At 37.8% G+C, this 108,819-nt stretch overlaps 1 protein-coding gene, 1 long non-coding RNA gene and 1 pseudogene across 3 annotated transcripts; 2 read left to right on the top strand and 1 right to left on the bottom strand.

Moving 5' to 3' along the window:
• Positions 1-1,280: 1,280 nt before the first annotated feature.
• On the top strand, positions 1,281-67,544 carry LOC138916957 (uncharacterized). The gene is made up of 8 exons (XM_070230545.1): positions 1,281-1,423; positions 4,598-4,641; positions 5,039-5,230; positions 5,716-5,981; positions 33,866-33,943; positions 37,193-37,337; positions 54,909-55,032; positions 66,026-67,544. Exons 1-8 carry the CDS (start codon positions 1,281-1,283, stop codon positions 66,282-66,284), a joined length of 1,251 nt encoding a protein of 416 aa, XP_070086646.1. The 3' UTR covers positions 66,285-67,544.
• A 12,806-nt stretch (positions 67,545-80,350) lies between these two features.
• On the top strand, positions 80,351-94,104 carry LOC138916645 (uncharacterized). 2 transcript variants are annotated; one of them, XR_011423941.1, is made up of 4 exons: positions 80,351-80,484; positions 81,101-81,319; positions 91,908-91,995; positions 93,281-94,104. It is a non-coding gene; the product is annotated as an uncharacterized lncRNA (long non-coding RNA). The 2 variants fall into 2 exon arrangements; XR_011423940.1 differs by lacking the exons at positions 80,351-80,484; positions 81,101-81,319 and having other exon boundaries at positions 90,846-91,995.
• OR8K51P (olfactory receptor family 8 subfamily K member 51, pseudogene) lies at positions 81,031-81,815 on the bottom strand (annotated as a pseudogene).
• Positions 94,105-108,819: the final 14,715 nt, after the last annotated feature.

Here is a 108,819-nt window from a genome sequence, read left to right on the forward strand (position 1 = left end):
AACATTTTCTGAAAGCCTAGAAAGTAGGAAAGGAGGTTTTCAAAATTTGCTTTTATTTTTGTTTATAAATTAATTTTAATTACACTTACTAAGCAACCATTCAGTATAAAGATTTGGATTCTATGCAGAATCCAGAATGAATAGCATTTCTGCCTAATATGTGCATTTTTGGTTTGTTTCTACTTGCTAATAGCTTCATTTATCAAAAAATCAATTTCAGGCTTGCCATATCTCTAGTATGTATTTTTTAAATGTAAAGACATTTACTTCTGAACTTTGCATCTTTTCTACTATCCAAGAGAGAACACCAATAATCACCAAGGGTCTGAAGCTAGCAATAAAGCCTAGGAATAACTAAACAAGTTCTTTTGTACATGATTTGATATATGAAACTATCACAGAAATGTCAGTGGGACAGCCCCTTCTTAGACTGGCAGATTTTGTAAACTGACCTCACTTAACTCAGCTTCTTGCCTGGTTTTCCTGGACTCAGAATATTCAGTCCAACCTAATTCTTCTTCATGGTCATTTAATGGTTTTAATTTCTCAATTTATAGGTCAAAAGGAAGCCCTAATAATAATAATAGCATGAACTTGCTCACATTTATTACATACTTACTTTGTGCCTTACAGAGTTCTAAATATCTTACATGTACTTAATCATTTAATCTTCAAAATAACCCTATATTATTATTCTCGTTTTATAGATGACAGAACTGACCCAGAGAGCATAAGTCAATAATGCTCATGTCAGAAAAATAGAATGCTCTGTAAATATTTAAATCAAAGGATACCGAAGAATTGGTTTTACAGGTAATGGAAGACGTCAAAAGGGGCAGTGAGTTAAACTAGGGTTTAGCAATAGCAAGAAATTGTTATGACTCTTAATTTGGAGGGGTGATGGAAGAAGGCAAGATTTCCAGAGCTCAGGGAACTACCTCACTGAGAGGACCCTGAACCAGCATAGGCCAGTCTGGTGAGAGCTGGAACCACCAAAGAGATACATATGGATCCTCGATTCACAATGGGATTACATCCCAATAAACCCATCGTTAAGTTCAAAGTATCATAAGTCGAAAATGCACTTAATACACCTAACCTACTGAACATCATAGTTTAGCTTAGCCTAGCTTAAACATGCTCAGCACACTTACATTAGCCTATGGTTGGGCAAAGCCATCTAACACAAAGCCTATTTTATAATGAAGTGTTGAATATCTCATGTAATTTATTGAATATTGTACTGAAAGTGAAAAATAGAACGGTTGTCTGGGTGCAGGATGGTTGCAAGTGGATTGGTTGTTCACTCTCGTGATCGCGGGGCTGCCTGGGAGCTGTGGCTCGCTGCCACTGCCCAGCATCATGAGAGAGTATCATACGGCAAATCGCTAGCTTGGGAAAAGATCAAAATTCAAAATTTGAAGTACGATTTCTACTGAATGCATATCACTTTCACATGATCATGAAGTCAAAAAATGGTAAATCAGGGATGTGCCCTGTGGCCGAGTGGTTAAGTTTGCGTGCTCTGCTGCAGCGGCCCAGGGTTTCGCCGGTTCGAATCCGGGGCACGGATATGGCACCGCTCATCAGGCCACGCTGAGGCGACATCCCACATTAGAGGGACCTGCAACTAAGAATATACAACCATGTACTGGGGGCCTTTGGGGAGAAAAAGGAAAAAGTAAAATGAAATCTTCTTCTAAAAGATGGTAAATCAAACCATTGTAAGTCATGGACCATCTGTATAGCCCAAGGAGATGCCACCCAAGGGGAGGAGGAGAAGGAGAAAGCAAATAGCCTGGCATCTCCCTTTGTCTAATCCCCCAATCCCCAACGTATGCCTCTCATTGGCCAAATCCATTCTGAAGCCAGCTGATCTGAGAGCATGGGACATGGCAGGGATAGTCAGTTTCTGATGTGTGAGTTTCTCTGTCCATGTATGTCTTAGGGTAATTTCAGGGAAACATGTGCTTACCACTATAGAAGGGGAAGAAAGGTAAGAAATGAGGAAGGGTCTGGGGACTTTAAACCATTTTCAGTGTCAGAGTATGCCTTTGGGCACGTTCAAGGTGAGGGGAGCAAACGATCCAAGAAATCTCTTCTTTTGCGCTCTTGCTTGACAAAGTGTAGCTTTTTCTCTATGTAGCCCTTGCTTTCAAAGAAATCCTTATAAAGAAATAGTTCACATTAGACTAGATTCCTTTTTCGATTCACAGAAATCTTTCCCCCAAACTATTCCAATTGAAAGTGTCAATATTAGCAGAAAATGTGGAGATACTATCCTTTAACACATTAATGCATCTCTTACGAACCTAAGAGGTTATGGGACAGGGCAGGAAAAAAGACAGTTGACGGCATTTAGGTATGAAGTGGAGGATTAAGTAAAGCAGACTGAACATCACTGTCGTGGGCTGAATTGTTTCCCCTCAAAATTCATATGTTGAAATCTCAATGCCTAGAACCTCAGGATAGAACCGTATTTGGAGAGAAGGTCTTTAAAAAGGTAAGTTAAAATGAAGCTGTTAGAGTGGGCACTAATGCAATCTGCCTGGTGTCCTCGTAAGAAGAAGAGACCCCAGGCCAGTGTGTACAGACAGTCAAACATCTATGAAGGGGCAGCAAGAGGGTGGCATCTGCAAGCCTAGGAGAGAGGACACGGGAGAAAACAACCCTGCTGGTACCTTGGTCTTTGACTTCCAGCCTCCAGACCCGTGAGAGATTACATTTCTGTTGTCAACACCACCTAGCCTGCGCTAGTAAGCTAATCAACTGACCGAAGAAGCGACATCTGGAGACTCAGTGTGTGAGGCACCACTGATGACTGGAGATGCTAATAATGATATCCTTTATCATATAAAACAATATGGCTGCCAGGACCACAAAGCTGTTCCAGTTGGAATGAAAAGCTAGAGTTAGACATGCACTGTAAAAGCATAAATAAACTTGTTTTCTCTCCTTCATGGCTGCCCATTTAATTCAATATGCATTGTACTGTGCATGTATTAGGCAGATAGTTCTCTCACAGGTTCTAATCTATGAACACCTTGTCACTGAATGACATCTCTATCACAATGGTGACATCACAGCAACTTCCTCTTTGAATGATTGCTTATGGTTCCCTTATTGGTGGAAATAAAATTATCCCAGAATGTCAATATACATAAAGAAGGAAAATAATTCTGGTCCTCCTCAAAGTAGATTTAAAAACCACTCTTTTGTCATGGAAATTGTTCCAATCTACACTATGAATTGAATGTTTCTCTCTTATTTATGTCTCACAAATGTGCTTTAGCAACATGTTAGACTTTTGGTGTCCAGAAATGGATCTTTCAAAACTTTCTAAATAAAAAGAAACGAATAGCCAAGATAGAAGAATACCAGTTTCCTTGGTTCACATACAAGGCACACACTGAATATTCTTAGAAACATCACTTTGATCCAAAATAGAAAAATAGACTTGGTGTTAAGAACTATATTTTTAATTTTATATGAGATCTACCACTTTACCTGTTTACTTGAGTGTCAACAACCTAGAATAATGCAACAGTTTAGGAATTATTAAGTAATGTCCTGAGAATAAGTGATTCCAACAGCCATACATATTAAGGCTGACTCATGAGCAGCAAAACTGACATTGTTGTCTGGCAATTAGGATATCTGGCAATGGGTCTTATGTACAATTTTATCTTAAATTCCCATCCTCAATTCATTCCAATTGTACACGTTCTAAAACATATTGTCTACAAGGAAACCTGAAGTTTTCTCCTCGAAGTTTTACAAAAGAACAGTTAATATTAAAAAATAAAAATAAGTAGAAAATCATTAGAAGCAAGCTGGGAAGGTATATCAATGTGGGCAAGTATGACTACACGATAAAGAGCTTTATTTGATGATTATGTAGTGAGCGTTGATAAGTAGTTTTTTTCATGGAACTAAAAAATTTAACTCAGAGGAACATTTATTGCCAAATTCTTGAAACTAAACTTTAGCATCTGGCAATATTTTTTTAAACCACACTACTAGATTTTTACATTACATTTAACTTTCTTAAATTCAAATGTCATGAACTGGATAGATCTTTTTTTTAAACCTAAAATACAGAGAAACGTGAAGCGATATGTTGGAAAGAACTTTGGGCTATAAATGAGAAAAAGTGGACTCTGGTATGCTCCCTTTGACAAGTCGCCCTCTTTGGGTCTCAGTGCTCTCATAAAAATTTGTGCATTCTATCACGAGTGTTGCATTATTCCTAAAATTCTGGGTTTCCAACCATTTCACAACTTTACAAATTCTTCTAGCAAAGGCATAAGGTATCGATAAAATAAAATTTGCAATTTGTTAAAATCAAATGAAAAAGGTCTTAAAAGGTGGTTGAAGATATCTAGGGTACACAGCCAAGACGGCCGTAAAGCGCACAGATTTGTTACAAAGCCTTGACTTACAATGATCCATGAAGATTAAATAAAGCCAGACAATATTTCAATGATCATTTTCTTAGCTTGCTTTTCTTGTCATCAGATTAAAAAATATACCTGGATTAGCATATGTGATATTGTATTTGTAACAATGTGCACTGATTATTCCGCCCCTCCCACAGCCGCACCCTCACCTCCTATCCCCGGACTAGCTGTGAAACTCGAGGTATTTTTGAGGCCAGAGATTGGTTTCTTAGGGTTAGGTTTTCTCTATAATTCCATATAGAGTCAAATATTCCATGCGGGGTGGTTAACTGATAATTGGCAACTGGGAATTAGAATTCTGTACCATCGAGGCAGTGAAACTTTGTAATGCTGCCTGTTGTATAGACCATATTTCACTTGTATCAAATCTCCGGGAAATAAGATTTATTTCCCCAGAGCCCAGCAGTGACTGGCACATGTTTGAATGAATGAAGTAGACGGAGAATGTCAATATTCATTTATGTAATAATTAGTTAAGGAAAAAAGTACGTTTCAGCATAAGAACTTCGGACAGCCCTTTGCATAAATCGCACTTGACTTTTCCTGTCAGGCAAGTTGATGGCTTGTGAAATTCCTAGAAAAGCGAGGGGAGAGGACTCAGAGAGGAGCCGGCGTTCCGGACCCAGCGCGGTCTGGGGACCTTACTGGGCCTGAAGGGAAACCTTTTGACGCGGAGGAGTTCCGAAAGCCAGCGATCCCACAAGTCCTGGGCACGGGGAAGAAGCTGCCCTCCAGCCTCGGGTTGGAGCTTCGCGGAGTCAAGCGCAGGCGTCGCGCAACCTGCCGCAGGGTGGGCTCCGAGGCGGCCCCGCCCCGCCTCCCCGCCCCGCGGGTCACACTGTAGGGTTAGGGCGGCCGGCGGGCGGGCTCGGCGGGGCTCGGCGGGGCGGGGCGGGGCGGGGCTCGGCGGGGCGGGGCTCGGCGGGGTGGGGCGGGGCGGGGCGGGGCTCGGCGGGGCTCGGCGGGGCGGGGCGGGGCGGGGCGGGGCTCGGCGGGGCTCGGCGGGGCGGGGCGGGGCGGGGCGGGGCTCGGCGGGGGCGGAGCCGGCGGTTGGGAGGGAGGAGGAGTCGCGGCGGCAGGAGGACAGCGACGTTCCGGCCGGCCGCTCCCTGCGTCCACTCTCCCTGCCCCGCAGTGGCCGGCGAGCCGCCGGTGAAGGAGCGCGTGCCTGACGCGGCCCGCCCTGCTCGCTCCCCGCCGGCGCCCGCCGTCCGTCCGCTCCTGGCCCGGGCCGCGGCCAGCGAGCCGCTCTGAGGCGGGCCGCGCGGAGTCGTGGGGCCGCCGCCGTGGCCCTCGCTGTCGGCGCCTCGCCGCCCGCCCGCGGTGCCCGCGCACGCCGGCCGCCATCGTCTTCGCGCCTGGCTGGCGGGGGCGCTGTCCTGCCCGGCCGTCCGCGCCGCGCATTGGAGCTCGGCGGAGCGCGGCAGCCAGGGCCGGCGGAGGCGCGAGAAGCCGGCCGCCGGCGCCGCGGGGGCCTTGACCGTGGAGCAGAACGTGCTGCAGCAGAGCGCGGCGCAGAAGGTGAGGCGGCCCCCGCCCCGGCCCCGGCCCCGGCCGCGGCCCCGCCGCCAGGGCCTCCTCCCCGCGCCCTCCGCCCCGCCGCCTTTGGGGCGTCGTTCCCAGGGCGGGCTGCGTGTGGGAAGCGGGGTGCACTTAGCGGGCTTCCATCCGCTCCCTTCTGGCCGATTGTTTTCCTGGAGCAGACGGTGCCGGGTCTTTATTGGGAGCGACCCTTACATTCCTACACTCCTCTATCTGGCTGCTTAATTAAACTTTCTCCTCCTCCTTCCTTTTTAAAAAAATAGAATAGCCACTGGTCATCCCTGATGAGCACGGTTTGTGTTTTGAAGGTGGGAGCCTTCTGGGCCTGCTCTTTGCAAAAGGGTCTCCAGCAGGACCGAATTGCCTGCCTGGCGGGGCAGGTCCGTTTACCAGGTGACTCTCTGTGGAAGTAGAGGGTTCGGTTGGTTCCTTTTCCTCTTTCTGTTTCTTTTTCCCGTTTTCCCCCCCTTGAGTATAGAAACTGTCCTTAAGAAGGGAAACCTTTCTGGCCATGTTTACTCCAGGAATCTTTTGTCCCCTGAGTTTGACCTTGTTCCATCGTTTACCCTTTGCTCTTGACTCAGCCACTCATTCAAATGGTCACTCACCTAAGTTAAAAAAAAAAAATCTGTTTTTGAAGCTTCAAATCTTTTATAGTGAGTAATGAGAAATGCTCATTTTGTTCTGGATTTTGCTTTCAGGATGTGAAGTGCACTATCATGGCTTGCACCATATCCTGAAGAGTAGTTGGCTATGACTTATTTGTCTTTTGGGTGAAAAGCATTTTGGGCAAAAGGATAACATTGCTTTAGTCGTGTTGGGGTTACGGGGGTAACTGGAGTTTATTGTGAGCAGCTCCCGAAGCTGTGTTGGTTTATCAGGGTGAGTAACGAACGCCCCACCCTGTTGTAGTTTTGGCATAGTTATCTCCTACCTGTGCTTGGTTTTCGAATAGGGTCTGCTGTCCTAAAATGGACTGTGTATATACTCACAGCCTGCTAACTTTCTACTTTGAGATTATTTTTAGAATTTTATGGTAGTACTTGAGGTAATTGAAGATGCTCAAGAATTTTGGAAAGCAAGGATAGTGCATTGTTATTTTAGGCACTTTGGGAAAGTTGATTTTGGAGCTCTTGTGTGTTAGTTAACTGTTACTGGTTAAATTTAGAAGATTATTGCAGGCTGCAGTTTATTTACAGGGAAATAATTTTGGATTTAATATTGGGAGTTAGAACAGTTTATCTGCTAATCCCCTCTATTCTACTTTGAATACCTTAAACTTTAGTTTTTGATGTTGAGTATGTGATAAAGTGTTAGTACTTAAAGCAGGATCTCGTGGTCATATGTACTAAGCAATATTTAATAGATTTGGTATCATTTTTGTTTATAGTTCTCTTCAGTGTTGAGTATTTATTCAACACAGCCAATTTGTTTCAAAGTGGGAAAAGTAGCTAAATTTTTCACATCTCTTAAATGTGAACAGTGGAAAGAAGTTTGTGAGTTTTTGAAATTGGTTTTGACTAGAGTACTTCTTTAACATAGAATCAGATAATGCAGATCTGCCTGCTTCAGAAGTTTAGGCATAAAATTGTAGGATCGAGAATCAAATTACTGAAAGTGGTCTTGGCCATCAAGTTTAATTTCCTAGTTTAATGACCTCCTCCTTACACAAAGGCAGTAGTTGTTAATCCAAAGTATTACCATTGTGCTGCTGTTTTCAGTGTGTGTGTCAGATCGTCTCACTGGTATTGGGGAAATTTTTTTGGTGAGGAAGATTGGCCCCGAGCTAACATCTGTTGCCAGTCTTCCTTCTTTTGCTTGAGGAAGATTGTCGCTGAGCTAACATCTGTGCCAGTCTTTCTCTGTCATGTGAGATGCCACCACAGTGTGCCTGACCACCGGTGCTAGGTCGCCGACCACATAGGAACCTGCAAACGCCTGGCCACAGAAGGAAGTGGAGCCGGAACTTAACCACTACCCCATGGGGCCAGCCCGAGGGGGGAAATATTTTTGGGGCACTATAATGCGTGTATTTTTATACTTCCATCAAGGTATTTATGTGTTTTTTAAAAAGAAACAATATATTTGTTTGCTTTCCATATTAACATAGTATTATATTTTTACTCATATTGGAACTATTTAAAAAATATTTGTATGGGTATAAATACTTTAAGCCATCTACTTCAAATAAATTGGTAGATTTAAATCCACCAAGCTAGTAACTAGGAAGTGGACTTAAGCTAGTAACTAGAAAGTAAACTTCAAACTTTAGAAGAAACAAAAGTGAAACTCTCTGTTTTCACTTAGAAACTTTATGAATTGTCAGTCAAATGAGGTAACTAGTGCATATTGCATAACCAAAATTGAGCCTATTTTCTGCTCTCCTCAAAATAATTGTGTGTGTGTATGTATGTGTACAACATTAGTTTTATGTGAATAGCTGTGTTCCGGGGATTGGAACGCTTCCCTATATTTTCAAGATTCTTTTTTTTTCCTTCCAGAAGGATGACTCTTTCATAAAATAATATAATAATCCTTTATTTAAAAAAAGCGTGCCACAGAACTTTCATAGATCCCTTTTCACCTGCAAGGTAGCTTGTCACAGTATATTTGTAAGGAGAGGGGCTGTCTTTTCCTCTGATGTGTTCTTTGCGTGATGGCTGAAGTTTGGCCGTGGCCGGGCGTTGTGACATGTAATAAAACTGCAGAGAGCTGCTTTTCTGAGGTTTAAAGGATACAAGTGAGGTGGAGTTGGGGGGAGATTAGCTGCAGTTAAATCCTGTCAGAATTTTGGTCTTGAACATGTCTTCAGCCTTTGAGCTTGATATTTACCTGAGTGCAGGATCTTTAGATCTCAGAAATTTGATACCTAGATTCAGGTCCCGAAGAGGATTCTTTAGGGCAGCAATAGATGGCTTCGTCCCAGGGACCAAATTAATTTGTAGAGTGAAGTGAGCTGGATACCATTTACATTAAATGTATCTTTCTGAGTTGAATAAAATATAAAGTTCCTAAGGGCAGGTATTTTGCCTGTTTTTTTTCACCCTGGTTCCTTGCACATAGTACGTTTCAGTAAATATTTGATGAGTGAAGCAGTGTGTGAATGTTTTCTAAGAAGAATGAGAAGTGCAGTAGTTATTTTAGTTCCCTAACTGAATCTCAGATTTAAGATTATTGAGAAACAGTGAAAGCTCAAGACTGTGGACAGCTGTTGGAATTTAGGCAGTGTAGTGAAAAGATGGTTGGATCTGTATCACCTTTCTGTGACCTTGGACAAGTCATTAAATGCCTCTGAATCTTCTTTTAAACTCTTAAAGTTAGTATGATTAGACATTAGCAACTTTTTTAGATCTGCGTGTTCGGTGGAGCTAAGCATACATTTATTCCAGACAGGGAGTTTAAAAAAAAATAGTAGGGGATGGCAGCAGAAGGAATTTTATGGATCAACAATTTTCAGTTAATTACGGGGGGGGGAGGGAGGGGTTAGGTGGGCAGGATTAACCAATCACAGATTAACCAAATTAAGAGTTTAAAACAAAACTTGAAAAATAATACAAACTGGATTCAGAGTAAATTTCTTAGTTAAAATAATGGAGTATTTTCTAATTGAGGTTATCATCTAAAGTTATAGAAATAAAGTAGAGCCTTTCAAGGGACAGTTAACATTTTGTAAATTGCTGTAAACATTATATACAACTGATATTCCTTAGTACTAAATAGTTGGTTATCTTGTTATCAGCATATGCCTTCGTTTGGGCAGAGAGATGGGGAGCCAGCTGCTTATTCCCACCTATTCCTTCCCTTTCTCACCTCATTTTGATTTGTATACTAACACTGTATCCAGCTGCCTTAATGTATTCTCATCAGATCTGATAAATATTCTGTGAGTTTTCTTTACTTTTCTGTGTATACAGTCCATATCATTTGTGAATAATTATCATTCTGACCTCTTCCTTGTCAATATTCAGATTTATGTTTTCATTTACTGTTTTATTGCTTTAGCTAAGATTGCAGAATACTCCTAGGATTGATGTTAGTGTCTGTATGTATTGTTTCATTATGATATGGAAATTTCCCTATAGTCCTAAGTTTTAAAAATATTTTGAAATCAGATTTAGATGTTGACTCTTTATCAAATGTCTTCTTTTGTTGTTGCAACGACTGATGTGGTGTTTTATGTGTCAATAAGAACAACAATTGTAATAGATAGCATTTATGGGATATTTACTATGTACTATGTTAAGGAATTGTAATAAGAGCAACAATTGTAATAGATAACGTTTATGGGATATTGACTATGTACGATGTTAAGGAATTGTGCTGAGAGTTTTTTAGACAGTTTTTCGTTTCATCTTCCTAACTGCCTTATTAGGTGAGCACTATTTTTTCCCTTCATATTGTGATTGAGGAAACTACTAGAGAAGCTAAGAGCTAAAGCAACATTTCACTGCTGGTGTGTGTGAAGGGTGGGATTTAACTCAGGGCTGTGAGACTCTCGAGCCCCCCATTATGATGGATTGCATTCTGGTAAAATCTCATGTAGTCGTGATGCCTCCAAATTCAATATACTAAATTTTAATCTGGAATTTAATATCTATATTCTTAAATGAGATTGGTTACACGGTTTGCTTTTGTGTAAGTGGGTAACAAGGTAAAATTAACTCATAAAATTATTAGAAAGCTTTTCGTGTTTTCCTATGTTTTTGGAATTGTTTAACGTAGGATTGGGTTAAACCATTCAAAATTGGGGACATTTAAGCATTTTTTGTCAATCTAAGTACTTGCTACTTTGAAAGGTTGATGAATATGACTATATCAGGCTGACTTTTATTTAGAGCAAATTTTAGATGAACTTTCCAAATTTTATCTTTTTTTTAGGTTTTCTACCTCTTCCAGTGTCAATTTTAAAATTGTTTTTTAGATGTGGATTTTATTTCATTTAGCTTTCTCTCCATATAGATATGTATATGGATCTGATGTTTTCTCTTAAATCTGTGGGTATACAGATAGATCTCTTTCTCATTCCTGTTAGTTTTGTTCTCTTCTCAGTGGTGTTTGCCAGAAGTTGATCTATTTTATTGGTCTTTGCAAAATTCAGCTCTTTGTTTTATTTATAACTTTTGTCTTCTAATTTATTTTTATTTTTCTTTAGTAATTCCACCTTTCTACTCTTTTGGATGGTTATTATTCTTTTTATACTTATATTCAACGTTTAGTGAATTTCCAATCATGTTTAATGAAAAACATTTTGGGCTGTGGATTTTCATCAGTTTTGTTTTGAATTTGAATTTATTTTTTCACTCTTTAAAAGATTTTTTTTGGGTTTACTTTCCAAGATGTTGCATTTTTAAAATTGTTAACTTTTAGTTTCCATATACTGTGTTTAGAGAACATGATTTATAATAGTTTTAGAAATTTATTCAGATTTTCTTGGGGCCAGCCCTGGGGGCGTAGTGGTAAGTTTGTGCGCTCTGCTTTGGTGGCCCAGCGTTCGTGGGTTTGGATCCTGGGCATGGACCTGCACACTGCTCATCAAGCCAGCCTGTGGCAGTGTCCCACATACAAAATAGAGAAAGATCGGCACAGATGTTAGCTCAGGGCCAATCTTCCTCACACACACAGAAAAAGATTTTCTTATGTACATGAAGTTTTAAGGAGCATATGAAAAGGATGGGTATTCTTTGAAAGTTGTAGAGTTTGGGGCCAGCCCCGTGGCCTAGTGGTTGAGTTCGAGAGCTCTGCTTCAGCAGCCCAGGGTTTTGCCAGTTTGAATCCTAGGTGCGGACATGGCATTGCTTGTCGAGCCTTGCTGGGGTGGCATCCCACATGTCACAACTAGAAAGACCCAAAACTACAAATACACAACTATGTACTGGGGGACTTTGGGAGAAAAAGGAAAAATAAAAATAAAATCTTAAAATAAAAAGTTATAGAGTTCTTTATTTGTATATTAAATGAACACAGTGTGATTTGAATATTTCATGTTTTTTTCCTTTATCTCTTAAATTCTGAGGGATGTGATATCTCTCCTTTTAATATAATTTCATCAAATTCTCTTTGTATTTCTCATGGATCTAATCCAAATTTGTGTGTCTTTGCTGGTGTTTTAGTAGAATTTCATCCTTTACATATATGGTGATAATTGATAAAATTTTTTATTGTCATCTGAGTTTCTGTTTATTAGTCTTGTTTTCCCTACTCAGTTTTTTTGTTTTTTAAAGATTGGCACCTGAGCTAACAACTGTTGCCAGTCTTCTTTGTTTTCCCCCCTGCTTTTTCTCCCCAAATCCCCCCAGTACATAGTTATATATTTTAGTTATGGGTCCTTCTAGTTGTGGCATGTGGGACACCGCCTCAGCATGGCCTGACGAGCGATGCCATGTCTGTGCCCAGAATCTGAACCAGCCTGCTCAGTTTTCATGGATTGATCAGATTTTCCTTGTGTCACCTCCCTTACCCTTTCTTTTTTACAGCCTGTAATGATTTGGAAATCGCTTTCTCATTTCTGCTCTTTTAATTTTAAACAAATATATCTAAACGTATTTTTCTGGTAGAGTCAAAAATTGATAATTAGCTTTCCCTCCTTCCCTCTACTCTCAGTAAGATAAAACTTTTTAGCTTATTTTTATTTACAGCATTCCTGATTTTGTTGGGATAATATTGAATGTGATTCTGAATGATGACTTCTTAAAAAAACAATTCTTTTGTTGAGGTCATATTGGCTTACAACATAGTGTAAATTTCAGGTACACATCACTCTGTTTCTGTTTCTGTATAGACTACATTGTGTTCCCTGCCAACAGTCCAGTTTTTATCCATCACCATATGTGCATGTCCCTTTCCCCTTTTGGCCCTCCTCCCACCCCCTTCTCCTCTGGTAACCACGCATCTGTTCTCTAAATGATGACATTTTAAATTTCTTAGGGTATACCTTAGGTCAAAAATATTACTTAATTGTGTTACACATTAGCAGTTAGTTTTTAAAAATTATTTTATTTTAACTATATGTTTTTCTGTATAGTATAATACTGTTTCATGTTACTCTTTGCTCTTTGTGGAAGCTTGTATCATTTCCCCTTTGGTTTTGGAATCCAGAAATTTCACTGTGTGTGTGTGTGTGTGTGTGTGTGTGTGTGTGTGTGTGTGGTGTGTTTATCTTTTTAACAGTTCTGCCTAGGACTTTTGATCTGAAAATGTTAGTGTTCTTCTCAGTAAAATTATTGCTTCTACTGTATTCTTTTTTTTCCTTCTATAACTGCATTATTTGAATATTAGATACCATTCATGTCTTTTCCTTGCTTCAAATTTTATTTTATAATTTCTTTCTCTCCCTTTTTGTCCTATATGCTCAGATAACTTTTCAGTTTGATCATCTATGCTAGTTCTATATTTACTGCCTCCATAGGTGGTCAGATCTTTTGGGGGTTTGTTTTAATAGTATACATTTTTAGTTGGTTCTAAAGTGCATAATAATAATAATAGAATTATAAACATTGGTTCATAATAGCTGTCCATGAAAATGTTTATTTATGAAATGTCTTATCAATTTTTAATAATAAACACACATGAACCCCCTACTTAAAACAAAAGCTGCAACTTTGAAGGTAATCTATATCTAATCATAGTCCCCTTATCCCATCCCTCTCTTTTAATTTGAGATTGTAATCATGTTGAATCCTGCGTTCATTCTCCCTTTGGTTTCTTTTTACTGCATCTCTATATGAGTTCTTGAAGGTATATATTTTTAATTTTAGTTGTTTTAACTTTAGGAATGTTTTTCTACCTCTATATCTAAAAGATATTCACCTCTGTTTTCTACTAAGAAGTTTAAAGATATGTTTGCAACACTTAAACCTTATTCCATCTTTACTTATTTTTTGTACTTGGTGTGAGATAGGGATCCAGTTTAATTTTTATTATGTATATGATTTATTGTTGTTAGTCGTAGCTTATTGAAAAGTTAATGCTCTCCCCCAATGAACTGACGTGCCATCTCTGTCATATACAGAAGCTTTATGTAAAGTGTTCTTTTTTCCCCCTGTTGTCTCAGTTTTGTTCCATCATCCATTTTGTGAATAGCATCCTGTCTTCATTGCTGTAGCTTCGTAATGATCTCTACTACTGGAAAAGTAAGTGGGCTCCTCCTCTTCCAAGGTTTCATGGCACTTCATTCTTCCTTGGAAATTTTAGAATAATCTTACCAAGTTCTCTGAAAAACTCTTGTTGGAGTTTTTTATTAATTCCATGGAATCTTAGACCAATTTGGGATCATTAAGGTCTCTACAATATTGAGTCTTCCTATTTGTGAACAGAGTATACTTTTTCCTTTATTTAGATCTTTCTTCATTTCTGTTATTCAGTTTTAATTTTAACTGTAGAATTCTAACACATCATTTGTCCTAGATAGTTGCTAATTTCTTATAACAATTATATGTAGCATTTTAAAATATTTGTTATTGGTTACTGGTGTGTACAGATGCAACTGGCTTTTGTATGTTGCTCTTATCTCAAGCCACCTTGCTAAATTTTTCTATTTTAACACTTTTCCAGAGATGATTTTGGATTTTCTCTGTAAAAGATCATACTGTGAGTAAATCATGAGAATTTTATTTATTTCCAATTTTTATGCTTGTAATTTCATTTTTTTCTTGTTGTGCTAGATGAGACGTCTAAGAAGTAATAATACTGACTAGAAGCAGTAATAGTAGATATTGTCTTATTGCTGATTTTAAAGGACAGTTCCTTACTTTGGTACCTAAGGCATTTCTAAAGTGTTTACACGTGTTAGTTGTACAAACTCGTATGTTATAAAGAGGGTTCTATTTCTAAAGAACTAAAAGATATGTAGTATTTTAAATTCTGATGCTTGCATGTACTTTTTCCTTTGAGTGCTGGTGACTCTTGTGAAAATTTTCGCTCTAGGCATCCTGGTGTGGAAATAGCTGGTTTGTCAGCCATTTCTCTGTCATCCTAGCGCCTCTAAAGTCAGGCATTGCATTTCTTTTTTTTAAGATTTTATTTTTTCCTTTTTCTCCCCAAAGCCCCCCAGTACATAGTTGTGTATTCTTCGTTGTGGGTTCTTCTAGTTGTGGCATGTGGGACGCTGCCTCAGCGTGGTCTGATGAGCAGTGCCATGTCCGCGCCCAGGATTCGAACTGACGAAACACTGGGCCGCCTGCAGCGGAGCGCGCGAACTTAACCACTCGGCCACGGGGCCAGCCCTGCATTTCTTTTTTATCATGGGCAGTCCTTTCTCTCTTTTCCCAGCGACCACTTCACAATCGTTCATTTCTGCCCTGATATGCTTAGTGTAAGAGTGGTTACAAGAGTCTTTCCCCTGACACTACACACACATTTACTCTCTAATGTCACAGAACTACCATTTTTACTGAAACCAAAGTGGGTTCCTTCCTGGCGAGTTGAATCAGACCCCCACCAGAAGCAGTTGTCACACAAAGTAGGGCATGTTTGCAGCAAAGAGGAGGCCACGCAGAATCATTTCCAAAGTCATGGCATCCCCAACAAAGGGAAGCAGGGGCCTTTTATTTTGGATGGGAATGAATATTCAAAACAGAGAGGTGGGTATTCGCTTGCGCAGGCTCAGTTGGAAAACATGCTTCCACATACACTGCAGGTTAAGGCAGTAAGGCCTGAGCTCCTCCCAGAGCGGATATTTTAGCATTAAAAATGAGGCAAAGGTCATAGGCCTCGCCCTTGTGCTGGGGCTCAGTCTGCTTCAGGTTGGTTGGTGATTGCATCTCTTAACAGTTAAATGCTTCTGACCTCACCGTTGAGTTCCTTGGAGCAGTGAGTCCCTGACAGCATGAGCACTGACTTGCAGCAGTGGCCTGCCTTTTTCCTGCAAATATAAGTGATGAGTATGGGGACATAGCTCATAATAATTATTGATTTGTATTATACAGGCACACCTCATTTTACTGTGCTCTGCCTTATTGTACCTCACAAATATTGCAGGGGTTTTTTTCTTTTTCTTTTTTTTTTTTTTTGGTGCAGAAGATTGGCCCTGAACTAACATCTGTTGCCAGTCTTCTCTTTTTGCTTGAGGAAGATTGTCGCTGAGCTAACATCTGTGCCAGTCTTCCTCTGTTTTGTATGTGGGATGCCGCCACAGCATGGCTTGATGAGCGATGTGCAGGTCTGTGCTTGGGATCCGAACCCGTGAACCCTGGGCCGCAGAGCAGAGTGTGCGTACTTAACCACTATGCCACTGGGTTGGCCCTCAAATACTGTATTTTTTACAAGACCCTCAACCAGCAAAAATATTATGACTCATTGAAGGCTCAGATAATGGTTAGCATTTTTAGCAATAAAATATTTTTTAATTAAGATATGTACATTGTGTTTTTAGACATAATGCTCTTGTACACTTAATAGACTACAGTATACTGTAAACATAACTTTGATATTCACTGGGAAACCAAAAAGTTCGTGTGACTTGCTTTATTGCAGTATTTGCTTGTTGCAGTGGTCTGGATCCAGACCCACAATATCTTCGAGGTATGCCTGTTTATGAAAGACCAAATCTGGCCTCTGAAAGCCAGTTTTGGAATGTCACTATGCAGTGTGGGTAAGTAGATGATGTGAAAGTTGAATTTATGAAATGACCTCTTGCGTTTATTTTGGCAAACTTGTGTAAGTAATTTTTCTAAGTTTTCTCTCTCTTTTTTCCTCCTTGACTAACTATTTTAATACAGTTTATCTGCTTTGTTTATAGTCTTGGTCTTTCGAGCCACTGAATATTTTAAAATGTACGTTTTCCTTGTTTCCTTAGCCTTGTTCAAACAGGTGTAGATCAGAGCTTATTCTTACAGTGTGATTTGTGGACTATCTTCATTTCCTCTAGTGCTTGCTACAACTGTAGAATTCTGTGCCTCACCCCAGACCTGTTGTTTCAAGACTCTGATGGTTGGACTACTTTCTTAACAAGAATCAGTGATTCTTCTGCACTTAAAGTTTGAGGAGCACTAGTTGAAAGTATTCTTGAAGATGAGAGTGCCTTAGCACTTGTGTGAATTGATTGCAGAGGTTGAATTATTACAGTACACCCAATTTAACACGCAAGCAGAGTCTCTTTGAACACATTGGCTTTCTTACATTTCGAGTGTTTGTCCCCATCAGTGTACTTACACTGACCTGCTTTTCTGTTGTAAGGGAAATGCCGCCTCCATCAGGCTATCATGGCCACCATCTCTTGGAAACCCAAAGCTTCAGGTGCCCAGGGGACACTGGAATCCAGAACCCAAATAGGGCAAAGTTAGTTGTCTTTTTATTCATTGAATCATATGTCAGGGAGTTGGGAAGCTATTGTACATGCTAAGGTTGCAGTCTCCCTGTTTCTTTTCTTTTTGGGGTCTGTGTGTGTGAATCATTTTTGAAAGATTTTTGTGTGTGTGAGAAACATAGCGTATGAGAACTTATGTATACCTCAGAGATACGTAATAAGATTACTGCCCTTTGTACCACCTTAGATGTGAAATAGAACATCTTATTATTACAGAAGTTTTCTTTGTGCCTCATCCGAACTGTCCCTTCCTTCCACATCCCTCTAGCTGCTATCTTGACTTTTCCAGGTTGATGTTACCATAGTGTAATTTAGAAAATATAAAATGAAAACACCCATTGAAACTGTTTTAATTAGATGAATTTTGGCATATGGAACATTTTTGACACTCCAGAAGATTTTCTTGCATCACTTTTCCCATTTAGTATCCCCACCCTCCCTTTCCAGATAACCACTTATTGGATTTCTATCACAGTAGATCGCTTTTGGCTGTTTTAGGTCTTCACATAAACGGAATCATAAAAATTCCTTTTTTTTTTTTTTTTGCATTTGACATTTCTGCTCAGGAAACTGTTTTTGAGATTCAGCCATGTTATTGCATGTGTTAGTAGTTTGTTCCTTTTTATTGCTGAGTAACATTTTATTATATGAATATTTTGAAACTTGTGTAAATATGTACCTGTTGGTGAACTTTTGAGTTGTTTCCAGTTTGTGGCTTTTATGAATAATATTGCCACGTGTATGTGTGTAAGCAAGTCTTGAGTAGACATATTTGCATTTCTCTTGGGCAAATACATAGCAGTGGAATTGTTGTAAAATATTGCTAAATGGTTATTTAAAGTGGTGGTATCACTGTCCATTCCCATCAGCAATGTATAAGAGTTCTGGTTGGTCAACATTTTTGGCAGCACTTGATATTGTCAACTTTTATGTTTTAGCCATCTTAGCGAGTATATAGTGGTACCTCATTGTGATATTAATTGGTATTTCTTTAATGGCTCATGGTTTTAAAGTCTTTTCAGGTGCTTATTGGCCATTTTTGGATGATTTTTAAATATTGCTTCTCATACGTTTTCCAGTTTTATGTTCTTAAAGGATTAGCAATAACAATAGCTAGTTGTTCTTCCAAGTCTGAAAATGGCAAAAAAGTTGAAGATATTGCTAGTTAAAACATTTTAGGAGCAAGTACTGATATGCTCTCGAAACAAAATGAAATTGCACAGTTTTTTCTTCATTTTATTTTTTGTAAACTAATACGTGATAAAAAGGCTCACTGCTGAAGAAGGAAGGCCTTTCTCTTCTTCATACCTCAAACTAGCATTGAGTTAATCTCTTAGATAGTTAATTGTGCGCATAAGAGAAATCTCTATGATGTATACTTTGTTCACAGGGTACAAAATACTTTCACACTGTAGTTGGTTTGGAAGTTTGGAAAGGGCCTGGAGGACCAATGGCAGGTGGGAGGAAGTGTGGAGAGGTAAGCAATTGGGCAAAGAAAGACTTTTCTTACAGTTTCTGGTCCATGTGAGAATCAGAAAGAAGAGGAGCTCATTTTGAACTGGAAAGGAAAACACTTCCTGTTTGCTGGGTTTTTATTGGTGCTGTTCAGCCTGGAAGTGGGTGGGGTGGGCGAGCTACGCTAGGCCTGAGGGCAGGATTGACTTCGAGCTGAAAGCTAAGTCAGAGAAGCAGGAAGGATGTAGAGGAGTAGGGAGAGAGGGACCAGGAATGAAGAACCATCAGTGGCCAGGATCTGTTACTATGGTAACAGTAACGTGAGAACCACTCACATATACACAAGTTGGTGTGTTATAATTCATGCCAGAATACATGCAAGATCAAATGTTTGATTTCTTTGAGGTGGAGCTACAGAAGCGAGTTTGGGCTGGAGGTGTGGGGCCTGCTGTGTCCTCCACTGAAGCATCTGAGCTGGTCTGCGTTTCTCATCAAGTAGGCCCCACTCTTCCCATTAGGCCTTACAGAAAGCCTCTGGGGCAGAACAAGGCCAAGGAAGAGGATTGAAAGGAAACCAGAAGTGGTACCACACCTCTTAATCTCAAGTTCACGTGCCCGATGCACAGCAAGCCAAACACTGAGACATTGGTGTTTGTAGATGGAGACAGATTTTATTCGAATTGGCCAAAATGAGAAGGTGGGAAAGCCCCTGGACAATCTGACTCCCGCAATTCCATGGCTGCTGAGTGCATTCTCCTTCTTCTACAAAACGAACTCACAAATCTTCGAGACCCCTGAGTCACCCCCTCAAGTTAAACAGGAAACGGCAAATTGGTTTAATATCTACAGTGACCCTCAGGTACCCAGCTTCGGCCCAGTCCACTGCCTCGGGTTTAAAATTCCCAGTTTTTGGAGGACGGAACAGCTCTCTGCACAGGCCTCCTGGGGTCAGTGGACACTGTGCCTATTCTGGTCACATCATTCAGGTTCTCAGAACTGACTTTTGGGCTTCTTCCCCAGTAGAGCGGGGACTTCCAGTCGGTGATAAGACTGCAGAACTAACAGAACTGACAGTATTTCCGTCCTTGCTGCTGGTGTCAGAGGGAAGGCTCACTGCGTCTGCCCTGTGGGGCTGTGGCTGGATAGATGAAGGTGGCGTAGCTCAGACTGGAGTCAGCTTTGTGGTTTCTGTGATGTTTGCTGGATAGGGGCCCAGGCTTCTGGGGACGTGGGGATCAGAGTAGCCCGCCTAGGGCTGGGGTCCCGTGCGAGGAGGTGTGGTGCTAGGGCCCTGTGAACATTGATGTTGCCATTAGCTTACTTGGCCATCTTGGGGGTTGCCTCAGGCAAATTCTAAACTCAGGGTCTGCAGTGTTTGGATGGCAGTGAATGCCCTTCTGTGCATTCTTGGCTGTGCCTGTGGTGCTCAGGGACCCTTCATACCCCTTGCACTGCTGGAAGAGAGGGTAGAGCTCTCTGGGTTTAATGTGCACAGGGAGGGGCTGACTAACAGTGCCTCTGTTCCTCCTCTTCCGCCTGTCTCAGGGCCTCAGGGGGCTTTCTGTGGGGGGCGAGGGGGAGCGAGGGTGGGAGGTGGTCGGGGAGTGTGGCCGGGAGGTACTGGGAACCTGCTGCCTTTGTCTTTTCCTTACTGACCGTTGTTATATCTTCTATAGATATATCTTGTTATTGAGTTTCAGGGATTTATATATTCTGAATATGTCATTATAAATTATAAATATATTTTTTCTCAGCATGTAGGTTCTTTTCATTTTCTTATTAGTTTCTATGAAGTCAAGTTTTTTAACATTGGTGAAGTTCATTGTACCACTTTTTTTTTTTTTACGGTTAATGCTTTAACAAATTTTTGAAACTTAATTTGCAAAAACTTTTTTCCTGTGTTTTCTTCTAAAATGTTTTATCATTTTAGTTTTTACATTTACGTCTGTAATTTATGTGGAGTCTGTTTTTGTGTGTGCTCTGAGGTGGAAGAGTTCAGGTTTATATGAAATAAATGACCCTTGTGTTATAGTTCTTTATTTCTGGACGCACCAGAACTTAACCATCCTACTGTTGGTAAACTATTTGGTTATCTTTTTGTGTGTTCATGGACCTTTGAGATTTTTTTTGTGAAATTTACGTTTGTTTCTCTTGTTTGTTTTTTCTTTTGGGTGGTTTTACCTTTTCCTTTTTGATTTGAAGGAGTTCTTTAGTCTACAGATAATTTTTATTTTCTACTTAGCTATTTTGAAAATATCTTTTCCCATTTTCAGGGTGTCTTTTTACTCCCTTTATGCTATTCTTTCATGAATAGAAGTTCATTTCAATTTAGTCTCATATGTGATTAGTTTTGTTTATTATTTGAACTTCCATACTCTTTCATTAAGATGGTCTCTCTCTCTCTTTTTTTTTTTTTTTTGGTGAGGAAGATTGGCCCTGAGTAACGTATGTTGCCAATCTTCCTCTTTTTGCTTGAGGAAGATTGTTGCTGAGCTAACGTCTGTGCCAATCTTCTGTTTTGTCTGTGGAATGCTGCCACCGCCTGGCTTGATGAATGGGGTGTGGGTCCATGCTTGGGATTCGAACCACTGAACTGCAGGCCACCAAAGCAGAGTGCTGAACTTAACCACTATGCCACCTGGTGGCCCCAAGATACTCTCTTTTATTGTCCTCTAGTCTTTTTCTTGTTTTGCCTTCAGTATTTGTCTTATTCCACTTGGATTTGAAGTTTGGGCATATTGTTTGCATAGGTGTCCAAATTCATGATTGGAGAACCAGCAACTGTATTGAAAAATTTCTCCTCCTCCTCATTAATGCTCCACCTGATGACAATATTTTTTATCCTTGAATTGGGACTTTTTAAAATAGGTCTCAGGGACTCTCCCTTGAATTAAAGTATTTTTCATTATAGTTTTACTGAAGTGTGCGTAAACGTAAACGAGGCATAAATTTATTATGTTTTATTATATAGCTCTTATGCACCAAGACCAAAACCCAACTAATAACTTAGATATAACCAAAACTAAAAAATTAGTAAAATTTGGAAGAATAAGGTTAACTTAATTTTAACAGAATGGTAGTGTTTTACAGAAGCTAATTTGGCACTTCCAACTTCAGCCAAGGAAATTAATACATGTGCATCAGGATATTCTTGTAATAGTTATTGTTAAAGTTTGGGAGTAGATTTTATTGCCGTTGTCATCCACTTTACGTCTTTGACCCTGTTACTCAGTTGACAGCCGTTGTCTTAGAGTGGGGTTCTCAGCCTTTTTGTTGTAGTTTTCACAGATGTGCCTTCAGGTTTGATCATAGTTTAAAACTTTTTTTAATTTTTTGCTATACCTCAGTATAGTAGTCCCATTTTATCCGCAGTTTTGTTTTCCATTGTTTCAGTTATCCACGGTCAACTGTGGTCCAAAAGTATTAAGTGGAAAATTCCAGAAATAAACAATTCATGTTTTAAATTGTGCATCATTCTGAATAGCCTGATGAAGTCTCACTCCATTTCACCTAAGATGTGAGTCATTCCTTTGTCCAGCATATCCACACCGTATATGCTACCCACCTCTAGTCACTTAGTAGCTGTGGGTTATCAGATTGATGGTTGTGGTATCACAGTGCTTGTTTTCAAGTAACCATGATTTTACTTAATAATGGCCCCAAAGCGCAAGAGTAGTGAGGATGCAATTCGGATATGCCAAAGGGAAGCTTTAAGTGAAAAGGTAAAAGTTCTCAACTTAATCAAGAAAAGAAAAAAATCTTATGCTGAGGTTGTTAAGATCTTGGGTGACTTTTATTATGCCATATTGTTATAATTGTTCTATTTTATTATTATTGTTAATCTCTTACTGTGCCTAATTTATAAATTAAGCTTTATTATAGGTATGTATGTATAGAAAAAAACCAGTATATATATGATTTGCTACTCTCTGTGGTTTCAGGCATCCACTGGGCGTCTTGGAACGTATCTCTCACAGATAAGGGGAGACTACTGTAAATGTGCTGTAATTATTGCTGTATCTCTCAAGCAGAATGTTGAACTGAACAGGTTGTGTGGTTTAGTGTAGAGTGGGATACAGATGATCCTCAACTTACTATGTTTCTACTTAGGATTTTTCGTCTTTCATTGGTGTGCAATTGATAATGCATTCAGTAGAAACTGTACTTTGAATTTTGAATTTTGATCTTTTCCCAGGCTAGCGGTATGTGGTACACTCCTCTGTTGTGACGTTGGGCAGCGGCAGCGAGCCACAGCTCCCAGTCAGCCACGCGATCACGAGGCTGATAACACTTACAACAGTCCTGAACCCATAAACCATTATGTGTTTCGCTTTCAGTACGATACTCAATAAATTACACGAGATATTCAGCACTTTGTTATTAAACAGGATTTGTGTTAGAGGATTTTGCCCAACTGTACACTAATGTGTACTATTTAGTCCTTTTTTCTGGTCATTGTTACAAGGCTCCTGTAACTCTTGAAATTTACTGTCTTTTGTATGCTAATGAGAAAACTTCTGGTTGGAGGACAAGATAGCTTCAGGAGAGGGGCTGGACCTCAGAAAAACCAACCACTGTGATTAGAGGGTTAGAACTTTCAGCCGGTTCCCCAGTCCAGGGAGGGGAGAGGGGCTGGAGAGTGAGTTCAGTCACCAGTGGCCAATAATTTCCATCAATTGTGCCTACATAATGAAATCTCTGGTGCTTTATATACTTTTAATAAGTGCATAGTAAATGAGAGTTCTAGGAAAGAACTTTGCATGTATGGTTAACTTTTTTCCTTCCTAATTTTTTCTGATGTTTAGTCTCCTAAGAATACAGAATTACATCATGAATATATTGTTAGAATACAAAAATTGCTTGTAAGGAAGTTAGATCAGTAAGGGTCCAGTTAGGACACGGAAAACACACAATAATTTGGACAGGGAAAGTTTAATACGATTCACTAGTAACGGTGATTGGCTACTAAAGACTGAAAACTCTAGAGAAGAAAAGGAGGAGTAAGTTTTGGAGAGGTCCTCCACGAGCCCTGAGGCTCAGATTCAGGTTTTGTTGGAGAGGTTGTGATTGAAGCCCACTGGATAGCGGGCAAGTTTGCTGAGGTGCTGGAGGTGGGGACACTTCTGCCAGTAGCTGTTTTATGGGTCCAGGAAAGAAAGTGGTATAGAGCATATGCTTTTTTACACCTAGCATTTTATCTAGGTGAATGGAGTTTCTGATAGTCTGGAGGGTGTGTTATGTGTGGAATTAGTATGACCAAAAACTATATTTGCTGTAAGGAATTGTTTGTGACAGATGTAGCTGCTAGGAATCGTATAGTGTTCTAGTTTATTTTGTTTTATTAGTGTAGGGATTTTATTTTTGGACTGTAAGTTAATTATGAAAATTTAAGTATGGAAACTAGAGATATGTAAAGATTTAATTGGACGAGAGAGATATATTAGGAATCAGTCAGATTATTAGCACCAAAAACAAGTTAAATATATTTTGTCTAAACTGCTGATGTCATAGTTCAAGGATGTCATTTGATTCACAAAACTTTTTTTTACCCACATGTTTTCCAGAATATAGGCGCTCTAATTTAAAAGCACACTGTTCCAAAAGCTTTTACAAATTGGGTTTTTGAAACTCAAAATGCATGTTCCCATAGAAACCATGTTTCATCGTGTTGGGTTCTTATTTGGCCTGGAAATGTGTGTAACTCTGTATGGACTTAGCTTATAGTGCAGTGAAACAATATTTTTTGCATGTAGAGTTTCTACTTATGATGCATTCTTTTGTCTACTAGTTAATAGGGATGGGGGATTCTCTTAGGGGCATGGATATGTGGATGTTAGATTGGTTGCAGGGTTGAGGTGGCAGGTGGGGTATGAACTCTGAGGTGAGGAAGGCTGGAAACAAACATTTACTGAGGACCAACTATGTCCATTGCTCTTTGCTGCCTGTTTCCCGTAAAGCATCTCGTTTCTTTACTTTTCTTCCTTTTTCTTTTTTTTGGATTATGTGAATGCTTAAAGATTGTTTGTAGCTCTGGGATTCTGTAAAAAGGTAGGAAAAGGTTTTTTAAATTCAGAAATTCTGGCATTTCTAAGTCTAAATGTAAATAGTGAAGTATAAAAAAGCACATCTTGGGGCTGGCTCCGTGGCCGAGTGGTTAAGTCTGGGTGCTCCGCTGCGGCAGCCCAGGGTTCAGATCCTGGGTGCGGACATGGCACCGCTCGTCAGGCCACGTTGAGGCGCCGTCCCACATCCCACAACTAGAAGGACATGCAACTAAGATATACAACTATGTACGGGGGGTTTGGGAAGATAAGGCAAAGCAGGAAAAAAAAAAAAGAAGATTGGCAACAGTTGTTAGCTCAGGTGCCAATCTTAAAAAAAAAAAAAAAAAAACTACCTGCTTCATTTATATAAAAAAAAGAGCACATCTTCAGATTTTTACACCCAGAGGGATATATGATTAATTTACTTTAACACTGACGTGCTGTTAACCCAAAAAGATTGAGATAAACCTTGGCTCTGTGCCAGTAGGAAGTACAAGGTACCCCAGCCATTCATGAGATAGCTCTTTAGGGTATTTGCAGTGGAGAATTTCAATAATATTGTCCTGTACACTCACCTTCAAGCAGGATTGACAGGACCAGAACTAAGAAAGGAAGCCTTCTGGGAAATTCTAGATAGACTGTAGGAGAGTGTAGAAAGTTTGTTTAGTAAGTGGGCCTGATTTAGGTATGCCTCTTGTTCCTGTCTCCAGTAATTAGTACCTCTTTCTTGTGGATGAGTTCAAGCCCTGTGATCTGACTTAGTCCACTTACCCTCTGTAAACTCTGCTATGTTCATTTATTCGGTCAATATTTATTGAGTGCCTACCACATGCCAGCACTGGTACTAGTTGCCAGGAATACAGTGATGAGTGAAATAGACAGACTGTGCTCCTTTTGGACTTAGAATCTGGTGATTAACCGTAGTATATTATTATAATGTGGTGAGTGCCAGGAGAACCTCTAACCTTCACAGAAGGCAACTGAATGTACACCGATCTTTGAATCAGGAAGCAGAGTGGTATTTTGTAGACCCTGAATAAAAGTTAGAGGGAAGAGGAAGATGGGAAAGTAGTGCAAGGTGAGGCTAGAGAGAGACGCAGCCTGCAGACAGCCCGTGAGGCCATGATAAGGATTGTACTGCAGGAAAATTCTCAGAGAGTTCACGGAATATTACATGTGAAGGAAATGAAAGATCATGTTGTCCTCCTTAAAATGAGAGAGAAAAATAAAAGACAAGGCTCGGCAAATAAAAGTTTTTTGTTTTTGTTTTTTGCTTATAGCTTTTAGCTGGCCAGGGGCAGGTTTGGGGCTTACGAAGAGCTATTTGAAGGACACGTGTACTAGGAATTATCTGTCAACGAAGTTTGGGGATTTCTTGTTATGGTGAGATAACACGAACTAGGGCAGTTTAGTGTTATCAGGTAGACGCAGAAGGTATTTGTGGAAACAGATGTGCGTATGGTTATGTACTTTAAAGGCAGTGGTGTTATTAATCCTTTCATTGATAGGTAACTTTGACCTGCTTACCACTCAGTGCCGGAAATACTTTAGTCTTTAGTGCATATGATTCGAAGTTTAAGAATGCCTTGGGATTGTCTATCTCATTGGGGTTTTTTCCTTTTTTCTAAGAGAATTTGGAAGTTTTTTTAGAGGTCATTCTAAGAGTTGCCTTTTTTTCCCCTGAAGAGGGAGACTTTGACTTTGTTTCTTTTGCGCTAAACCAAGTTTTATTTATATTTGGAAATGCAGTTAAAGGAACCAATGACTGACTTATGAGGCATTCACCCCTTAACACAGAAAGCTTTCCTGCCTTCTAGTAAGCAGTGCGCCAGTCTTCTCGTACCGCTATCTAAGTGTTTTACATCAACATGGTAGGAGATTTTTCCACCGCTTACATTTTTTACTGCATCTTTAATCTTCAAAATCAGGTACCGTAGAGGAGAGAAAATATGGAAAGGACATGGGCTGTGGGATTTGAAAACCCTGTTTTCATTCCTGTCTCTGCACTTGTTCATCTCTTGAAGCCCGTTAGCTATAAAATGAGAGGAACTTCCTAGAGGGTGTGTGTGTGCGTGTGCACATTTGCATGTGTCAAATGAGATTGTATGCTGGGAACACTTAAAGCAGAGTCTGGCATACAGCAAGAGCATAATTGCTTATCTTTTTCCTTGGCCTAAACCAGTGATCCCCTTTTTTTGATCCTCAAAAAGTTATACCGATGTTAAATATTCTGTAGTCTTTACTGAAACAGATTTAAAACAGACCCAACATTAAGTAGGGTCAACTGAGGGAGGAAAGAATTTCAATGAAACCCTCTGATCTTTAATTTATATTGAAATTACTGATGTCTCCTTCTCCCTGGAGTGTATACTACTGTCTTTTCCACAGAGTAGGCACTTAAGGATGTCATCATGTAGTAAAAATTACTTTGAAGAAGGAACCTGAAGGTCTGTAGGTAGTCTTGGCTTGTTCCTTATTGATTTTTGTGGTATTTGCAAGCCACTGAATCTCTTTGAACATTGTGCCTTGCCCTTCTTGGTCGAGCAGTGTGTTAAACAACAAAAAATTCAGCTCAGGGGGCTGGCCTAGTGGTGCAGCAGTTAAGTTCACGTGCTCGGCTTCGGCGGCCTGGGGTTTGCTGGTTTGGATCCTGGGCACAGACCTACACACCGCTTGCTCATCAAACCGTGCTGTGGCAGGCATCCCACATATAAAGTAGAGGAAGATGGACACAGGTGTTAGCTCAGGGCCAGTCTTCCTCAGCAAAAAACAGGAGGATTGGTGGTAGATGTTAGCTCACGGCTAATCTTCCTCAAAAAAGAAAACAAGGAAAAGAAATTCAGCTCAGTCGATTTAAAAAGTCAAATTGACTTTATTGATCAATTTATTATTGGGCCATAGTTCTTAGCCATAAAATAAATAGGTGTGCCAGGAGGTGGCATGCTTGACTCTTCAGAATTTAAAGATCCCGTTAGCTAAGACTTTGGGTTTTTTGGAGCCAAATTAATGTGTAAAAAGAGTGTGCTGCTGGGTTGAGGATTGTGTGTGTTTTACAGTATACCTCGTTGCATGGAAGTTTTCTTGAGGTTGGCAGGTGGCCTGGTGTCAATCTAACCTGTTCCGTGACCACCTTCTCCTGACAGGAGTCTTTGAGTTAGGTGATGAACTCTCTAACAGCCTTTAAATACTTGATCTGTGCCCATGGTTTTTGTGATTTTTTGACTTCAGAGATTCCCGTTAGCCTTTGTCTACATGAAACAAGACAGACAGGTGCACCTTAATGTATCAGCAGTAACCAAGAGATGTTACTGTTCCTGGCCAAGAAAAGGCCCTGTGTGCAAAACCAGCAGTTCCCAACATTGGAACCTGAGACTGGGGAACGACTGAACCAACAGACCTCAGCAAATGGGGACTGTGGACTGATTCCAAAAAGATGGGGAAGTGCACTTGCTGCTAGCAGTTCCCACCGTGGAATCTGGGGAAGGATCCCAAACAAATGGGGACTGCAGACTAAACCACCAGCAGTCCCCAACCCGGAATCTGGAAACATAACCAAGGGCTAGACTTTCCAATCAAATAGGGCATTGTGGTCCAAACTGCTAGCAGCTCCCAACGTGGAACTAGTGATTCTAGACAAATGGGGAACTAACTGGAAAGCCAGTTAGATTGGAAGCTCAGTGCAAAGAGAGCCGAGCTCAGAACCCAGAGGGAACTTACCCACAGCCCTTGGAAATGGTGAGAAAGACAGTGAACTCAAAAATGGGTTTGCAACTACCATGCCTGTGTTTCTTGTTGTCCCTGAATGCCACTGGAAGTCTCCTTTAGTTCTGCTGCTGCCACCAAATCTTCTAAACAACAAAAAATTCAACTGAGTAAATTTGAAAGAGCAAATTGGCTTTATTGAACGATTCATGAATCAGGCAGCATCCTGTCTACCAAATAGAAAGGAGCTCCATAGAGTTGCAGAAAAGAAATGATTTTAAAGGCAGAGAGGGAGGGGACAAAAGGCAATTATTACCAAAGAATGCATTGTTTTAGGCAAGGTTGCTCTCCTAAGGGGAATGGAAGTGGTCTGTTAGTGGATAACCCACTAGGGCTGACCAGGAAATTCTGTGTTGACTGGTCCAAGGTTACATTCCTGGGGAGTTGAAACTGCAAATTAGGTTAGGTATTAAGTCTTGGTTTTCTGACTGTGGGGCCTTAACATTAGTGACTCCATTTTGGGCCTGCTGTCTCCTTATTTATTTATTTAGGAAGATTGGCCCTGAGCTGACATCTGTTGCCAACTTTCATTTTCTCCCCAAAGCCCCAGTAGTACACAGTTGTATATCCTAGTTGTAAGTCACTCTAGCTCTTCTGTGTGGGTTGCTGCCACAACATGGCTTGATGAGCCATGCTAAGTCCGTGCCCAGAATCTGAAGCTGCGAACCCGAGGCCGCTGAAGCAGAGCAAGTGAAATTAACCATTCGGCCACAAGGCTGGCCCCTGCTGCCTTCTTGTTAACAAGCGTGAATATGTTGCACCCACCTCCTTATGCTTATTAGATATGAAATCTGTACAAGGAAGACCTCAGAGCTCAGAAGAGGAGCTCTAGACATGCAAGTGGGTTGGATCCACCTTGGATCCCAAATTGCTAGTCAAGGAGGAGAGAATCATATGCAAGACATTTTCAGTTGAGGATCAGGGTGTATCACAGACCAGAAGTTTGGTAAATAGGAAAATGCAAACCTTGAAAGAAAGACCAGGGTCTTAATCACAACAGAAATAACAGCAATAAAAACATATGATTACGGGAAATGAAGGTGCAGGTTTTCAAAGACAGGACAAGCACAGCTGTAAGATGCCAATAACAAAGGGGAAAACCTTACAAATGAGGTGGTTTTTCTGCCATAAACTGAGAATTTTTCTCATAGGTCACCTCTTTCGATTTCTCTCCCATTTCTTGGTAACTTAGCTGAGAAAGTTCTTTCACCTTCTCTCCTTCCTGCTCAGCCTTCTTTGGCACCTTAATCCTTTTTCTCTTCATTGTTTCATTTTCAGTCAAAATTCATGCGGTCATAAAACTATGCTAGAGATACATCTGGATTATTTTTTTTCCTAGGTTTTAGCTGACTTAATCGTGAAAGATGATAAAATACCAAACCATAACAAAATTTCAAAGATGTTGCTTTTCTTGATAAAATACTCAGTGTTCTTATTGCACTCTGTATCGGTCAACTAACATCATAACAGCTCACTCCAAAAGTTGGTGACATACCAAAATATTATCATCACGTTCACAGATTTGTGGGTTGATTGGAGTGGCTCTTCTCTACAAGCGCCTCATTCTTCTGGGGCAAGTGGGCTTCCCAGGTCATGTTCTTCTTAAGGAAGAAGATGAAGAGGGCAAGCCCAACCATGTAAGCACATTTCATGTTTGCTTGCATGCTGTCTGCTATTATGTCATTGGTCAAAGTGTGTCACATGGTCAAGCTCCTCAATGCAGCAAGGAAATATATGGTATCTCTAGTGAGAGAAAGGGAAAAGTTGCAAAAGGTGTGAGAGCAGAGATGGGAGAATTGGGAGTCTAACACAGGCCCTGTAATGTTTTCTGGGTTTTACATTTGTATTTACATTTCATCTTGTCATTAATGTATATGTATACTATTTTGTATCCTACCACTTCAGCTTAATGCGATTTTGTAAAGATAACCTTCTATATAGATTCACTACTTAAAAATCTACAGTTGTTTGGATTTGTCCATCTGTATCAAAATCATTTGAGATGCTTATTAAAAATACAGATTTATTAGCCTTAACTCACACCCTCCTGGAATCACAGTCTCTGGGGTGGGGCCGGGGAATCATCATTATTAGAAAACTCATCAGGTCATTCTTCTGTACATTAAAGTTTAGAATGTCTTCCTTAGTGGAAGGACATTTGCATCTTTTTTCATTTTTCCAGCATTATAAATAATGGCCAGCGACGTTTGTACAAATGAGTAATTTCTTTGGGGTATTCAATAGTCTTTCCCGATGCACGATTGAATAATTCGCAGTTGAGGAAAATAATGCTCTGTGTAAAGGATGGAGTTTGGAGTGCTGGTGGTGGTGAAGTTGCAAACAGGCTTATAAAATCTTTCAAGTATTTTATGTTCACTAAAACAAAGCCTTGAATTAGATAAGGAGAATTTCTGTAAAATTTTTGTACATCTTTAATTTGTACTGTTGGGTATTATGTAACTTAGTCATGGTTCTGTTGCTTAGTTATTGTTAACTTTTTAAAAGAAAGTAGAAAAGTTGACAAGTTTAAAAAGAATTTTATTTTTCTTGTATTTCAGCCCTGGAAATTTGGCAATTTGGTTCTTTTATTCAACTATTTTGATTCTTCTTGGCATTTATATGACCTTGTTTATGTACTTTATTATCTATTTTATTGTTAGATAGTCTTGGTTATCTCAACTCTTTAATAAGATTTTTATGGAAATGAAAATTCATTGATGGCATGGCAGATACTGCCAATGCCTATGCAATATACGTTCTTTCTTTTCCCTAACAAACAGAGCCTTGATTTCATCTTCAGAGTGGCTTTTTGCGTTGCTGAAAAATACATTTCCCAACCGCTTTTGCACTTATGAGTGGCCAGGAGGCTTTGTTGTGTTCAGTGAGGCTTTAAGTGGAAGTCGCCAGAAAGGGCTTGATAAAGAAGGCAGAATCATTTGGCAGGCACCTTTTGTCCTTTGCCCTTCCCTTTGTCCTACCTAGAACTTGGACAGGATGCTGGAGGAGGAGACATGGAGTGACAGACACTTGCTGAATGTCATATATAGGAATGTTTAGTGGGAAGACAGAAGGAGCTTAGATCCTTGATATCTTGTGGGCTGTCCTTATCAGATCTGGACTGCCCACCTCCTGTCTAATTATATTAGGAAAAGACACTGCAGTATGTTGAAGCTACTATTTAGATGGGACTCTGTTACATGTAGCTGAATATAATTTGTAACTTATATGTGTGGCTTTTGTAAAAGATATCTCGACTACGTTCTCTCAAACCTGACTTTCAAATTGCTTTTATTTCTTTCTTTCTTTCATTTCATTTTGTAATTTCTTTAGGACCCTTCACTTCTGAATGTATATACATTATGCATGTTTAAATTGTCAAGCATGTTTTGAAACGCACATTTTACAATCCTGACATCAACAAATCTGTATGCATAACATTTTAAAACTTTATATTTTGAAGTAATTTCAAATTTAAAGTTGCAAAATTAGTACAGAGAACTTCCCATAACTTTTTTCCTGAACCATTTGAGAGTAAGTTGCAGACATCATGTCCCTTTACCCCCTGAAATACTTCAGGGTGTATTTCCTAAGAAAAAAGATATTTTCTTAAATAACTATAGTGCATTATCAAGTTCAGGAATTTAATATTAATAAAATATCATTACTAAGCAGTCCGCATTCGTCTTTCTCCAGTTGTCCGAATAATATCCTGTATTGCGTTTAGTTTGAGATGTAATGTGGTCTCCTGCAGTACATTTGGTTACCGTGCCTTTTTGGTCCCCTTTAATCTGGAAACTTGTCCTTTGTCTGTCATGATATAGACATTTTGAAGATAACCCAATAATTATTTTGCGAAATGTTCCTCAGTTTGGATGTCTGATACTTCCTCAAGATTAGATTCAGGTTATGGTTTTTGGCAGGAAAACCACAGGTGATATTGTCTTCTTGGTGTATCATATCATATCAAGAGGCACACACTGTCAGTCCCATTATTGGTAATATTAGCTCTGATCACTTGGTTGAGTTGGTATCTGTTAGATTTCTTCAGTATAAATTTACTTTTTCTCCCTTTATAATTTGTAGGAAGAATTTGAAACTGTGTAACTATACTGTTTCTCATTAAACTTTCACCCCATAAAGTTCTTACTGAGATGACTGTAAAACATTTTCAAGAAAGATTTCTGCAGATCCTTTCATTCTAGTGACGACTTGTCTTCCAGATCATATCCCTTGAGCTTGCATTATGCCGTGGTGCTGTCTTACAGTTTTTGGGAACTTGTTTTGAGAAATACAGAGATGTAGGGAGGAACATGGTTCTTAATTAGGGAAGTTCAGGGAAGGGTTTGGTAGTGGGATGCTATCCCCCCAATAGAGTGTAATAGATTATATGGTACATAGACCAGTAGACTGTAAACAGATCTGAAGCAAATGGGGGCAAATGATCAATTCTGTTTAGGATCTTTTATGACGGATGGGAGCATGAGATGGTCCTCTTTTTCCTCAGACAGATCGTAGGATGCCAGTGATATAATATACTCACCTAGTGCATGGCCTGCCAAAAGCGTGTCTTTTTCACATACCCCAGGGGCCTGGATGCTGGCTGTCCATAGGGACAGGGAGAGATTACCAGAGCTGCCTCGATCTCCATCACTGCTCCCATGCCCTAGTTAAAGTAACCCAATGGATACTTGTTTTCCTTAGTTTCTCAGGCTTAGCCTCATTCTAACCACTCCTTTTCTTGTTGGGTGGCATAAATGAGGTGGTGAAGAATGGACCAGAAATTGTTAATTCAGTAAGACTTCTTCTTGGGAAGTAATGTAGAAGTTCCCTTTTGGAAACATGAAAATGGAATAAGGGCTCCCCACAGCATGGTTCCTTCTTCCTAAAAGAATGAAATTTGTTCAGTCTCTCTCAAGTTTGTTTGTTTGCTTTTTCTTTTTGAAGAAGATTAGCCCTGAGCTAACATCTGCTCCCAATCCTCTTTTTGCTGAGGAAGACTGGCCCTGAGCTAACATCTGTGCCCATCTTCCTCCACTTTATATGCGGGACGCCTACTACAGCATGGCTTGACAAGTAGTGCTATGTCTGCACATGGGATCCAAGCCAGTAAACCCCGGGCCGCCAAAGCAGAGTGTAGGAACTGAACCGCTGTGCCACCAGGCCTGCCCCTGTTTTTGTTTTTCTTTTTTACTCTAGTTTATTTTGTTTTCTGTTTGTTTGCCCAAAGGTCATTTGTTTTCTTGTCCTTGTATATTTTCAGATTTCAGAGTGTAATGATTTTGGTTTTTCCTCTCTTCTAGCACCAGCAGACATTTTTGAATCAGCTGAGAGAAATTACTGGGATCAACGATGCCCAGATACTACAGCAAGCTTTGAAGGTATGGCCTCTGTTTTATGACCTACAGTTGTGTTACTCCCTCATCTCTACTGCCTGCCGTATTTGAAAGTTGAGTTTTTTAGTTATACTGTGTGGTAGTAGTAGAGATATAGGAAAGAACTTGTATAAAGTAAGAGCCTTAGCTAACATATACTGCAATTTTGAGCATGTTAGCTTCCAGCATACCTTGGAGTGACAGATGACTTCTCTCCATAGGAAACACTTTTCATGCAAAATAGGGGGATGTGAATCCAATTGCTAATGGCTGGTTTTACTCAAGAACCGTGATTTTAGAGTTTAAATAGGTGCAGAGGGTGCGGGAGAGTAGAGAGAGGAGGAGGAGGGAGAAATAGAAAATTAATAGAGAGTCAAAAGCTTACATTTTTTCCTTCCAAGAAGGAGAAATAGAAACTGGCTAACATTCAAGTAATTTACCTTAAGAACATTCAACATCAAACTTTTAAGTATATGCAACAGATAAGATGCATCATTTTGTTGTATCTTATGAAGTACTCTCATTTCCACACAGAGGCACTCACATGAGTTAAATCACATGGGTATGCACATGGAAAAGATCAAGCGAGTGAAAGATGTTCAAGAACTATATATATATATATATATATATATATATAGCTACAAAGGCTAGCAGTGAGAGCCTTTTTCCACTGTAGGCATACACACAGCTTTAATCCTTTGGAATTTGCTCCATGAGACAAAATTATGTAATTTTTGATGTTGACACAAAAGTTCTTCATTTGTGTCTGGAAGCAATTTATCTTTTAGGTGAGTGTAATCATAATCCTCATAATAGTAGTGATAACAACTAGCACTTAGTAAGCACTTACAGTACTAGGTGCTATTCCTAATAACTCCATGGGGTATTATTTTCATCCCTTTTTAAAAGATAAGGAAACAGAGGTTAAAGTGACTTGATCAAGATCACACAGCTAGTATGTGGAGGAGTTTGAAATAGAAACCAAGTGGCCTGATCCCAGAGCATCACACTTAATTTCTGCTTTCACTAGAGGCTTTGCTTCGTTTTGGCCTCATCAGGACAGTGATGAAGCAGTACTGTTTAGAGCATTAATGCAGGGTTTATGAAGCCACTGTAAGCATTTAGGGAGGAAACAAAAGTGTCGTATGTCAGTTGATATGATGATGTTTAGATGATTGCCAGTCCTTTTTTTTTTTTTTTAAAGATTTCATTTTTCCTTTTTCTCCCCAAAGCCCCCCGGTACATAGTTGTGTATTTTTAGTTGTGGGTCCATCTAGTTGTGGCATGTGGGATGCTGCCTCAGCATGGCTTGATGAGCGGTGCCATGTCTGCGCCCAGGATCCGAACCAGCAAAACCCTGGGCTGCCAAAGTGGAGCACGCGAACTCAACCACTCGACCGGCCCCACTAGTCCTTTCTTTATTGTGATAAATATGACTAAATCATGTCTATTTTCAGAATGTGCTTTTTCCATTCTGTGTCAGTGAGTGTGACACTACACTCGGTACCTTGTCAGGGCACTTTTCTTTTTCTTGACTTGGGAAACATGTAGAATATGTTTAATTAAATAAATGCAAAGAATTAATCAAATTAATTCTTGTCCACATTTCCTTTGAGGTAAGCTGTATGACCTTAGTTTTTTTTTTAACTTTCATTTCGGTTCTCAGTAGCTGGAAGTGAAAACAGTGTACTTAAACCTTAATTGTTGCCCGGTATAAATTTGTAAGAGGTTTATTAATGAGTTGAGTCTCTCAGTAAAATACTGATATGGAGTCTACTTTTGGGAACCACATGTCGTTGATTGATTTCAGCACTTTTATTTATTTTGAGCATCTATTTTTAGCTTCGCAAAGTAAGTGACCTTCTCGTTGTGTAAGTCCCTGTTGTAGTCAGCTAATTATTATATGAGGTAGTCTGTGAAGAGTACTTGGCACATGTTTTGGCACCTATTACTGCTCAGTAAATCTTAGCCGTTGTTATTGCAAGTTGTTTTACTATAGTTTACTTATCTAACTATGGGATATGTTATACCTGTATTTTGGATGAGTCATTTGAGAATCTTACAGTGGTTGTGACAGATAACAAAGGTGAAAGCAGTGGTGCTTTTCCAACTGTACTCTTACTTTATCTCTTCAGCAGCTCCTAGAGTTGGAGTCGAGGTGGGTTGGGGACTTCATTCTTCTAGTTGTTCACTCCTCAAATCTTGGAATCATTCTAATCTTTCTCCTTCTATCACCCCTGACATTTACTATGATAGCAAATAATAGACTCTCTGCCCTTTCTCTCCTATAGTCTCAACACACAGCCAGAATGATCCTTTTAAAATGTAAGTCATACCAGGTCATTTCTAGGCAGAACCCTCGACTGGCTTCCTATTACACTCGTATCCTAAAATTCTTAAGGCCTACACAGTCTTAATGTGTTCTGGCCTTGTGTCACAGAGATAACTCCATTATTAATACCTGGATTTCCTAATGTTGTTTCAACTAGCTGTCATAGAGCTAGTGTTATATTTATTGTTAACTGGACAGAAAATATAGAGATATAACTGGGCAGGTCTCTTATTATTTTACTGTTTCAAAAATTCTTAGTTTTTTAGCAGCTACTTCCTTCTAAATTAACTTTAGAATTTTGTCCAGGTATGCTTTTGATGAGAACTACATAAAATTTATATTTAATTTGGGCAGGATTGTTATCTTGACAGTATTGAGTATTTCTGTCTAGGAGTTCTTTGTGTTTCTCCATACTGTCAAGCTTCAGAACATTTTGCTATTTTCTTCCTATAAGTCTTTGACATTTGCTTGTTAAGTTTGCCTTTAGGTATGTGTTCAGCACCCATTTTAAAGGGAATACCTTTTTTTGTTCTTATTTGCAGAAGCACTGTTTTAAATATTCATTTTTCATCCTTGTATATGGCAAGTTCCAGAAAACATGTTTTAGTTTGTTCATTTGTTTAGAAGTACAAGTTTGTGATTGGCTTTTGTTAAGCAGATAGGAAAGTAATGGAAAACTGAGAAATTAGTTATAGAGTTGATTTTTACGTTATATTAGTAGTTTTAATTAATAGAGAAAGGAATTACCATTGATATAGTGTTCTTTGTTTATGATGAATTTATACTATAAAATCAGAATGATTTTGAATCTGAAAATGATTTTTGCTTTGAGAATTAGTTGTTATGGAAAAGCTTACATAAATCATGTGAGAATGTACAGAGTTATTCCAAAATATTTGATGTTCTGTTCTTGATCTTTGAAGGATAGCAATGGAAACTTGGAGTTGGCAGTGGCTTTCCTCACTGCGAAGAATGCCAAGACCCCTCAGCAGGAGGAGACAACTTACTACCAAACCGCGCTTCCTGGCTGTGATAGATACATCAGTGTGGGAAGCCAAGCAGATGCGAGTAAGTTTACTTCTTTCTTAATATTTTGACAGGAATGTAATGAAAAATTTTCCTTGGGGATATATTAATTTTGTTGAAGCAGAGGTAAAGGACAAAAAAAAAGACTACTTTAACCTTGGTTCTTCTTAGTGTATTTGAAGGGAGCATGTTTTAATTAGCTGCATTATATTTTTTTCCAGATTGTATTTCATTGGTATATCCTTTCATAGAGCACCTCATGGAGTATTCATTGTTTTGAAATATGGAACAGCTACAGTGTTACTCATTAAAGAAACAAAAATTTCTAGAATTTTAAATGGGCAAAATCATTTGTTTTATGGATTTTAAGTGTTGGTAGAGGCTTAGTATTATTTTTGAAGATAAAGTAGTATTTTTAATTACTGATAGCTTTACCATTTAGTAGAATTTCCCTTCTTTCAATCCCTGCCCCTCCCCAAAATAAAGATTTTGGAGAAAGGTTTATTACCATGTAACAAAATAAGCACACACACGCATGCGCACACACAGGTACATATGGAAAATTTTATGGACTAATTTTTATTCATAACATGAATACTTTGTGCTTATATAGCACTGAGTTTTTCAAAATACATTCAGTTACCTCCATATCTCATTGTGGTGTAACTGTATTATATAAAATGTAGGTATTTATTTTTATGCATTCTCAATTAGAGAAGTTTGATTACTAACTTGTATTGGAAGAGAATTTCTGATTTTGTTTATAGACTTTCTCAAAGTTAGGAAATAACCAGGAAGAACCCATTCACATAGATGTTTATAGCTATTAATTAGCATTAAATACTGTTTAATGTTGGTTGATTTCAAGTTTTCAGGATAATCTTAGTATTTTTGCTCTACAAATGATCTTATGTCGGCTAAGCCTGGAATACTCCTACTTCACACAGATAATAGGTGATAATCGGGAGAAGTTTTATGTGTGTAAGACAGACCCAGTTGCTGTGTCCAAGTTGAAGACACACTGTGGCTTGACTCCTGTCTGCATCTCTGACTTCGTTTTCTACTGTTTTGTTCTTTTCTCTTTACACTGTGATGACGCAGAATGGCTTGAAGTTCTCATCCACCCAGTGCTATTTAATTTCTTTTGTCTTTATGCTTGCTTTTCCTTCGAAGGAATCCCTTCTAGCCTTTACCCCCAGCCTAATTTCTTCTGGCGTTGTAGGATTTAGCTCAGGAGCTAATGGCTCTAGAATGTTTCCCCTGGCCTCTAGTTTGGACCAAGTGCTTTTCCAGCACCCAGAGCATACCTGTGTCTTAATGAGTACTGTGTTATTTTAAAATTATTTGCTTGTGCCTTTCTTGCTTACCAAACATGAAGCCTAACAGGGCAAGAGACTATTGATGTTCCCATGATCATATTAGAATGTCATAGTTTCTCAAAAAGTGTTTGTTGAGTTATTTTTGATAATATGTGTAAAAACGCCATCCCCAGAGGCCCACCTCTGAAGACAATTTGGTGGACTGGACCGTCCTCAGGGCCACCTTGGGAAGCTTATACTGAAGATGGCAGGGCCACATGAGGAAAGGAGCCCTGTTCACCGTGTCACCCCAGGAGAGTCACTTCCACCCAGGAACACTTGGATTGAATGAGGACATATTGTCTCAACCAAAATCCATAAAATGTTAAGATTGCCAGTTCATATTGATGACTCTTGAGTTGTTTGGATTGGAATCCTGGTCTCTTAGTTCATACCTTTAGGGACACCCTTCAGTCTTTGCCCTTGCTTGTCCCCAGTGACCAACCAGAAGGACAGAGGGAGCCTCAGACTAGGAAGATTGGGGAGCTGTGTGGGCAGTCCCAGGCATCCCTGCACAGGAGGAAACTTGAAAACAGGAGGAGAGTGGGCCTCACCCAGGGATGGCCCCCACCACTTGCTCTTGTGCACAGAAAGGGACATGGCCTGGCCCTGCTTTGTCCCCTAGGTGTGCTGTAGGGCCAGGTGGGCCTCGACTGGCAGAGCCAGGCTGCCATCAGCCCTGTGGACCTCCCCCAGTGCCTGGAGAAGTGAGACCCCTTCTACTTTCAGAGCTCACTTAGGGGTCTGTTTCCTAGACCCTAGCTGGCCTCCCCTCCCCCAACAAACTGACACACCCTGGTTCCAGCCACCTGTTTACTTTGGAGATGGAACACTCCTCAGGGTTCCGAGCGGTCAGTTGTGGCCCACAGGGCACTGGCACTCAGAGGCACAGCTGCGGAGCTCTCCCCAGCCATGGAGGGCCTGCTGCCTGCCATCGCGTCTGCTTTCCAGCTGATCCTGAGGCACCTGTGGTGTGCTCTGCTGGTGATTTCGGAAAGCTTGAGCCAGAGGCCAGGTCTCCCTGCGTTCCACTGGGAGGTCCTGGTATGTACTGTGGTGGTGGCTTTGATAGTCAAGACAGGACATATTTTCAGAAGAGGGAAGTCTCCAGGCGAAAGGTGTCCTGCCTGCAGTGAAGTCAGTGGAGAATGTGGGGAGAATACAGGACCTGAGAACCGAGCCGTGGAAGCCCTTCAGTGCCCTCGGGTGGAGGCCAGTCCTCTCCCGTTACGAACCTTGTGCTTGGCAGCGATGAATACAATCCTGAGCACATCAGCACTTCAGGACACTGTCGACCTTCTGGAAAAGGCTTTGAAGAGCCTGCCTGTTAAAGTCTCCAAAGCAACTGATGAAGAGGAACATCAGGAAAGAGCCAGATGGTTGCAGCAACAAAAGCAAATTGAGGAAGAGCTTCCAGGAGAAATCCTCTCCCTCCAAACCGAGGAAGCAACTTTGCAGCACGAAAACACCAAGCTTGAAGGTGAGATTCAGCAGCTGAAGCTCAAACTTCAAAATCTGCATGAGCTACATGATGAAGAAGTTGGGCCACTTTACAGAAGATTCTTTGAGGAGGAAAGGGTCTGCTCCGAGTTGAAGAAGAAGCTCCTCAACGTGTGCTGGGAGATGAACTCCACGTACCAGCTTCGCAACCTCTACAAGAAGATGGCTGAAGACCTGGCCCAAGAAGTGAAGACGTGCACTTCCTACTATCACAAGGAGAACCTCTTCCAGATGCAAAGAGCCAAAGAAAGCTGGAGGGCAGCCGTGGTGGCGGAGAGAAAGCTCGAGGAGCTAAGAAGACAAAACGAGCACAACAGGCAAAGGCTGGCCATGTTGGAGGCCTCGTTCCAGCCTTTGCCAAGAGGCAATTTTCCTCCAGCTGCTCCTCCCACGGTCCCCAGAGGCCCAGAAGTGTGGGGGATCCCCTGGGCCGGTAGGACCCCCCCAGGAAGGAGGATGGCCCTGCCATGAGGCCTCAGGGGCCTGGGGTCACCTGCAGATTGGACTCAGCATCCACAGCAGCTGGGCCTTCAGCACCCCAGCCACAGCAGGACATCTGCACAGGTGTTCTCTTTTCAAAGGAATTTTGATTTTTTCTGTTTTTAGTTTAGCTCCTATTACTTACTTACTTATTCTTATTCAACTAGATAAAGCATTCTAATGTGTAAGATATTTTTTCAAATAAAGTTTCATTTAATACATTGCTTATCAATTGCATTCTCTGTCCTTGGACCCTCTAGAATAAGACAGTATAAGGATTGAGTTTAGATTTAAATGAAAGGTCACTATTCATTAAGCCATCATTAGAGTAGGACATAGAGATGTAGAAAACAATAAAGACTGTTTCTGTGTGCCCTGAGCCCTTATTAGGAATCTGCGAAGTGACAGTATTTGCCTGAATGAATTGGATTGTTAGTAAAAACCAATGGAAAAGCAGGAAAAAAAAAAAGACTTCAACATACTCCCGTTCACATTTCATAATGTTTTGATTTATTCCTAAATTTATAGATTAATTTAGAGGGTAATTTTAGATAATTTGCACTCTGTTTTTTGTTCTGTAATTTTTCAAATCTTTGTTGTATTGTTTAAGATAGTGTTTCTTGCCAAAACATTTCTCAATGTTTTGCAGTCCATTTTATGCAGTTTTTCCTTGGTGGCAATCACACATGCACCCACACCCACACACACAGACACGCACAAACTACAGTACAGATGTAGAATACTTTGTTATGTCAGTACCTAAGGAAAATGTAAAATTAAGAGATTCAATTTTGAAAAATTATTTAAAATAAATAAAAGAAAAAGATCATGCAATCCACCGCGATGTACACAAAAGAATCCTAAGTCCTGTACACAGAAAAGGAGAGGTGCCTGATGTACCCGACAAAATTCCCACTACAAACACTTCACCCCAATGGTGCAGATGAAGAGACTGAGATGCAGCCGTTTCCGGAGCTGAGACAGGGACGAGGGAAGGGCCAGGGATGTGGGGCTCCCAGGGGCCAGCGAGAGGGAAGCTGTTCCCAGCCCTGGGCTGGAGGGAGGAGGGGAAGTGGTGTCCTCTGGGCCTGTGAGGGGCTGTCAGGGGAACAGGGAAAACTGCCCCTGCCCTCTGCCCTCCTGTCGTCCCACCTCCTGCTGAAGCCTAGGAGCCTCCCAGAGGCCTGGGCAGTGCAGGCAGAGGAGTCAGCCCGGGCACAGAGGCGGCCAGAGAGGGGCCCCGAAGGAATCTGGAGAGTGACCAGCACACTGGACTCTGCTGAATCCGAAGTGCGAGCGTGTTATTGCCTTCCTTCCCATCCATTCATTGTTACACTTGGAGCTTCTGTGATGTCTTCTGCGCTGTTCCAGGTGTTGGGGATGCAGCGATGCATGAAAGAAAACAGCCCGATGAGGACTGGGGGCCCCAGAGCTTACATTCTACTGAGGGGCAAGGTTAGATCATAAAGAGCAAGAGACGAAGGAGGGAAATACGTGCTCTACAGACGATTCCTATAGGGGGATGGTAAGGGCGGTGACAGGCTAACACTCAGTGGGTGACATTTATGCTGAGATGAAAGGTAATAGGAATTAGCCTGGGAGGTCATGGGCAGAATGTTCCAGGCAGACAGAACAGGAAGTATAGAGACCTGAGAGGTGGCTTCTGGGGCAGCGGAAATAGGACTGAGATGAGGGGGAGGGAAGGTGGGCAGGGACCAGGGCCCACTGCATAGATGTCTCTGTAGTGCAGGGGAGTGACACCAGGGAAGGGTGTAGACCTGGGGAGGAGACAGAGGGTGGATGGGGGTATACTGTGATGTGCTATCTACATAGATCTCTGTGGCTTCGAGACAGTGGAATGTGGGGTGCGGGAAGAGGGGGCAGCGTTTTGGTGAGGGGCCTCACAGGGGTCTGCAGGGAGCCCTGGGGCTGGCACTGGGGTGGTCATCACAGAGGTGGAGGAGCAGGACTGATGGGGCTGTGTTTGACTGTTGTGGGGTCTGAGAAGAGGAATGAAGGAGGACTCAGAACTTTTATGATCACACGTATATTCTCTGCGGTACTTTAAGAAAATCATAGTAAAATCTTTGCAGGGAAATCCGGAAAAAAAATCAGCTGTGTGTGGATGTAGTACACTGAGTGAAAAGCTTTTTTCGAAGGAATAGAGAGGGGAGTAGTCATGTCCATTTGGACGTCCATGAGGTTTCGACCATCCATGAAGGCCCTGGGGATCAGAGGGTCTCACCTCTTAGGCGCTCCTACAACAGGGGCTCCCAGGGCAGCTCCAGGAGGGGCTCGAGGGCAGGGTGAGAGTTCCCAAGGTTGATGCGTCCACTGCCTTAGTGGAGCCGATATGATGCTACTCGTGGAGATGCCAAGATGAACACTCAATGGCCTGCAGCAGAGCGCAGAGCCAGTGGAAGAGAAAGACTCACGGACTATAAATGCTCATGGAGGTGGCGTGTGCACCCGCTGCTGGCGCTGTGCCCGGCTCTCGAACTGTCCCTGCAACAGGTTGGGTGTTGGATGGGAGGTCAGGGAGGGTCTCTGGAGGACGTGGTCCTGAGCTGAATGCTGAAGGAGAAGGAGAAGTTATCCACGGTGCTTTGCACACTTTCAGGGGCATATGAATCACTTGAAGATCTCGTTACAAAGCGGATCGTAATTCATAAGGTCCTGGGTGGGCCCGAGTCCCTGCACTGCTCCCAAGTGATGTCCATGCTGGGAATCCACATAGAATAACAAGGATCTTGAGATGAATGAGAGGAAAAGTGTAGGGAAGATAAAGAGGACAGTGCCATTTCTGGTCAGGGTTCTGCGCAGACACAGACAGGAAGGTGCAAACAGCCTGGCAGAGCAGATGTACAACTTCTGCAGGAAATCTGCTCCCAATTATCCTCTCAAATGCTGCTAACTACATGGACGGATTCTGTCCCAAGTACACGACCTGTTTCAGAGGAGCATGAGGAACCACAGACTTTGGGTCGCTCTTGAGGAAGCCAGCCACGGAAGACTTGCTTTAGCTTCAGAATGCTCTAGTCAGTCCACAGCCCCCCATGTCCCCTCGCTTTCAGCCCAGACCTGGAAACCCCTCTTGACCTGTCCTTTTTCCTCACCGTCTACATCCAATGCATCAGGCAGTCCATAGATATTTCCCTCAAACTCCCTCTGTTCTCTTCTCTCCATCTCTGCCACCACCCTCCAGTATAAACCACCACTCTCTCTCTTCCCTGGGTCACTGTCACTCTGCTGACCGTCCTTCCTACTGGGCCCAGGTCACCATGCTTCCTCCCATCGACCTCCTCTCGGCAGACACAGCAGACTCTTTAACCCATGACCTGGGCAGGGCCAGAACAAAGCCAGGCTTGGACGTGTCTGACCAAGGTGGGGGTGACTCCTGCTCTCACCCCCATGTCTCCTGCCTCTGGGTCACAGATGGCAAGGGTGGGCTCACATCCCACTGCTGTCTGGACAGCTCTGTTGGTGCTTGTTTTGTCCCTGGCATGTTTTGGATAGCTCCCCTTTACACTCATAAAATGGCTCCAGTTACGACAAGAAATTAGTCACAAAACTAATACCTTGCACGAGTTCAAACTTTTCCAAATAGTAGGGCAACATTTTAAAAAATATATAAGCTCATGAGAAAAATAGACAACATGATTTGAATCCAAATCTAAATGCAGCCTCGGACAGTTGAAGAATCATCACTATTTTGTCAATTTAGCCAGAGTGAGGACATCACGTTTTTGGTTCAGATGATTTCACATTCCTTCTTCCAGGCCAAATAGAAGCCATCTTTGTTTTGAGAAGCTCACAGTAAGAACTGAATGATATCAGGGATAACATAACACCAAATAGGTTGGATTAAAGTCAAGGCCTTTCCAACTTATTGAGGAACCAGAAGGGACTGCTCTTGAAAATCTTTTTGCAAGAGTCCAAGTAATGTAGATTTCAAAGATTGAAATCATCTTGTGAATTATAGATAAATAACGCCTATGTTTGTTCGACTCAGTTACAAGCACGTTTTGTGGGGATGTAAGAGATTGAGTCACAAGGTAGAAGGTAAATACATGAAGTTGCTATACCCAGAAAAGGGCTCCTAGAAAGACAACACAAAGAGAAAGACAGCACAGTAGTGATCTCTTTGTGCTGGGGCTCCTCCCTGCCAGGCTCTGATTCAGTGGCTCTTGGGTGGGGCCCAGACATCTGTATTTTAAATATATTAAATATGAATTAGTATCCTGGTTAGAAGCACACCACATTTTATTGATAAAGAAACCACAACAGCAAGCAATCTGCTCAGTATGACAATTAATTGAGATAAACCAGAAACTCCATTTCTCTACCATTTCTTTCAAGTGGAATATAAAATTACTTAGTGGATATTTTTCAAGAGCTACACACACATACACACCCACGGTGAAAAGATGCTCAACATCATTAGCTATCAGGGAAATGCAAATCAAAACTACAATGAGGTATCACCTCACTCCCGTCAGAATGGCTATAATTAACAAGACAGGAAACAACAAATGTTGGAGAGGATGTGGAGAGATGGGAACCCTCCTACACTGCTGATGGGAGTGCAAACTGGTGCAACCACTATGGAAAGCAGTATGGAGTATCCTCAGAAAATTAAGGATAGATCTACCATATGATCCAGCTATTCCACTGCTGGGTATTTATCCAAAGAACTTGAAAACACAAAGGCATAAAGATACTTGCACCCCTGTGTTCATTGCGGCATTATACACAATAGCCAAGACTTGGAAGCAACCTAGGTGCCCATCAAGGGACGAATGGATAAAGAAGACGTGGTATTTATACACGATGGAATACTGCTCAGCCATTTGTGACAACATGGGTGGACCTTGAGGGTATTATGCTGAGTGAAATAAGTCAGAGGGAGAAAGTCAAATACCATATGATCTCACTCATAAGTAGAAGATAAAAATGACAAAAAAAAACAAAACACATAGCATTGGAGATTGGACTGGTGGTTACCATTGGGGAAGCGGGGAAGGGGGAGGGCAAAAGGGGTGATTAGGCTCACATGTGAGGAGATGCACTATAATTAGTGTTCGGGTGGTGAACATGATGTAATGTATCCAGAATTTGAAATATGATGTACATCCGAAAAAAATAAAAAGAAAAAAACAGAATTAAATAATTTGGATAGTGTGTTCATAAAGTTGCTTTGAGATTATTGAGGAAAACTGTTGTAGAAATATAATGTGGTTATTTCATTATAATAATATTAGTATCAAACTGGGAAAAAGTAGCCGATGAATAACAATAATTCTTTTCCAGTTAACAAATTTGTACCCTATTTTATCAAGTTCTAAGAAGTACAGCTGCCTTTTGGAGATAGTCTTGATCCAGCATTTAAATTTGGCAGTGTCATAATAGTGTTTCATGGTTTAAAACTGAGAAAGTAAGGAGATGTCATGCATTTAGCAGATTCTTTAAATTATTATGCTATATTGCTGATAAGAAATGAAATCTTTCATGTATTTTTAATTCTTGAAAGGAGTGGTAAAACGTGGGAAGGAAAGATGTATATTCAGGCACAGGCCTCCTTTGAAAACACTACCTGCGCGCTGAAGGCATGTGGAGTATTGGAGTGATCAGAGTCTGAGGAAGTTTTCAAGGCAATGTTCTAGATACAAAAACTCTTTTTGAACATTTTCTTAACTTTATGTGAAATATATTTTTATTTGAAAGTTGACCATGGCTTAACTAATTCTTCAAATATGGCAGGAGTTTTTATTTTTTTTAATTCCTTGTTTTCTTTTTTAAGTAAAAAGTCTATTACAGACAGGACTATAGCATAGACAGAGCCTGGCTAATTTTAAGTGTGTCATCTATTGGTTGTAGTACTGACAAAACATCTGTATTTTGACGTGAAAGTCTCTAATGCTAAATACATATGATTACTTGTATAAGCTAGAATATAACTGTTTATGACTGGGCGTCTCTTTTAGAAGGAATAAAATACATGTGTTTTTAATGACTAGAAAAATTTAGCTTTTAAACTAAAATATCCCATAGAAGTTAGATTTGGGGCTTGTGGGGAAATTTTCATTTATTCATACCTGGGTACATCAGAAGATAAAGTAAATTATGTCACTTGATTTGAAGAACATATATTTTTGAACCTTCACTTAATATTCAAGAAGTTGTTACATTTTCACTAGTTAGTAGGACAATGATTGGCCTTTAGTGCATTTTCACCTTGCATTTTTGAGAGAAAAAAAGAAACATTTCAAGGAAAGCTTGTATTCTGTATCATAGAGAATTAAGAAGTGGTGTACCTGGTGTTTGATATTGTTTTGGTAACATTCTATACTGTAATTTAATACTCTGTTGAATTCTGGGAAAAAGCCCAAATCATTTAGAGTATTAACAACACTTTTAGGTACTTTTTTTCATTACTTGGATTTCCTGTCCAGATTGGATATTGTGAATTGTCAGATGAGTGCCTCCCACCTCCAGCTTAAATTGGAAATAAAATTGTGTTGGAGTTTGGCAGTAAAAAATGCAAATGCAAGGAGGTAGCAATGCAGGATACTAAGATATCGTAGGTGAACTTAATAGTCAGAGGAGAGATTCTTCGAAGTTTTTGTGTGATGGCAAACTCTGTCATAGACATGACCATACCAGGCTTTTGCCCACTTGAAATTAAATAGTAATATTCTTTCTTTCATGATCATTAAATTCTTTTGAACTTTTTTAAAACAGGAGAAAAACAGTATATGCCCACCAGAACGAGATGTGCTACAATTGAGCAATCAAAGAATGGATCGAAAGATAAGAGGGATTTGGGTAGGTAATTTTAGCACAGAAAATAATGCCACATATTGGCTTAAGTTTTAGAGAAATTGATATAACACATTGGAATAAGTGTTAAGTGTTACCAATTTAGAATCAGTTTATTTGGTAAGGATTGCATAGAAAGTGAGAAAAATGTTGAAGTTCTGTCCTAGAACTCTGCTCTTAGTGATGTTGCTTGGCCAGCCTAAAAGTGATTTAAAGGACAAGTGACAGATCCAGGTCTAGTGCTCTCATCTCTGCTGAGGGCAGATCATGTATGTTCAGCAGTTTAGGAGTTTATTAACTGAACCCTGGTATTTTTCCCACCCCCCACATTTGTTAAACAAGTAACTTCAGATAGAAAAAAATTAATGCCATGAAAGTTAAATCTCTTTTTCCGTAGAGATTTCTAATGTATAAAACTGTTTTGATGATTCACTGAAAGTTAAGGTTAAGCTTAAAAATGAGATTCTACAATGCTCTGAAAGTTACTTGTAAATGATTGCATGCAATTAGGCTTACATTCTATTACAATGTTCTGTAGAATGACTTGTATAACTTTGTGAGTTTTCTTTAATTTTAGGGAAGAAGGGTAGCCATGGACCTTTGTACTTTTTGTTGACTCATATAGAATGTTAACTTTAATTTTTTTTCACAATTTTAGTTTGAAAACATAGTAAAGTTGATGACAAAATTCCCAAATGGCTCCTTTGCTATTCACTTTCCCTTCTTACCAATGCTGCCATTATAATTTTTAGCAGGAATTATTAAAAACAGAACAAGACCATTTGGAGCTGAGCTGTTCAACATAGTTGCCAACGGGCACATGTGACAACTTAGATTTAAATATAAATTAAAATTAAATAATATTAAAATTCAGTTCCTATGTTGCACTAGACACATTTTAAATGCTCAGTAGTAGGCAGATGTGGCTAGTGGTCACCCTACTGGACAGCGCAGATAATAGTACATTTCCATCATCATAGAAAGTTCTAGTGGAGAGCACTGTTTTAGAGAATCTGAGTTCCGCAGTAAGAAGATTAGAAAAGTAGGAACATCTTAAGAGAGCTGACTGAGGGCAGAGGAGGATGGGAGAGTCAGGTAGGAAACACAATTTACATTATTTATGTCTTCTTGATTTTAAGTATTCTTTTAACGTGATACCTTATTCTATTTGTCCTTTGACTTACTAGAAAAAATTTTATATGGATAAAGCCTATGTTCTTAAGTCTTCTAGTTAGTGCCACTATGAAGATGACTCACTAATTTTTATCTCTATTCCATAGTCTAGATATCAACCTTTATTTGCTTAACAAATATTTATTGATTGCCTAATATGTATTAGATAGGTTTTTAGGCCATTAGAAAAAACACAAAGTGTCAGTTTACATAGGGGGAAGACAGACAGTAAGCAATAAATAAATAATGTCAGGCAGTGGTAAGTTCATGAAGAACAAGAGAGCAAGGTCAAGGGACAGATGGTGACAGGGGTGCGGTTGTAGGTCAGGCATGGGATATGCTATTTTAGATAGAGGATCTGTCAGGGAATGTTTCTTGGATGAGGTCACATTTATACAGATACCTGAGTGAAGTGAGGGAGGGAAGCGCGTGGATGTCTGAGGGAAATGCATCCCAGGCTGGGGCCTCCAGGCAGGAGTATATTTGGCTCAGGAGATGAATAGGGAGGACGTCACTGTGGCTGAAGCAGAATGAGTGAGGGCGAGAATGGTAGTATTCTCCCTTCTCAGCTCCTGCTGACCATCCCTATGTTCGTATTTGCCTTTCTCTCTTAAGGGCATCCCCATCCTTCTGGGGACCCAGTGATTTTATTTTGTATTAAAGGTTTTGTTTTTTTTACTGCTCTTCCTAATCTCCCAAGACAGCCATTTAGTCTGCAGTTCTATGAGTTTTTGTCTGCGTACTTTTCCTTTAGTTGCTCCTGCCCTGATACATATTCTTACTACAACTCTTCTCCAACTGTTGTTCAACACTTAACCTCCTCACTCCCAAAACAGAGTTCTTTCTGCTCATATCATTCCCCTGCCTAGAGATCTTCGCTGGTGGTAAATATAAATGTGGTTATATAAAAAAGTGTTTCACCTATGCCTAGGCTTATGTAAATGAGGAAAGCAAGGAAAATCACTTTCTTCTAAAGTCAAAATCTCTGCATATATTGTAGTTCAATTAGATTATGGGCTAAGTGGATTTCTTTTGAACTAACTTGGAAGGCTTTTGTCATTTCATACACTGTCTTCATGGGAAAATGAGTTATGAGTTGTAAACAATGCATACAGTTAAAGTCTACTTCATTGACCAGTTGATGATTGCCTGTATTTCGGATTTAGCAGAAAAATGTTTGGTAGTTGGTATTTAAGTTTTACTCAAATGCTAACTCTTTGGAATGTACAAGATTTTTTTAGGTTGAGTGTTATGTTTTGGTATATATACTTGTGACCTTACAGAGCAAATGTTTTAATTTGAGCAGTCTTGAACATGTTGAAGATTCCTGTTCATAGGCTTTTGTAATGTGTGATTTTCTACACTGGTATCCAACTAACACTAACATGCTTGTGCCCTTGAGTTGTGTTCACACTAATACTAGAGGGAGGGTTGGTTAAAACAAAGTTTGAGTGTTTTGCCAAGGTCCTCGCTTGGTACAGATATAAAAATATTTATAATACTTTGATATTTGGATGGGATTTTTACATAGGCTAAACTTTTATTTAGTTTGGCCAATTAGAAATTGTTTACACCAAGTTTATTCTATGTTCCTTTTTGAGTGTGAGCGTATAAGAAAATCACAGAGGGCTAGTTTTCATTGTGAAATTGATAGTTCATTACGTGTTTTTGGAAATCATTCCCCTAACTCCAGAAAAAGAAGAAATTCAGGTTTTACCATTCCAGTGAAATAACATTTTATTTTCTTAATATCTGGTTTTAAAATCTTATCTGTATTTAGTATGCGAGTAAGTTATAATAGTCTTTCACGATTGCTGTATTGTTCTAAAATATCTTCTGGAAAGAAGAGGATTTATGGAGTAATGGGAACATCCTGGAAAAAATTATGATAATTATAGTGAAGCTACAAATAATAAATAAACTTTCTCCACTGCTTAAAGGAAAAAGTCTCAGCTTTTCAGTTAAGGACCAATAACTTCTCGCCAACCAACCTTTCTAGCATCAAAGGCTACTATTGCTTGTTTCTTCCTCTGCCCTCACTCAATACTTCTGACACCAGATATGTGAGTTTTTACCCCACACCCGACCAATTTTCTGATACCAGCTGAGTGTCCTGCAATTCAGTTCAATTCTGACACTACCTGGAGTTGGTATCGGATCCCACAGGTTAAGGGCTCAGTTGCACACAACTGCCTCCACCTAAGATGCCAGTTACAAGTAATGGGTTCCCAGGTTACTCACACTTCTCTCTGACTGGGCTACAAATTGAGGTTCCCATGACCCCCTCCTCAAGTTTGATAATTTGTTACAGTCGCTCACAGAGCTCAGGGAAACACATTCACCCGTTTATTATATAGTAAAGAATATGATAACGGATACAGATGGATAGCCAGATGAAGAGATGCATAGGGCAAGGTCTGGAAGGGTCCTGAGTGCAGGAGCCTCCGTCTCATGGATTTGGGGTACGCCACCCTCCCACCATGTGGATATGTCACTAACGCAGGAGCTCTCGGAGCCCTGTACTTCAGGGATTTCTATGGAGACTTCATCAGGTGGGCTTGATTGATTATTAATTTAATTTCCAGCCTCTCTCTCCTTCCCGGAGGATGGGAGATGAGGCTCAAAGTTCCAAGCTTCTAATCATGGTTTGGTTTTTCTGGTGATCGGTGCCCACCCTGAAGCTATACAGGAGGCCACCAAGAGTCATCTCATTAGAGCAAAAGATGCTCCTATCACCCAGGAAGTTCCAAGTGATTTAGAAGCTCTGTGTCAGGATCCAGGGTCAAAGACTGAAGATGCTAGAAGCGTCTTTATGGCTTACCTTGCTCTTTGAATGGATTGTTTACCTATGCATGATTTTGTAATACTGTGCATTGGTAATTTGGAAAAGATTTCCTTCCAAGTCTTGGAAGAACGTCTGCATCATAAAACAGTCAATGTCACCTGATTTCACCAGAAATCCTTTAAGTATTGGGGAAATATCAAGCTCATAATGGTAGAAACAAGTTTTCCAAAATTCTGATTTTTGCTTGAAAATTCTGTGTTAGTCATTGTCAACAAATGCTGTCATTCATTTTCCCTCATGTGACAGGTTCACTTTATTTTCAAGAAAACATCTGTCAAATACTCAAGTCTGCATAATCATAGTTTGTGGTTTGTCAGTTGTTCTTTCAAGTAAAAATAGTGTTCCATGAAAAAAAATCAGTTCAGTTTGCAACTCAAGCGTTGCACTTGTGTTTTTTCTTTAGCAACAGTGTGCTTTGGATATACAGCAGAAGTACTGTGCATACTTATTTGTCATGTAGAATTAAAAGAAAATTTAAATCAGTATTTGAGATTTAATAAAATTGATTTTTCCCTTTTTATCAAGGACTTAAGAGAAACTGGCTTTTTCTGTTTTGAGTAACGAGTGCGCCTATTTGTGAGTAATAACAATGAATTGCTCACACAACTTGGTGCCACTGCCTTGATTTGTGTGCTAAGATGCAGCAGTTTAATGCATTGTTGTCTTGTATCATCAGTGCCAATATGACCACGGTAGAAAAGGCAGATGACACCTTAGTACTATTATGAGAATATATTTTACTTAAGGACCTCCTTTCCCTCCTAGGGCCATAGGGGATCCCTGAGGATCCATGGACTCCACTTGGAGAACTGCTACTATGGAGGAAAGCCACTGGATTTAATAGAAGACTTAAATTTGAAGTCTCGCCGCCATTTTTTATTCTTCTGATGATATACTTCATTTCTCACAATGTCAGTTATCTGTCTCTTGTATCAGATAGAGTTAAAAATATCTTGCCTTGTGTTTTGCTTTTGTGTTGCTTGAGTTACAATTGATAAATTATGAAAAAGCTCTAAGTTTAAGTTGTTGCTATTTCTGAGTGAGTTTCTGCCTTAGCTGGTTTGGTTTACTTGTCAGTCACGAAACAGTAAACACTCTAGATAGTTTCATAGAAGAAATTTAATCCAGAGGAGTAGGTTCTTAAAGAAATCACTGGAAGCACGGGAGAGAGGATCTCTAGCTCAGCTTTCAGAAATGACTCCTGGATTCTTGTGGGACTCGCCAGCCAGGGAAGCTCTCCCTCTGCCACAATCAGGAGGGTAGTGAGTGAGTGAATCAGGAGGCTGCCTCTGGGACTCCTGGGTTCAAGAACATGCTTCTGTAGCTGCAGCCCAGAGAAGAATAAGCATCCAAGATTAGGTAACTGCCGCTGAGCTCTGCCCGGACATTGGAATGCAGAGTCTAGTTGCCGCTTCTACTCTTATCTCTTGACATCCCTGAAGCTGGAAATTGGACACTGGAATGCCACTGTGGAACAACCCACATCTCTTCAGTCATGCTGGAGAGAACACCCAAAAGCAGCAGGAGTAGGGCTTCCCCCTCACTCTGCCTTCCAAAGCTCCTGTTAGTGCATCCAGTTGGTGGAACCTAAATTTTATCCAGAACCTTAACTGCACATGAATTGGGAAAATAGATTTGTTTGTGTCTTTTAATCTTTCCAGCTTCTATCGCTGAATAAAGCATACTTGGAGGATGAGAGAATGGAGTCTGAGGGCTAATTGATCATATCCCCAAAACCTGTTTTTCTGCTGCTTGGTGATTTTCAAATTGTTTCCCTTACTTCCATTATTCTCTCTTTACTCACCTCTATTCTAGTCATTATTTAATGACCAAGGTGGTTCTCATTTTCATAAGGCCATTTCATCCCTCTCTAGTCCTGACTTCTGCTTCATCAATATTTAAGTTGGATTGGATAGTTATACCCCGGTGACACCCATGTTCAGCCGTGGTCGACCTGTACTTAGGTCTTGTAAGCCGGACTCAGAAAGCCTTTGCCTGCTGATAGATCTAGGCATGCTCCATCATTTCAGTTACCTTGCTATGTGTTCTACATTTTACTTGACTGAATTTTTTTGGACCCTACTTACTACATTTTTGTGAGGTTTTATTATAAGAACATTAAAAAAAGAAATCTTCCGTGGCCAGCTATTATTTCTAATATTTTTAATATCCTTGTAAGCTACCCTTTGGAGAAAAAGTGTGGATAACAATAGAAATAGGCCAATATATATTATTTATTTCTTATTAAGTGTGGAATATTCTTTTCTAGCCTCTGTATGTAACCCTATAGCTAGATGGTAAAATGCAAGCATCTTATCTCCCATCACCTACTCCTTTTTGTTTGTCTCCCTTTTATAAAATTCTAGGATTACAATGAAAAAAAATTAGTTTTTAACATGTCTCAAATACAAATAAACAAAAGGAATACAGAACTTGTCCAAAATACCCAGAGGCAAAATCCCAACCACACAAAGATAAGGTAATAACAGATATGGTGTTTTCTTTCTCATCATATTGTTTTGTAATCCCCTACTTGGCAACATATTATGGTTCTTACCATTGTTTAAACAATAATGTGAGTATTATTGGCATCTTTTGGGTTAAGGAAATTGATGAATATCTACTGGGAAATTGGTTAAAAAGTGTTTTTTCTGTAGGTGGTAATAGTTGTAGCCTTTATTCTTTGGAAAAAGAATGCTTATAGCATCAAAACTATTTTCTTTGCTTAGTGTATTTCTTTTTGTGAAATGCAAACTTTTGTTAAATTAAAATTGTTTAGTAAACTGAATGATTATTAAATAATTCAGATGGTAGAGAAGTGTTTGAAATAGAAAGTGAGGGATCCTTACACTTCCTCCTCCATAACCCTCTTCATCAGACTTAGCCACTGTTAACAATTTGGCACGTTCTTCCAGACTTTAAAACAATGTGGATATGAACGTATATGTATCTGCGGTCAGTTAGTTTCTGGAACATGACTTTTGGGAGCTCAGTTGTTAGTTGTTGTACTTTGACAGACAGCGTCTAGGGGGTCGTGTGGAGGAACTGTGACGTGTGGACATTTGGATTAACTTCCAAAAGCGGAAATGCAAATGTTTAATTACGTTAATTTCAAATTGTTTTGTAAAGAAGTTTTTTAGCAGTCTTTCTGCTTATTATATACTTTTAATCAGGGACTTCATAGTAAATATTGTTTCCTCTGTAATGAAAAATATTTATGCCCTTACTGCTTTTAGCTATATTTCACAGAGAGGAACAGTGTTTCGAAGTATGTTCCATTTAAAATGTTCGTATTCTCTTCAGAAAGGATCTTATAGAGAATTATGTTGGTGCTGACTTTGGTTTGAAAGGGTATAGAGGGTGTAAAGTCTCCATGATAAGAATTACCTTTCATTCTGTTTGACTTTCCATTTTGAGAAAGTTAGTTTTGCTTTTCAGATGTGATTGATCTCACTGGAGATGATGAAGATGATCTTCAGAGAGCAATTGCCTTGAGTTTGGCGGAATCAAACAGGGCGTTCAGGGAGACTGGAATGACTGATGAGGAGCAAGCCGTTAGCAGGTGAAAACCTAATTTATATAAAGTGGATGTAAGTTCTATTTATAATAGAAATAATAATTGGCTTTAATTAATTTCAAGAGGCACAAAATATACTTTGTTATTCTAAATAAATTATGAATATATTTCAGTATTTTTTTTATATTTTATGTAACCAAAATTTTCATTTTCTAGTTCCAATTGCGTTTGAAGCTTAGATTTTTAGGACTTTGGAGTGGCATTATGGGCACTAAATTTAGGTGTATATTTTAATGTTTCTCTGATTTTTTTTTTCCTCCTAATCCCTCTTGGATACATCGTCCAATTCAATTTATAGTTGTTTATAGAAGGCGTCTGCAAACATTTTCCTGTAAAAGGCCAATGGTAAATATTTTAGGCTTTGTTGACCATATGGTTTCTGTTGCAGTTACTCAGTCTGGTGTTGTAGTAGAAAAGCAGTTATAGATAATACATTATTTAATGAGTGTGGCTGTGGTCCAGTAAATCCTGATTTACAAAAATAGGCTGCCAGCTGGATTTGGTCCATGGGCTGCAGTTTACCAACCTCTGATCTATAGTATGGTAGTATGTTTATAGGGTTGTTTTTTTTTTTAAAGAATTAGGCAAGATTCTAAGAGATGTGATAAAATGCATCTTTTGATTTAATAAGGAAAACTTTTTAGTTTAAAGCAATTTGATCTACTGAAGGATCAAATAAATAAATTTGATTTTATCACAAAAGAATGTTGACTAAAAAAAACTTTAAATTATAACTAGCTGCAGTCATGTGCTGCATAATGAAATTGTGGTCAATGATGGACCGCATATATGATGGTGGTCCCATCAGATTGGTACCATATACCCTAGGTGTGTAAGAGGCTATACCATCTAGGTTTGTGTAAGTACTGTCTAGGATGCTCACACGATGGCGAAATCACCTAATGATGCATTTTTCAGAATGTATCCCTGTCGTTAAGTGACGCATGACTGTGTAATCTTCTAAACAACTCTTTGCCAGCAGTGATAACTCTGTCTTACTGAAGAAGAAATATATCTTTTAAGAGGTTAAATGATTGTCCAAAGGTACGCAGCTAAGATGGGTCTTACGACTCCAGTGTTCTTTTCTCTGTCGCAGAGTTGTTTGGTAGCAGAATGTGCCAGCTTCCTCACATAATTTCCCTTGGCACAGTGTCAATAGTATATTTCTTTCTAAGTAATCTGAGATTACTGTATCGTAGGAGTTGTCTCAAAATGCTATGTTTAGCAAAGGCACATAATTTTTATTAGTAATACTTTTTAATGTTTTTAAATGATACTTCGGAAAGTACTTTTTAAGACATTATTTTAAGATGGAAAGACAATTAAAATTCATTATTCTCTTTCATTGCAGTTAATAGTATTTAACGCCAGTAATTTTAAATGAAAGCCAAAAATTCATAAACTATCTTTAGACATTTTAGTTAGGCTTATTTTGTAAAGGATTTGGAGAAATTATAAAATTAGGTTTTGTCTTAAAGAAATAGATTGGAATGAAATAATTATCTTGAATATTATAAAACTTGACAGTACTTCAGCTTTGTTGAGAAATATTTGAATCATGAAATACATGAGTTGGATTTCATATTTAAGGGGAATGATCTATTATGTAAAAAAGAGGTTATAAAACAGAATATATACTGTTACAAATATTATTTTAAAGAGTGTACTTTTTATGAATTTATAGTAGTATATAAATTTTAAAAACTCTGGAAGCTTATATACCAAATGGTATCAGTAGTTTTCTATTATGTGTTTTCTAATTAAAAGAACATGTACTAATTAATTAGATAATAAACAGTAGAAATAACTTAAAAGTTAAGGGATTAAAACTATTCCTAATCTGTTACTAAGTTCAATGTATATGTTATATATTGTTTTAGATACTTATTTTTGTCCAAATGGAAAAGAAAATAAGGTAATGCTCTTTTTTATTCTTGGTCTTTTACATTTTAATGTACTTTTAAAATAGTATATATTTTATAAATACTTTTATTGTAGGTAACATTACAGAGATTTGGCATAGTGTAATATGCTGTAAAATTTTACATAAAATTATACTCTGTAGAAGTAAAAAGTCATATTAATTTACTGTTGCTAAATGTTATTTTTTTGTTATGTGTAAGTTTTATAATTTACAGTTAACAGTGTCAAATGCAAAATAGGCAGTTAATAAGCACATATGTAAATCACATTGTATCAGTAAAAAGGAAATGTCAGGATTCTAGCTAAACATTTAGCAAAGATGTGTTTGTTTCTATGGGTTTTATTAAGGCTTGGAAGTCTAAATTCAAAAGGGAAAATGATGCAAATTATATATCATGCTTAAAAGTAAATTTAACTACTTGTTCGTTACCCAAGTTCATATGACAAAATCTTGCCAAAATAAAATCCTAGAATCATCTGACTGTGGTTATATATCAATAGATATACTTTAATATGAATTCACACAATTGGAATACTACATTATTATGTATAATTAGATGAGATAAAGCCTATCTTTTTATATCTTACAATCCTGTGTTTAGGCATTCATAAATTTCATGGTAAAATTTTTTAAGTTGAACATCTTGGAAGTGTAATTCTTAATATAATTACTCCTTAATATCTGCATTGGATGTATTATATTATAGTTATCTCTTGGTTGTCATTACTTAGATAGAGAACAAGTAGAGTATGGTTAGTTGAAATTTACTAATAAGCTACATTGGGACTGGTTTGTGTCTCTGGCATATTTCTTGTGAAAATGGCTTGCCTCGTGAAATGACTTTGAACTAGCTGGATAGAAGGTAGGGCTAGGTTCTAGTTAAAACCATTACAAAGAACACATCTCCAACTATTTCAAGAAATATAGTAGACTAAGACACATTTTCTAGTGGAAACAACCAGAATTTTGTGTTGTTTCTGTTGGATATAAAATATTGTAAAATTTTACTGAAATCAGGGTGAAAGCAGGAACCCAAAGAAGTAAGTTCAGCGCACTGAAAGTCAGTTTTTGACATGATAATATTTGCTTGTATATAAATTGGCTTATGTGTATAAACTTCAGTTATGATATCCTTGTTGAACGTGGAAGAAATAAGTCAAAGAACATTGTGTATGGTAAGGAAATTTAATAGGAGATCTTGCCCCTTATTAAGTTGTTTGTCAAAGGGTGACGTATTCACAATAAGGGTAAGTCAGAAGTATCCCCCTCTTTCAGAACTCCTAGAGCACTACAAAGATGGTTACCTTGGCTCTGAAGGGTGCTGTTGGAGGTGATGAGACTTGCCCCTGAGAAGTTGTACCATGTTTTGCAGCTAATTTGTGTCACTTCAATGGTCCAAGAAATACCGACTTGGGAATTTAGTTTTAAATGGTGTTGGATTTGTGTTGTCCATAGGTCCTGGCAGAATCAAAAATGTGTTCTCTCTCTAGGAAGTTGTTTTTATCCTTGGCCTCAAAGAATCCCCTTCAGTAACTTTAGAAGTTCTGCAAGTTCCACTAGTCAAAATTACCAAGCATAATTGGAAAAAAGTCACTGTGAGAATCAGCAAAAATAATAGGCAGCAAAAATGCACTCATGTATTTAGATATGGTGATCGATAGTACTATACTTTAGCTTTTAAAGGAGACAAGAAATGCTTGAAAATATGACCTGACAAATTTGAAAAAGAACTGAAAATATATTCTGAAAATGAAAACCAGAATTACTGTAGTAAAACAAAATGTACAGGACCTAGGTTTAATAGCAGATTGGATGTAGTTAAAGGACATATTAGGAGACTGGAAGATATATGAGGAAAAATTATCCAACTTCTAAGACAGCTAAAAAGATGGAAAATATGGAGAAGAAAGTGAGTAGGTCTAACACACATTAATTGGTGTTACACACGAGGAGAGGAGAGAGTGGGTTAGGCAAAATTTAAAGAGAGAATCACTGAGAATTTTTCAGAAGTGAAAAGATAACCTGTAATTTCATGAGGCCCAACAAATGGCAGTCAGGAAAATTAAAAGAACCTGTTACGCAGATTCATTATAGTGTTAGTCCAGAGCACTTAAGACTGAGAAAATCTTGGGCCAGCCCTGGTGGCCTAGGGGTTAATTTTGGTGTGCTCCTCTGTGGCGGCCTGAGTTCAATTCCCAGCTGTGAATCTACATCACTCCTCTGTCAGTGGCCATGCTGTGGTGGAGGCTTACATACAAAAAGAAGAAAATTGGCGACAGACTTTAGCCCAGGGTGAATCTTCCACAGCAGAAAAGAAGAAAAAAAGGAAAAGACTAAGAAAATCTTAAAAGTTTTCAGAGAAGAAAGGTGGAATTATCCTAAAGTTAGTGACAAATGAAACAAATTGATGCAGCAATAAGACACATGAAAATAATAAAATGATTTTCAAAAATGAATGGAAAGAAAATAACTGCCAGAATTTTATACTCTGAAACTGTGTGGGGTAGTCTCACCAAGGCACTTTTCTTTGTGATTAAGGTTTCAAGGGCAGTTCTGAAAGACAAAGATTATTACTATCCCTCCTGTTTCCATGTTTCCTACAGCCCTAGACGTGGGGTGCTTATATTGCCTCCACTGCCACAAAATCTGTGTGTCCCAGTAATTTTACCTTTTTTCCCAGTAATTTCCTACTTGTACCTGACTTTTCCTCCAGAAGGGCAGGTACAAGAGGAACAAAGACATTTTTATAAAGTTAACACGGACTCGTTGTGCCTCCCACTTTGCCACTGTAGGGGAACTAGGTGAGCAGTGTACTCAACCAAATAATGGTTATCTTTGCATTCTAAGACCATTCAGTTCAACACAGAAATCCAGGTATCTGAACTGGAGTTAAGTCTGGGAGCCTCCTGGAGGGTTTACCAACCAGGACAGCCTAGAGTTGCCCTTTGGAGAAAGAAAAGAGCATCATATCCAGGAATGGTTAGGGTAGAATTCTGAATTTTTAAGTTGGTCTCCATAACTCCTCTCATTTTCATTCTGATCATTACCTGGGAAGCAGCTGTGAGGGGGAGCTGCCTTAAGAATATGTGTGGAACAGGAGTAAGTGAGGGAGGCAATTACAGCCTTTTTAAAGTTGATTTATGAGGAGAATTCTAATGCTCAACAATACCAGTTGTCTGGATGATAGGGAGCATAGGAGGTCCATTGACTGCTTTGACTATCATTCATTTTTGAGTGGTTTTTATGGTAAGAGGTACACCAGTGTCAGATTACAAGTGGTCTGGAATGGTTGAAAATATGAACCATATTAGTTCTAAGGGCCAGAGTTGCCTGATCAGACTGGAACAGCACCAGTGTCACTTGAAAAAGTGTCAACAACACTGAAGTACCACTGATAGTCCTAAGAAGGATTGGGGCAGGAGGGGGCTGTTCAAAGGTTTGATATAGTCAGTCTGCCAGGAGTGGGCAGCCACACCCCAAGCAATGTGGCCTCCTTCACCATGAGAGAAACAGGTCAACTTTTGGCAGGAGTCACATGTCTGACATGCAGTGGTAGCTTCTATGTTAGAAACAGAGAGTCCCTTAAGTGGTACTTAGTATATGATTGTGGACCTGTTGCTGTGGTGGATGTGATGATAGATTGAAGCAATGGTGGCGATCTGGGTAGTGCAGGCTCGAAAGTCATCTCATTAGAGAACAGGCACCGCTGTATATCCATCACAATGGCTAAAATTAAAAAGACTGACAATACCAAGTGTTGGGCATGTAGAGCAACTGGAACTGTCATAGACTGTTGGTAGGAATGAATAATGGCATAACCACTTTGGGAAACTGGGAATTTCTAATGAATTTCAACACATACTGTGCTAGGACTTAGCATTTCCACTCCTAGGTGTGGACCCTTGAGAAAGGAGTGTAGAGTAGCTTTATTGATAATAACTAAAAACTGAGCGACCAAATATAAGAGAATAGTAAACAATGGGTGGTATATTCACACAATGGAATAGTAAGCAATATAATGGAAAACATTTTCCTGGTACTGGCAAAAATGTGGAGGAATCCTCAAAGCAAAATGCTGAGTGAAAGAAACTTGACATAAAAGAGTAACTGCTACGTGATTCCGTTTATGTGATGTTTAAGGAGAGGCAGAACTAATTTATGGTGATAGAAGTCAGGATGGTGATTATTGGGGGATGGAGAAGACGGCACTGTTGGCTGAAAAAGAACATGAGAGGCTTTGCTGGAATAATGGAAATTTTCTATATTTTCGTCTGTGGTGGTCACATGGGTGTGTACATATCTAGAAAAATTTCACTGAACTGTCCATTTAAGATTTCTATATCTTATTATATGTAAATTATCCCTAAAGTACTCCTACCAAGAAAAAAAGACTATTTAGCTATGTTGATTAATAATCAATATAAAAAAATTATATTTCTATGCATAAGAAAGAATGAGAAAGTGAAATTTTAAAAGCTACCATTTAAAACACAAAAAACTATTAAAGACCAGGAATAAATCTAATAAGAAATTTGCAAATGCTCCAAGAAAATTGTTAAATATCATTGAGACACATTAATGAATATGTAATGATTGGAAATGTAGTCTATTTCACAAATTGGAGGACCGAACGTTGTAAAACTGATCAGTTCTCCTTAAATTGACTTACAGTTTAGTGTGATCTAATCAAAATACCAATAGGCTTTTTTTTTTCTTTTAAGACTGGCACCTGTGCCAACATCTGTTGCCAATCTTTTTTTTCCTTCCCCCAAAACCTCTAGTGCATGGTTGTATATTCTAGTTGTGGCATGTGGGACACCGTCTCAGCATGGCCTGATGAGTGGTGCTGTGTCCTTGCCCAGGATCCGAACTGGCGAAACCCTGGGCTGCTAAAGTGGAGCGCGGGAACTTAACCACTCAGCCCCAGGCCAGGTCCCGCAATAGGTTTTTTTGAAGGCAGTCAACAAGATGATTCCCTCCACTCTCTTCCTCTCCTTCTCTCCCTCACTTCCTGCTTTTTTCTTTTCTTTTTGGATGATCTATACAGCTTAAATGATAATGCTTGTTTTCCAGTGAGTATGCTGCTTCCCCGAAATGGACTTAGATAATCTAAAGTGGAATGTTTTCAAGATTACTGCTATAATTCGGTTTAAATAACAGTACAAAACAAAGTAAAACAAGCAAACCCCCCCCCCCCAATCACTGCAATAAAATTTCACTGGGAAGGTGAACATTTACCCTAAGTTCTCTGAACATTCAGTATGGGAGAAAAAGAGACACAAAACATTTTGTCGTCTTTTTCTATTGCTGAATGCCATGGTCATGACCAGTGTTGGGAAGATAAGAAAGCAGGTGATGTGTAGGGGGTTTGGTTTTTGATTGTGGCTTTTGGGGTTGCCTCTCTGGGCATTTTGTTATAAGCTGTTTCTGAGCTCTCTGAGATTTGCATTGTTCTTTGTTTTTCCTTTTTTTTCTTTCTCTCTCCTGGCAGCTTTAATGCCTAGAATATAGTTATCGCATACTCTTTACTAGTTTAAAGCCTGGCTGGTATCACTGGCTTTAGTCTGGTGAGTCCAGGGAAGGGACCCTTATGTAGAAATTGGTGTTATAGAAAGTTTATGTTCATTAAACCAGTACTGGACTATAAAAGGGGTCAAGGGCTTGGGAATAGAGTAATATTTAGCTGGAGATGGGCTTTAGCTAAAAAATAAGAGAGGTATAGCATCATCTAACATCTTAATCATCCATTTACTTTAAACACTCGTTTAGCCCCTATATTTATCATGTAAGCTCTAGCGAAGAAACAGATCTGTGTTTCTACCCTCCACATGCTAATGGGAGAGACTGAGTAATTAATAAATATTTTTGGTGCAGTGTAATAGATGTGTTTGTAAAGTCCTTCATGATCCTGGAGGAGGCGGTAGGAGGAAACCCACTGAAGCATGTTGTAAGTCCCCGGTGATACAAAACTGAATGAGTTGTAAGCTCTAAATCAAGGAGATCACAAAGTCATGGCATTCTTTCATCCACCATCTTTTAGTACCATAATTTCACCATATGGTGTGGCTAAGGAATTTATAATAAACCTATTTCTTTAACACCTATACTTTTGTGATAATGAATGATATTTACCATATGACAGAATTGAGTTATATGAATAATTATATATATGTACACATATACACACAAAATATAATTTAGGAAATGGATATTCTTTTATTTTTGTATCTTAGGTAACTTTGAGCAGCAGTGAGCATGTATCTCTTGAGTCCTAATCAAACAGTTATTACAGTTTGTACCTAATTTTACCTCTGTAAAAAAGGGTACATAGGAATGCTGGGGAGATGGTATCTTCAATTTATATCCTTGACTTTCTTTCCCTTCCCACTTGCTTTGAGGAATAGTATAACAAACAGTGCAGGCAAGCTACTTGGTCCTAGAAAGTACATTTGAGGCCATACATTCTCCCAGTCCTATGGGGAGAGATTAGGCAGGGGAACCAAAAAGTTTACGTAAGTTAGCTCATTCCATTAATGTAATGTTTAACATACAAATTTGTGTGTAAACATACAAATCAAGAGGTGTATTTTCTTTGTAGGAGAGGGGCAGAAAAGGCGGGTGAGGGAATTGGTTGTATCAAAACATTAAAAAAAACCTTCCTGGATTTTAGTAATCTTAACCAGATCTAGAATAAGAAGAATATCATTATCTCAGGGCAGTCTGGATTGTAGATTTGGGTTGGGTTGTTGACATTTGTGGGCAATATGAGACCTAGTTTAAATCAATCTGGTCTTGAGGCTGAATTTCTTTTTGTTATTACTTCGTGTGACTCACATATGCATTTTAATTTTTGCAGATTGGGTGTATTTTGTAGAAATTAGGTATTCTCATGTTTTTCATAACAAATGTCTATGTGACCCATTGCCAGGTCGTTATGATGGAGGTGATCTGGTCTGTTGACATTATTAAGGGTTCATTTCTTAGTGGTATTTTATTATAATAGTAGGTTAAAAATATGTAATGGTAGAGGTTTATCCACCAGGAGATTCAGGATTGAGTGTAGTTTTCCTAGACTTTTGACCAGTTTATACTTTTACAGTATGTTGTGGAATCCTCATTTTAAATGGTGATTGTACATGCCCACAGGTGCTGGTCAATTGCCGGATGCCTCTTCTCTCTCTTGTATATGACCTCTGGCACTAATTCTTCTTTCCTGTTTGTGGTATTGTTGCTTCTTCCCCCAGAACTTATTGCTTGTTTTTGTTCATTCATCTTGAGTTGCCAAGATACAAATAAGATTCCATTATTTAAACTTCTAAATGTACATGTGCATTACAAAAGGAACAAAACTTTCAAATGAAAACACTCCCGTTTGTGAAAGTCAATAAGAAATTAAATATACCTTTCTATATACAGCAGTCTTTGTGTTACATATGCCTTTTGCATACTGTTAACTTTTCTCTTTTGAGCATAACCTAGTTGCTTTGTACATAATCCACTGTATTATTGCTCTTGTTTTGTATTATCCTGAACTGTGCAGTTGAACAGTAGGAAGCCTCTCAAGTTGGCTCTGACTTTTTATCTTCCCTTAGGTTCTTGAAAACTTGCTTTCTGGCCACAGTGGGATGTTCTAGATAAATTCTGGTTTTCTTCTGACCCAATTTGTCTACCTAAATACCTTCCAAGAAATTCTGGTATACTTTAGTAGTAAATAGTTTAAGAGAAAAAGCCCAGGGGTGGAGGGTGCATGTGAGAGTTAGTTTTGGGGCAGAGAATACTGCTGCTAATGATGGATCACACTTAAAAGTGACAGAGGTGTAACCCGTTTATTTTTAAGTATATAAGGTTACTTTGACCTTTACATTTTAACAACTGTTGTTGTTACTTACTTTTTTTTTAGTATGTGGTTTTGTTGTGTCCCAAAGAAAGACTTTATTCTATATTCACATAAGTTATTTTAAGTAATGATGATTTGGAGTCCTATTACATTGTGTCTAATGTCATGTTGCAAATACTGCAGTGAGAGCTAATACAACAATTCACTTTTTCCCCATCATTAAGAAACATAGCTATATTATTTTGACATTGATCTAGTCGGGCAAAATCTTGAGCATAAAGATGATGTAGCATGAATGAGATTATCTCAGGAAGCCAAAAAATTGGAAAAACTCATTCTTGCTGAGGTTTTTGTAATTAACATAAACTGGGTTAAGACAGCTGAATATTACTTAAGGCTTATTTAGAACACTAAGTAACACATGTCTTGAGCAGGCAGTTTTCCAGCATGTAATTACTTGCTTAAGAGCAAGAAAAACATCATTGGGCAAAGTAGCATTACTCTTGCTGCGTTTAGATACATTTAAGATATTCTGTAGGCTGAGTTTATTTTCAGGAGGTTAACCTTTTATTATTCTGATGTGTAGATATTTGTTTCACTAGATTTTTCGCTAGGCAAACTTTTGGGTGAAGAAGTGAACGCTAAGTATTCTCTGCCTTTATTTAACTGTCATAGAGTCATAGATATCTAGAACTGAAAAGAATCCCAGAGTTTACGTTATTTAACATTTTTTATAGGCAGGGAAATTAATGGTCAGAGGAGTAAAAGTGCAGTTTGTCCAGTTTTTGATGTTTTCTTGATGATTCAAAGTAATTGTTATAAAAACTAGTCATTATGTTATATTTTAAATATATACTTTAATAAAGTGATTACTCAGAAAACTTGTCTAGGTGCTATATTCCTGGTACTAAACTTGTAATTTGTTGACATAATTTAACATACTTTCTATATTATGTAACATTGTCTTTTTGTGTTTGAAATTTCATTTTTCTGAGGAAAACTGCATGTCTCTTGATCTGTTGGCATTGCCGCTGCTATATTCTTAAAGAAAGCTAACCTCTACTTGAGTAAAGTTGGCATTAAATATTACTTCCTCAAATACGTTATCCAGAGCTTAAGTAATTAAAATAGTTAGTTTGTGATATGCTATTTCCTAGGGTACAGCACTAGATTAATACTTTATTTTTTTTTTCATCATTTTCTCCCCATGGCTTAAGAGTTCTTGAAGCCAGCATAGCAGAAAATAAAGCCTGTTTGAAGAGGACACCTACGGAGGTTTGGAGGGATTCTCGAAACCCTTACGATAGAAAAAGGCAGGACAAAGCTCCTGTTGGACTAAAGAATGTGGGTAATACTTGCTGGTTTAGTGCTGTTATTCAGGTAAAGGTCTTTTTGCAGATCTTATTTGGTGGGCACGATAGCAATAGAAACTGGCTTGGGGTTGTGTTTCTTTTAAGTTGTATACTTGAAACATAACTGCAGGCTAAGTTTTAATATGCCTTTCTATCTAATAAACTAGTTTGGGGATTGCAGTATTCCCCACCCCACTCTGTTCCTTCTCCCAGTATGGAGTTTTAACACTAGAGTACTATCTGTGCTTTATTTGAAATTATTTTGAATTAATTTCCCCTCCTTCCCGGCTAAGAATTGTTGTCAGAATGTAAAGAAAATATTTTTGTATGTCTTGCAAATTAAGGGAAGGATGTAACCAAGATGTGAAATTAGAACTGCTTTTTTTGTGATTAGATTTATTTGTATATAATGGAAAGTGTTATTCATAGAATTATAGTCATTGAAATACTATTTTTAATACAAGGAAGCATTTCATTTGAGGAGGGTATAGATTGGCAGATAATTCTCAATGTATAGGTGAAAATGATGTAAAGAATAAATATTGATGAATCAAGAATAACACATGTTCCTTCTAACTTGGGAAGCCCTTAATGGAATGTTTTTTGAGCCCCTTATTCTAAAATGAAAAATCTTTGTATGCATAGATATCTGTCCTCTTCTCAATTTTAACTAATTTTCTTTTCTTTTTTTTCTTACTCTTTTATGTGATGACTATTGTCATAATTCTTTACCATTCTCAGTTAGACATTAATAATGTTATTAGATTGCAAAACCTTAACAATCTCCTTAATCTATGAATAATAACCCTTTAGGAAAATTAATATTTATGTTTATTTTGCTAATACAGTAGAATTGTAGCTTATTAATTAGTGTTCCTGATGAGTACTTTTTAAATCATTAGATGTAGGGGCCGGCCCAGTGGCACAATGGTTAAGTGCGCATGTTCTGCTTCTCGGCGGCCCAGGCTTCGCCGGTTTGGATCCCGGGTGCAGACATGGCACCACTTGGCAAAAGCCATGCTGTGGTAGGCGTCCCACATATAAAGTAGAAGAAGATGGGCATGGATGTCAGCCTTCCTCAGCAAAAAGAGAAGGATTGGCAGTAGTTAGCTCAGGGCTAACCTTCCTCAAAATAAATAAATAAATAAATAAATAATAAAATCATTGGATGTCTATGCCACTTCTTTTTATATTAAAAATATCTCTTCATTTGTAGCTTTCCAAACCTGTATGTATGACAGTGTAAATTTTCATGTGATATTAAAGCAGCTAACTTGGTTATGTAGTTCATTTTCTATAAGGTTAATTGTGTTCTGTAGGATATTAATTTGTAATTTTACCATTTTTTCCACTTCAGTGTAATAAATTTCAACTTTTTCCCCCACTTTTTTTGCTTCTGGCACATGATACCATGCAATTTGAATTCCTTTAGCTTTCTGGATTTATGCCTCACTCTTCAATATACTATGGTAAACACTAGTTAGCATATAGTATGTATGTATATTTCTTTTCCAAGCTATTGAAATATTAAGGAATACCTGGTTTAACCTAAATCTGTAATAATAGCTTTGTTCCTAGCCTTGATTACACATTAATTATTCACTTACATCCCAACAATATCTAACATTTTCTTTGCTATCTTAGAGTCTCTTAGATCTTCCTGATAGGCTATCTTGCTTTACTTTACTTGCACTATTAGTAAGGGGTTTTACATTTCACTGTCCAATCTAAATTTTATAATTTAGACATCATTTTAAAATATGAAGCTCACTATGAAGGCTGTGATCTGAGTGGTCATGAATATGCTTCGCTGCCTCTATTTGGACAAGTGGATGCTATCTCTGCACTATTATGGCCAATAAGTGAGGCTCATTGATTAGACACTTCTCTTAGAAAACTTTAAGAAGAAAGAAAGTACTTGGAAGTAATCAATATTTGTTTGTTAGAAGAGGAGTTCTTTATTTTTCCACAGCGTATTGTAAGAGGCCTGTTTGAAATGATAACTAAATTACTATTAATAGGTATGGGGATCATAACTTATCATTTTCATAGGCTAAACTCCTCTCATATCTTAATTCAAATTTGAATCAGTTGTCTATCTATTTCTATCTTAAGTGTTATTTGCTGACCTTAGATTTTGCTTTACATTGCAAATTTTTGGTGTTTTTTGGTAGAGAGCAGAATGAACTAGAAAAATCGCTTGTTTTCAAAATTTGAAGTATTTTTACTAATTTTTAAGTTTTATCTTAGATTTGTGGCTATTTAACTGGTAGCATGGCTTTACCACACTCCTAACATAGGCAAGAATAAGGTTTTTGGAATTACTTATTTTTTCTTTTGGAGAGATTTAGACACCTAGGAGAAGTAACCTCTAACCTTAAAAAATTTGAATTATAGTGAATTATTAAGATATTGACTTGGGGATTTGGAAAAAAATGTTAAGTGTCAAATTTTGGAAAATTGTGGATGGGAAAAAATTTGTCTGAAGATCACTTCGTGGTTTTGTTTTTTTCCTTACTATAATTATTCTATTTTAAGTAGTTTTTTTATTTTCATCTCTAGTAATAAAAACTTTTTGTTTTTTCATTTTCTGACATTATTCCTTAATTCCATAGACATAATCTGAGATATAACAGTTTATCATCATAATTGGAACTTCTCACTTATGAAAGAAAAGTTGGGCAGGAAGACTGTATTAGTGTTGGAAGTGTTTTATTATATTTTCCAAAGTGAGTTGGAGCTTGTTCAAACTGTGACGTAAATGTACTATAAAGTTTCAATTACAAAATTTCTCAGGGATGGAATTTACTTAGTTGGCAGGACTTGTAGGAAGCAACTGGGATTCTTTTCCTTCTATCTACCAATTATAGAAGGTTACTGAGATTATAAACTGCTAACTTCGGAGTAGGTAGTGGGAGTAGGCTACAAAAGGTAGAGCTTTATTGTACTTGTTCTTTTAGCTATTGGGACCGACAATTTGGGAGAAAAGTGGTAGAGTATCAGAAAGGGATTATAAGAAGCAAAGAGAAGATTTTCCCGAGAATAGCTTAAATAGTCTTTTGGATGCTAGCAATATTAGCCTGACTGTCTTTAGATTGAGCATCGACCCCTTATCTAGTCAGGACTGTTTTAATCCTGTTCAAATGAATTTTTATGTAAAAAGTACTAAGTGGGGCTACTTTCTCCACTAGGGTATCCATGAATGAGGTAGTTATTTAGAGGTATGTATTCTCCTCTCTCTCTAGTTTGGAGTGTAATCCGTAGAGTCTCAGGATGATCCTTAGCACCTTTCCTATTTGGATGCTTCTGAGATGCTCAGAAGTAAGGTGCTCATGCTTCTCAGTTTGCCTGGTACAGTCCAGTTTATTCCTCTTGTAGATCCACTAGTGCCTGTTAATTAGTCATAAAGCCCTCTTTCATCCTTGGATAATGAAGGATATGGTCACCCTACTCATAAATCATGTAACTACAGGTTGACTAAAATACAAGCATCCTGAGGGCAGAGAACATATCTTCTAGGTTATTGTTCTATACCAGTATATAGTACAGTGTCTGACACATTGGAGGAGCCTTTTTAAGTAATTATTGAATGAGTGAGTGAATGAACCAAAAAGGACCATATATTATTTATGGTGGAATTGAAGACTTTAATTGCTTCTATCACCCTAATGCTGTATGGGATTGAAAAGATGTGGCAAGTTTTCAAAAAATCTCAGGATATCATTTAACATGTTTATTCACATTTCTTGCTCTTATCTCTTTTATCTTCATCAAAGAACGTAAGTACATAGTTCAAACAGAAAACCAAAATCCCATAGCAATAAAAGGCTTACAGTGAAAAACAACAGTAATCAGCCTCAAACCTCCCTATCTCATACTCCTTAAAGGCAACTACAGCCACTTCTAGCTGTTTCTCCTATCTCATTTTTCTAAATGACATGCCTTCCTGCTGAGAAGAATGAGGATTTAGCTCTTTCATTTCAGCTACCTAGAATTGCCTTTCCTTTCATCTCCCAACATAACTCATATTACAAGTTAAAAATATTAGTGTTGATGTTTTCTGTGACTTTAAATATTACACTGATTTACTACAACTACCCCTTTGAAATCTTTTGTTTTCCTGGAATTGTCAATTGCCATTGTTTTTCCTTTCTGTTTTCTATATACTTGTTCTTAAAATTTTCTATATGCTCCAACATCTCTGTTATGGTCTTATCAATAATATGTTTTATTTGCTCGAACATGTTAGATCCATTTTTAGGGGGGTTGGGGGAGTACTTTACCACAGAAGATTGCCCTGCCTCAAATCCAGACTGGATTGTGATTCTTTTTGTTTTAAGCACTGTTGCTGGCTTTCCAGAAGCAAGTCTAGAGAAAGGGGATCCGGGAAGGGTCGATTGGGGCTCAGTTTGCGAGTTTTTACTTAATCCTCCTATTTGTAGCCCAGACTCTCATCCCCTCTCCCTACCATGACACACACTGTGACTGATTTTTCTGAACCTCAGTCACTTAAGTTTAGTTATATCTAAAGACTAAACTTTCTGTATCCCACACAAGGAGGTAGTAGTTGTCTGATCTGGGTCTGGGAAGGACAGAGGGATTTGATTGCTCTGTATACAGACTTTCATCTTTTAATCAGGCCATCTACGTTTAGTCCCTACCTTACCTTGAAACTTACGTGGTACCATTTCATTTTTTTTTTAAATCTACCAAGGAGAATTTATCTTGCTTCTCCTTGGTATCCTCCATTACAGACAGTTGATACCTTCCTTTGCTCTCTTGTCATTATTATTTTTGTTTTCCACAAATTGTTTGAATTCTCATCTCTCATAGCTCTCTGCTGTTAGCAGGAGTTTAGCCAAAGTCCATTTTGGCAAGTGCTCTTCAGAATTCACATTTTAGCTCTAGACTGAATGAAAGGATACTTGTTTTCAGTGTGCATCAATCATAAACACAATTTAGGCAGTAGTGATATTTACCCTTTCCCACCCCTTTTGGAGGAATATGTTGACCACTACTATTATGACTGTGATTTAGAGTATAGAGTGTTTTGGACTTAAAAAAGTTAATTTCTATGATTTGTGTGATGGTCACAAGTTCTACTTCGGGTGATAACTTGTTAGGTTGTTCTAGACCATCTTCTTGACCATATTTTCCTGGACTGCAAAACAAAACAAAACGAAAACAAAAACAGCTTTTTGAAGACATCACATAACCCTAAAGCAGTGAGTAATTTTGAGGCTAAGCTTTGAGAAAACAAGATGTTCAGAGAGTAAGCTTCACATTTTGGGCTGATTTTATTCTCGAGGCAATTCCAGAAATAGTTCTGAATGGCTGGGAAACTAAGCAAAGTTTTGCACAGATTTAGAGCCCTAGTAAACACCTCAGACTTTCAGTTAGGATTATAAAGGGCTAGAACCTAGGATTAACTGAGACCCGAAAATAAAGCATGTTTTATAGTTTCTGAATTCCACCTTCATCTCAGCATTGATTGGATGAAATTGATCTTGGATTGCAAATGGCCTCACTCTTGCTTCCTGCCAGAAGCAAATGTAAATTCTTTTGGAAGATAATATCATCATTGAATTTTCTCCAGTTTGTCATGTATAATGTCTAGCACTCACATCAGCTGTAATCAGTCATATCAGCAAATAAGATGTGTCTAAAAATTAATAGAAAATAATGGGCAATAGAAATATGCCTACAGGAAAACCTGAAAATTGAATTGATATAATAACTATTAGTATGCTCAAGGAATTAAAAACCAGAATGAGGATTTTTTTCTTGATTTTTTTTTTTTTTACTTTATTGAGGTCTAACTGGCTTTTAACATTGTGTAACTTTCAGGTGTACATTATTATATTTCAGTTTTTGTATAGATTGCATTGTGCTCACCACCAATAGTCTAGTTTTTATCCATCACCATTCACATGTGCCCCTTTACCCATTTTGCCTGCCCCCATCCACTTTTCCTCTGGTACCCGCTAATCTGTTCTCCTTATCTATGTGTGTGTTTGTTTCGGATTGAGAATTTTGATAGAAAACTAAAAACTATTAAAAAAATAGAAATTTTAGAACTGAAAAATATAACAAAGTCACAAAATCAATGGATGAATTATAGCAGCATATTAGAAACAGCTGAAGAGAGAATTAGTCAGCTAGACAGTTGGTCTGAAGAACATTTTCAGATTAAAGCCATGAAATGCAGATAAGAGCATATAAGAGATTTTGAACATGGTGAATAGTACTAACATAGTGTATTTGTGGTTCAAGGGAGAGTAAAAAGAGAATAGGGCAAAAGTAATATTTGAAGAAATGACTGAGAGTATTCAAAACCTAATGAAAGAGATTGAGCTACAGATTCAGGAAGGAATAGGAATCAAGTAGTATGGACATAAAGAATACTGTGACAAGGCATATGATAATAAAATGGAAAAAACTATAGACAAAGAGAAAATCCTAAAAGTAGCCAGTTGGAAAAGATATATATCACCTCTATGAAGGAGCAAAAATAAATCTAACAGCTGACTTCTCAACAGAAATGCGATCTTTAAAGTGCTGGAAATATTAACTGGCCATATAGAATTCTAGAGTTTATTTTTGTGACTGGCATAAAAGAATGCTCTATTTTCATTCTTTTATATGTGGCTGTCCAGTTTTCCCAACACCATTTGTTGGAGAGACATTCTTGTCTCCATTATATGTTTTCAGCTCCTTTGTCAAAGATCAGCTGTCCACACATGTAGGGTTTGATTTCTGGGCTTTCAAATCAATTCAATTGATCTGTGTGCCTGTTTTTGTACCAGTACCATGCTGTTTGAATACTATAATTTTGTAGAATACTTTGAAGTCAGGGATTGTGATGTCTCCAGCTTTGTTCTTTTTTTCTCTGGGTTGATTTAGCAATTCAGGTTTTTGTTGTCCCATATAAATTTCAGGATTCTTCATTCTATTTCCGTGAAGAATGTCATTGGGATTGTATTTGGGATTGTATTGAATCTGTAGATTGCTTTAGCTGGTATGAACATTTTAACTGTTTTTTCATTCAATCCATGTGCATGGAATGTCTTTCCTTCTCTTTATGTTGTCATCAATTTCTTTCAGGAAACTCTTGTAGTTTTCATTGTATAGGTTTTTCACTTCCTTGGTTAAATTTATTCCAAGATATTTTATCCTTTTTGCTGCAATTGTGAATGGGATTGTGTTCTTGAGTTCTTATTCTGTTAGTTCATGATTAGAGTATAGAAATGCTACTGATTTATGTAAGTCAATTTTGTACCCTGCATCTTTGTTGTAATTGTTAATTATTTCTAGTAGCTTTCTGATGGATTTTTTTAGGGTTTTCTATGCATAAGATCATGTCACCTGCAAACAGTGAGAGTTTCACTTCTTCATTCCCTATTTGGATTCCTTTTATTTCCTTTTCCTTCCTAATTGCTCTGGCCAAAACCTCCAGTACCATGTTGAATAAGAGCGGTGAGGGTTGGTGCCCTTATTTTGTTCCTCTTCTCAGAGGGATGACTTTCAGTTTTTCCCTATTGAGTATGATGTTGGCTGTGAGTTTGCCATGTATGGGCTTTATTATTTTGAGATACTTTCCCTCTATACACATTTTATTGTGTGTGTTTATCATAAATGGATGTTGGATCTTGTCTAATACTTTGCATCTAATGAGATGATCATGTGGTTTTTGTTTCTCATTTGTTAATGCGGTGTATCACATTAATTTGCTTGCAGATGTTGAACCATCCCTGTGTCTCCAATATACTGGTATAAATCCCACTTGATCATGGTGTACGATATTTTCAATGTATTGTGACATTCAGTTTGCCAATATTTTGCTGAGGATTTTTGTATCTACATTCATCAATGATATAGGCCTGTATTTTTCCTTCTTTGTGCTGTCCTTGTCTGTCTTTGGTATCAGGGTGATGTTGGCCTTGTAGAATGTGTTAGGAAAATTCCTCAATTTTCTGGGATAGTTTGAGAGGATAGGTATTAATCTTCTTTGAATTTTTGGTAGAGTTCTCTAGAGAAGCTGTCTGGTCCTGGAATTTTATTTTGGGGGAGGTTTTTGATTACTGTTTTGATCTCTTTACTTGCGATTGGTCTCTTCAGATTCTCTATTTCTTCTTGATTCAGTTTTGGGAGGTTGTAAGAGTCTAAGAATTCATCCATTTCTTCTAAGTTGTCCACTTTGTTGGCATACAGTTTTCCAGAGAAATCTCTTATAATCTTTTTATTTCTGTGGTATCTGTTGTAATTTCCCCTCTTTCATTTCTAACTTTATTTATTTGGGTCTTCTCTTTTTCTTAATGAGCCTCGCTAATGGTTTGTCAATTTTGTTAATTTTCTCAAAACACCAGCTCTTTGTTTCGTTGATCTTTTTTGCTTCCGATTTCATTTAATTTTGCTCTAATTTTTATGATTTCTTTCCTTCTGCTGAGTTTGGGCTTTGTTTGTTCTTCTAATTCTGTTAGGTGTAGCTTGAGATTGCTTATTTGATATTTTTCTTGTTTGTTGACTTCAGCCTGTATTGAAATGAATTTCCTTCTTTGGACTGCTTTTGCTGCATCCCAAATGAGTTGTTATTGTGTGTTTTCATTTTCATTTGTCTCCAGATGATATTTGATTTCTCCTTTGATTTCTTCAATGACCCATTCGTCATACACTAGCATGTGGTTTAATCTCCACATCTTTGCCCCTTTCCCAGCTTTTTTCTTGTAATTGATTTCTAGTTTCATAACATTGCAGTCAGAAAAGATGCTTGACATTTTTTCAATCCTCTTACATTTGTTTAGGCTTGCTTTGTTTCCCCACTTATGATATATCCTTGAGAATGTTCCATGCACAATTAAGAATGTGTAACCTGCTATTTTTGGATGGACTGTTCTATTTATTAAGTCCATCTGGTCTAGTTTTTCACTTAATTCTACAATTTCCTTTTTGACATTCTGTCTCAGTGATCCATCTATTGAAGTAAGTGGGGTGTTGAGGTCCTCTACTATTATAGTATTATTGTTGACATCTCCTTTTTGTTTTTTAAATAGCTGCTTTATGTACTTTGGTGCTCCTGTGTTGGGTGCATATATATTTATGTCTTCTTGATGGAGTGTCCTTTAATCATTATATACTACCCCTCTTTGTCTCTCTTTAACTGCTTTGTTTTGAAGTCTGCTTTGCCTGATATAAGCATGATGACACCTGGTTTCTTTTGCTTGCTATTAGCTTGAAGTAGTATCTCCCATCCCTTCAGTCTGAGTCTGTGTTTGTCTTTGGGGCTGAGAAGTGTTTCATGGAGGCAGCATATTTTTGGGTCTTGTTTTTGAATCCATTCTGCCACTCTGTGTCTTTTGATTGGGCAATTCAATCAATTTACATTTAGAGTGATTATTGAAATATGGGGGCCTAATCCTGCAATTTTAGTGCTCGTTTTCCAGTTCTCCTGCTTTCCTTTGTTTCTTGTCCCATGTATTTTGGACTACTAATTCAGTTCGGTAGTTTTCTATGTTGGTATTCCTGGTTTTCTCCTTGTTTGTAATTTGTGTCTCTGTTCTAATTATTTGCTTAGTGGTTACCATCTGGCTTGTATAAAACATCTCATAGATGAGCTAGTCCATTTTATGATAGCCTCTTATTTCTTTAGACTAAATCAATTCCATCTCTTCCCTCTTCCCGTTCTAAGTGTTATTGTCACATCTTTTTTTGGTCTTTTGTTGTGAGTTTGTGGTTAAAATGACACAAATATATGTATTATTGGTGTTTCTCTTCCCTTTATCTTTAATGTTATAAGCAAGCATTGGCTAGCACGTTCTGATGGAGAGTACAGTTTTCTGATTTTGTCTATCTACTTATCTCCTGGGTCAGGATTTTGTAACCTCTTTCTTTTTTAAATTTTTTTCACTTTGAGGGCCTGCCTGAGGATTTCTTGTACGGGGGTCTTGTGGCAATGAACTCCCTTAACTTTTGTTTGTCTGAGGAAGTTTTTATTTCCGTACCATATTTGAAGGCTATTTTCACCAGATAGCGTATTCTCAACTGGAAGTTTTGTGTTTCAGAATTTTGAATATAATTCCATTCTCTCTTCTAGTCTGTAGTATTTCTGTTGAGAAATCTGCTGACAGCCTGATACAAGTTACTTTGTAGGTTATTTTCTGCTGCCTTGCTTCCCTTAATATGTTTCATTTGTCATTGACTTTTGCCAGCAATATGCCTTGGATATGGTCTTTTTACATTGATAAGATTTGGAGATCTGTTGGCTTCTGTCACATGGATTTCCTTCCCCCTCCCCAGGTTTTGGAAGTTCTTAGTTATTGTTTCTTTGAACAAGATTTCTGCTCCATTCTTCTTCTCTTCACCCTTTGGGACACCTATAATCCTCATATTGCATTTCCTTTTTGAGTTGGGTATTTCTCAGGGAGGTTTCTTCATGTATTTTTAGTCTTACTTCTCTCTCATCCTCTATCTGAAGCATTTCTTTATTCCTATCCTACATACTGCTCATTCTGTCCTCCATATTGTCAGCCTTACTGTTTAGGGAGTACATATTTTTCTTTATTTCAACCGTTGTGTTTTTCATCTCCAACATTTCTGACTGGTTCTTCTTCATAGTTTCAAGGATTTTTTGTGATGTAGCTCCTGAACTCATTGAGTTGTCTGTCTGTATTCTGTTTTAACTCATTGAGTTTTTTAATGATAGCTATTTTGAGTTCTTTGTCATTTAGTTATGGATTTCTGTGTCTTCAGGATTTTTTTCTGGGTACTTGTTATTTTCCTTCTGTTTTGGAGATTTAATATATTTTTTCATACTTCTTGATGGCATGGATTTGTGCCTCTGCATAGAGATAGAATTTGCTTACTGCTTCCACTTGCTGCCACTGGGGGGAAAGAGCAGGAGCTGTATAATCTACACCCACCAGCATCCCTGTCAGCTGTTCCTGACTGAGCCTGGGCCACTCCTTGGGATCACAGTGGCTCTGGGGGTCTCCCATCAACTGTGAGAACAGTCACACACGGGTGCTTGGTTGCTGCCACCTGCTCCTGCAGGCCCACCAAGACACAGCCCTCCCTTAGGGACTGCAGCATTGTTATGGGCTTTCAAGGCAGCCACACACTTGTTCACCTAAACTCAGCTCCTCCACTGTCTGGTCCTAAATTGTACCAGCTGTTGTGCTTGTTGGTTGGGTCCTCCCCACTGATTCTGAGCCTGTGCCACTCCCTTGAACGGTGATGAGATTGTATACCCTCCCACTGGTTGGGAGATCGATCACACAGGGGCTCAGGTCTGCTGTCACCTGCTACCACAGTCCCACCAGTCATCCTGACCCTTTGCCACTGCAGTGCTACTGTGGCTATTTGCTGTAGCCTGGGTCACTTTTTCCCAGGCTGAAGATACTCCACCATCTGTTCCTAGGTCACACCAGCCTTTGAGCTTGGTGGACAGGGACTTCTCATTGGGATGGAACCTGAGTCACTCCCTGGGGCTATGGTGGGACTGTGGACTTTCACACTGGGACTAGGAGCAATCATGCTAGGGCTTGGGGTTGTCCCTGGCCACTCCTGCAGTCATGCTGGATCTCACTTTCCCCTTCAGAGCCATAGCCAAGCTATGGGCATTTAAGGCAGCTGCTGGATTGTCCACCTGGATTAGCAGCTGTACTATGTCTGCTCCTAGGTTGCACTTTGTGCTTGGTGGGCAGGATCTCTCCACTAGATACAAGCTGAATCTCTCTGAAGGGCCACCATGGGACCATGGATTTTCCCACTGGACCAAGGAGCGATCATACTGGGGCACTGGGTTGTCACTGCTCACTCCCACTGCCCTCCTGAGCTTCACTTACTCCATTGGGGATACAGCAGAGGTATGGGCATTTAAGGCAGTCCCCAGTTTGCTCACCCAGCCATGTTATGTCTGCTCCTAGGTCACCCCAGCCTTTGTGCTTGTTGGGCAGGGCCTCCCTACAGAATCTGAGCCTGAGTCACTCCCTGCACCTGTGGTGGGACTGTGGATTTTCCCACTGGTCTAGAGTAAAATAGGGGTGCTCAGGGCTGGAGTCACCTCTTCTCACAGTCACCCTGAGCTGTACACCCACCCTTGGGGCTGCAGTGGTGCTAAGACTGCTTCATCCTGGAAAGATTTGCTCACAGGTACTGGGCTTTCTGGGAGCTGGAGACTTCTCTCCTATCCCCACCTCCTCCCTGGGGGTAGTCCATTCACTTTCTAATGTATAGCAGCATAGATCTCTCAAGCATCCTGAGGTGCTGTGTGAGTATCTTCTATTGATCAATGAAAGTCCTTTTAGTTGTAGTTTGAAGGGGAAGTGATAATGAGAACCATTCACTCTGCCATGTTGCTGATGTCACTCTCAGATTTTTTTATAGATATCCTTAATGTCTCTAAATTTTCTGTAGTTTTCTTACTCTAAGTTTTATGAATCTTTTTCCATCATTATTGCATAATATTTTAAAATATGATATTTTTCATAATATCACATGAAAAATTTGTTATGTTCCCATTCCTGAATTTTTCAATTTTCATATTTTCTGGAAACATTTAAAACTTTCTGAAATAGCATAAGTATACTTAAAATGAATTAACTAACATTTAAAATGCATCAAATATTTTACAAAATTTGTAAATCTCAATAAAGTTTACTCTTTCTGGTTTATCATTTGAGAGACTGTAGAAGGAACACAAAGATTTTTAGAACTGGGATATTAGATTACCTTTAGTGAGAGTTTATTTTTTTAAATGCAGATACTAAAGACGTTTACTTTTTTCTATTACAAAAGTCATAATTATTAACCAAAGACAATTTGGGGTAACACATAACCAAAAATATTAATTTAAATATTTTTGTAATCTTAACAGACACTAATAACTAACGTTAACATTTCACTGCATCTCTGCCCGACATACATTTTCTAGAAAGAAGTATTTTCTTATAACTATATTTTCAGAGTTCCTACATATTTCCAGTACAATTTTTTCCGTTTCTTTTTTTGTCAGGAAGATTGGCCTTGAGCTAACAGCTGTTGCCAGTCTTCCTCTTTTTGCTTGAGGAAGATTATAACTGAGCTAACATCTGTGCCAATCTTCCTCCATTTTATGTGGGATGCCATCACAGAGTGGCTTGATGAATGGTGCTTTGACGGTGCCTAAGATAAGAACCTATGAACCCTAGGCTGCTGAAGCAGAGCATGTAAACTTAACCAGTATGACACTGAACTGAACCCCAATCTTTTTCTTAATAATTTTTAAAAAATTAACTGTAGACATTTTTAGTAGTATTTATCCTCACATGAAAATATACATATTTTATTTCAATGAGTTACTTTTATTCAAATTTGATTGACTATACAGAAAATTGTAGTCTATGAGTGACAAAGAAAACAGTTGAATTTCAATATGATTTAAATAAAGTTCAATGACTGTTAATAATACTAAAAATAAACCAAAAAAGTGGAAATTAAGGAGTTAGGAGGAAGTTTTTCAAGAAGATATAACATATAATTAAATTGATAAATGTCCTATTATACTTACACTAGAAATATAGTATAGGCCAAATCATGTGTTTATTTCCTTTTTCTTTCTATAAGAGTGATTATCAAGTTGATGCAGTCAAACAATGAGTCCTACTAAATGTATATTAGACTCACAGGAACAAAAATTGAGGAAAGTCACCCCAGAAAAAAGGCAACAATCCTAATTCAACAGAGTGGACATCTTATGCAAAGATAAAAACAACTAGCTCTTGAATTTTAAAAAAGAAATAGTCTTGTGTTTCAGAAAGATAAGGAAGCATAAAAATCCCATTAGTCAACAACAAGCAGCTCAGATTCAAGATCTCAATAAAATAAAAAATAAAAAAATTGGAAGCTTCCATGGGAGATTTCAAGAAATTTATCTTTTTTACTCCAGCTTTATTGAGATATAATTGACATATAACATTGTGTAAGTTTAAGTTGTCCGATGTGTTGATTTGACACACTTATATACTGCAAAATGCTTACAACTTAGCATTATATAATATTTCCTTCACTTCACATGTTTACTATTTTTTGTTGTGAGAAAATGTAAGATTTGCTCTCTTAGTAACTTTCAAGTATACAATACAGTATTATTAACTATAATCAGGGAAATTTATCTTAATTGGTTTATGCACTGGTATAGAGAAATGCACTGATTCAGTAAAATAAGATTTTGTCCTGCTCTTGTGAGTTATGAATTTCTAAGTATGTCTAATTAATGGTCTTTCTAGGGCTCATATATGAAAGCAACTACACTGATGAGAAAAGGGCAGGAGCCTAAGATCAACCACATGGTATGCAAGGATTTGAGCAAATTCATATGACTGATGACTTCAAATCATAGCACTACACTGAGCCTCCTTAAAATCACAACTTTGAATTTAACACATGACATAGAAGAGCGTGACGGCTAAAACAGAAGGATGTGCTTGTGTAAAAGCACATGCTCACTCACAAACATATTCATAGACACTGGGATGTTTATTCAAATAGTTAAGAATAATATGAGAATCATTTGAATTCATCTTTGTACCCACTATTCTTCCTCACTCCTACACAGCACACCCACTCTCCTTACCCTCTCTTATGGTCTACAGTGTCCTAATGCATTCTACTGCAATATAGAATTTACTTGATTATTATAATTGATCTCTGCCCCTCAAGGAAGGAAAATATTTTTTGTACTAATAAATTTATAGCACATGGAGGGGTAACTGACACTTATAAGGCAATCTCTAAGTGTATGTTGAACTCACCTGTGCTTGCTATTCCTTCTAAAGACACAGAGCAAAGTTGGAATCCCATGAGTTGATTATTGGAAATCATACTGTCCATAAACTTTAAGAAAAAAGATGGCATAATTTTTTCCACATTCATTGTACTGAATATTTTACATCTTTTTTTCTTAAGCTATAGGTCAAGGGATCTTAACATGGGGATAATGAGTGTGTAAAATATGGATGCCATTTTATCCACGTGGAAGGAATGACTAGACTTCAGCTGCACATACAAGCATATCAAAGTCCCATAAAACACTGCGGCCATTGTCAGGTGGGATCCACAGGTGGGAAAAGACTTGTTCTTACTCTCAGCAGAGTTCATCCTGAGAATGGCTACAAGAAGGAGCAGGTAAGACATAAGAACAAACAGAAGGGAAAATATCAAACCAAAACCTGATAAGATCAGAATAGTGAATAAATTTCATGCATGTTTGAGGAAAGCAAAAATAACAAGGGAATATAGTCATGGTAGAAACGATGGATGATATTGTAGCCACAGCAGGATAAATTAAAAATCTTTACAGTGACTAGAAGAGAAACAAATGTGTTGTAGAGATATGGAATTGCCACCAGCACCTGACATACGCTTTGTGACATGATAACTGAGCAGAGCAGAGGGTTACAGATGGCCACATAGAAGTCATAGGACATTGCCTGAGAAAAAAATACACAAGTACTTTGTAGTCTGAAGTCTAACCAGTAAGGATGACCAAGCCCAAGTTGCCCCCCTTTGACACTATGCAAATTCTGAGGAAGAGCCCAAATAATAGAGCTTGCAGCTCAGGGTGATGTGAGATTCCCATGAGTATGAATTCATTCAGAACTGTTAGATTGTGTTTTTCCATCCGGATTTATTGGAAAACCCATGCTGAAAAGTGACATCAGCATAGTAAATACCTTTCATGTGGTATAATCTGGTATTGTCTTATTATACAAAGCTAGTTTAAATAAGATAAATCCAAGTTTCCCATCAGCATATTTTATAATAAACCCATCTCCCACAATAAAACATATGTCTACATAGAGTGAGATAGGAACACTGATAGAGATAGGATTGGCAATGGAGATAGATTAGTGTTTTTCAATTGTGGAAGATTTATCCTCCAAAGAACATTTGACAGTATTTAGAGTTATTTTGGTTTTCACAACTTGAGGGAGGGTGGTTCTGACATATCATGTTTAGAACCCAGTTATGCTGCTAATTATCCTACTATAATAAAACTGTCTCTCCACAAAAAAAGACCTATCCAGCCCAAAATTTCAATAGGGTCAACACTGGCAAACACTTCTATAGATAGATAGATAGATATCGATATTGATATAGAAATAGATATATAAAGATATAGCTATAGATATTGATACAGATGTAGGTATAATTATGGAAATAGATATAGGAAGCAAAAGTGAAAAAAAGGTAAAAACTCGAGATGTTAGGTGCATAGATGATTATCAAGCCTTTATGTTTGTCATTTGTATAATGACAATTACATAATTACTCATACCAAATTACAATCACATGATATAATACATATTAATTACATAGTAGCAATTTTAACATCCAAATTCCAGTAATCTGTAGAGACATTTAAAAGAGTCTATTGTAAGCCATAGTCCTTTCACACTCTGATGCCTACAGGTGGTATGGGATGAAGCAAATAACACATTTGACTGATACAGGACCTAGGTGAATAAGCAGGAAACTCTAACAGATCATAGTAGAGATTATTCATCTTTATGAGGGAAATATCCCAGGAAATATACACATAGGTGGATAGAGTCTTTACTACATCTACAGTTGTAGTATCCACAAAGGAGTACTTTGAGCAAATAATGTAAATTATCTTACTCTGTTTTTCTATATCAGCAAAATCAACTCTTTAGTGCAGGGTTCTTGGGAAAGACAAATGAGAATTAAATGTTGCAATGTGTTTATGGTACCTGGAAATATCCCTAAAATATCAGCTGTATAGTGGGTTTTTCTTCTGTGTTTAATTATTTTTTAAGTGGACACAATATGTTGTCTGAAATGACTTATCTTTACATATGTATGCATGAGTTCTCTCTGTGTCTCTCAACTTCTTTGTGAGGGGCATGATGATGCATGGATGGCATAGTGTGTTAGCCAGATAACTGTCCCCAGTGCATCCCCCACCATGACCGAACTCTATGACAAGAATTGTACCATCAATGCTTTGTTGTTTTGGATAACTTATTTTTACTTCACTTAAAATATTAACAAAAATTTACTAAAACCAAACTATAGCTTCCTTCCAAGGTACATTTTCATTATAACTGACATATACTAAGTTGTTTGTAACTCATCAGATATATATTGTCTTGGGCGAATATAGGATAGTAGGAGGAAATTCAGCAAACTGAAGGAAGTGAGGCCATTGAAATTGGTTTTATATATGAAATTTCATGAAAATTCCCTTTGGATAAAGGATCCTCTACATAAAGAAAAAAAAATATTTTAAGGTTACTATATTACCCTGCTGCATACTGATAAAATACACAATTAGATACATAGATATAGATATATGTATGCAGATTCTGGGAATTGTGTTAACTCCATCTGCCACCAAGAACTGCTCCGTATTATGATATATGCATTAACACAGAGAAATATATGTATAATGAAACAAAAAAAATATATTAAAATTTCTAATAAACCACTAATTAAAAAAATACCACAATAGTATAAGGAAGGCTGGCTAGAATAAAAGAATTACTGGTTTAAAAAATTGTGGGTATCAATGCTTCCTTTAAAAAGAGAAAGAAATAGAATTGATCCTGGGGCCAACCTGATGGTGCAGCAGTTAAATTTGCGAGTTCCACTTCAGTGGCACAGGGTTTGCCAGTTTGGGTCCTGGGTGCTGACAGATGCATGGCTTATCAAGCCATGCTTTGGCAGGCATCCTGCATATAAAACAGAGGAAGATAGGCATGGATCATAGCTCAGGGCCAATCTTCCTCAGCAAAAAATGGGATGATTGGTGGCAGATGTTAGCTCAGGACTAATCTTCCTTGAAAAAAAAAAAGAATTGATCCTGTTTACAGGGAAAATAGCAGTGTCAGGGGTCTCTGAGTGAGCACTAATATAGCAAATAGAAAAGTACGATATTTATAACACTAAGTTGTAAATGTGTTTACAAGAAATCCACACTTTCTCACAAAAACATTGTTATAAAGTTGTGAGCTTTTGATAACCTATCCTATCCCCATACACATACCTTTCTTATGTCAGAAACACTAAACTGTTGCTAAGAAAAAATGTTTTAAATTGATAGAATAAGAAGCAATATAAATTTTGTTTAGGTGCAATGACGAAAAGATAAAGGAAACAAATTATATTGCTAGGAGTTGATTTCCTCTAAGATGAGGAAGGATAGAAGGGCTTTCTCTCACCAGGTTTAGAGTTCTATGGAAAGTATCAAATTACTTTTTCATTGTTTACTCTCTGTGTTGTCAGTGTATTGTATTTAAAGCTATAATCTGAGAAAATTTTATCTGCTTTCTGTCAGATTCAATCAGAAACTGACATGCTGAACATTATACCATCACCATAAGAGTGGGTGCTTAAAAGTCTCCTGACCTCCAAAAATTGTTTTTCACCACAATGGAAGGCAGAAACCCCCATTTTGCTCATCAAAATTTCAGAAAAAAATTCACATTTATACACTGATTTAAGTATTCATTGATTCTTTTCTTTGTTTTTAAATTAATTAATTTATTTATTGTTGGATGTGCATCATAATATGTTCCGAATTCTGTGTAGATTACGTCATGTTCACCACCTGAAAACTAATTATAGTCCATCCTTCACGTGTGAGCCTAATCACCCCTTTTGCCTTCCCCCCTCCCCCCTTCCCCTATGGTCATTAATTTTTACTATGTGTTTGATAAGCAAATGCAAAGAGCCTAGACTCACTAAACGACTAAGGATTTGGAAGAACATCAAACTAGAAACTGAATACCTGCAGCTTCATAATTAAATTTTTATTTTTTATTCTTGACTCTTTAGTTAGGCTTTATTGTCTCTGAGTTTTGTCCTTTATTATTCACATGGTTAAGTTTTTATATAAAACATAACTGTTACGTAAGAAAAGTGGCACTGACATTTCAAAGATGCTTATTCATTAGTGTTTGTGAAAACATTTTTGAAGAATTAATCTGAAGAAAAAGGAGAGCAGTCCTATTCTGCTCAGGCATTGTCAGTAGCAGAATATACACAAAAGTGAATCATAAATCCTAATATTTTGCTATGCTGTGCTGTAGTATAAAAGGGCTATCTTACAAATGTCATCCAAACTATTTGAATATTGGTATAATACAGCATCACATGAAATATTCTTTTGCCTGCCATTAAACCTCTGTCTTTGTTCCCCTTTGTACTTCAGAACGTGGTGCAGTGAGGGCAATTTATGGATTCCTTTTCGCCTTCTGAGACTCTCCCTGAGGAGATGCTAAGCAATTTCTTGAATGCCCCTGAAGCATTTGAAAGCTTAACAGAATTCACTGGAGGGGGTGTGGGTATTAATAGTACAGAACAATTTGCATTTACCAGCAAAGTGAGTTAAATTTATTTGTTTACTTACATATTACATTCCTATCTTTTACTCTTGATTAGCTTTTTCCCCCACTTTGATGATTAATTTTCGAGTCCACGTGGCTAGGCTTGGTGTCAGTTGTTTTGTCAAACACCAGTCTAGATGTTGCTGTTAAGATATTTTTTAGATGTGATTAACTTTTAAATCAGTAGACTTTGAGTATAGCTGATTCCTGTCCAGAAGGTGGAGGTGGCCTCATCCATTCAATAGCAAAGACTGAGGCCCCCTGAAGAAGAAGGAATTCTTCCTCCGAGCTGCACCACAGAAATTCTGCCTCAATTTCCCACCTTTCTACTCAAGATTGCAACGTCAACACTTTCAGTCTGCAGCCTGCCCCACAGGTTTCTGCCTTATTACCCCCTGTAATTACATTATACCGTTTCTTAAAATTTATCTCTCTAGATAGAAATTCCCTATTCATTCTGTTTCTCTGGAGTACCTTCACCAATACAACCAAATAGGGATCTAGATTAGTATGTCTATACAACAAGCCTGTCAGTATTCTTCTAGTTCTTAAATGGTCTCCTCAAGTGGATGACACAAGGGAGACATGTTTAATCACTGTCCTGTTGCATTATTTAAAATATTTAAATGAACCGAGAATAATAATAAGTTCTGTACATGTAAGATCTTTTATTCATGTTTTTTCTTTGTTATCCATACAGAGAGGAATTAGTTACTCCTATTTCTCATTCTCATTTCATAATGAGTCATCATCATCTGTCTGTTTAGGACTTCTCTTTCATTATATTTGCCTTCATTACATTTTAATAATTCTTGTTCTTCCATCATGTCCAATACCCACTCTTATTCATCTTGTCTACTTTGACACATATTTTACTGTGCTTGATATAAGTCCTGCATAGTCAATACATTGCTGAAGAATGTAACATTTTGTGTGGATATGTTTTGCTATGCATATATGTTATTGAGCTGTAAATTATCTTGTTGAGTTTAATTCACTTTAATTATTTGTTATATATCCATATTGGACTTGTTTTGCTTCCTTCTTCCTTGCAGTCAAAAATATATAAAAAAATGTATGGACATAGTCTTTACAGGTAGATTATTTGGTTTTCTCCAACCTCAGCTATCACTAACACTACTACAACACACATTCCAACAAAATGTCAAGCTTGACACTTTTATATGTCACGAACAAATTTTCTGTGACATACACATCACGTATCTGCCTCTGTGCATGTGCCTGTGGATATCGATACATCATTTACATCTATACATAACCCACATTTGTACACACATATAGTAGTGAGATCTCTTGGTAAGAGAAAATATAATAAGCCAGTTAATTTTGTTCAATTTTTCATATTGATTGTACCGGTACACTCTTCCACCAGGAAATATATGAGGTCTCCTGGATCTTCACATCTATGACAAGAGCCTAAATTATGTTCCTTCCTGTTAATTAAGTATTATTGTAAGATGTGTGTTTCTATTATCAAATTTTGCATTTGGTTTTGTTTGATTCTTGGTATATTTATAAATTAAATAAAGCATTTTATTGTAACATCATTGATAGTAAAAAACTGAAAATACATAAAGTGTAAATTTGATAAGTTTTGAAATATATGTGCATCCAAGAAACCATTAAAGCAATTAGATAATGAGCATATCCATCACTCCTAAAATTTCTTAATATCTACATAATAATTCCACTCAACTGCTTCTTGCCTCACAGTAGCCCAAACAGCCTTAGAATTTGCAATTTTACTTTTATTTTGAAGTAACGTGGAATTACCATAAGTTGCAAAAAAGAGCACAGAGAGTTCCTGTGTCCCATTTCGTTTCCCCAATGATAACAACTTGAATAAATACAGTACAATATCACAACCATGAAATTAACATTAGTACAATCCACTAACTTCATTAAGATTTCACCATTTTTGCATGCATTCATTTGTGTGTTTTTGTATATATAGTTCTATGCAATTTTATCATACGCATGCATTTGTGTAATCACTACAACAGTGATCATACAGACTCAGTCCATCAACAGAAGTCCCTTATGCCCTTCCTTTATAGTCATGACCCCTTCCCTTTCCTCATTCCCTGGCCTTTAGTCAACCACTAATCTGTTTTCCGTCACTATAATTTTATCTTTTGAAGAATGTTCTATGAAAAAAATACCATTTGTAAGGAAAGGCTATTTGTAACCTTTTGTGATTGGGTGTTTTTACTCAACACAATACTCTTGAGGTCCATCCACACTTTTGTATGTAACAATTGTTTGTTCTCTTGTTATTGTTATGTAGTATTTCATGATATTGAGGATACAGTTTGTTCAAGCATTCACCCACTAGAAGACATTTGTGTTGTTTCCAGTTTTCAACTATTATAAATATAGCTTCTTATAATCATCTTCATAAAGGTGATTCTCTGAACGTAAGTTTTCATTTCTCTAGGGTGAATGTCCACGAGTGTGGCTCATAGGTTTTTACAAATCTGAGGTAGTCCAACTTATCCATGTTTACTTTTACAGACTGTGCTTTGATATCATGTCTATAAACTCTTCACTAGCTCTAGGTTCTAGGTATAGATTCTCCCCTATGTTCTTGTTTAAATATTTTATAGTTTTATGTTTTACATTTTTTCTATTTTGAATTAGTTTGAATTGCATGAGGTTTATGTTAAAATTATTTATTTGTTATTCCTATGGATGTCCAATTAGTCCATCACCATTTTTAAAAAGGCTATTCTTTATTGAATTAACTTTTTACATTCAAGAAGGATTAATTAGACTTTTGTGAGGTATATTTCTGAGTTCTTGAATGTCTTCAATTAATTTATGTGTCCATCTCTCCACCAATATCGCACAGTCTTGATTACTGTAAATATATTGTAAGACAGCATGATGTAGGATATTTCCTATTTTATTATTCTAAAATTTTAAATGAATTTTGCCTATGCTAGTTTCTTGGCTTTTCACATAAATTTTAGTATAAATTCATCAATATCTACAAAGTATCTTGCTGAGATTTTTATTGGGTTGGGATTAAACCTATAGATCAATTTTGGAAGAACTGATGTCTTTATTATATTTAGTCTTCTAATCTCTGAAATTATGTCTGCATATTCATTCAGATCTTCTTTGATTTCTTTAGTCAACATTTTGTACATTTTTAGTATACAGATATTATACATTTTTAAAATTTTCTAAATAAGTAATCCATTATACTTGGGTGATTTATGTGTTCTCTTAGCTTGTACCTAAGTAATTCATTATTCTTAGGGTATTTTTAAGCTCTATCTATCTATCATCTATCTATCTATCTATCTATCTATCTATCTATCTATCTATAGTATTATTTTGAATGTTAAACCCACCATATATGTCTGGATAAAAGAACCATTGTGCATTATTGTTTTTAGTTAATGCTAGATTCAGTTTGCTAAAATTCAGTTTAGATTTTTGATTATATGTTCAAGACAGATATTGTTATGTTGCTTTCTTTTCTTACAATGCTTTTGTCTGCTTTTTATATCAGGGCAAAGCTCTACTTGTAAAGGTGGAGAATACACCTCCTCTTTAGTTTTCTGAAAGAATATGTAGATAACTGGCTACTTCTTTTTCCCTAAACATTATGCAGAGTTCCCTAGTCAACTCACTTAACGGATCTTGGGGTGGAGGAGTGTTAATTTGAACACAGATTTACTGTATGAGATCATCTTCATTTTCGAATTTTTATAGTGTTTTTCATACTGTCCATGCAGATTAATATACACATATATATACACACACATATATAATACTCCTGTTAAGTATCATCCTCACCTGAAGCACAGAGTATTTTTTTCGTAGAAAATTTTAGTGTCAGCTTAAGTTTCTTTTGTATTTTTCTTATTCTAATTTTTGTTGATCTTTTAAAATCAGTATTGTATTATGCACTAAATTTTAATAATCTTCAAAACATTTTATCAAATATTTGTTAAATACTAATCTCTCATTTCTTGAATTTTTTTATTCTATGGAAAAATAACAAAAACTTCTTGAAAAAACTCATATGGCTGGGGCTGGCCCCGTGGCCGAGTGGTTAAGTCTGTGCGCTCCGCTGCAGGTGGCCCAGTGTTTCGTTGGTTCGAATCCTGGGCGCGGACATGGCACTGCTCATCGAACCACGCTGAGGCGGCATCCCACATGCTACAACTAGAAGGACCCACAACAAAGAATATACAACTATGTACTGGGGGCTTTGGGGAGAAAAAGGAAAAAATAAAAAAAATCTTTAAAAAAAAAACTCATATGGATACTTAATAATGAAATAGAGAGTAACTTTTAAAATGAATGAAATATATTATCAACATTTGTAATTATCAACACATTTTGTTCTCTTTTTGGTATATTATTTGTGGGACTATCAAAAGGCAGACCAAGATTAATTTTATAATTTGTATATTGGGTTATTTTTACTGACAGTTTATTTGTTGAAATCAAGATATGAGTCTTTTACTTTCTTCTGTTATAAAAATCATAATTATTCACTGAATAAATTTTGCAGAAAACATATAAGCAGTAAATATTAATTAACCTTTCTAATAGTATCAGTACCCAACAACAACTAGTATTAACATTTCACTCAGCGTATTCAAAATATGTTTTCTAGGAAACAAGTAATTTCTTATATTTATATATGCATAGTTCATATACCTAGGTATATGATTTCTTCATAATAATTAAAAAATAAACTGTATAAACTTTTTAGTACTATTAATCTTCAAATGACAATATATGTATAATTTATTTTATTCCACTGATTTATGTTTCAAATTTGAACAGCTAAATGAAATATTATATTCCATGATGGTGGACTAAGAATAATGTCCAGTCCCTCTATCATGTAAATAAAGTCCAATTAATGTTACAAATACTAAAATTAAACAAAAAAATCGAAGAATTTAGGGAGGGTTTAGAGAAAGTTTGTCCAGAAGACATAATATGTATATAAATTGTTCATATCATGCTATACTTTCACTAGAAATATGGCATAGACCAATTCATGACACAATCACTTTTCACTTCTTAAAAGAGGAATTATCAAATCACTGCTGTGAAACAATGGAGCCTGATAAAAAGTATACGACACAGTCATAGGAACCAAATTTGAGGAAAATCGGCAACATGAGAGGCAACAAACTTAATTCATCAAGGTAGAACTCCTATGCAAATACATAGCAGCAATAAAAGCATGACTTTTAAAGAAGAATTATTTTTGTTTTTCAGAGAAATAAGGAAAAACAACAATCCATGACACAAAAACAGGCATTTAAGAATCAAGATCAAAGTGATAGAACAAAAGTAAAAAAAAAAAAAAAAAAGAAGCTTCATGAGAGACCTCAAGATATTTATCTTAATTGATATATCCATTCTTACAGAAAATTGGAGTGATTTAGACAAAATTAGTTTGATTTGGATCTTCTGAGTTGCTGAAATGCCAGCAGTATTGAATTGATAGACTCTCTAGGGCTCATATATGAAATAATGGCCCCGATGGGGAAAGAATAGGACCCTATGATCCCCACATGGAAAAGGGGCATCTGAGGAAATTCAGCTGACTCTTGACTTCAAATGCTCACATACAATGAGCCTTCTTGAAGGTACAATCAAGTTTGATCTTAACATACCTCACAGAACAGTATAATGACTAAAACAGAGAAATGTGCTTACACAAAGACACACACACATTCACAAACACACATAGAAACTTGAAAGTTTATTCTAAAGGTTGTGAGAATAAAAGAGTCATTTGAACTCCCTTTCTGTATCCACCATTCTTCTTCACTCCCACACAGCATAGCCACTATCCTTACCTGATTTATTGTCTATAGTCCCTAATCCGTGCTACTGTACTATAAAATTTACTTAATTATTATGCTTATACTTCCTCTCTTCCTCTCAGAGATGGCAAGGGTTTATGTGTTTTTTATTTTCATGAATGTATATACATCACTTAGAAGAATGACTGGCACATAGAAAGCATTTTCTAAATATAGGATGACCATATCTGTGTTTTCTTTTCTCTCTGAAGGGATGTCCCTAACCATGTTTATAGGAATCATACTGGAAAGTGAACCTTGGGAAAATATATTGCATAGTTTTTCCATATCGTTTGTACTGCATATTTTACATCTTTGTTCCTCAAGCTATAGATCAAGGGATTCAACATGGGGATAACCAGGGTGTAAAATATGGAAACCACCTTCTCAGTATCAAATGAATGGCTAGACTTGGGTTTCAGGTCTATGGAATGTGTCAAATTAACTTTTCACTGTTTACTGTCTGTGTTAATTCATCATATTATTATTTTCTAGAGCTACACTCTTTCAGATACATGGGATTTCTGACAGATTCCACCGGAAACTGAACATGCTGTACATTGTACCATCACCATAAAACCAGGTAGTTAAAAGTTTACTAGACATTAAAAATTGCTTTTCACATCTCAGTGTAAAGTGGAAACTCCCTTCTTGTTCAAGAGTTTAGAAAAAAGTCACATTTATACAGTGATTTAAATATTCTTTAATTATTAAAATATTTTGAGAAGGGAACAAGAAGAGTCTAGCATCACTAAATGAGGATTAGGAATGACATCAAACCAGAAAATAAATTCCTGCAGTTTTATAATAATTTTTAGGTTTCTTTTCCTGTCTCTTTTGCTGGCTTTCTTGTCTCTTGGTTTTTCTTCTATTATTCATATGATTAAGGTTTTATACAAAATATAACTATTACTTGAGCAATATAGCATTGACATTTCAAGGATGCTTACTTGCTTTTGTGGAAATGGTTGAACAATTAATCTGAAGCAAAAGGAGTGCAGTCCTATTCTGTTCATACATTATCAATAGCAGCATGCACACAGAAGGGAATCAGAAATCCTAATATTTACTATGCTTTGACAAAAAATATATGTGTTATTTTGCAAATGTCACCTAATCTATTTTGATATTGGCATAATATGGCACCACATGAAATATTCTATTTACCTGTCATGCAACCTCTGTCTTGACTCCCCCATGTGTTTCTGAACATGGCATAGTAAGAACAATTTATGGATTCTTTTTCACCCTCAGAGACTCTCCCTGAGAGTTGAGGAGATGCCAAGCAATTTATAGATTATCCCTGAGGCATTTGAAAGCTTAACAGAATGAAAGTGAGGTGTTTATGAATTGTCTAGAGCCCTTTGTATTTAGAGAAAGTGAGTTAGATTGATTTGTTTGTTTATGTATTAAATTCCTACATTTTACTCTTGATTAGCTTCCCTTTTTGCCCACTTTGATGGTTAGTTTCTATGTCCTCTTGACTAGACTATGGTACCCAGTTGTTTGGTCAAACATCAGTCTAGATATTGCTATGAATATTTTTTGTTTGTTTCTTTTACTGAGCGGGATTCACCCTGAGCTAACATGTGTTACCAGGCTTCCTCTTATGGCTTGAGGAAGATTCACTCTGAGTTAACATCTGTGCCCATCTTCCTCTATTTTGTATGTGAGTTGTCACCACAGGATGGCTGCCAACAAGTGGTGTACATCTGCTTCTGGGAACTGAAACTGGCCCACAAAAATGGAGGGTGTTGAATTTAACCACTAGGCCTCAGGGCAAGCCCCCAGAAGATATTTTTAGATGTGATTAACCTTTACATCAGCAGATTTTCAGTACAACTGATTACCTTCCATAATGTGGCTAGGCCTCATCCAACCAGTTGAATCCTTAAAGACCGAAGACTGAGGTCCCTCAAAGAAAAAGGAATTCTATTTCAGACTGCAATACAGGAATTCTACCTCAGTTTCCCACCTTTGTACTCAAGACTGCAACTTCAACTCTTGGAATGCCAGCCTACCCACAGATTTTTGCCTTACCAGTCCCAACAATCATATGAGTCAATTCCTTAAACATCTGTCTTTATATATTAATACACATTATACATATATATTTTATATACATAAATATAATCTTCTCCGTTTGGTTCTGTTTCTCTAAATGCCCTGAATAACACAAGCATCTAGGGAAATGGATTAATATATTTTATCTATACAACAAACTTCTATTTCTCCAGTTATACAAAAGTCTCCTCAAATAGATGACACATTGAAGATGTTTTTAAATGCTGTCTTACTGCATTATTTAAATGGTTAGGTGAACTAAAAATAATAATATATTGTCTATATAAGGTGCTGTTTCCCTAATTCTTTTGGATTGCTCTATTTGTTTTCCTTTTTGACCACAAGGAGAGGAATGAGTTACTTCTACTTCTTATCATCTGTTGAGATCTTCTTTTTCATTGTATTTGCCTGTATTACATTTCAATATTTCTTATTTTTCCGTCATGTCCAAAGTTCATTCCAATTACTCCTGTCTAATTTGACACATCTGCTGTGCTTGATATATAGCCTGCATGATCAATATATTCTGTGAAAATGCATTACTTTGTGTATATATGTTTTGCCATGTTATTTTGCTTTAATAAATTGTGATGTTGCATTTTAAATAAATTTAATTATTTGTGATGTATCCATGTTGTGACTTTTCTTTTACTTTTTTCATTATAGTCAATAATATATAACAAATTTCATGGATCTATTCTTTTCTTTCTTTTTTTTTGGTGAGGAAGATTCACCCAGAGCTAACATCTGTTGCCAATCTTCCTCTTTTTGCTTCAGGAAGATTGTCCCTGAGCTAACATCTATGCCAATCTTCCTCTATTTTGTATGTAGGACACTGCCATAGCATGTCTTGGTAAGCAGTGTGTAGGTCTGTGCCCAGAATCCAAACCTGCAAAACCCATGCCAGCAAAGCAGAGCACATGAAATTAACCACCATATCACCAGGCAAACGTCTGCAAATTTCATGGATCGATTCTTTATTGGTAGATATTTGTCTCCAACTTCTGTTATCAACAACACTGCTACAACATCCAGTTCAATAAAAAGACTTGAGCTCACCACGTTGATATGTTGTAAAAACATTGTTCATGATACGTTTTACATATCTGACTCTGTGTGTGTGTGTTGATATACACATAGATATGCCTACACTACACATATACACATACATAAGTACACACATGGCATTAAGAACTCTTGGAAAGAAAAAATAATAATAAGACATTGAATTTTGTTAAATATTTCAGATTTTTTGTATATCTTCCACCAGCAAATAGATTCAGTTCTTGGAGTTTCACGCCTGTGATATGTCCCTGATTTATATATTCTCTTGTTAATTGAATAATATTGCGAAGTGTGTGTTTCTATTACTGACTTTTTCCTTGTTTTTGGTTTGATTTCTTGGCTTGTTTAGTAATTAGGTAAAACAACTTTATAGAGGTATCATTGAAAATAATAAACTCTACATATAGAAAGTATGAAATTTGTTTAGTTGTGACATATGTATGCATCTGAAAATCATCGAAACAATCAAGATAATGAACATATCCATCTCCCCCAAAGTTTCTTGGTGTGTCTCAATGCAATATTTCCATTCTGCCCCTTCCTGCTCTACACTGTCCCAGAAAGTCTTAGATTTAACTTTTTTAACTTCTTGTTTTGGAATAGTTATACAAGAAACTGCAGAAAAAGGATCGAAGACAGTTCCTGTGTTCCACTTAGTTTCCTTAAGGGGTAACAACTTGCATAAATACAGTACAGTGTTACAGCCATGAAATCAACGTTAATACAATCCACTGATTGTTCAGATTTTACCAGTTTTTGCATGCAGTCATTTGTGGGTTTGTGTGTGTTTGGGTGTGTATATATATATATATATATGTATGGATATAGGTATAGATGATATAGATATAGATATAGATATATACTTATATACAATTTTATTATATGTGTACATTTGTGTTACCACCACAGCAGTCAACATGCAGACCTTGTCCATCACCACAAAGGTCTCTTATGCCATTCCTTTATAGCCATATCCTGTTCCCTTCTCTCATCGTCCTGTTTTTTTTTTTTTTAAAGATTTTATTTTTTCCTTGTTCTCCCCAAAGACCCCCGGTACAGAGCACGTGAACTTAACCACTCGGCCACGGGGCCAGCCCCTCATCGTCCTGTTTTTAACCACTGTCAACCACTAATCCATTTTCCATCGCTATAATTTTATAATTTTAAGAATGTTGTATAAATGAAATATTACTTGTAACCTTTTGCGATTGTCTTTCTTCAGTCAACATAATTCTCTTGAGATCCATGGTGTTTTTATGTATAAATTGTTTGTTCCTTTATCATTGGTTTATTATTATTGTTACTTTATTATTTCATGTGAATGATGATACAGTTTGTTCAGCCATCCACCCATGGAAATACATTTAGGTTGTTTCCAATGTTCAACTATTACAAGAAAGCTTCTATGAACTTTTGTGCAAAGGTGATGGTATAGACATAAGTTTTCATTTCTCTTGGATGAATGTCCAAGTGTGTGGTTGGTGGTTTGATTTAATTTTGAAGTGAAATTTATCAATATGCACTTATATAGATCATATTTTTAATGTCATGTTGATGAACTGTTCACCTAACCTTAGGTCCTGCCAAGATGTTTTCTTTCAGGTTTTTGTATAAAATTTTATAGTTTTACTTTTTATATTTAAGTGATGGTGTATCTTGAGTTAATTTTTGTGTAAAGTTTAGGTAAACATTCTAATTTCGTTTCTTCTTTTATCTATATTTTGCCTAGGGACTTCCAATTGTTCTAGCACAAATTTCTTAAAATGGCTATCCTTCTTTCATTGAATTACCTTTGTACCTTATCAAAAATTAGTTGGACTTCTTCATAAGGGTCTATTTCTGGCTTCTCTATTCTATCATATTGATATATTTGTCTGTCCCTCCACCAATTCCACTCAGTCTTGATAACTATAGTTATACAGTAAATCTTACACACTGATCATTTCCACATTATTCTGATTTAAAAATGTGCTTTAGCCATTCTATGCCTTTGGCAATTTATATAAACTTTAGTATAAACCTGTGTATTATCTACAAAAAGATGCTGATATAGTATTTGAGTTTTCATTAAAACTTTAGGTCAATTTGAGAAAAACTGAAATCTTTACTACATTTAGTTTTCTAATCCAAGAAAACAAAATTTCTCCATTTTTTAGATCTTCTTTGATTTCTTTATCCAGCATTTAGTGCTTTTCAGTAAACAAATCCAGTACATATTTTGTTAGTTTAACTAAGTATTCATCATCCTTGGGGTGATGTGGTTTTTTAAATTTCTGTTTCATTGCTATTTTGTAGAAACCTGATTAATATTTGCTTGTTGATCTCGTATCCTGTTACCTCGCTGAACTTACCTTTTATGTCTAAGTTTTTTGGGGGTTTTGTCTGTTTTTTATAGATTCCTTGAGAGTTTTTGTGTTGTGATTACAGACATTATTAGGTTTAAGTTTATCACATTGTTATTTGCTTTCTATTCATTTCATCTATTTTTATTCTACTTTTTTCTCTTCTACCTTGTATTGTGAACTTAAAAGCTATAATTTTGTTGTTATTTCAGTGTTTGCTTCAGGGCACATGGTATAGATATTTCACTTGTCACAAACTATGTTGTAATCATAGCCCTTCATGTAAAAAACAAGAACTTCACAATGTTTAACCACTCCCATCATGACCTTTATACAATGTGCATTATGCATTTTTATAATTTTTAAACATTTCATTGTCTTTGAGATTTAAATATTTGAAACCATGTATGTAGATATTAGTTCCAGTGCTCTTCATTTCTTTGTCTAGATTCATATTTTTAACTGGTATCATTTTTCTTCTGACTGAAAGGCTTCCTGTGTTGGTTCTTACAGTGCAAGTCTGCTGGTAATGGATTCTTTCAGCATTTGTACATCTGAAAAGTTTTTATTTTGGATAATTTTGTGAAAGATCTTTTTCTGGGTACAAAATTCTACATTGACAGTTATTTTACTTCACTGCTTTAATGATTTTTCTTCCAATGAATTCTCACCTGCAGTACTTCTGATGAAAAATATGATATTATTTTTTCTCTGGTTTTCTGTATAACAAGAATCTTCTTTCTTTGACTGCATAAGGTTTTTATTTATCACTGGCTTTGAGCAATTTGATTGTGGTATACCTTCAAGTAGTTGTCTACATGTTTCTTGTATCTGGGTTTTGTTAATCTTCTTGAATCTGAGTTTTTTTTTAAAGATTATGATAGATTACAACCTTGTGAGATTTCAGTTGTACATTATTGTTAGTAATGTTGTGGGTGCACCACTTCACCCTTTGTGTCCTCCCCCCTTTTCCCTGGTAACCACCAATCGGTTCTCCTTGTCTATATGTTAACTTCCACCTATAAGTGGGGTCATATAGAGTTCATCTTTCTCTGTCTGGCTTTTTTCGTTTAATATAATACCCTCAAGGTCCATCCATGTTGATGTGAATGGAACAATTTGGTCCTTTTTTATGGCTGAGTAGTATTCCATTGTGTATATATACCATATCATCTTTATCCAGTCGTCAGTTTCTGGGCATTTAGTTTGATTCCACAACTTGGCTACTGTAAATAATGCTGTGATGAACATATGGGTGCACTGGATTCTTGGGATTGCTGATTTCAGGTACTTAGGATAGATACCCAGTAGTGGGATAGCTGGGTTATAGGGTATTTATATTTTTAACTTTTTGAGAAATCTCCATACTGTTTTCCATAGTGGCTGCACTAGTTTGCATTGCCATCAACAGTGTATGAGGGTTCCTTTTTCTCCACAACCTCTCCTACATTTGTCACTTTTGCTTTTGGATATTTTTGCCAATCTAACGGGTGTAAGGTGATATCTTAGTGTAGTTTTGATTTGCATTTCCCTGATGATTAGCGATGATGAACATCTTTTCATGTGTCTATTGGCCATACTTATATCTTCTTTGGAGAAATGTCTGTTCATGTCCTCTGCCCATTTTGTGATCGGGTTGTTTGTTTTTTTGTTGTTAAGCTGTGTGAGTTCTTTGTATATTATGGAGATTAACCCTTTGTCAAATAAGTGGCTTGTAAATATTTTTTCCCAGTTAGTGGGCTGTGTTTTTGTTTCAATCCTGTTTTCCCTTGTCTTGAAGAAACTCTTTAGTCTGATGAAGTACCATTTGTTTATTCTTTCTATTGTTTCCCTCATCTGAGGAGTTATAGTGTCTGAAAAGATTCTTTTGAAACTGATGTCAAAGAGTGTACTGCCTATATTCTCTTCTAGAAGACTTATTGTTTCAGGCCTAATCTTTAGGTCTTTGATCCATTTTGAATTTATTTTGGTGTGTGGTGAAAAAGAATGGTCGATTTTCATTCTTTTATACATGGCTGTCCAGTTTTCCCAGCACCATTTGTTGAAGAGACTTTCTTTTCTCCGTTGTAGGCCCTCAGCTCCTTTGTCAAAGATTAGCTCTCCATAGATGTGTGGTTTTATCTCTGTACTTTCAATTCTGTTCCATTGATCAGTGCACCTGTTTTTGTACTGGTACCATGCTGTTTTGATCACTGTAGCTTTGCAGTATGTTTTGAAATTGGGGGATTGTGATGCCTCCAGCTTTGTTTTTCTTACTCAGGATTGCTTTAGCAATTCACAGTCTTTTGCTGCCCCATATGAATTTTAGGATTCTTTGTTCAATTTCTGTAAAGAGTGTCATTGGGATTCTGATTGGGATAGCATTGAATCTGTAGATTGCTTTAGGTAGTATGGACATTTTACGTATGTTTATTCTTCCAATCCATGTGGATGGAATGTCTTTCCATCTCTTTATGTCATCATCAATTTCTTTCAAGAGAGTCTTGTAGTTTTCATTGTGTAAATCTTTCACTTCCTTGGTTAAATTTTCCCAAGGTATTTTATTCTTTTCATTGCGATTGTGAATGGGATTGAGTTCTTGAGTTCTTTTTCTGTTAGTTCATTGTTAGTGTATAGAAATGCTACTGATTTATGTATGTTGATTTTATACCCTGGAACTTTGCTGTAGCTGTTGATTGTTTATAATAGTTTTCCTATGGATTACTTGGGGTTTTCTATATATAAGAACATGTCGTCTGCAAACAGCGAGAGATTTACTTCTTCATTGCCTATTTGGATTCCTTTTATTTCTTTTACCTGCCAGATTGCTCTGGCCAACACCTCCAGTACTATGTTGAATAGGAGTGGTGAAAGTGGGCACCCTTGTCTTTTTCCTGTTCTCAGAGGGATGGCTTTCATTTTTTGTCCATTAAGTATGATGTTGGCGGTGGGTTTGTCATACATGGCCTTTATTATGTTGAGGTACTTTATTTCTATACCCATTTTATTGAGGGTTTTTATCATAAATGGGTGCTGGATCTTGTTGAATGCTTTCTCTGCATCTATTGAGATGATCATGTGGTTTTTGTTTCTCATTTTGTTAATGTAGTGTATTACGTTGATTGACTTGCGGATGTTGAACCATCCCTGTGTCCCTGGTATAAATCTCACTTGATCATGGTGTATAATCTTTTTGATATATTGCTGTATTCAGTTTGCCAGAATTTTGTTGAGGATTTTTGCATCTATGTTCATCAGTGATATTGGCCTGTAGTTCTCCTTCTTTGTGTTGTCCTTGTCAGGTTTGGGGATCAGAGTGATATTGGCTTCATAGAATGTGCTAGGGAGTACTCCATCTTCCTCAATTTTCTGGAATAGTTTGAGAAGGATAGGTATTAAATCTTCTTTGAATGTTTGGTGGAATTCTCCAGAGAAGCCGTCTGGTCCTGGACTCTCATTTTTGGGGAGGTTTTTGATTACTGTTTCTATTTCTTTACTTGTGATTGGCCTATTCAGATTCTCCATTTCTTCCTGGTTCAGTTTGGGGAGGTTGTAAGAGTCCAGGAATTTGTCCATTTCTTCTAGGTTGTTCAATTTGTTGGCGTATAGTTTTTCATAGTATTCTCTTATGATCCCTTGTATTTCTTTGGTATCTGTTGTGATTTCTCCTCTCTCATTCCTAATTTTATTTATTTGAGATTTCTCTCTTCTTTTCTTGGTGAGTCTGGCCAAGGGTTTGCCGATTTTGTTAATTTTTTCGAAGAACCAACTCTTTGTTTCAGTGATCCTTTCTACTGTCTTTTTAGTTTCAATATCGTTTATTTCTGCTCTTATTTTTATTATTTCCCTCCTTCTACTGACTCTGGGCTTTGTTTTTTCTTCTTTTTCTAATTCTGTTAGGAGTCGTTTGAGGTTGCTTATGTGAGCTTTTTCTTGTTTTGTGAGGTGAGCCTGTATTGTGATGAATTTCCCTCTTAGGACTGCTTTTGCTGCATCCCAAATGATTTGGTATGACGTATTCTCATTTTTATTTGTCTCCAGATAATATTTGATTTCTTCTTTAATTTCTTCAATAATCCATTGTTTGTTCAGTAGAGTGTTGTTTAGTCTCCACATTTTTGCACCTTTCTCTGCTTTATTCTTGTAGTTGATTTCTAGTTGCATAGCATTGTGATCAGAAAAGATGCTTGATGTTATTTCAACTCCCTTGTAATTATTGATTCTTGCTATGTTTCCCAAAATATGGTCAATCCTTGAGAATGTTCCATGTGCACTTGAGAAGAATGTGTAGCCTGCTGTTTTTGGATGAAGTGTTCTATATATATCTATTAAGTCCATCTGGTCTAATTTTTCATTTGATTCTATAATTTCTTTGTTGATTTTCTGTCTGGATGTTCTATCCATTGGTGTTAATGGGGTGTTGAGGTCCCCCACTTTAACAGTATTGTTGTTGATGTCTTCTTTTAGTTCTGTTAAGAGTTGCTTTACAAATTTTGGTACTCCTGTGTTGGGTGCGTATATATTTACAAGTGTTATGTCTTCTTGGTGGAGAGTCCCTTTTATCATTATATACTGTCCCTCTTTGTCTTTCTTTACCTGTTTTGCTTTGAAGTCTACTTTGTCTGATATTAGTATAGCAACACCTTTCTTTTGTTCATTATTAGCTTGGAGTATTGTCTTCCATCCCTTCACTCTGAGTCTGTGTTTGTCTTTGGGGCTGAGGTGTGTTTCCTGAAGGCGGCATATTGTTGGGTCTTGTTCTTTGATCCATCATGCCACTCTGTTTCTTTTGATTGGAGAGTTCAATCCATTTACATTTAGAGTGATTATTGAAATGTGGGGGCCTACCTCTGCCACTTTATGTCTTGTTTTCCGGTTCTCTTCAATTTCCTTTGTTTCTCATCCCATGGTTTAGTCTGTTCTGATGGAGAGCTGCTACTCTCTGTTGTTGTCCTTCTACTTATCTTCTTTGCTCTTGGTTTTGTAGTCCCTTTCCTTTTTTTTATTTTTCAGGAATGAGGGTTTTCCTGAGCATTTCTTGAAGAGGAGGTTTGGTGGCAATGAACTCCCTTATTTTTGTTTATCTGGGAAAGTTTTTATTTCTCCATTGTATTTAAAGGATATTTTCACTGGGTAGAGAATTCTCAGCTGCAGGTTTTTGTCCTTCAGATTTTTGAATATATCATTCCACTCTCTTCTAGCCTGTAAAGTTTCTGCTGAGAAATCTGCTGAAAGCCTGATGGGTGTTCCTTTGTAGGTTAATGTCTTCTGCCTGGCTGCCCTTAGTATTCTCTCCTTGTCGTTGACTTTTCTACCGTATGTCTTGGGGTTGGTCTACTTACATTGATAAAGTTTGGAGATCTATTGGCTTCTGTCACATGAAGTTCCATCTCTCTCCCCGGGTTTGGGAAGTTCTCAGCCATTATTACTTTGAATAGGCTTTCTGCCCCCTTCTCCCTCTCTTCTCCCTCTGGTATACCTATAATCCTTAGGTTGCATCTCCTAATTGCGTCAGATAATTCTCAGAGAGTTTCTTCATTTCTTTTTAGTCTTAGCTCTCTCTCCTCCTCTGCCTGCAGCATTTCTATATTCCTATCTTCCAAATTGCTAATTCTTTGCTCCATATTATCGGCCCTACTGTTCAATGCGTCTAGATTTTTCTTAATCTCCTCTATTGTGTTCCTCATTTCCAGTATTTCTGTTTGGTTCTTCTTTATACTATCAAACTCTTTTGTGACATAGCTCCTGAACTCGTTGAGTTGTCAATCTGAATTCTCTTTTAACTCATTGAGTTTTTTAATGATGGGTGTTTTGAAGTCATCGTCATTTAGGCTATATATTTCATTGTCTTTGGGATTGTTTTCTGTGTGTTTGCATTTTCCTTCTGTTCTGGAGATTTAATATATTTTTTCATATTGCTTGATGGTGTAGATTTGTGCCTCCGCATAGAGATAGAGTTTAGTTACTGCTTCCACTTGTTTCTACTGGCGTGGAGGCGGGACAGCTGTTTATACTGCTCCAACCAGGAACCCTATCAGCTGTTGCTAACTGGGCCTGGGCCCCTCCTCGCAGTCACAGTGATCCTGTTGGTTCCCTCTTCAGCTGTGGAGGCTGTCACAGGGGGGCTTCAGACTGCTGGTGCCTACTGTTGCAGACCACCTAGACGTGCTCCCTCCTTAAGGTCTGCAGTGGTTTATGGGTTTTCCCAGTGGCCAGGGGCCGGCTCACTTATATTTGCAGCTCTGTCATTTTCAGTGCCCACAAAATCTCACTTGTCCACTATGGGTCACAGCAGAGCTATGGGCATTTTCTACAGTCTGTGGGTAGCTCGCCTAGCTATGCTACTTTTGCCCCAGGGTCTTTCAGCCTTGTGGTTGCCGGGTGGGTGCTCTCTACTAGTGCTGTGCAGAGGCTATCGCTGAGGCTTCTGTGAGACTGTAGAGTTTCCCCCTGGGCCACAGAACCGGGTCGCTGGAACTCCACCCAGCCCCAGTCCTCTCCCCTAGGATCTCGGAGAGCCCATTGCCCTCTCTGGGGGATAGCCGGATACCTTGAGTTCAGTGGCAGCTGGTCGGCTGCTGTCCTGCCTGGGATTCACCACTTTGGGACCCTCCCAGCATTGTGATGCTGGGAAGGGCCTCTCAACTAATGGCAGGTAAAGACCTTGCCTGCTGCCCGGACGGAGCTCTAGAGTTTCTCCCCAAGGCCGTGTGGCCAGCCGCTGGAGCTCCACCCAGCCACGGTCCTCTCCCAGGACATCTCCGGTAGTCCCAAGCCCCTCCTCGGCAAAAGCCAGGTCAGTGGAGCCAGCGGCGGCAGCTGGCGGGCCGCCACACAGTTTGGGATTCTGTCCGGGAGCCCCCAGGAATTGTGGATGCTGGGAGGGACCTCTCCGCTAATGGCGGGTAGGGGTTTTCCCCACCAACTCCGGTGTATAACTCTGGAGCTCCCCTCTGGGCTCAGGTATAATTGCAGGGGGCTTAGGTAGGGCTCTGTTCACCTGTTTCTACCGTCGCTCCTCTGGTGTGTGCTCCCTCCTGCCCTTGGAGTGTGGCAATGTTCTGGGGGCGTCTGCTGGAAGAAAGCCACCCGCAGGCTCTAGGCTGTTGGGGGGTCAGGGTCGGAGAGTTTTCACCTATCTCCACCTCCTCCCAGTGGGAAGTCCATCTGCCTTCCGATGTATAGCAGTATGGGTCTCTCCGACGTCCTGAGATGCTATATAGATATCCTTTGTCAAGCGATGAATGTCCAATTAGTTGTAGATTCGAAGGGGGAGAGACAAAGAAGTCTGCTCACGCTGCCATCTTGGATCTTGAATCTGAGTTTTTTTATTTTTACCATATTTAAAATTTTTCACTTATATTTTTCTGAATAGTTTTAATTCTCTTCTGTTTTGGGGAGTTCAACTACATGCACACTTAGCTGCTTAAGGTTGTCTCCCAGTTTATTGTTGCTTTTTTCATGTTTTTGATTTTTTCACTCTCTGTGTTTCATTTTGGACACTTTCTATTATATCTAGAGGTTCACTAATCTTTTCTTCTGTAATATCTAATATGCTGTGAATACAATCCCATGTAACTTTTAGCTTGAACATCGTGCATTTTATCTTAGAATTTCAATTTCTTAATACCCTCTCTGACTCTAATTACCTTTTTGAAAATATGATATACAGTTATAATAACCATTTTTTGTTCTGGTTTGATATTTCAAACTTACATGTAAGTTTTTGATGGATTTTGATTAATTGGTTATTCTGTTCATTATGGATCACGTTTTCCTATCTCTGTATGCCTATTAATTATAAAAGCTATCTCATGCATTGTGAATTTTATTTTGGTGGGTGCTATATAATTTTGTATTTTACAAATATTCTTGAGCTTTGCTTTGAGATGCATTTATTTAGAAATACTTTAATCCTTTCAGATATTGTTTTCGTGATTTCTTAGGTGGGTCCAGAGCAGTGCTAATTATTCTCCTCTATGGAGTAAACCTTCTTAAGTACTCTACCTAAAGCCCCATGAAATGTGACTTTTTCTACCCTCTGTGTAACAAATTGGAACAATTCCTGCCTCTATTTGAGTTCTGGGCCCTGCTGTCTTTAATCCTTTCAGATGGTTCTTTCTTCAGGCATGAATTGTTTCCACTTGCATATGCTGATCTGCCATCTGTCAAGTAATTCAGGGGGATTCTCTGCAGAGCTCCAGTGCCCTTTTCTGTGCATACAACTTTCACAGAATATTTCTTCAAATGATTGTCCTTTGTGTTACTAAAAAGTGCTTCCTTGCTTACACAACAAAGATGTTAATAACCCACAGGCACTGCTTTTCTTGTTTCCTGAAGTGCAGAAGTAGTGAAGGTGATTTTACTGGTAGCATTATCCTGCACTAACTTATATGATAATTGCATGCCTCAGGGCCAGGCAACTATTTTCTGGAAGAAGGAGTTTAGAGGTAGAGAGTTGCCTACATAGTATTATGTTCACGGGCATAAGTGATACCAGAAAAGCCATGTAAATACAGAATTTTTTTCTTATTTGTCTTTGATCTCTTAAATTCTACCTTAAGTACCTTCACTTCAAAGTTAAAGAAAGTCATTCTCTAGTAGCCCACAAACCCTTTGGGAAGTAATGTAGATTATCAAATTTTTGGCAAGATATTGTTAACCATCCTCCAGATTTAATGGGGTGTGTGAGTTATAGTTCATAGTCTGGAGGGGAAGCCATGTTTATGAAGATAAACTCTGGATCCTGCCTAAACAGACTGTATCCTGAGGAAATATGCACCTTTGGAGACAAGAAAGACCTGACAGAAAGTGAGTATGAAAAGGAATCAGAAGAAGGTGACCAAAGGTGACTCTGCCTCCTCTAAATGTGAACTAGAGAAGTAAAGAATGGTAGTAAATCTCTTAGGTATCATAAATATATCATTTTCTTATGTTGACTTGATGGAAAATTACTAGCAATTACTTAGGTGACTTGAGATTTACCTCAACAATATCTCCCACAGGAGTCCATTTGGTACTTTAGTATTGGGATCATTACACAAAGAACAGCAATGCATTATGAAAAGGGATTAAAAATTGTCCCTCAAATCACTTTGCCAAAAATTGAAAAGATACTAAGTTAAATGAATTTGTCTGGAGAGTATTCTAGCTTTGTAGAAAGCAAGGACAAAATCCGTAAAAGCAAAAACAAATAAGTAAAAAGAACTAACTGTAAAATCTATGTTTCTGTTAATCAAGGTGATTTTTCAGAAGAAATTTGAAACTATCTGAAGTGCTGTAAGGCATAAACTGGTACATGATCTGTATATCTTACTTTTTTGGTTGTTTATGAAAATTTTTCATGTATGGGTTTGTGGCAATCAAATTAGCTGCATTAAGACTCAAGATGTACAGCAAATGTATGTGATTATTGTACATTTTTTGGATCATTACTCAACTTTAGGCATTTACAGAACACACAGCAGCCTATGCTTGTGACTGTGCAGCAATGACTCACAGACATGATAAAATTTTACTCACTAATTGAATAACACAGAGATTGTCCCCATAAACTTTCACATTGAACAACATCAAAGGACACCAATTTCTTTATTTTCTATTTACTTCCTGAAATTGTGCAATATAACCGCTCTCCATATGGTTTTCTCTTCATACCAATATTAATTATGTTCCACTGTACAGATAATATTAATAAAACAGATTATCTCCCAATGTGACAACCCCTCTGCCCTTAATACTACATATTGTTACCTGTGCACTGACTTTAATGGGGAGTGGAAATTAGACTACATGGTCTAGAGTGGAAGCCATATTTGTGAAGATTAAGTTTGGATCCTGTCTAAACAGAGTGTAGCCTGAGGAATTTGGCATCCCAAGAGACAGGGAGGTTCTGAGGGAAAATGAGTATGGAAATGAATCAGAAGAAGACGACCAAGGAAGACTCTTCCTCCTCTAAATATTCACCAGAGAAGCAGAGAATGGTAGTATGCTCTTGGGTACCACAAATACAGAATTTTCCAGAGTTTACCTGGTGGAAAATTATCGACAATTCCTTATGTGATTTGAGATTCACATCAACAATATCTCCCACAGGAGTCCATTGCATATTTTGTGTTTGGATCATCACCCAGAGAATAGCAATACACTATGAAAAGGCATTAAAAATTGTGATTAAAATCAGTTTACCAAAAGTTATAAAGATACTAATTTAAATGAAATTTTCCTGAAGAGTATTCCAGCTTTCTTAAAAGCAGGGACAAACTCCATAACAACAAACAAAACAAACATGTAAACAAAAATAACTGAAAACCTATGGTTCTATTTAATCCAGTTGATGTTTCAGAAGAAATACCAAACTCCCTGAGCTGTTAGAATGTATAACGCGGCACATGCCTTGCATATCTTGTTGTAATTCTTGTCTGTTTACACAAATTTTTCACGTATATATTTGTGGCAATTAAATTAATTGGCTTAAGACTCAAGAAGTACAGCTAATGTACATGATTATTGTACATTTTTTGAACATTAATCAACTGTAGGCATTTAAAGAACACACAACAACCTATGCCTATCCAGCAGTGATTTACACACATGATAAAACATTACTCATAAATAGTGCAGAGACTATCCCCTTAAGCTGCCAGGTTGCGCAATGTCAAGGAACACCAATTTCTTTATTTTCTATTTGATTCCTCCAATGGTGCAACACTTTCACTTCACACCAACTTAATAAGGTTCAAGTGGCCAGCTGATATAAATAAAAGAGATTACTGCCCATTGTAGCAATTTTTCCTATTTGCTCCCTTGTACCCTCAGTCACTGTTGAGGTCCTGCCATGATTTAGAAGTGGGACTTGAATGATGTCTCAGAAATACAGGGGTCTATGGGAATTTTTGAATGCCACTTTAACATGAACTCACCATAACATTTCATAAGGGTATTTGACAGAATTATTCTTTCAGACAAATTTGTTCCATTGCACTATATTCAGGAATCTATTGTGAGAAATTTCTATGGATTCCGTGAAACAGTGTCTATGGGACTATACAAGTTTACTTATCACCACTGATTTTCAGTTTCTGTATAATATTACAAGGTTATTAGACAACAGTCAGGACGTATGTGGTAAGATATGATAATATGAGGTGATAATTAGGTAATATAAAATCTGACTATGATAAATAGGCTAAATTGACTTTATTTTAAGTTAAATCTCTTTGCTCTTAAAGGCCATTTAATAGAACTTATTTTAAAGAAAATCCTGGCTATGGGAAATCATGTATGTAAAATTTTACTTCCAGGAAAAGATAAAGAAGATTGGCAACAGATGTTAGCTCAGGTGCCAATCTTAAAAAAAAAAAAACAAATTACTTCTATTACGGCCTATATGATACAAAGAATTATATATAAACCAAGTGGCCAGTGCCAGAGTATAGATTGAATCAATTAATATACCTTAATAGAAAGGGATATTACCTCTTATTTATATATAAAGTATGTGTACTCTGACATCTTTTTTGCTTAAAAATTAAACTATCCCCACGCAATGTGATTTTCACTAGTTTTTCCCGTCTTTACAAAAATCATTATTTGTAAATGTGTTTAATGGGATAGTGTTTCTGTATATTAATCTGTATAAGTGAATGAGTGTATTTATTTTATAAATAATGGAAAGCAAACCAAATGCCTATATGGGATTTGGTGCATTGGAAATAAGGATGCTTTTTGACTGGATTCATTTTCCATGGGTAAATTGGTACAATATTGGACAGAAAGGTACATAGTAATAACAGGAAAAATTTTTTTAGATTCTGCATTTTTCTCATTCACCCTGCCTGTATGAAACATCAGATGATATAACACACTATTACATCTGTCACTTATTCCTCAGAGAACAAATGTTCAACACCCAGGGACCTGACACAAAGATATATAATCCAGGTCAGTCGGGAGAG

The sequence above is a fragment of the Equus caballus genome, chromosome 12 (genome assembly GCF_041296265.1).
Source record: "Equus caballus isolate H_3958 breed thoroughbred chromosome 12, TB-T2T, whole genome shotgun sequence".
Taxonomy (NCBI): Eukaryota; Metazoa; Chordata; class Mammalia; order Perissodactyla; family Equidae; genus Equus; species Equus caballus.

Coding starts and splice junctions, on each gene's coding strand:
- LOC138916957 (XM_070230545.1), top strand. CDS start 1,281: ATGGTTGCAAGTGGATTGGTTGTTCACTCTCGTGATCGCGGGGCTGCC. Junction 5,982..33,865: donor AGCAGAGCGCGGCGCAGAAG/GTGAGGCGGCCC, acceptor CCTCTCTTCTAG/CACCAGCAGACATTTTTGAA. Junction 33,944..37,192: donor TACTACAGCAAGCTTTGAAG/GTATGGCCTCTG, acceptor TGATCTTTGAAG/GATAGCAATGGAAACTTGGA.